General features: G+C 42.6%; 2 protein-coding genes across 5 annotated transcripts in view; one reads left to right on the top strand and one right to left on the bottom strand.

The window, feature by feature from the left end:
• The first annotated feature begins 35,424 nt into the window (after window positions 1-35,424).
• On the top strand, window positions 35,425-94,757 carry LOC146026164 (activating transcription factor 7-interacting protein 1-like). 4 transcript variants are annotated; one of them, XM_083156585.1, is made up of 17 exons: window positions 54,472-54,595; window positions 54,685-54,799; window positions 61,337-63,168; window positions 69,491-69,580; window positions 69,695-69,840; window positions 70,694-70,828; window positions 70,929-71,000; window positions 74,220-74,302; window positions 75,841-75,926; window positions 76,330-76,464; window positions 76,639-77,244; window positions 79,062-79,120; window positions 81,363-81,432; window positions 84,724-84,897; window positions 89,857-90,048; window positions 91,170-91,273; window positions 93,248-94,757. In XM_083156585.1, the coding sequence occupies exons 3-17, from the start codon at window positions 61,344-61,346 to the stop codon at window positions 93,662-93,664; spliced, it is 4,194 nt and encodes a 1,397-aa protein (XP_083012711.1). In that variant the 5' UTR covers window positions 54,472-54,595; window positions 54,685-54,799; window positions 61,337-61,343; the 3' UTR covers window positions 93,665-94,757. The 4 variants fall into 4 exon arrangements, with proteins under 4 accessions (XP_083012708.1, XP_083012711.1, XP_083012710.1 ...); XM_083156584.1 differs by having other exon boundaries at window positions 54,685-54,773; XM_083156582.1 differs by lacking the exons at window positions 54,472-54,595; window positions 54,685-54,799 and adding an exon at window positions 35,425-35,743.
• Window positions 94,758-97,045: 2,288 nt separating this feature from the next.
• Window positions 97,046-120,300, bottom strand: part of GUCY2C (guanylate cyclase 2C) — a 140,049-nt gene continuing 116,794 nt past the window's right edge. The window contains exons 24-29 of the mRNA XM_083158185.1: window positions 119,171-119,363; window positions 111,862-112,036; window positions 106,509-106,607; window positions 103,547-103,641; window positions 99,688-99,764; window positions 97,046-97,602 (exon numbers count right to left, since the gene is read on the bottom strand). Of these exons, the coding sequence (XP_083014311.1) occupies window positions 97,428-97,602; window positions 99,688-99,764; window positions 103,547-103,641; window positions 106,509-106,607; window positions 111,862-112,036; window positions 119,171-119,363 (814 nt within the window). The 3' untranslated portion in view covers window positions 97,046-97,427. The remainder of the gene's footprint in view (window positions 97,603-99,687; window positions 99,765-103,546; window positions 103,642-106,508; window positions 106,608-111,861; window positions 112,037-119,170; window positions 119,364-120,300) is intronic.

Genomic DNA, 120,300 nt, shown 5'->3' on the forward strand with positions numbered 1-120,300 from the left:
GTGGTTGGGTGGAGCACACACACAGCTGCACTGCATAGCAAAGCAGCAGATAAGCTGAGGTGGAATAGATGTATGGAAGTCGAGTTACACACACGCCATTTTAGGATAGTATGGCCGCCATTTTGGTTCGCAGAGTTGCGCAAATAAAGTTTCCATACCCGAGTATGTGTGACAAAGTGGACCAGAAGAGTAGCCATACTATCACACATAAATTCATAATGACACACTTACACTAAATGAAATATAGTTAAAGGTTTAGAACGCCACACATAGCTTAGTTAGCCCTGCACACATCTGTCTGTATCATGTTTAGTACCGTTCCGTTCCGTTTCTTATGCGTAGTATTCCGGTCATTGCGATAGTTATGGACATAATCCATATTCCAGGGACAGTTTCTGTTGAAAGTATGTAACAAAGGAATCTAGATGAAACCGGTTCTTATCACTGCTGACGACGAAACCACCAAACAAAGGACTCTTAAAGTTCACTCCCCTGGACCTAGCCAAACCAGGTGTATCATCTTACCCCCCAATCACAGCTGGCCTGACATACGACCTCTGACCAATGAGAACGGCCTTTGACCTCCCCTTTCTGACCCTATAAGATAGGCGACCCAGAGCAGCCAAAGTCTCTTCGGCACATCTACCTTTCCCTGACTTTCCACCGGACTATAGTTCATCCCTGAACGATAGTGAGCTCTGACCGGACTGCGCTTCGCATATTTGATGAGAACGGTAACGGTTGCATTTAACGGTATTTATCCTTAGTGTATTGTTGGCTGGTTGTGTCTTGTATCTGTATTCTTTCCCCTTAGCAGAGCCTGTTTAGTATTCATTGTTAGCATATTGTATCACTTGTTAAACCTGTATTTTCTATTCCTGTAACCCCCCTTTTGTCCATTAGGGACTTAAATACAACCTCTTTATGGAGTTCTTATCTCCTTACTTCTATACTGTGGTTTGTGTCTGTTATTCGCATTTAGCGATAAAGGTATATTACGGACACTGTCCATAAAGGTATATTCGCAGATTAGAGACAAAGTACTTCGAAGGAATCTCTGATTAAGGTATTGGTTCTTGGTGTACATAATACAATAAAAGGTACGCTACGCTGCGCTACGCTTTGTTCGCACGTAGTTAGGTATAAAGGGTACGTTGGTTGCGGACTTATTACGTAACCAACGCTTTTCACTTATTGTCTCTCTGGTCATATTATATCGCCATTAACAATTGAGGGCTCGTCCGTCCGCTCCACATTCCAGAACTCAGTACCAGGCGTGCGACCCGACCTATACCAGCAAAAGGGTGGAAGTATTTATTTGTTTCCATTGCTGGATAGGCCGAGTCTGCGGCGGTGCGGGGTTCGGGAAGTGCTAGCGCTGAACCCGGAGTACAATAAGTGAAAGCCACGTGTTTTAAAACATATATTAAGTGTTTAGTAAACTGTACTTCTGCCTGCCACAAGTAGTTTAACGGGGTATAGTGTTTTGAGTTGCTTGTTCATTACAGTATATGTACCACGTGCGATAAGGTTCGCACACGTGGAGTCTGTGTTTATTATAGTACATAGAGGATCCCCTCTGTGCAAAACTATAACTTTTATTGTTAGTTACTGCAAAACCAGGGACTCCGCCACGTGGCGACAAGCCCTGGGCCTTTTGCAGTAACGTAAAGCGTCTATTGTGTATTACGCAAGGTGCGCGCGCACGTGCCCATATCGGGAAAGTTTCGCATCTTTGTACGTGATTTACGGATTAAGTGCGGGATTTATTTCGCATCTTGATACGTAACTTTCAGACGGAGTTAAGGGATTTATTCCACATTTAGGCGCAATTACTGCGTATAGCGAAACCCGAGTGCAACCTTGCAAATACACTATAGAACACGTGGGTGGCCGATTCATCGGCGGCCTGTGAACAACGCATATACACACGTGGCTGTTCATTGGTACTGCACATGCAGCACACATAGGAACTCAAAGGTGAACAGTATTGAACCACTAGCTTTATTTAAACAGTATAGTAATATACTGTGGATAAGGCGGTGATTAATAAAAGAAAATAAGTTTTTTTTCTTTTGTTCATTTCTCATAAGCAAGCAACTCAAGCATTATTTTAATAGATTCCTATAGCGTATTATAAGGGATTTATACCTGCATAAGTATCGAGTGAAAAGCTACCAGCCTGGGAAGATTTTCTGTACAGAAATATTTCAAATATATGCATAAGACCAAGGTGTAACCAGCGCCCAGTGTGAAAAATAACTGAGGCGAACGGGTGTGTGACGACACGACTCAAGCGCAGTGTAGCCAGTGTAGGACAGTCCAGTTAGGACCGGGTTCACGTGACGACGTGCCCATAGGAACTGCCCCTTCCGTGGAACTACCTATTTTGATCCACTGGAAGGGTACAAGAGATACATCGGAACCCAGTGATCCGATTAGCTACTTTAGAAATACCAGTTTTTGGGGGTACAGGAAAAACAAGTTTTGCTGTGCCCTGGAAAAACTGCCGCACCTTGCAAGTTGGCTAGCAGTTCGCTACTAGTTGAAAGACTTGGTGATTGAGTACATTACCTCGCATAGTGGGCTTCACGCTTGATTGCGGAATAGTGCCATTTTGTGGAGAAGGAGTGATTTGGGAGTGACTCACTGATAAACGGCCCTCCGGTTTCTGCTAGCTGTGAACGTTTATTCCTGTAATTATGGGTAATAACAGGTCACACAGGGATACCGAGTCAGTTAGGGAGGAATCTAGTCGACCCAAAGGGTCGGCGGCTTTCATTATGTGCAGGAAGCACGGTGAACTCGCAGTTGTTTATCAAAATAAATGGAGAAGAATGACACAAGGCAGCAAGTTAGAATTTCCCAGCGTTGGTAGCTTTGATCCAGAAATCTTATCGGCAGTAAAAGATGAAATATGCCTACTCTCCAGTCGTAAGGAGAGAGTGAAGCATATAGATATTCTTAAATTGTGGCAGAAGGAAGGACAGGAACAATGGGGAATCAGAGGTCTGACAATACCAGATGCAATCAGCCACAATAAAAATGCAACCGCTGCCACAATAGAATCAGCTCCCCTACCCCCATATGTGCCGAAGGGGTTAATGACTCATAAGAAAGACATGAGTAATAATGTATCCATTGCTAACTTGTACGCTGTTTTTACCCCCTATTAGCAAGATACAGATCCAGAAGGGAGATTCCTGACATCAGCCATCCCTTGCGAAGCTAGCAGAAAGGAGAGAGAGGCTGAGACAGCCCAAGCTGCTGCTGCCATTCTGGTCGAGGAGATGGCTGATGCCAGGAACACGATTGGAGACACAGGTAAGTACACACAACACAGCACAGAGATAGTTGCTCCTGGGATGTTGTCCAATGGTGCAGGGGGGATACAGATCCACCCTCTGCACACAGTGGAACCTCCTTGTGGACGGGGAGACGGGGATGAGGTAATGCCTGTAAAGGATAGTGACATGCACAATACATGGACACGATTGGAACGTCATTCAATCATCAAAAATTTCCCTGATCCCAGCAAAGATCTGGCAAAGTGTCAGAAATTTGTAAGGGAGCGAGGAAATTCAGATGAGCCCACCAATAAGGATTGGCGATACATGTTGAGAGCTTGCCTCCCTTCACACATAGATGTCCAGAAGTTCATTCGAGACAGTGGTGTGGAGGGCGATAAGATTTTAACTGAACAGGGCAACCAGGAAAATATACGCCTAATAAATATACAATTGGGTGTATATTTCCCAGCGACAGTTGAAAATACCCTAGGGTTCACCATCACACAGAAAGATGGTGAGTCCACCAGCGGATATTTCAACCGTGCTTTACAGGCGTTGCCAAAACACTCTGGTATCCCCAGCCCCAGGGACAACATACATCTTAAGGGAGGGATTGTCTCTGTGCTGATACAAGGTCTTAGGGAAAATCTGAGAACCAACATAGAACCCAACTGCAGACAAATGTCAATACACACTTTAAAGAAATCTGCTGTTGATCTGGACAAACGATTTAGGACAGAAAGACAAAACCAAACGGTATGTTTCAAATGTGGAAACAAAGGACACATAGCCAGACATTGCAGGGTAAGTAACCATAGGAAACATAACACATATGTAAGTAACTGGGAGACACAATGGGAGAAGACAGGTAGGTCTCAACACATAGCCATAGCCCCACCTAGTAGCCAACGCCGCCCTAAGCATGACACATATATGCAAACAGGGAGTAGGACACACATACACCCCACATCCAGGTAACATAAGACAATATCTGAGGGAGGAGCCCCAGATATGGGTAAGTGGAATAGTTTAAATATAAAGTTTTTTTTGTATCAAACCCGTTAACAACATTCCCTCCTGGTCTAGGTTGTGCCAAGCAATTAGTAGCAGCAATTGGGGTAACAGGAAAAATACAGCATTACCCACTGACGAAACCAGCAGATGTTACAAGCGGGCCTCTGCATACCAAACACTCTTTTCTGTTGGCTGCAGCGGCCCCGACTAACCTCCTGGGTAGAGATTTACTATGTAAAATGGGATGTGTCATCTATTGCACCCCTGATGGGGTATTTCTGGACACTCCTAGAAATCTTACACAAGAAGTGCAAGATATGCTGGACAGTCCTCAGAGGCTAATGTTGTATTCCACTGTTATAGAGTCAAATCCATCTAAGGTAGCTAAAAACTATAGCACAAATACCGAGTTCCCTTTGAACTAAAGATGGGAAGGACACAGGATCAATGGCAACCATAGCTTCAATAGAAACCATGTTAAAAACAGAAAGTATAGTGCCCCAAAGTACAGCTTCACCATTTGAAATCTGAGGTTGAGCTGGAAAAATACCCAGTGAAATAACAAGGTTCCCAAAAGAGAACTTTTAACAAAATACCCCTAGACACAGCCCATAGTCACAACCACACTGGGAAACAGAAAGAAAGGGAGGGCTTACAAATCAGAACAGGAGTTGAAAAGGGTAAGAACCAAATAGTTGAGAGCCAATTCCCCCATAGTGCTAAATCCTGGTGTCAAAAAAAAAATAATAAAAGAAAAATTTCCAGTTGAAAATAAATGTACACATTACTGTCATAAATATTTTCTACTTTTTTTTTTTTAGTTTTTCTCTCTCTCTTTTTCCAATTTTTTCTCCTTCCCCTACTCTTCTGTTCCAGAAACCTCAGAGAGCCACCAAGCCCTCCCCCGGGTCTTGCAAGATCGCACACTGTCCTTACGGCCCACAAATGGGTAAATACCAATACAATGGGTTAATGATCTATTGTTATGTCCTTTCCTCATTCACAGCAACAGCAGTTGGCGATAGACAACTTCTGGTGTATCCTCCTGAGGCAGGACATAAGGTATCTCAGGACGGATTGCGGTTGCGCCTGAACAAGAAAGAGGGGGAGGGGGGGGGAAATCTGGGACCCATTAGTAACCATAAACCCACAAATCATAGAAAAATAGTTTGAAAGATCTGTCGCACTCCCAGCAGAGAAATACCCATTGTGTATATGCGGTACCCCATAAAGCGAGTAGTCAAAATATATATTTTTCCAGTAAATCTTGAAAAAAGTCCCAGTAACTTTGAGCATTGCTCCTAATGTTACCCAGGGCAACCACAGCCACCATCTTGTGAAAAGCAGTCCAAGTAATGCACAAGCATTCCCCTTCTACAAAGAATGAAAAGGGTTGTAAAACGCATTTACATATAAATAGGTGCAATCACAATACCCATGTCTTCACAGACAGATGTGGATAATAAAGAAGGAGAAACAGGCCTGATTACAGCCTTTGACATGGGTATGACTGACACAAGAGATCATGTGATTTAGAATATTAGACCTGCTGAGGGGGCGACAGATATAGTGACGTAAGAAACCTGGTGATGCCAGCCTGACCAATGTCGTACTGCAGTGTGCAATTAAACCCTATTACTTGAGCACTTCATACTTGTCTACACAGTGTAGTTGCCATAGCACTACTGGTAAACAAAACTGAGAATGTGGTGTTGGGGTGTGTTTTAACTGTTTATGCTCCTCATATAGGCCCTTATTCAGATCGGCACGGTACGGCCCGCGTGCGGCCGTACCGCCGATGTTTGTGGTCTGCACATGCGCAGAGGTCATTCTGCGCATGTGCAGCCCCCTTCGCCGCAGACGGATTTCGTCCGCCGCAAAGGGGGCGTATAGGGGCGTGAGGGGCTTCAGCCCCTCATTTCCCTATGTGTACGCCCCGCGTTTCATGGGCGTTCCCATGAAAACGCGGGGCGTATGCATGGTAATGAGGGCATGACGCCCTCATTACCATGACATGGGGGCGGAAAGCTGACGTCGCCGGATGTCAGCTTTCAGCCCCCTTACAAGCTCCCACACGGACGATTGTCCGTGTGGTCTGAGCTTGCGGGAGCTGCCGCGGCGTGCGGGCCTGCCTTCGATGGTCGTCGACCATCGAAGGCAGGGGGCAGCTCCCACCATGGTGGAGGCGTAGCCTCCACCATTTTTGTGCGGATCGCCAGCCGTCCGTGTACGGACGGCCGTGGCGATCCGTCCGGTGGGCGGCCCTTGGTTTGTGCGGTCGGAGCCCCGTGTGCGGCTCTGACCGCACCAACCAGAATAAGGGCCATAGTCTGGACACTCCTAAAATTCTGCCTAAACATGTGAAAAATATTCATCAGCCAAGTTCACTAAATGGGAACTTGCATTGATGTTACCAGTAAAATGGGTAATATTGTAAACCCAGCAACACTCTTACCAGGTGTGCCCGCCAAGGCACAAAGGGTGGATTGGTGCTGAGGTTGCTGGAATGGTAGAGTTTAGTGGGAGCCGAGACGAATATGATTGCATGACATGTTTGAATCAGACCTTTGCAGCATGCCCCCAAAGGGTGGTAACAACCCATTGGAAGAGGTAAGTCATTTTTTTCTCTCCCTCGTTTTTTCCACAACACCGAGAGGGGAAAATTGTACACTGGCTATACCGTAATAGATGGAAAAGGCATAGTAGAGGCTGAACCCATTGGACGTCTCACTCAGCAACAGCAGTCTCATTAGTAGTACTGCGGGCTGAGAGAAAAAAAAAAACAGCCAATATTCATGCCGACTCCAAGTACGTTTGTTGGGGTAATGCAGAAGATCTTAGGCCCAATGGCGCCTCAGATGTTTTGTTTCAGTAGCTGGCACTCCAGTGGCGCAAGCGTTGTAAGTTTAAAAGATTCCTGACAGTCACACAGCTGCCGGACAGAGTGGCTGTTATCAAGTGTAAAGCCCACATCTTCAATGAGGATTCAGTGTCACTTGATGATGAACATGCTGGCAAGGCAGCTGGGTGAGCCATGCGCTCTGCGGATAATGTTTGTGTTCCCCCTGTAAATGTCAGTATATTCACATAGAAATACAAGATTTGTGTCCCCTGCAGGAGAAGCAGTCTGGAAGGAGAAGGGATGTGGACAGGAATAGAAAGATGGACAAGGAAAACCAGTGACTCTGAGAACATGCCAAACTGTCAGGACAGAGATAGCCCATGGCCTGACTTGTCTTGACAGGGAAGGTATGTGGAAAAATTAGTCCGAAATTACTAGTGTGCCCACAGACAGGTAAGACGATAGGATCATGCCTTACTTGTCTGGGGGAAAGAAACTGCAACGGCTGTTCCCACAGAGCCATCTCCACATCCCTCCTCCAGCAGGATCCTCTGCAGGTAATACAAAATTGGCTTTGTACAGTCCACTCTAGAAGCATTTAAGTTATTTTTTTTTTTTTTTATATATATTATATATATATATATATGTTGACGTTTGTGTGTATAGATATGGCAGCTCAGAAGCACCCTTGAGTATGCAAATATATATATGAAAGGTTTAAGTCATGTGTGAACCTTCAGGGACTGATGGTACACCCCATAATCTCTTTTTTGTAGTAGTAGAATCACTCTCAGAACTCCACCTCATTTGTCCCCATCGAAACATTGCTTGGCGGGCAGCCACAGGTTATGGTAATCCCACAAGGAGATCCTAGACCACAAATGCAAGTGATGTATCCATACCTGGAAAACTACAGCAAAAGGACTTTGTTGACACCTGTTGTGAACTGTCATAACCATGAACCAGGAGATGTTGTTGTTTCCCCTACTTTGCCATATACAGGTTGCTTGATAGACCTTTGGAAAGAACCACCCCAAATCTTGTTGACCAGCACTACCTCAATAACAAAGTCGCAGAGAGAGAGATTCGGGTACGTTCGTCCTACTGCCAAAGGAACAGAAAGCCAGAAGGTCCTTACACTCGAGGGCGAAAGAAAGAAATCGCTAAGAGGCACCATTTCGGGAGGACTGGAGAGCAGCTAAGGTCAAGCAACCTGTACAAGCTACAAAAGGGACTGTGACACACCCCACTGGTAACAGGTTGGAAGGATCACTAACAAAAATCTTTTCCTTTCTCAGTTTTCTCTATTGTTGTGGGTCCCATTCTTGTCTCCCCCCCACTATCCGTTCTTATCTTCAAAATCAAGGATACCGCCGCCGCACTGCTGCCAGGCATTGGACGGACGATACAGAGTTCTGAGAGTGTGTTACCCGTCCCAGTTTAGGTCAAGGTAGAATCTATAAACTTGACACATTACCCAGGACCGGATGTTTGATAGTGATAATACCATCATACTTAAAAGCATACCAAAAAGAGAGACAACAAAGAGTTCAAGGGTCTGTTGTCACAAACAATACCTACCAAAGGATGCCATATCTGAAAAACGTGTATATGTCGTAACCTCCCTTGTTTTTATTTTTATCCCAAAATTGTACATTATCCTTCGTGACCCTGAGTAGATTGTTCGATAAATGCGGCCCATCGTTTATCCGTGATCCTGGATCGGCCAAGAGCAGATGGTTTACTCCCCTTATATGTTTATTTCATGGATCCCAATTTCTTTGTTAGGATTATGAATTTCTGTATTGTCGTGTAAAATGTTTTTTTTAATGTAACAGTTTTATATTTACTGTTAAAGGGTGGACTATGGAAGTCGAGTTACACACACGCCATTTTAGGATAGTATGGCCGCCATTTTGGTTCGCAGAGTTGCGCAAATAAAGTTTCCATACCCGAGTATGTGTGACAAAGTGGACCAGAAGAGTAGCCATACTATCACACATAAATTCATAATGACACACTTACACTAAATGAAATATAGTTAAAGGTTTAGAACGCCACACATAGCTTAGTTAGCCCTGCACACATCTGTCTGTATCATGTTTAGTACCGTTCCGTTCCGTTTCTTATGCGTAGTATTCCGGTCATTGCGAATATTTCGCAATATACACGGCTCGATAGTTATGGACATAATCCATATTCCAGGGACAGTTTCTGTTGAAAGTATGTAACAAAGGAATCTAGATGAAACCGGTTCTTATCACTGCTGACGACGAAACCACCAAACAAAGGACTCTTAAAGTTCACTCCCCTGGACCTAGCCAAACCAGGTGTATCATCTTACCCCCCAATCACAGCTGGCCTGACATACGACCTCTGACCAATGAGAACGGTAACGGTTGCATTTAACGGTATTTATCCTTAGTGTATTGTTGGCTGGTTGTGTCTTGTATCTGTATTCTTTCCCCTTAGCAGAGCCTGTTTAGTATTCATTGTTAGCATATTGTATCACTTGTTAAACCTGTATTTTCTATTCCTGTAACCCCCCTTTTGTCCATTAGGGACTTAAATACAACCTCTTTATGGAGTTCTTATCTCCTTACTTCTATACTGTGGTTTGTGTCTGTTATTCGCATTTAGCGATAAAGGTATATTACGGACACTGTCCATAAAGGTATATTCGCAGATTAGAGACAAAGTACTTCGAAGGAATCTCTGATTAAGGTATTGGTTCTTGGTGTACATAATACAATAAAAGGTACGCTACGCTGCGCTACGCTTTGTTCGCACGTAGTTAGGTATAAAGGGTACGTTGGTTGCGGACTTATTACGTAACCAACGCTTTTCACTTATTGTCTCTCTGGTCATATTATATCGCCATTAACAGATGCCATACGTAAGTCATCTATTCACAAAGACAGGAGTACCTGAGAGCAGTCCAGCATCTTAGAGAGTGCTGGGAATGCCCCATCAGTAATCGGAATGGGAGTTGCAGTCCCTGAAGGTTTGCTACCTTTATGGTCATGCTCTGAGAAACAACACTGATAATGATGACTGCTATGAATCAATGTGTATGGACTGGTGAAATATCGTACATCGCTACTTATGGATACATTGATGCATGTAGGTTAGTGGTTGCCAAACATTTTTCAATAAGAGCACCCATAGTCCAAAAGTTTCTTATTGAGAAAAATATAAAGTAAATTGTGTTTATATGTCATCTTTAGTGTTAATTATGTGGTGAGAGACAAGATAGGCTTCTGTTTGTCCACTGGTTTTGCCTATTACACTAACCAATTTAAATTACTTCTGGACCACCACCTGAGGCACTCTTGCAAGTGTCCCAAGGCACCCTGGGATGCCACGGCACACAGTTTGGAAACCACTGATTTACAGTAGGGCCTGATTCAGAGTTGCAGTTTTATGAAATTCTCAAAACAACAACTTCTGTTATTAGCATGTTGTGGGCCATCTAGCACAGGGCAGGGACACCCTGCATGCTGAGTTCATCCCTGTGATGCGATTGCAAAATGTTGCAATTGCATCGCTAATATGCAAACACTTCAGTGAATAGCAAAAGCATAGATCAGGTAGTCCGCCTAGCTGTGAAGGCAGGTGCAGAGCCACCATGTTTTTGATTGCAGCAGCTGCGTGATTCATCCTGAAAAAATTCAGACACTCCGTCCTCCGTTGTCCATACCTCATCCTGTCAATACCGCATTGTCACCCTGTTCCCGACCCCCGCTGGCACTTAGACTGCAGTCGTATTTTCCAGAATGCAGCCGCAGTTTAAGGGCTCATGCTGCTATGTGCTTGTGCAGAATTGCTAAACTCCGAATTGGAAGCTCCCATGTGGCTCAGGGGCATCGCATTTGACTACTCCCCTTGGAGAAGTCGCATAGTGTATGGGTGCCTTTATTCCCATGCATGCAATGCAGGAGCAATTACAAATGACTTGTGTCCAACTTGGTGGGTTCATAAAAGGGTGATGTAGTCCACAGCAACAGGGCCGAATTAAGGTCTGTGGGGGCCCTGGACAACAAACTTGTGGGGGCCCCTATCAATAAAAATTATATAATGGCGGTTTTAAAAATAAAGTAATAATAAAGCATGTCTCTGGTATCCCCACCTGCCTGAGTCCAGCCACATGTCACTCAAGATACATGCCTCCTATATCCCCTCGAACCCTGTGCCAGTCCAACAACATGTCCGCTGTGTCACTTCCAAGCCCCTTGTGTCCCCCTCCAGCCCCGTCACCCCATCCTTCTGCTCACTGTCTCCCTGCAGCTTCCTATTTTACCTCATAATCCTGCTTGAAATGACAGCAGCAAAGTGCTTCAGTTCTCTCTTCATAGATTCTACTGCCTGCCAGTGCACCAGCTATAATAAGCTGGCAGCCCAGCAGCAAATGTACACCGCTGTCTGGCTTTGCCTCCGAGCCACTAAGCTTTTTCCATCCACAAGATCCCCCGCTTCTGCCCTCCATCATAGACCCAGCAGCAGCAGTAGCTCCCTCCTGACAGCTGCCGCCCTAGTGTGAAGCTGCTTCTGCGCAAGTGCGCAGCCACTCGTGTACAAGCCTCCCCACTCCTAGCTGCTGAACACTTGAACCCGTGATACTGTGGGGGGTGACAGGGGTGGGCCTGGCGTGTGGCGACAGCTGCTGCTGCCTGGGGATTTATACCACTCGTCCCCGGGATGGGAGTCTTGCTGCTGCACTTGCTGTATGCGGACGCAGTGTGAAAAGGAGGAGGAGTAATTACTTTCCCATAGACATGTGACACTACAGCAGGTACAGTATCTGGGGTCCCCTCTACAGCAGTCCCCTATTGCCCCTGCCTTAATTGGCCCTGCACAGCAACCAAATTCTAGCTATTATCTTCTAGAACGTACTAGATCAATGATAAGCAGAAACTGACTGGTTACTATGGGCAACATCTCCACTTCTTTAAACCTGCATTTTTGTAAATGTACTACCTAGTCTCAGTAAACCATGAGGCACAACACAACTGGTGGTGCAGCATAGCAAATCTTTAGTTAAATTTGCATATTATTTGCACTGCTGTCCCAGCAAAACACCACAAAATCTTTACCACAAATGCCAAGCTGCAATTTGAACTGCACAGCAACTAGTTTTAAAAATATACAAAGTCCCAGAGAAGAATAACAAAATTTGGCATGACAAAAAACCTGCGGTTCCCATGGGTACACGGGCGGGCCGCATTTCATGGACTTTCCCATGAAAATGCTGGGCGTTCCCATGGTCAAGTGCCATCACCGCCCCCATCCCTCTCTCCCCTCTGCAAACAGCTCAGCCATTGGGGTTTGCACATGCGCAAAAATGCACATGCGCAAACGCCGACCACCAGAATCAGCCCCCTATTCTCACACAGGTGTACAGGTATTGTTACAACTCAGTGAGGACCCCTGAGAAAAGGGCAGGCCACAGTACCAGCCCTGACTCTGTTAATCCCCCCCATAGGTTATTGGCACCTGCAGGGCTAAGGCTTCACCTATAATAGCCACCAGGACTTGCAAGGAAACAAGTTCCCAATGCCTCCAGAGCTGACAAGAGGAAAGCTAACTAAAACCCATAAAATGAGTAACAAAACAAAATGTGGCAAAACCGTCTGCCATGGGAGGGAATTATCCAGCAGTCCAACGTACACTAGTCAAATTAGGAAGGTAGGGAGCAGCGATGCAGTGTCCTACCAAACTACTGCAAATGCAACAATGCATGAAGGTGTTAAATAGATACCCAATACTTTTAGAGCTAGACCCATGAATGCAACAATGCAGGAAGATGTTAGAAATAATAATCTGAACAGGCTACTTATGCAGTGCTAAATATAGCCTGAGGGTGTACAAGAGAGACCATATACTCCACACAGATAAGCACTGCAAACATAATAACTCAGAGGAAAAATGCCCAGATGGTCAAGGGGCACTTATCTCTGTTCTGACTGGGTCTGGGAAGCTGGGATCAGGAAGCAGGATGAAAACTGGACCCTCTGTGCCAGGGCCAGCGGCAGACAGCAGGGGAACAAAGCTCAGGCTGTACAGGCTGCAAGCAGACAAATCACTGGTGCCATAGCAAAGGGGAAGCCGGATTATATTCAAATCACCCTTCCTTCCTTGCGTGGGTGACATCACCCACAGCTGCTGCTTGTGCTCCCTGCTGCCACAAAGAGGACGGAAGTGTGGGGCATTGCTTAGCAACATCCCCAATGCCTCCATTCGTCCTGCCTGGCTGAAGCCGGAAGAAGATGGCTGCCGCCAGACCCTCTCCCTGAGCCTCCAGCACGATCGCCAACACTGGAGCTCAGGGACCCAGTGGGTAAGCGGCAGCAAGTTCCACCAGAACTAGGGACATTCTAAATTCCTTGCAAGGAGCATCCCTTCAGCAATTGGTGAGGGAACCCACTCGTAAGGACACAATATTAGACTTAATACTTACAAATGGTAACAAAATATCGGACGTAAATGTGAGTGAAAACCTGGGATCCAGTGACCATCAAGCAGTATGGTTCAGAATAAAGACAGAGACCGACTCATTGCACACAAAAACAAAGGTGTTAGGTTTTATGAAGGCTGATTTTGTAGAGATGGGAAACTCCGTAAAGGATTCTTTGGCAGAGTGGAGGAACTTGGAAGGAGTGCAGGAGAAGTTGGAAAAGCTAAAAAGTGCAATACTAAAATCTACAGAACTTTGTGTCAAAAGAGGTAGGAAAAACACAAGGAAATGGAAGCCAGTGTGGTTTGTGAAAGAAGTAAGCAAGTATTGTGAAAGCAAAAAAGTTGGCCTTTAGGAAATATAAGCAGACGCTGAATAATGAGGACAAAGAGGTGTATCTTGTTAGACAGAAGGAGTCTAAGAAGGTAATCAGATGTTCAAAAGCACAGGCTGAGGAGAATATGGCACAGTCAGTGGGTAAAGGGGGGGAAAACTTTTTTTAGGTACATAAGTGAAAGGAGAAAAACAAAAATTGGAGTAATAGGACTAAAGACAGAGAGTGGAAGTCTTCTTAAGGGAGACAATGTAATAGTAGATCATATTAATAACTATTTCTGTTCAGTATTCACTGCTGAAGGAGAGGGGAAGGGGCTACAGTTAAGTTGCAAGTATAGTCAGAAAAATCAGGGAGAAACAAGTTAATTTACAGCGGAGAAAGTCCTAACAGAACTCTATAAACTGAAAGTGGATAAATCAATTGGGCCAGATGGGATACATCCAAGAATACTAAAAGAGCTTAAAGGGGAGCTGGTAAAACCATTAACAGAATTATTCAACCAGTCACTAGCTACTGGAGTAATTCCAGAGGACTGGAAAACAGCAAATGTAGTCCCACTGCACAAAAGTGGAATCAAGGAAGAGGTAAGCAACTATCGACCAGTGAGCCTTACATCAGTAGTAGAAAAATTGATGGAAACACTCTTAAAACAAAGAGTTGTAGAATATCTCAAAATCAGCAACTTACAGGATCCGAAACAGCATGGGTTTACTGGAGGAAGATCATGTCAAACAAATCTTATTGACTTGTTTGACTGGGTGACTAAAGTAATAGATCAAGGTGGGGCTGTAGATGTAGCTTATCTAGGCTTTAGTAAGGCTTTTGACACTGTCCCACATCGCAGACTGTTAAATAAACTTGAAAGCTTGGGATTGGATTCTAAGATAGTTGAATGGATAATTTTCAGGACAGCAAACAGAGAGTTGTAGTAAACAGAGTACAGTCAAAGGAGGAAAACGTTACAAGTGGAGTACCCCAGGGATCTGTACTTTGACCAGTGCTTTTTCATATCTTTACCAACAACAGATCAGTGAGTGAGTAGCTTTGCGCACCCAGCAGCCGCGAGTCAACTAATTCTTAAGGTTCCTCAAACCTTCACCATACACCACAAACGAAAAATAGAATAGTGACTTATCAGGCGCTTGGATATTCCATAAATTCCAGGGTCCCTCTCATGTGCATCCCGTATGCAATAAAAGAGAAATGGCATAAAATAGTGAAGTACGTTTAAAACATCACAATTTAATCACAATGGCCATATAAAATACAGTTTAAAATACACAAATATAAAAAGCACTACAAATAAAGTGCATCAAAAGAAATCCTCAGCAGCGAATCCTTAAATAAGGAGGAGATAAGAAAATTACCAGATGGTCTGGAACTAGCTATTACGCAGTTCCAAACAAGCAGGGATTCCCAATCCTAATCATAAATACGGCTGGGCAGTCCACTGGTGATTTCTCTGGTTCCTCCTTCCTTAGGTAGCTGTAGAATGCAGTTCACCAACGCGTTTCTTCCTCACAAGGAGGACTTTTTCATATCTTTATTGGTGATATTGCAAATGAATTTGAGGGTAAAATGTGCCTCAATTTCCACCAGGAGGGGTAAAACAAATGATTGATGATCTAGGTAGATTATAGGAATAGTCAAGAGCATGGTAACTACAGCTTAATGCCAAAAAATGCAAAATCATGCGCTTGGGTCTCAAAAATCCAAAGACTAAATATAGTATAAATAGCACTATAATGGAAACTACTAAAGAAGAGAGGGATCTAGGTGTCACTATTTCAGGGGACTTAAAGTCAGGTAGGCAATGTAACAAAGCAACGAAGAAGGCAAGTCAGATGCTTGGTTGCATAGGGAGAGGTATCAGCAGTAGAAAGAAAGAAGTAATAATACCACTGTATAGGTCATTGGTACGACTTCATCTAGAGTACTGTGTTCAGTTCTGGAGGCCATATCTCCAGAAGGATATAAATACATTAGAGACTGTACAAAGAAGGGCAACTAAAATGGTGCATGGCCTACATAGAAACATAGAAACATAGAATGTGACGGCAGATAAGAACCATTTGGCCCATCTAGTCTGCCCCTTTTTTTACCCTTCAGGTAAACTCAACCCTTTTTAATCCTTATTTCTTTGTAAGGATATTCATATGCCTATCCCAAGCATGTTTAAATTGTTCTACTGTCTTAGCCTCTACCACCTCTGATGGGAGGCTATTCCACTTATCCACTACCCTTTCTGTGAAGTAATTCTTTCTAACATTTCCCCTGAACCTACCTCCCTCCAGTTTCAGTGCATGTCCTCGTGTTTTATTACTTCTTTTCCTTTGAAGAAAATTTCCCTCCTGTACTATGTTAAAACCCTTGATATATTTGAAGATTTCGATCATGTCCCCCCTTTCCCTTCTCTGCTCCAAACTATACATGTTTAGATCTTTTAGTCTATCCAGGTAAGTTTTGTGATGTAGGCCATGCACCATTTTAGTTGCCCTTCTTTGTACACTCTCCAATGTATTTATATCCTTCTGAAGATATGGTCTCCAGAACTGGACACAGTATTCCAGATGAGGTCGTACCAATGACCTATAAAGTGGCATTATTACATCTTTTTTTCTGCTACTGATTCCTCTCCCTATGCATCCAAGCATCTGACTAGCCTTCCTCATTGCTTTGTTACATTGCCTCCCTGCCTACATCACAAAACGTACCAGGAAAGGCTAAAAGATCTTAATATGTATAGTTTAGAGCAGAGAAAGGAAAGGGGGGGGCATGATAGAAACTTTCAAATATAAAATAAATATATCAAAGGTTTTAACAAGGGACAGGTGGGAGACATTCTTCACAGGAAGAGGAGCAATAGAACACATAAGTAACACAGCACTGCACCACTGGACTGATACAGCAGAGCCACCCCCAGACTGATAAAGCAGGTTGCCACGCCATGCCACTTTAATACACACAGAGCACAGACATGTCCTCTCACTACCCTCTCGAGGACTGGAGAGAATATGGGTCCAACTCCTCAAAGGACTTATGTAGGATATGGATCTTGTGAGAATCCAACAGCGGGATGATGCCGTTTTACCTTGTTCCGGGTTCTGAGTTTGGGTGGGAAGAGACTAACCTACTCAGATCTGTGCTCGGATCAAAGAGTCTGGCAGAGTTCAGATTTCAAAAAATCTGAACGCGCTCATCCCTAATTATTAATCATCAATGCATAGTTCTGAGCACTAAGGGGTAAGTTTTTTTTTTTTTTAAATTCAGTATTTTTTATTGCGTTTTTCAAACATACAGTACAAATAAATTCCAGACAGAGACATAATAAGCGCATATCACGTAAGAGTAAGAGTAAACAGTTTCCAAGGGTATTCAAAGGAAAGTACATGTGCATAGAAAAGTTAAACAGTATTGACTCCCTTTATAATTTATAAACTAATCGTATTTACCCGAAGGCGCCATCCGGGCAAACATAACAGGAGATATAGGAGTACAACTACAGGGTGATTATGTATGAGTGATATTATAACCCCAGAAGGGAGAAACAAAGCAAAGTATAGCCATCTGCCGAGAACTCTATCCTAAACCCACTAACTGTAAAAAAGAAAACCACCCACAGAAAAACCCAAAGTAAACCACCTTTGGGTGGTTTACTTTGGGTTTTTCTGTGGGTGGTTTTCAACCCACCCCCAACTGTACAACCCACCCCCAACTGAGGCGTACCTGAATCCCTCTAACTACCCCTATCCCTTTCCTGGACTATACTTATCTATCCAAACTCCCTCCCTCCTGTCTATTTCAGATAGAGGATAATAGAAAAAACATGGACTGATTAGGGCGGCACAATAGCATTTATATCTAGGATACTCCCGACCTTCCCAATAACGTGCGGGTTGAAAGAACAGATAACACTCCAGCTAAATAGTAACAACATAGATTAATATACCAAAATAAGGTAATTAAATTTTGTAGATAGCCCAGTTACAGGAGAGTAAAGTAGCTTAAAATATGATGCATAGGACCATAAAGTTAACAGGATATACATTTGGAAATAACATGAGAGCAATAGCATAATGGCCCTAATCCAGGATGAATTACATCTGACTCCACCATTTAGATATACAGATATACTGCCCATAGTGCGAGCGACTCATATTATGAGACTACATTGCAAAAACCAACTGAATCAAGAGATATATAGAAAATAATCAAAAGGAAGAGATACTAGTCCGGCCAGTCCTCAAGTCCAGTAAATAAGGGGGGTAGGACAATAGGCGACCAGAGTTCCAGGAGATGCTCATCTATCCAGGGGTGTAGAAGCCGGCATAGGTAGTGGATGAAAAAAAGATATTCTTAACTTCATGCCAATAGGAATAAGCGAAGTCTTGGATCCCAACACATCTAGCATCAGTGAAAGTGAGGATTTAGGAGAAACAGTGACACCATCGATATTTTCTGTAGTGCAGCAGGTATCCTCAGACTTGCACAGGTCCACAGGTGTATATACGATGATAGTAGCAGACAGATCCCCCTTAGTATCCTCATCATGTTGCACAGGAGCAGCGCTAGAAGACAGGATACCATCCTGCATGCCAGCGATCTGGTGGAGCAGTCTATTAGTGGAAGCATAAATGGCATGCAGTATTAATTCAACAGAGAATGCCATGTTCCCTCAGTGAGAGAATGGATACCAAAACAGGATACTATAGTTCAGCAGCTTAAGGAGGATTCAGCAAAATTGTATTCAAAAGAGCCAGGGAAGATAATCAATAGTCCATGTAAAGGGCTTAGTGTCAGTACCCTGTATGTAATGGCAGCACCCCCCCACACTAGGCTTGGGCACAGATTGAGTCCAGATTACAGCCTCAGCAGGAATCAGTTCACCAAAGATCAGGTATTTTCACTGAGCCCAGTATATAGTGAGGCAGGGCGACCCAGGCGCCGCAGCCCAGGAGGCAGGCAAGCGAGATGGGGTCAGCCCCTCCGTGCGGCCAAAGCAGCGTGTCCCCAGGAGGACAACTCCCGCTCACTCACCGCTAGGTCCGGAGAGTCACCCGGCGCTCCCACCCGCCGACCCACCCGGCCAGAGGCACCAGCGTGGTCGGCGCAGATCAGAAGCAGCAGGAGACCCGTTGTATGCGCGCCGCTCCACGGGGGAGACCACCCAAGATGGCGCCCACACGAGAGCCGCCGGAGCAGAAGGCGCCACAGCAGGTAGCCAGCCCCGGTCACTACCAGCCCGTTCGAGTGTGCTGGTCAGCTCAGGAGGTGCAGGGGGCTCACAAGGGAGGCACAGAGTGGTACAAGGAGTGCCCGGGTGAGTGCATGCAGGATTTGAAGCAGGATTTTAGCGGAGCTCGTGCACCTCCCGAAATTCTCACAGGGCCGGCCAAGCCACGCCCCCCCCCCCCCCCCACTAAGGGGTAAGTTTACTAAGATGGGAGATCTATTAAAGATAGATTCAACTTTTTATTTATTTAGCACCTACAAGATAGGTGCTAAATAAATCTCATTGGTTGCTATGGGCAACACTCCCATCTTAGTAAATGTACCCCTCAGTACTATGAATTGATAATTAATAATATGCTAAAATAACACTGAATCTGGACTATGTTTCTATATTATTAACAATCATTGCATTAGCTGCTTCTCTTAGTAAATAGACCCAAGTGAGCAGTGCATGATATGGGCTCTGCCCCCTGCAGTCTAGTGCTGAATGAATCTGATCCATTTGAGTTTGCACAGTCTCAAATTATTGACTCACTGTCACTGACTTACAGGCAGTCAGGAGCTGCCCTGACCCAGAGCAGCATCACACTGCTCCCTCCCAGGGGGTGTATCTGCCCAATCAGAGTGTGGCTGTAAACAATGAGTTCATAGCTAAAACATATACAGTACACAGTAGACGCCCGTGAATCAGTGACCCACCCAAGTCCCAGCTTCCGCAGCTGCTGCAGCACTGATACTGAAGATCATGTAATGAGTCATGACTCACACGGAGTGACTTGACTCACTGACACTAACTGTAACCTCTACTTCCTTCTCACTGTGACAGACTAGGAGAGAGGCTATCTCAACACACCAAACTCTGAGTGACTTGAATCATTCGAACTTCCTAAATGCCCCCATACATTTTAGTCAGACCTGACTTCCCTGACAGCTCCCCGGGAGGGCTCACATACAATTAGGCACCTGATGGGCCATGTGATAAATCGTGCTGCAGGAGAATAAAAAATAAAAAAAAACATACAAAAAAAATGGGCAGCCACTAATTGGCTGAGAGAGCCTATTCAATTCTATAATTTTTTTAAATGTGCCTGCTGCCTGGCTTTTGCCCCCCAGCTCTCAGAGTCCCCCCTCCATGATAAAAAGCACCCAAGATGTGCCGCTGATGACTGCACATAAGATTTATCTTAAGTGCAGCACGTATGATCTCCAGATCCATTGCGCATGGGACCGTGCATCGGATTGGTTGTCATACACATGCGATTTGGGACGATTTCACGGCCTAATCCACCGGAATCGGGTGAAATCAGGCCCAAATCACATAGTGTATTGGAGTCTTTATGATTCAAGACATTGTTTTGATACATTTACTCAGTAGCGATCTCTATTGCCTACCCTCCTGGAATGGCCAAGAGACTCCTAAAAATTGCGTCTGCCCAAGCCCCATGGAAAGGTGGTCAATTCCCCCGCCATGGCCCCAGCCTCCTGCAAATTATCCCCCACCCCAACACCACTGGCAGGGGGGCCCACAAATTACATTGTTGTGGCCCAGCCCCCCGATGTGCAATAACTGTAATACCCTCCTCCAGCCCTGCCCCTTTCACATCATGCCCACTGGCCCAGCCCCCTACATCCTTGAGCTGGCTGCCCTCTCTGGGCAACTCTGCAGTGAAGGAGGACACATCTTTGCAGTTTATGACTTTTGTTCACTGCACTTAAACATTGACTATTCTTCCCTAATTGCACACAGTATATGAAAGCATTCTTGGTATGCAGCATGTCCTTTTTTGTATTAATTATCCAGCCTCTGCTGGGAATGCACATTTTAGGTGTGTACACGGGAATCGTTTCCAACTATTTGAGTTGCGTGCACAATGTGATTAATACACCCAAGTGTAACATACCACAAGTCATACAAATAAGCTGTGTGAGAGTTGCTTTGCATACAGCTGTGCTTTAGCTGCATATTGTACGTACACCCTTTTACAGTGTATTCAATTGAACGTGTACATTTTCTGTTGGTATGACAGATTCCCAGATTCAAATTTAAGTTTTACTCTGAGAGATAAGCCAAACCCATTACTAAAGCATTGAATACAAACCACAAAATGGACGCATTGACTATACTACGGATAATAATAAATGAGTTCTACCTTGTAGCTCTAGTGCAATAAAAGGTGTGAAAAGCTAAGTCTATAGCAAGGTTTAAATTGTCAATTAATGAAGTGCCTCACATCTATAAGGTATGCCTAGACATTTAAGTTTCTGAGCAATAAGTTATTAAACCCTATGATTTTTTTAAAATGTGTCAGCATCATGCATGGCTAGCTTATCTACATACTGTATAAAGAAAATAGGTATTGTTATATTCTATGGAGTGATAAGCTATATGGTAACCAAATGTATGTTCTGACTGTGGTGCCAGATATTTATTTTATTACTTTATACATTATTGCAATGTGCAGGGGATAAGTGATCACCCTAAAGGTCCATACACACTGGGCGATTATGCCCAGTGTGTATGGACAGCAATGACCGCTGTCATCACTGGGGGAAAGCCGCTCAGTGCAGGGCCGGATTAACAATGGGCCTGATGGAGCTACAGCTCAAGGCCCACTCTCCAAACAGGCCCATTTTGTGGATAAGGACTGGGGCTTTCCAATGAGCCCAGCCTCGCGTCGTTAGCCCCCCGGGAACCGGAGATACCGCCGCTAGCCCCCCGGAGAACCGGAGGTACCTGATAATTCAGCCACCCCCACCCAGTTCCGAAGGCTGCCAGTTCCCCCCCTGGCATTACAGAAGCTCAAAGTTGATCTCATTCGAACCCAAATTGCTGGTCCTTCAATCTGATACCTCTCATATAAATGGGGCAGTTGGTTCCAAAGATATAGCTGGTTAAACGATATAGCTGGATAAGGGGGGGGGGGGGGGTTCTCTCCCCTTCACACCAGAAAATGCACGGACTAGGCTGGTGTAAAAGGGGCCAGCTCGGGAATGTCCCTGTATGATCCTGGGACCATATTCCTGGGTAATTCCCTGTATTTTCTGGTGTGAAAGGGGTATTATTTCAAATAGCCGGGACCTGCAGTGCTCCGAATACAGCCGGGCAGCCCCTGCATTCTCTGTCCGGCTGTCAATGGCTGTCACTTCTGCCTGGTGTCGGCTGTCCCTCAGTTACCACGAGCATGTATTCCCCCTTGGCATTGAGCATGTAATCCTATATGGCAACGAGCATGGAACCATTGGCAATGAGCACGTAGGTAAGCAGCACTTATGTAGCATCATTTTTAATTGTGGCTTAAAATGTAATGGGCATTATGGTGTAAATTTTGAATGCACGCCTTTGGCATGCAATGCCCTTGTTTGAGAAGGATATTGTGAATTTTGTCTCAATCCGCTTGGTATAGTGTGTATTTTGGCTCAATCCATGTGGCATTATGTGTAAGAGGCAAATACAGTATAGGGGGTTACTATTGTTGCCTGATTTGTATAAGGGGTATATGGTTTGGTCAAGGCCAGTGTAAGGCTTCTCAGCATCCTAGGCAAAACTTCAACCTACTGCGCCCCAAACCCCCCACTTCCTCCCCCTGACCACCAATTCCCACTTTCCAACCCCTTAAGGCATACTTTCCTAACATTTCATCAATGGCAAGGAGGCTCCCAAAATCAGGTGGACCTCCCAGCCCCCGGCAAGGTGGGCAAGTCTCCTGCTTTCCCTGGAGGCCTTCCTTTGCTACCCACAACAGAGTACAAAGAGGAGGGGAAAGCAAAGTAGGGAGGTACGCCTCAAGGGAAAGTATGGAGGTGAGGTCTTAGAAGTTCCACAGCTGCATTAAGTAAAATAAGGATCCCCCCCCCAGATCCCGGCGCCCTAGGCAGCTGCCTAAAGCTGCCTAATGGTAGAGCTGGCCCTGGGTGTAGTAAACTTAGGTGACCACATAAAAGGTGCTAAAATGTTGGCTACCAAGTTTTGGCTTTCAGTATTTTTTTTTATGACTGGAATGCACTATATCTCCCTGCATCCTCTGAGTGTTTGAATTTGTAATACATATATATATATATATATATATATATATATACACAATTAGATTCAATTATTTACACAAATCGAGACACACCCATGAGCAGACCGCCCAACCAGAACACTGGTCACGCCCCCCACATTATTAGGTTCTGGGCTGGCCACAACCCCTATTATTGCGCATAATAGGCCCTTGATCATTTTCAGCTCCAGGCCCATTTAGACCTTAATCTGGCACTGGCTCTGTGCATACCGGCAGATGAGCGGCTTTGAGAACGGCTTTGCATAGTGCAGCACTATGCAAAGCTGTCTGCCCCCCGCTGACAGCGCTGGGCAGGGGGAAAGCATCTCAGTGGGTATGCACTGAGCCAGTGCCAGATTAAGGTCTAAATGGGCCTGGAGCTGAAAATGATGTTTTGAGCTCAAAGTCGCCCAGTGTGTATGGGCCTTAACTCATATCCTCAAATCTGCCTTGTTGCATGGTGCCACACTTTCCAACTGTTCCAGTTTAGCTGGTACAGTACTGTTTTTGTTTTATCATCTGTACCAGCAACAGGATCTGTACCATTTTGTCCTGGGTGCTGCATCTTCCAGATTTCTATAGCAGCACCGCAGGGACATGAGGGGACATTCAGACCTGATCGCACAGCCGCAAATTTGCAGTATCCAGCATTTAGTTATGATGCAGCCCTATTAGAGTGGAATCCCACTTAGGGCGGTATTCAATGAGCCTGATTCGCCATGTTTTTATGGCGAATTTGTGCTGTTTGGCGAATTTCTGACTAAAACGGTGAATCACCCTATTCAATGACCACATGGCGAATACATTTCAAGGTATTTTTCACCATGATTCACCGAGTAGCAATCGCTATCTTTTTATGCTGAAGTGGAATGTGAACTTTTAAAATAAAGTGTTTTGTTTTTTACATTTGGTGTGAAAAAATCAGGAATTTTATTCTGAGGAGGGGCATGCTATTTTTATTCATGTGCTGTAAGCACATGAATATATATTTAATTTAAAAAAATATATATATATTTTTTTTACACAGCAGCCAGCAGGGGGCGCCGGAGCCGAGCCGCTCATTACATATTCATATATTCACTGCACCCGATCGTTACGATCGGGTATAGTGAATATACGGTCCCCTGCTGGCACCCCTGGGGGGCAGCCTGTGCTGCCTGGCACCCGGGGAGCCCACCTACCCCCCACAAAGTTCTGGGGCAGGCAGAGAGACTTCCATCTCTCTGCCTGGCACCGTCCTCAGGCTCCCTGCGGCAATTGCCGCAGGAGCTCATATTCGCCAGTCAGGGGCAGCGAGCCCCTGACACGTTGAATACCGGAGCCCGCCGGCTCCGGAACGTGGGGAATGTGCAGCGAATCCTAAAATGGATTCGCTGCACCTCGCAGGTATTCTCATTGAATACCGCCCATAGTGAATTAATGTGATCATTGTGTGAATACATGTGTATGGCTACAAATCTATTTGCAGCCATGCAAATATGTCTAAATCCCATCGTAAGCCACTGATGATTAAATGATTTTTACACTCATCACAGGGCCAGAGACTTACTTGGCGCTGCGATGAAAACAGGCATATCTGGCCAGTTACTGACATCACATACCCTCCCCTAAAATGCTTAGGCCCGCCTAGCGTTTTGTGGGCACACTTTTGTTTTTCCTAGCAGTCCCACTAAACATTACCAGGTGCCTACTTCCTGTTAATCACCCTGCAAATGGCCAGCCAATAAAAAAGTAGCCGAAGTTCATCGCTGCTGGGCATCATGCACAGTCTAATAATCGGGTACCGTGTAATCAGGTCTGAATTACCCCCATGGATTCTCACAATGCTACTCAGAGACAGGTGCCTTCCTGTCCATCCCACGGTTCTCTGTGGTTGACACTAATCTTCCAGTGCCCCTGCACTCATGCAGTCAGACAGCCAGTCTTATGATGACAACCTCTTTACTTGTGGTCACACCCCCTTTACCTGTGGCCAAACGCTCTTACCTCATTATTACCACATTTGGATTGCTTATGGACAAAACCATGTGTATTATGATCATTAGCAAACCAAATGTGCTTTGCAAACCAAGCTGAATAACCCCTAAATCCCTTCCCTAAGCAGCTGCTCTTAGAAAAGCACCTCTTAAATGCCTAAAACCTTATCTTTGCTAATTCCTTCCTGCTTTATTTTTACACTTTAATTAGATTTCAGTTTGAACACACCTCTTCTAAATCTCATGTAGGGTACACACCAGTATGACCACGATCATTAGATGATCGAGAAACAATTTCCCTTGAACTTCCCCGGAACTCCCGGGCAGTCCCCAGCTAACGATATGTACAAACAGTGTTTTTTGTGCAAAACGATCTAAATCCGATCTGGATGTGACTGCGATGGTCATTAGATGGTCAGATCGGTGCTTCATGTGTTTTGCAAAGTACGCCATGAGACTGTTGTCAGATTGGCCATTGACTTGGTGTATATCTGCTGAACTTTGCACATAGCTATTTTGCATTGCTTTGTTTTGGCTGCCATTACAAAGTGTGTTTTAACGCTACATTACAGTGTCCATTATGGAATCTTCACTGATGGGTCGTTACCAGCAAGATCACCTGCTTTACTATGCTGTGTTGAAGCTGAGGTGTAGGAAAGCAAGATCTTGCTGGACCAATCATTTGCTACTAAGCCGTCAGACTCGTTCTCGCATGCCACTGCTAAGGCACATTAGGGAGAACAATCCAGATGACTACAGAAATTTCCTGCAAATTCATGATGCCACCTTCCAGGAATCGCTGTGTCTGGTGACCCCCTACATTGAGAAGCAGGATACCAAGTATCGGATGGCTATCCCTACTGAGGACCGGCTAGTGGTGACCCTGAGGTTCCTGGCAACAGGACGGTCTCTGGCTGACCTGAAGTTTGGATCCCTCATCTTCCCACAAGCTTTGGGCTTTATCATCCCTGAGACCTGCAAAGCCATTGTGAAGGTGCTCCAGTACCAGTATTGCAAGGTAAGGAGGAAAAATACACTGTACACTTTAATGTGAATACAAAAACTGTTTTATTAATAATTAGGCCTAGGACAGATGCTTAAAAGATATTTTAGGCCTTTAAAATATAAAAAAGGTGTAAAAGTATAGCAACATATATTAACATTTTGTATGATCAACTTTAACCATTTAGAATATATTTTTACTTTCCAAAAGATAGAAATGGTTCAAATATAAAACAAAATATATATAAACATTTTGTATCACCCAGTTTTAACTTTCCCAATAGGTATGGTACGGGTGAGAGAGAGAGTGGTTTGGATGCAGATATTCTAAGGCTCAGGCACACGTGGTGCAAGGTGCAGATGCAATGGGCCAGGCCCCATTGATGTGCACCATGCACCATGTGTGCATGACCTTTTACATATCTGCGCCAGAGACACTATCTGTCATACAGCTCCATACCTACTGGGAAAGTAAAAAATGTGCAATACTTGCTTAACGGTCTTCAGAAAGAGGAGACTCCTGGTCTCCCTCCGGATAATGCCATACACAGATAGCAGCATATAAAAAAGGTAAATAAATAGAACAAAAAAGTCTATCAACAATTTGTATCACCCACTTTGTAAAATTTCCCAATAGGTATGGTACAGTATGACTGAGGGTGCTTTAGAAGCAGATATGTAAAGGCACTGGCACACGTGGTGCAAGGTGCAAATGCAATGGGCCTGCCCCATTGATGTGTGCACCATGCACCACGTGTGAATTGGCCTTCACATATCTGCGCCAGAGACACCATCTGTCATGTGCAATAGTTGGTTATAGGTCTATCAAAAAGATGAGAATCCTGGTCTTCCTCCAGTAATGATTCCTACAGGTGGCTGTAGCTGGATGATTGAGGCAGTTGTGAGAAGAGTGCTGGGATGAGTGGTGGAGAAAATGGGCATGATGAAGTGGCTGGTAAGGGGGCAGGGAGAGCAGGCTCTAGACTTTCAGTTAATGGAGCAAATCAAACTATTGGCTGTCAATTTTCAGGTGCCCTAAATGCCCTTGAAGCAACAGCTCGCTGCTTAATCTTTCGAATGCCAGTTTCTGGAGACAGCTGGTGTAAACCGAACCGTATGCCAAGTATGTTGCAAAGGCATCATATTGGTCCGGGTGCCTTCGTAGGACCTGCTCTGCCCACATAAGAAAGTCATCTTCTGCTGCTTCTCTTTTTTCCCCTTGCGGCTCATGTTCTTAGCATGGTGTTGTGTCAGGGTGAGTGTGAGTGGGTGTTGTGGCAGCATCACTTGAAGAACCTGGAGTGTCTGATAGCATAGAGAGGTATGGAGTCTGAGGCGGATTGGTGTCACCTCTGTGTTGCTGAAAAAAAAAGTTACTAATCAATTGTATTTACTTTTTGATTTCAGTTCCCTACCAGCGTCAACGACTGAAAAGCCATTGCAGAGGAGTTTGACCAGAGATAGAACTTCCCGAATTGTGGAGGAGTCATTGACAGGAAACATGTCTGCATAGCCCAGCCTGTCAACAGTGGTTCCTACTACAAAAACTATAAGGGCTATTTTAGTGTTGTACTGAAGGCAGTGGTGAATGCGAACTACGAGTTCATCTTCCTGGTTGTTAGCAGGAATGGGCGTGCTTCGTATCGTGGCACTTTCAAGGAAACAAAACATGGGCTGAATTTCGTGTTCATGGCGGATGAAGCATTCGGCCTGCACAATCATGTAATGAAGTCATATGCGCTAAGGGGACTGAACCATAACAAAAGGATCTACAACTACAGGCTATCCAGGGCACACTGTGTTGTGGAAAATGCTTTTGGAATCTTGTCTAGCCGGTTTCACATATTTCACACTGCCATCCATTTGAGGGTGGACAAAATAGACTGGGTCATCACGGCATGCTGTGTCCTGCACAATTTGCTCTGTTGCTAACCAACACAGCAAAGCGCTACCAGCACAACACTCCAAGAAGACTCAGATCTGCCAGAGGAGGTAGTGCAGATATCCTCCTTGGAAACCCAAGCACAACTGTTTACGGGGAATGCATGGGTCAAACAGGTCAGGGAACAGTACATGGCCTATTTTAACAGAGTGGGGGATGTCGATTGTCAAGAGGAATCCATTCAATAGGCAAGCAACTTGAACAGTGTCTGTACTTACCAACACAAACTACGAACTCTCATCCAGATTTGCCGTCATGTTATCTGCCTATAGGGCCGCCGACAGGGGGGTGCCCTGGGAACAGCTGTCCTCCCCCTCCCGGCTCTGGCGGCCCCCCAGCCACGCACGCACAGTGTAGCCTGCAGAGCACCGAGCCTAGGACACAGAGGGGCTCGGCACTCTGCAGGCTGCACTGTGCAGTGTGTGCACTGCACTCCGGACCTGACCGACGGTGGAGGCTGAAGGAGCGATGCTACGTGATGGTAAGTAATGGGGTAGGGGGACGCGGGGTGCTGGCAGGCACGGGCGGGTGGGGGGGGTTGCGGATGGTAATGTAGGTCGCTGTGCCGCTGGGGGCCTGGACTGTAGGTCAGTCCTGGGCCCCAACAATTCTAGTGGCTAATTTTTTGCGTACATTGCACATTGGGGAACTCACAGAAATGTTTGTCACATAACAATGGTGGACAATGCACGGACTGTGTAATGGTTAGCACTTAGAGCGCTGCTGCGGTCATGGGTTCAATTCACACCATGTTCCTACACTATGTGGATTTTAAACAACTGTACTTAAATGGCAGACTATATCAGTATAGCATACATCGGTGTGCATCAAGGGCACAGGAAAGCATGCATAGGAGTATTGTGGGTACTTATGTAGTAGCCAGGCACCCACTAAGCAAATTGCTTAGTGGGCGATTCTGCATAAGAAAATCGCATTGCATCGCATGTTTGCATGTGATGCAATCACATTCATTGCAATTTTCCTATGTAATTTATTCACTGCTCTCTGGTCTTGGGCGGTGCGATGAGATCGCATCGCACCTTCCGCAAAATCGCATGCGATCGCATGCAATTTTATAGGGTGCGATGCCATTTAATGTAGTATACACTTGAATGACATCCAATGGGACTTAGGCACCCCCCCACTATCCACGCCACCCCGAAGCGTGGCAAGCACAGCGGAACACGTCCTCCCAACCTTTTCATACCCCCACCATCCACATCGGCGCTTAGTTGACTCTATATAGTGTGGCGAGCGCAGCGAGCCACCGAGCCCGAAGCATGGCAAGTTGACTCGAATTACGTTACATGTATTCCGCGTCCCCTCGCCACGCTTTGGGCTCGCCACACTATATAAAATCAACTATATCAGTATAGCATACATCGGTGTGCATCAAGGGCACAGGAAAGCATGCATAGGAGTATTGTGGGTACTTATGTAGTAGCCAGGCACCCACTAAGCAAATTGCTTAGTGGGCGATTCTGCATAAGAAAATCGCATTGCATCGCATGTTTGCATGTGATGCAATCACATTCATTGCAATTTTCCTATGTAATTTATTCACTGCTCTCTGGTCTTGGGCGGTGCGATGAGATCGCATCGCACCTTCCGCAAAATCGCATGCGATCGCATGCAATTTTATAGGGTGCGATGCCATTTAATGTAGTATACACTTGAATGACATCCAATGGGACTTAGGCACCCCCCCACTATCCACGCCACCCCGAAGCGTGGCAAGCACAGCGGAACACGTCCTCCCAACCTTTTCATACCCCCACCATCCACATCGGCGCTTAGTTGACTCTATATAGTGTGGCGAGCGCAGCGAGCCACCGAGCCCGAAGCATGGCAAGTTGACTCGAATTACGTTACATGTATTCCGCGTCCCCTCGCCACGCTTTGGGCTCGCCACACTATATAAAATCAACGCCACGCCAACGTGGATAGTGGGGGTAACAAAAGTTTGGGAGGACTCGTTCCACCGCCGCTCGCCGTGCTTCGGGGTGGCGTGGATAGTGGGGGGTGCCTAAATCCTATTGGATGTCATACAAGTGTATAGTACATTAAATGGCATCGCACCCTATAGAGAGCAGTGAATAAATTACATAGGAAAATCGCATCGGAACACATCGCATGCAAAAAAATCTCATGCGATGCGATTTCACTACAGTGCCGTAAGTATGCAAATTGGGTACCCGGCTACTACATAAATACCGTATTGTGGAGAAATAAAATATACCAGGTTGGAATTGGATTGGGATGGGATCAGGAGAGCAGAAGACAGTCCCACTGCTGCGCCAGCGCTGTTCAAGATACTGAAAAACATGGCCCCTGGGGGAGTTTTCAAGAAATGTCTCTCAAATAGGCTGGGTCGCACACTTAAAACACAATGTGCATGTGATGGACACCCGGTCAGAGTTGGATTGATGAACGAAATCAGATCTAAAACATACCCATTGGTCAGAATTGCATCAAAACTGATGGGATTGAGGCCAAATAGCTCTGGTGTGTACCCAGCATAACTCTCTCTGCACACGTTACATCAGCCCCACCTGCAGTGCTACATGGTTTTGTCTATTTTGTTAACAAAATGTGAGCTGTAATGAGGTCTGAATTAGGCCCCTTGTACTGTATGTGCTATAAAATGTAACATACCTCCTAACATGGCCCTTTCTAGGAGAGACACAATTCTCTGTTTCTTGACTTCCCTCTTAATTTATGATTGCCATAACCTGTGTGGAAATAACTCTTCTGACTAGCCCAGGGCTGGGCAATTGCGGCCCTCCAGATGTTAAGGAACTACACATCCCAGCATGCCTTGCATCAGTTTCAGCATGGCCACATAGCAAAACTAATGCAAAGCATCCTGGGATGTGTAGTTCCTCAACATCTGTAGGCCCGCAATTGCCCAGCCCTGGACTAGTCTATCTCTCCTCCTCCTAACCTCTTTCGCTCCTCCTATCCTGCCTCCCCTACCCCTCCATCCATTCCCATCCGTTCCTACTTATCCTATTGTTTTTTGTTCGTCCACCCACCTCCTTTTAGTCTGTTAACTCTTATGAGTAGGGCACTCCTTCCTCAAGTACTCACCCTACCTCTTTACCTCACCTGTGCTCCTGTCCTGTTCTTCCCTTCCTCTACTTCATCTTTTTTCAACAATTTCGACACCTACTTCAGAACTGATGCTGATCTTAGTTCTACCAGCTATACCCCTATTTATGCTGTATTTTATCAACACACCCTATACGTTACCTTGTAATTTTTTTTTGGTTTGCTATGTACGGCGCTGCGGACACTTTGTGGCGCCTTATAAATAAACAAACTACTACTACCCATTAAAACAGGTGATGGCAATCACACATTAAGTGGTAATTCCAGAAACAGAGCATGGTGTCCTTCCTGGAGTGGGTCATGTTAAGAGACATGTGCCTTTATTCTCATTCACTTGCAAAGGCAAATCCTTCTCAAATGGTGAAAATCACCATTAGAGAAGAATTAGATGTAACGTGCAGGGAGAGTTATACCCCTTTTACACTGCCGCAAAACCCCGGGTCTTTGGCGGGTTAGCGGCGGTGTAAATGGGACACACCGTGTCCCTTTACACGGGACTTCTACACAGGACCTGACCTGGGTAGAACACGGCTAGGACCTAGGTAGAGGGCAGTGTAAATGGGTACCCCCAGGTCAGCCGACCCGGCTCCCATTTATATCAATGGGGACGTACAACCTGGGCAGGGGGGCGCACACAGCCTGCGCTGCTGTCTGCTATACTCTGCAGACAGCGGTAGCGGAGGAGGTGAATGGTAGGGGGTGCACGGGGGCTGGGGGCAGCCCAGCAGATTACCTTAGTGCTGGGCTTGCCTCCAGCGCAGCGTCACGGGTCCTGGCGGTGGCGATCAGCGCTTAGAGATGACGTCATCTCCCAGCGGCAGCGGGGGGCTGCGGGCAGTGTAAAAGAGAACAAACTCTGGGTCGCACCCGGCTTGAAGCAGGGATCAAAAACCTGGGTGCGACCTGGCGTTTTTGGTGTAAAATGGGTATTAGATTTAAGTGGGTTATTTTGTTTCTGTGCAGGGAAAATACTGACTGCTTTTTTTTTTAAACTGCAATATAAATCTCACTTTGAAGTAAAACCCCACCCAAATCTAATTCTCTCTGCCAGGGCCGGCGCCACCACTAGGCAGCTCTAGGCATTTGCCTAGGGCGCCGGCACCTGGAGGGTGGCAGTTCGCCCCTCACCCCCAGCGAACTGTGTAAAAAAATTGCTGCCCCGGCGTCCCTGCAGTGCTGGGGCGGTCAGGGGTGTCCGTGCCGTAGGGGTACCTACGGCGCCGTCATGTGTACAAAGCTGGCTGCGGCCGGCGGGGTCCCTGTAGTGAATAGCAAATAACTAGCGCTATGCGCGCGGCGGCGCCGGAAGCGCTAGTTATTTGCTATTCACTACAGGGACCCCGCCGGCCGCAGCCAGCTTTATACACATGACGGCGCTGCAGGTACCCCTATGGCACGGACACCCCTGACCGCCCCAGCACTGCAGGGACGCCGGGCAGCAATTTTTTATACAGGTACCAACCCCCCGCCCCCTCCCTCCCCCCAGCACCGGGGCGCCCCCACCCCGACTCGCCTGGGGCGCTCCGGTGCCTTGCACCGCCCCTGCTCTCTGCACATGTTACATCTGCCCCCTCCCCCTCCTGCAGTGCACATGGTTTTGTCCATTTGGGAAGGAATTTTGCAAGTGAATCAGAATAACCCCATGATGTAACATAGTAAAATAATAATTGCTTTTGCCGACTGAATTTCTCGCTTATAAATGTGTGTTTTAGACATGTTCAGACTATAGCTGTGTACACACGGAGCAATATGATCTCTGGCAATATATTGCTCAGCAATCATATTGCTCAGTGTCCCGTTTTCATCTGAGATGAAAATGTCACACTGCCGGGAAAAGAGGCAGTGGAAGTCGCTGGTCGGAGGAGCATGCTCCTCGACCAGCGACCATTCAGGGGCTGAAAACAGGAGCGCGCACCCGGCGATTTATCGCTGGTGCACACTCCAATCACTGGCAATATGATCGCTCAGCAACCATATTTCCAGCTATATTTGCTATAATCGCCCCCGTGTGTACACAGCTTAAAATCCACCTAAGCAATATATTTGTATACCATTATTTTCCTGCATGATTAAGCTGTGTACTCTATTCTGTGAACTGCCCAACCCCCTTATTTATGTAAAACTATGTTTAAATATTTGATATTACTATGTGACATCAAACTAAGATTTATTATATACTTAAGATTTTTTCAAACAGGAATTGGCTATCACTTATAATGGCCTGTCCTTGTTGTGACCTTGAAATAAACCTTGCTAGTTTCATGCTGCAGATATGCATCCTCGTGCATGCAGTTAGAGCTGATGCAGGAACAGCACTGCAAGGGTGTTTTTACATCCTGTCCTCTGCACGCACAGAAAAAAAGCTTGTGCTAATAAAAAACATTGGGGGAAGGGTGGATGGAATGCAGGAGGGTGGAGCTGTATTTTTCCGTTGAGTCACCTCATACACACAAAAGAGCTGCTGTTAGCAAGCACCAGAGCTTCTTCAGTCATAATGAGTAGAGTCCTGCTGCAATAGATTGGCTCAGAATATTTTTTTCTTCCCTGTGGTGCAAATTGCTATGGCTTTTAAGTGCATGCATGTTATTTTGTGCAAAGGTTTGCTTGTGACAAGGTGTTTTTTTTTTTCATACTGCATGCATTTTCTCCAGAATTATCGTTAATTTTAGTGTGTACTGTAACAAGTACATACCTGCAGTCAATCTATAAATCATGAAGGAACAATTACAACATGCAGATGATTACCTACTGACATAGATATAGATAATACATAACCGAATGGACTGCCCAAGAGCGTTAATATCGCTTTTTATCTTTAATACTACATGCTAGCTATTATTAGTTTAATTTCATGGGAAACAACCATCTGTTTACTACAGATCGAGCTGCGCTTGTCCATCTGGAAAGTGGCGAATCTCAGTGCGGCGTTTACCGAGGCTGGCTGAGAATGGAGTATGTGTGAGATGCTTGCGCACCCTATATGAGGCAATGGGACATGCAAACATGTGAGACGCTTGCGTGTCCCCATCTTGCCCACCAGCATGCCGAGATGGATCACTCAGGTGTGCCGGTGGGCTGAACAAGTGGCTGATCCATCTGTACTTGCATTAGTACATCTAGGTTCTGATTAATTCGGTTTTATGTATAGCTCCTCCCAGTATGAAGGTGTCATTGATGATTCTGTTAAAAACATCTATTTTGATGTCTTAATTGATTACAAAGGAACAGGGCATTTTGATTAAGTGGCCCTGGTCCATGATTATCTGCAGTGGGTTTGTTTCGTCTCTTTTACAAACTTAGAATATGACTAGTTAAACCCACTGTTTATCCATGTTACTACACCTTCTACTACAGCAGACATGTCATAGTGAACGGAGTAATGTTTACTGCAAACAGAGGATACATTCCAGTAAGAAAGGCATGTCCCAACTGTGGCCCTCCAGCTGTTGTGAAACTACACATCCCAGCATGCCTTGCCATAGTTTTAGCATTCCCTAATAGCAAAACTGTGGCAAAGCATGATGGGGCTTGTAGTTTCACAACAGCTGGAGGGCCATAGTTTGGACATGCCTGCAGTAAAAGATCACCAATTAAAAGCAAGTAACCAAATGGGGTTTTCTGTGCCGTTGTGCTGCTCATTATATGAAACTAAAATGATTCCTGTTTTTACTTATATGATCCACTGCCATTTTATTGGTAATTATTCCCTATTTTCTTAGAGTGTTTTTTTTTGTTTTGTGACCAGATTTGTTACTATACAAGGACTAAACAATTACCTTCCTCGTAATATTATCTGATTAAAGTTAATGATTTTCTTCAAGGGTAGAGCTCATATTTAATAGTTGTTAAAGGAAGCAAAAGAAAAGGCTTTTAGCCAGCAATGTTATGCGACTGTTTACTTCCAGAAGTCCTGCCTGCTTTCATGTATTGTTTATCGGTGCTAGACTAGACTTCTTTAACTGCAGCTTTTACTTGCTAGCATGTAACACAGGTCTTGTGCCTGGAACACTGAATGTTCCCTTTTATTAATTGATATTAGCAGCTGAAAGGTTATGTTTCTCATCCTTTTTAGTCTGCATTTGGGCCCATAAAGGAGCAATGCTGCCTACTGTTAATATCGTGGCCTGTTTTTTTATCTGTGAAGGATTAGTTTTGTCTGTTGGTGCTGCTGTGTGGTGGGGGAGGTGCCTCACTGAACACACATTTGCTGCAGTACTCTTAATGGCAAGCACAGAAAGCAGTACAAAGAAATCAGACCATACTAACTACAGGGTTGAACTTTGCAGCTTTTCTTCTTTTCTTTCTGTTATTTATTATTATACTTATGTAGCAAAAATGTGTGCTAACGTGATTTAAATTCTTCTTACTAGTATTCTCTAATAGCACATTTAGATTTTCTCTCTTTAGAAGCAAAGATCATATAGTAATTTATATATAACACGATTTTGATGCTGACGGTGTGTCCAAAAGGGGAAGATTGCCACGTGGGCACTATTTTCTGAGGTAAGAGAGAGTTTTTTTGCCTTTTATGCAGTAATCTATCAGTAAGTACTTTAAGCTGTTATTGCTAAAACTTCTGACGCCGTTTCTTAAAGCTGTTTGGTTGGTATTGGAACACAGAGGTGGTGCAGATAGGTAATATAGTTGGGGGCGTGGCAAACTATCACAGACTGCCAAATGTACCACCCACTGGGGACTTTTTGTAACTGCATTATTCTTATTGGTGGAAAATTGTACATTTGACCACTAGTATACATCTCTAGCATATACATGCTTTTGAAGACCTTTGAAAGACCGAAATCTCCAAATAATACCACTGCATACTGGGGAGCTTATTATGGTAGTGATTCAGAGGCGTATACAGTGGAATAGTTCCAGCAACTTCTGTCACAGGCGCTAAAGTGCTTGTATGCTAATATTGCTATCGAGATGCCTACTGGCTGTGGCGCAAATCTGGAGACTACATAAAGAAAATATATTGACTGCATTGCTTCTCTGTCTGAGTCATATAAAGGTCTTCAATAGTATTTAGATGCTAAAGAGCTGAATACTAGTGGTCAAATGAACTAATGAGGGGGGTTTAGTTTAACATAGTTATTGTTGGTGTGTGTATATGGGGCGATATGTGTTTATTTTTTTCTTTACAATTTTTAAAAATGAACCATCAACATAGATCATTTCAGTACGATTTACTTGCACTGTAATGTTTTTCAAGGACTATTGAGACATTTATGACTTTTTATAAGTAAGTTTCTGTTTGATACTGAATTGTGTAAAGCTATTTTAATTCTATGTACAGTGCTAGAAATACATGTAGCGTATTTGCAGCACTGTACATTTTGTTGTTTATAATGTTTCATTACCTTTGTCAGCAGTTGTAACAAACTACGGTTTAGATTGTGCAATAAGTAATCAATTCAAAGATTATATATACATAAAAGGCTAAATCCTCCTCACCTTTTTGAGTCGAAGTACTGCCAGTGACCACTAGAGGCCACTCGACGGACCAAATTACTCTTTAACAGAAAGTGAAACAAAAATGATATGTTTCAACCTTCCTGGATATGGAGAGAGGGAGTTATGAAGATAGAGATTGGAGCAGATAAGGTACTAAGTGACATTTTGATGGGCTTTTACCTAGTATACATATATTACTGACGAAGAAGTTCTCATACCATAACTCCCAACATCTGGGGCTTGGCAAGCGGAGCCGCATGCATGCCCGAAAAGAGTGTGGGGTTTGTGGAAAGGGGCGCGTCCTAGTGGGATGGTGCTTCCTAATGCCACGCCCCTATTTTTTACCCCTCTGCATCACTGAATAGATGCTGTGCACATGTGCGCAGCGTCTATTCTCTTCAGGCTGGGGGGACTCCCAGCTGCCCCCCCCCCTCCCCACCACGGGACAATGGCGTCCCCGGGCAGGACGTGGGACTGTCCCCAAAAACCAGGACGTTCCCACAGAAAGAGGGACAGTTAGGAGGTATGCTCTTACAGTGTGCATTGTGATCTATATTGTATGCTTTGAGGAAATATTTTTGATAGAGTCCATAAAATAACAACTCTATCTTTGCGAACTGGCGCTATATAAGGATGGTGTAATGGTTAGCATTAAATGGTTAAATTCCCATCCAGTGCCCTGTTTGAGCTTGCATGGGTTTCCTCCAGGTACTCCGGTTTCCTCCCACAGTCTAAAAATATACTGGTGGTTTAAATGACTCCCAACGGAAATTAACCCTTGTGTGTAAAGTACACACTGAGCTATATGCTGTCTGGTTGGGCAGATTGGCCTGGCATATCACCAATATCGCAGTGTGTATACATTATATGTGCACCCCCCCAGAGACAATTGAAGCAATGCAAGGTTTGATGTGCTGCACATGAAACCTGAAGACAGCGCTAGCGACACCATGCATGTTAATGAAGGATGGAACAAATGGTTTGTATCTTATATACACACAAATACCCTTTCCTTTTAAACACTGGTGTACATATGAAGGATTATAAAAAAAGCTTATATACAGATGTAGAGGTGCTTATCTATTCTGCGGCCATTTGCATGCATGAATAGTCACAGCTGGGCACAGCTAATTGTTCTTGCAATGCATGTGTATGCATCGCAGCAATGATGAATGTGCTACATCTGTACATTTCTCTCCTCAAATTAACATTGGTGCACTATGTTTGTGCATAGATTGAGGCTGGTAGACCTGCAAAGTGTTCTGGTCACTTTGATAGTGATTTATGTTTTTTTGTTATATGTCCTTGAGACGCACAGGCAAGCTTATTGTGGCCCAGATGGGAATTAAGGGGCCAGAAAGGTCCAGATTGCTGTAGATCCATAGGGAGAAATTTTATAGGATGAGAGATTCAGAAATTGAGAGATTTGGTCAGAAATCTCCAGGTTTTTTAAAGCGGCAATCATTTATACTGCAAAACCAGTTTGATGTTAAAATGTAAGTGATTGCCGCTTTAAAAAAAAAACAAACCTGGATATTTCTTACCAAATCTCTCATCCTGTTAAATTTCACCCACAATGTACAAAGCAGAGTTCTGGGATTATTAAAGTGACCCCTGTGAGCCAGCCATAAATGAGCTGAGCTTCTTTACAGACTGACGACTCCTTTTCTGCCTCCCATCCTCCTTCCTGTTCTATCATACAACTCTCCTCCCAGTTCCCATCTTGTCTACGCCACCCCACCTTTCTGTGCATATAACTCCATTATATCCAGAGCACATGTAATAGGCTGGTGGGTGGGGGGATAAAGAGTTATGTAAAGCAATTAAACACTGTTTATGTACATTTTTAAGCAGTTAAAGCAAGTGGTTCTCAAACTCCACTGTTACAGTCAAGATTTTACGGACACATACATACCTCCCAACTGTCACGATTTTAGAGGGACAGTCCCGATTTTCGGGTCCTGTCCCGCTGTCCCACCCGCGGCAGGCATTGTCCCGCTGCGGGGGGTGGCAGTTGGGAGACCCCCTAATCTAGTACTATTCTCGTATGAAAATGAGGTCGCGGCTAATTAGCATAAGCCGCGCCCTCATTTGCATACGCCACGCCCCCTTCCGCGCGAGTGTCCCTATTTCTTCAGATGAAAAGTTGGGAGGCATGCACATATGCTTTAGTAGTGTTCACTGTGGCACCCCGCACCTTTCAAAATCCATGCAATTCCTCTTTTCTGCCTGGGGAGTTGCTGCCTGCTTTGGTGCTTTTATTGCAGTCTGGTGTGATAGAGATACAGACCAGACACCTAGAAACACCACAGCAGACAGGGACACCCCAGGCAGTAAAGAGGAACTGCATAGATTTTGAAAGATGCAGGGTGCTGGAATAAACACTACTTTAGCACAGGTGGCGCTACAATATAAATAATGAAGCCATTTAATCCTTCAATGTTTCAGGGTCAATCACCTCGTCATCGGCAAGACATGGGTAATTGACTTTAAAACATTGAGGAATTAAATAGCTTCTTTATTTAAGCTGCAGCACTGTGCTGCATTTTGAAGAAGTCAAAGTCTGAAGAAACGCGTTAGTACAGAGATTCCATCCCAGTTCCAAATGTTGGACAGATACAGTAAGCGCTATTTTTTCTTTTATCTTTGATACTTACCATTGTCTGTTAAAATCGTCTGCCTGTGTTTATTTTTTTACGAATATGCATTTTTAGGTCTTTAAAGCAATAATATGGGTATATATTTATTTGTAGAATAAAATCCTTACTAGTACCCAAGTCTAAAGCCCTGTACACACTAGCCGATATGCTTCATGAGCGATATTTGGGTACTTGTGTAGTACCACGGCGCCCACTAAGCAATTTGCTTAGTGGGCTATTCTGTGTAAGAGAATCGCATTGCATCGCATCTCATGTCCCGTTTTAATGCCGTGCCATGTGATTTTCCTAAGTCATTTATTCACTGCTGTCTTGCCCCGGGCTTATCTCATCGCATGCGATCGCACTTCACGGAAAATCGCATGCGATTGTATAGGGTGCGATGCCATTAAAACACTTTCACGCTGACATGGATAGTGGGGTTATGAAAAGGTTGGGAGGATGCCTCGCGGGGCTCGCTGCACTCACCACCCTTCGGGGTGGCGTGGATAGTGGGGGTGTTTTAGGAACACATTCATACCTGCCATATCATACATCTGACTAATAACTACATGTGTTAATGATTATCTTGAAATTTACTTAAGAATTAATAATAAAGATATCACATTCATTAATTAATTAAATTTATAAACAGAAATCAAGTGAAACAACAAGAATAATGACAATCAATTAAAAAAAAAATTATTAAACTATTAGCGCCCAGAGTCTTCCGCCACATAAATTCCTCAAGGTACGACTACATTTTTCCGTGATGTGCTCAATGTTCTGGGTGTGAACCCCTGAGTCCGGGTCCACAAAGTGAAATCTATGGTTCACTCGTGCATGTTCATATCCGGTCTGCTGAAGCTGCTCCATATTGTAGGCCCGCCAACAATCGGAATAAATCTTTGTTCCTGGTGCAACAAATTTATTGATGGCGGCCATCAATGTAGTGGCATCATGCTTCTCGACTGTAGTCACAAAGCAGTCACCAGTCTCCCTGCAAATCCCTCCAAAGATCCACTGCTGAGGCAGCATTACAGGCACATTGCTTTTCTGTTTGACAAATAGGCTTTCGTCGACTTCTACTACCTTGCCGGGACCGCCAATTTGCCTATGGGGTTGTGAGAATAAGTCCATAGTACAGGCCTCCCGCATTAAACTGTTATACTGCAATGTGGTTTTATTAGACATCTGCAGTTCACGGTCACAATAAGCTACAGTTGTCATCTCCTCTTCCCACGAATATATAAAGCGGACAAGGGTCAGGAAGGGTAAACGGCACCCCAGGAACCAATGCACCGCTCTGAGGCTCACCTTCTTGCAACAAGCCTTAATGTGTCAGCGCCACATGCATTCTTTTATCGATAGGCGCATCGGGTGACCGTTCACACAATTTTGCATGACCAGAAGCAAATTGTGGTGCTGGAAAAATAGAACAGCCTCCTCCTCTGTGTTTGGCAAGGTGAACATGGTCACAAGTTCACCAGCCATCACTGTCCATTCTGTCACATTTTCTACTTTCCCTGATGCAGCCATTACTGTCAGTTATTCAGCTCTGACTGAATCTGACAGGGATCGGGAACACTTACGCAAGTTCTGACTGACTACGCTATTTGCGCAACCTACGCTTATTCTGAAAGCACAGCTACGCTAACTGCTAAACGTCCATACCATATTAACTACTGAGATCGCATTGCACGGCACTAAAACGGGCCATGCGATGCGATTTCCCTATGCTAGCGTACGTATGTTAATTGGGTGCCCTGCAAATACACAAGTACCGATATTTGTAGGTTGTACTTTGAACAACCGGGCAAATTATATTGTGCATACACACTGAATGATATTGGTAAAGAATATCGTTCTGTGATGTCACCCAGGGTCGAATGTAAGAGGATGAAAAAAGTGAGTGATTTGGAGTTTTCCAAGATATCGCTCAGAAGAACTGCCAAAATTAACGATATCTTTAAAAATAAAGTATGGGCATTATACCACCTGGATGTAAGGCAAAAATGTCATAATGATACACACAATGATTTAATTGTAATGATAAGTATAAAGATCTGACAAAGGGGGTTATTCTAGTTCACTCTTTCTGACAAATTCCTTCTTAGATGGACAAAACCATGTGCACTGCAGGTGGGGCAGATGTAACTTGTGCAGAGAGAATTAGATTTTGGTGGGGTTTTACTTCAAAGTGAGCTCTATATTGCAGTGTAAAAATAAAGCAGTCAGTATTTTCCCTGCACAGAAACAAAATAACTCACCCAAATCTAATTCTCTCTGCACAAGTTACATGTGCCCCCCTGCAGTGCACATGGTTTTGTCCATCTAAGAAGGATTTTGTCATAAAGAGTGAACTAGAATAAGGCCCAAAATCTAAATCTGGGTACATATAAGATGATTTTGGCAAACAATATGCACAATACCAATATCGTTAACAATATGTTTGTGCATATCTTTGAGTGTGTACGCACTTTATCGTTAATGATGCACACTCCTGCTGGTCATTAATGACCCCTGAGGCTCTAGCGTCTGTTCATGCTACGTATTACTGACTACTGTATATCTTCAATTACAGCATACTCCTGGATGTTGCCACTAACGTTATCTTTAAAGATAGTGTGGCAGGGATAGCAAGATATCCCTGTTTTAAATACATAACAGCGGTTGAACATGAATCCAGTCCAGGTTTTGATTGAGGTCAGGAATGAACTGCAGCCAAGTTTATTAGTAGCACCTGTTAGCTGCTATTAAAAATCTTGTCTGTAGAAAGGGAAAGGACTGATTCTGTATATATATATATATATATATATATATATATATATATATATATATATATATATATATATATATATATATATTTTCATGGAGCATATTGTCTCATGTGTACCCTACTAGTTAAACACCAGATTATATACTTTACGATCAATATCAATATTATCAACAGTGGAGGCTCCTACCTCTGTGTCAGAGGTGGGCTGTCACTGGCCCAATGCCGCCCACCTCCCTCTGCTGCTAGTCCCCGCCATCCCCACTGTTGTTGCTTCTGCCCCCACAGTTACCGCTGTGGTATGTGCAGTAGCTTCCCCGTTATAGCACATGTAGCTGCCCCCAGCTTCTATGGGCTGCTTTTTTCAATCCTGGACAGAAATTTTCTTTTAAAATTGAATCGTTAAAAGAACCAGGCCCATCTTGCCTGGTGAGGATTGAGGCAGTGTGCAGATTTCGGTTATAATAGGTTCTTGTGGTCGGTGATGATATTAATGACGTGTGGCTCCTTCCAGCTGATAACACCATTCCCCTAGAGCCATTTTGATAGCCAAAAGTTCTTGATCTCCGATAGCATAGTTCTGGCTTTTACTTTAGAAGGATCCATCTTCAGACCTGAAACAATATAGCTAAGCAAGGGTATTGTCCTAACCTTAAACACACACTTTTCGAGCTTGCAGTAGAGATGGGTGGTGTTATCGTACCTCTTCACAATGGTACGATGTTCCTGTAGAGTGTTGGCAAATATCAGGATATCAAATAAATATACCAGATATCGGAACAGCTCATTGATGAAGTGCTGGAACACAGCAGGAGCATTTCTTAAGCCAAATGGCATGACAAGGTACTCGTAATGGCCATCTTGAGTGTTGAAGGTCATTTTACACTCGTCTCCTTCTCTGATTCTTATTAGTTTATACACCTAATTTTATTTGGAGAAGATGGTCACTCTGCTGATCTGATCGAGTCATTCAGTGATGAGAGGTAGAGGATATTGATTTTTTTTTTTTTTTTTTACTGTGATATCATTGAGTCCTCTGTAGTCAATGCAGGGCCTTAAGCCACCATCTTTTTTCTTGACAAAGAAGAACCCATCTCTTGCAGGTGAGGACGATGGAACGGATAAAACCCTTAGTCAGGTTTTCCTTAATATACTCTGACATGGCTTGTGTCTCAGGTAATTTTTTTACCAGGGATAAGGTCGATTGGACAGTCTCAAGGATTATGGGGTGGCAAAATATCGGCTGCTGCTTTACTAAAGACATCAGCAAACTCGGCAAAGGGTACTGGCAGACCTTCAGGTAACTTGACAATGAGTTGGTGTGTAGGTAACACTGTTTGCAGACAGGATTCAGAGCAAGAGAGGCTCCATGACAGGATTTGGGCGTGATTCAGTCCTTTTTGGGGTAGTGCAGCTGAAGCCATGGTAGCCCCAGAACTATGGGGTGAGATGCCTTTAGAATAACAAAGAACTGAATATCTTCAGGGAGAGGGGTTGAGATCGGGAAGTAACAGATCCACCCTGTATTTGGCTACTGTCCACAGCAGTAAGATATACAGGGTGTTTTAGAGTCTCTGTGGGGATAGACCAGCGTCTGACTATATCCATGGTAATTCAATTTTCAGCTGCTCCAGAGTCAAGAAGTGCTGGAAATTCTCTGAAGTGTTGCTTCACTTGTAAGGACACTTGAAGAATGCAATTGTTAGTAGTTGGAGAGGATTTAATAACTACTAACCTGCCCTTTCCGTGGCAATTTATGATCTGGTGTTTCCCACTTTCTTCGGGCAAAATTTTACTCCATGTGCAGGGTCTGCACAGTAGAGGCACAATTGTTCTGAACAACAAAGTCTACATTGCTCTGGAGTTAATTTGAACCAGTTGATCTGCACTGGTTCATCGCCTGGTGGAAAGGGAGATGATTTAGGTAATGTTTTCAATCTGTTGGATATAGACTGCCCTCTCTCTGAAGCACAAGTCAACCTTGTTGCATAATGTAATGAAAAGTCTCTAGTGGCTAGTTCATCCTTGATTCGGTCAGATAGACCATTCCAAAAGGCCACGTAGAGTGCTTTATCGTTCCAGGCTAACTCTAATGCCAGGATTTTGAATTGTATGAGATACTGTCCGACCATTCTGGTTCCCTGCCGTACACGAAGGATATCTGTGGTGGCCGACATGATTTGCCCTGGTTCATCGAAGATGAGATGGAAGGCTAACATGAATCGCTGATATTCGGCCAACATCGGGTCAGACTTCTCCCAGATGAGTGATACCCAGTTCAGGTCAGATGCTGATAGCAGGGATATAACATAGGCCTCTTTGGTGCGATCGGATGGGAAGTGGCTGGACTGTAACTCAAAATGAATTTCACATTGGTTAATAAAACCGCAACAGTTCTTTGGAATCCCTTCAAATTTTGCAGGTGTGGGCAGTTGGAGATGGGAAGTGGAGTTAGCTGTTGTTGGTATTTTTATTCTCTTCATGAGCTGATGAAGCTCCAGTACCATGAACTCTGAGGAACTTTCAAAATCGTGTTGTATTTTTTAAAAAACAACGTTTCAGGGCTGGTGTGGACAACGGAAGATGAGACACGGTCACTTGACACCCTATTTAAAGGTAAGCATTTTTATGTTTGATTCACCTTACACACCTTGACAAATGTTCATTGCAGCCCCGAAACATTGGTCAATGATTTTTTGAATACAACACAATTTTGAAAGTTCCATCCATCCAAGAGGGGCATTGGGGCCAGTGACCATTAGCGGAAAATGCCGGGCCACTTGCATATATTTAAAAGAGAGATGGTAAAACAGAAATTGTCTCAGCGCTGATGGTCAGCAGATGGGGATACTAGCAAGTGGTGACCCCTCACCACAAAAAAAACACAATGCAAAGAGAAAATGTGTATGAAACACATATGATTTGTAGTATTCCCTCCTGCGAGCCAGTAATAATATAAAGCGGAAAGGGACGTTCCTTCCTTATTAGGGACGATCCTCTTCTCCGTTATACAGGGTAGTGTAAATCACATCCAAATAGATACGTCTGACACCTTCCCCTCACCAGAATTCTTCATATAAGAAAAAAGGTACCATACGCCCCTTATAGGGAGTGGCGTCTCCTCTTCTCCGAATATGTAGATTTCTCAAACAATATCAGAGGCACCAATATGCTCCTTTCCACATATGGTGTAACACAGTTTTATTCATAGAACAGCATAAGGGTATAAATGGATGGGGAGATATAAAACATACATGAAATATAAACGATGATCTGCCGCATAGGGATAAAAATCAGAACAATTACCAGAGCCGATGGAGAACTTGATGGATTAAGTTCTCAAAAGCGCTTATGGGAATAAAGTCCCGGAAACCATTCCCCAAAAGGCTCCAAACAAAGGTCCCCGGCAAGTGCTCCAATTCCTGCGGGTATCTGCAAAGGTCCAACGCGTTTCAACCGTCACTTACGGCCCTTGAAAAAGACCGTAAGTGACGGTCGAAACGCGTTGCACCTTTGCAGATACCCGCAGGAATTGGAGCACTTGCCAGGGACCTTTGTTTGGAGCCTTTTGGGGAATGGTTTCCGGGACTTTATTCCCATAAGCGCTTTTGAGAACTTAATCCATCAAGTTCTCCATCGGCTCTGGTAATTGTTCTGATTTTTATCCCTATGCGGCAGATCATCGTTTATATTTCATGTATGTTTTATATCTCCCATCCATTTATACCCTTATGCTGTTCTATGAATAAAACTGTGTTACACCATATGTGGTTCTATTGTGTCTCCATATATACCTCTGAGATCCATCGAAGTTGTTTGGAGGAAAGGAGCATATTGGTGCCTCTGATATTGTTTGAGAAATCTACATATTCGGAGAAGAGGAGACGCCACTCCCTATAAGGGGCGTATGGTACCTTTTTTCTTATATGAAGAATTCTGGTGAGGGGAAGGTGTCAGGCGTATCTATTTGGATGTGATTTACACTACCCTGTATAACGGAGAAGAGGATCGTCCCTAATAAGGAAGGAACGTCCCTTTCCGCTTTATATTATTACTGGCTCGCAGGAGGGAATACTACAAATCATATGTGTTTCATACACATTTTCTCTTTGCACTTGCATATATTATTAACATTATTAGTTAAAAGACCGTCAAAATAACAACTTCTGTTATGTACTTTCCCTTTGAACTGTGACAGTTTTTAGCCCACAAACTCTCCACCCCACCTCTAATCCCTATCTGCTGCTACCTCCAATCTCTGGGCGGTATTCAATGAGCTGAATCGTTGGTCACAGCGATTCAGTTTTTTCATTCGCCAGCCAATCGCCGGTTTTTTGCTGCCAATCGCCATGCATGGGGATTCGTGGGGAGTCGCCGAGTCACCCTATTCAACGTGGCTGAGAATCGCTGGCCCTAACGGCGATTCTCAGCCAACCCTGCGTTTCCCTAAACAGCTTCATTAATGTCGTCAGTGTTTAAAAAATTGCAGTGAAATGCAAGAAAAATGCAAATTACCCTGAATAAACGCTTCCAATACAGCAGACGGCAAAATCTGGGTAATCTGCACAAAGGCCAAACGAAGGAGTGAGGTGGGGAGGAGAATCATGGGTAAGTGAGGTGCACCATGGGTAAGAACAGTGCTTTGTGGGAGAAAAAAAAAATACCTCAAAAAATTAAATATATATTTGTATAGCACTTCTACGACCATCACATCACACAAGGGCAGCAAATAATAATACATTACACTTGCACAGTTAAATAGAACACTTAAAACCAATTATTTGACATGTTCCTATAAAAGTTCACCAGAAAAAGATGACGAGGGACACTCGGTGAGGAACGGCGATATGTAACAAGAAAAAGGAATCGCCAACTTCTCATTGAATACACTTTTGGCGATTCCCCTCGACTACCGTCGATTCCCCATGCAAAATCCTATAGACTAAAAACGGCGATTTGTAGAGAATAACATTTGGCGATTGGTGCTTCATTCACCGGTCCTTATCGGCGATTATAGGTCATTGAATAGGGTGATTCGCATTAGGAGCTCTAAAAATCACCGTCAGACACGAAAAAAACACAGAATCGCCATAAAACTTGGCGATTCAGCTCATTGAATACCGCCCTCTGTCTTCACAGCTCCCTTTTCATATCCAGTTGTCCCTGCATAATTGCTTTAAATTTCTGTTATAACATCTTTTAGGACATAAAGGTGTGCACTCAATACAGCCGGCGAAAGGGTTTTTTATGGTGGGGATGGCTTGTTTTTGGCGAGGATCGCTGTTTAACCCCCTCGCCCTATTCTATGTACTGGGGAAATCCTCGCCTTCAGAGGATGACAAGGATTCCCCCAAACAGTGAGGTTTGTGGTTAATGTAGCGATCCTCACTTTTTAGAAATAGCGTGGTGGAAACTGCGCATACAGGGGGTCAGTTGAATACTGAGTGTGGGCTATGACAGCCAGCAATAGGCACTGCTCGCTGTCATATCTCACCTGATTGACATTGAATATACCCCATAGGAGTAATTTGTTCCATTGAGTGGCCTCTAGTGGACAGTGGCGTGTGTGTGTGTGTGTTTATATCTAAGTATAGACCATTTCATGCAAGCAGCACCCTAGGGTAACTATTAAATTACTAATGCATGTGCATACAAAAAAGGCTTTTAGAAGGGGGGAGATATGTACAAAGCCAACCAGTTATGGCAGCATTCCATGTTCTCTCTGGAACCTCAATTACAAATCCTATGTTTGCACCAGTGAAATTCTGCACAGAAATGTACCCACCACTCAATGCTATGGGCGGTATGCAATAGAGACCGAGTTCAGCGGTTGTGCGGGATGCTGGCTAACCTAGGGTGATTGTTCTGTTTAAAACATTTTTTACTGGGTTTTGAATAAGGAGCGGGATGGATAGTGAGTTGGAGGGATTTAATGAAGAGTGGGAGTGTTCTTCTAAAAAGTGAAAACTGGTGCCTGTTGCTACAACCCTTAGATGTCCATCTTGGACATTAAAACAGGTTGACAGCATGTTTGTTCAGTAAAAATGACACAAACATAAAAAAGGCCATTGGAAGAGCAATGTACATCCCGGAGCTGTTTACTATTTTCTATCTCTAGTCACCTGATTAGAGAGTTAACTGCTTGATTTTGGCTGATGTGGAAGATTCAAGGAAATTAAACAGTAACCTCACATTTAGTGTATATGTCTTTACATGTTCAAGCCGACTGTGGCAGCTTTTTTCCACACCCACAGTTTCATTGGTTCCCTAGAGCAAGCATTCACTTAATAGCTGTGTACATTGAATACATGCTGGTAATTGTCTACACCGATTATAGATAGATAGATAGATAGATAGATAGATAGATAGACTGATATATATATATATATATATATATATATATATATATATTATGCACGCTAGTCTATATTGCATATTCAGTAGGACAATTGCATAGCTAATGACTGCAATCCTTTTAAATAAAACACTCCGACCGGGTCCTCTTCCTTAGCACCAGATCTTAGTCAGTGAGAGACCGCTGCTTCCAATTGATTGGGGAATCCCATGATCCCAATGGGATTATAGTACATCTAGAGGAGGAAACAAAAGGAGAGCTTCATGGTGCAATATCGTTTTTAATAAAAAGAGATAATCTCAATAAAAGTATCCACAATGATTGAATTGGTCTTGTACCCCACTTTCTCAGTGTGGGCTAGAATAGCACATGATTTAAAATACAATAGGTCACCAGCAATCAGGTAGTGTGTATCCACAGGGTCCTGCTGCGTCGTCTGTGTTCAACCGAACACAAGCAAGCAGCTCTCCACTCCTACACGTCTGGCTAGTCAATGCGTCTGGTGTGCGACATTGACACGATAAATCAATATTTAAGGGAAAGAATATATCTAGCACATAACCATTAGCTAACTATCATTGAGGGGTGTTGATCATATACATGTGTTTCATAGCATTGCATATTCACAGCACTCTTGCAAACATGACCCTTGATTGAGTGGTCTACATAGTGATTCAGAAGTTGCAGTACACCTTTTTGTCTCAAAAACTGTACAGGAAATTGGAAAACTGAATAATTCAGTAAGGTATAGGTGAGGTGGGATAGCTCTTTTTATCTTGGGCGCCGGACAGTTTCCCGACAGTCGGGATCCTGACAATCATTACCCTGACGTCAAAACCCAGACACTCGGGGTCCCGACGGCCACCGGCTATTCTCCCTCGTGGGGGTCCATGACCCCCAGAGAGGGAGAATAGAATAGGTGGTGAGCGTAGCGAGCTTGCAAGGGGCTTTGTTGCGCTTGCCCCACAGTCTGAGTCCGGCCAGTCGGGATCCCGACTTCGGGTTAATGACTGTCGGGATCCCGACTGTCGGGACCATATACCACACCCTTTTATCTTTTAAGGTATGTACCAAGCATACCTTACTGGAGTATTCAGTTTTCCCATTTCCTGCCTAGTTTTTGGGTATACTGCAACTTTTGAATCACCCTGTATAACTTTTTTCCAAATCCCAAATCTCAAACTATCTCACTGTATCAAGGCCTCCAACCATTAATTTTAAAAAGTTGGGTCCCACCCACTGTTTCTGGGCCCCATCACATATACTTTTTGAGCTCCCCATACAGCAACAGACCACCTGCACATCCCCCATAGATAGGATGGAAAGGTGAGATATGTGTAAATAGCAGTTGGGTCAGTGCAGGGGGCCAAGTGGGGGTTGTGGGGGAAGGAAAGGGAGGAGGTTAGATAGTAGTTGGGTCAGTGCTGAGGAGGGGGGCAAGGAGATGGTTAGGGGCAGGCAGTGATGGGGGTAGGGAGGGTAGATCAGGGCTCAATATATTTCTTTCAAATCTAGGAGCCAAGATAAAAGTGTTAAGGTGCCCATACACTAGTAAGATTTATCTTCAGATCTGGCTGGTTGGAACAAAAACATGGCTATGGATGAGTGATCAGTTTTCCAGCATTTCCAAGCAAATGGTCAACTGTCATTTACTCTCATCCATAACCATGTTTTTGGTCCAACCAGACAGATCTGCAGATAAATCTGTGTGTGTATGGCCACCTTAAGAGTCGCACAAACTAAAAAGAGGGACAGTGCATGATAAAGGCACACTCCAATAACTTACACCATCTGGACTCCGGACAACGAGCTTAAATACCGGACTGTCTAGTAATCCCGGACGGGTGGTAAACCTCCTCCTCCCCCCCGCACACACACACACATATAAATCTATGCTGCTTGATTTAAAAATGGTTTCATTCATTTAAGATGGTCCACTACTCTCTCTTTTAATAGTGTTTGCATTACTTTTACCTACTACTGATGTGTAAAGCTTATTATTCTGTAGTTACTTGCTTCTCCCTTACTTCCTTTTCTACAATGGAACTACATGCAATCTTTTCCAGTCCTATGGAATTGCACCCATAGGCGTTTGCAGCCAATATCTTCACATTCTACATTTGAACACTTATACCATTAAATGGGTCCTAAGATTCTAAGCACAGGATTTAGATCTAAATTGAAGTGCATGTCTTGTTCCATTTGAAATCACAAGGCCTTCTCCCACGGGATATGGTTGCTAGGTCGACACTATAAAGGTCTACTTACATTAAGTTGACCACTAAAGGTCGAAACGGCTTAGGTCGACACGTGAAATATTTTGACATATCTAAGGTTGATATGTATACGACCTGGTACAAATACGAATGGGTACAAATGCATACGACATTGGATAATATTAAAGCGAAGAATACGACAGCTTTGGAAATGTGACACATTTCTCAATCGTATTTTCGGGTTGTATACAGCTAGGGTTACCACTTAGTCCCTTTAATTCCGGACACATGTTAATTACACAGGTTCTGTGGCAGTTTAAAATCAGGTGAAGTGGAGTCTTGAAGTCAGCCAGCCACAGAACCTGTGTAATTAATATGTGTCCGGAATTAAAGGGACTAGGTGGTAACCCTATATACAGCCAATCATGTTCGTACGGGAATCAGCCAAATATGGCTGATCATAGTATATTTACCACTTTATTTGTTTATACTGGGCACCTATACCAGTGAGGTGGGATTTTATAATGAATTGCTAATACCTGATGGGAAGAAGAATTAGCTAAAGTATTACAGACTATATAGGTCCACTGGGCTTGTCAGACTTTTCCTTTCTTCATACCAAGCTATCATGTTTGAGGGTAATTTTATAGGCAGAGCTTTCCAGACATAATTTGTATAAGTGAGAAATCAGATGTCTGAGTTTTTCCATCAAACAGAAGGCTTCAAATTTAGTAGGGTTCCACCGGAAGGGTTCTGCTTTAAGAGAAAGCCTATAGAAGGGAAACTAACTAAGATGAGCGTTCTATTTCACATGAGATGTTGCTATGGGCAACCAATCAGATTCTATCTGTTATCTTCCAGAGGAGATAAGGAGTTAAATAAATAAGACAATTCTGATTGGTTAGAAACAGAATGAGCGGAATGGAAGGTGAAGTTCATGCTCTAAAGATCAGTAAATGTTCATAAACCACATTTGGAAACTAAGGGCCTTATTCTGGTTGGTGCGGTCCGTTTCGAATTCTTTCGGAGGGCGCTTTTAAGCCGTCTGCGCATGCATAGGCAACGCTATGCGCATGTGCCACACATGGTCTACGTACTCGTTTTCACTAATACCGTACAGAAATGTCCACCGAATTGACTCAGGAAATATGGGCGTCATTCGGACCAACACAAGGGCGTGGCTTCAAAGTGGGCAAAACTGGGCGTAAATATGGGCGTACACGAGGGAGTGCACGAACTGTGGTAGGCATGCATTCGGACAGCACACCGACTGCAAACGAACCAACACGCATGAAATATGCGGTCTTCATAAGCAAGTTTCAGTTTGAGGAGAGCACTTGTTCATGCGCTAGGCATTCGGTTCGCCCAATTAGTACGCCCGCACCTGAATCACTCTCAGCTGAACACAATACAATCCACTCCTCTACTCATTAGTGATTAATTACACTCTTTTCATAGCTTCAATTGGAAGCATTGCTGCCTAAATGGACCATTACTAAATACACAAATATATGCTGAAAGCACAACTGCATTCTTGCAATTTGCACACATTTACACTGCAAGCAATGGGCAGAAATGGGCATAAGTGTGTCATGTGGCAGATGTATGAGTTCAGATAACAGTCGTGAGTTTTGCGGAAATACCCCGCATTGGTGCGTACGGGCAGCTTCCCGTCCGTTCTGACACTGTTAGACCGTGCAGAATCTTTGTGTTGCCACCGCACACGCACAGTTTGGTTGTTGTCCGAAAACACAGCCTCTTCTTAGAGAGTGAGTCTGTCCGAAGGACCTGTGGGCGTTTGTTCTTACAATGTCCGCACAGCGTGGCGTTCGGTCAGCTCCGAAAGAATTCGGAACGGACCGCACCAACCAGAATAAGGCCCTAAGTGATGTATGCATGAAATCCCTATAGGCAGGGCTTAAAGTGGTCATGCAGAGGTGGGGGAACTCCTTTCTCTATGCCACCTAATTACACCCCCCTCCCCCCATTAGGCAGAGACGGGGCCAGTTGTAGGGTTTTTGGCATCCCTCTGCAAACTAGAATGCTTTTCTGTGAGAATTACTGTGCAAGGCCAATGTGGAGGTTAAAATGTTGTATATTGCAGGGTAAAGTTCGCAAAATATACTGCTGTTTATATTAATATATTCTGTAGTACTTTCCCTCATAAGATAAATGATCTAGAGCAGGGGATCTCAAACAATTTCACACTGGGACCTCGTCAGACAATAAAAATTATTACAGGACCACAGGAAGTTACCGAAAGATTGCCGAAACGTATTGTTAGCAGACCTGTACAGTAGAATTGCACAGGCACAAAATAAGTGAAGTAATGTGACCCGGAGGCAGTGGGGGAGGGAAGAGGAGGCAGTGGGGGCATACATTATGGGTTTTACCCTTGCTCCCCCTCTGCAGACACATACCATAATGTTTTTTGTGCCCAGTGCTTCCCTCTCTTGTGTCTCTCCAGGTACCTGCAGATGACAATTCCCCCCCCCCCCCCCCACACACACAGCCCCCATGCTGCACTTACTGTACATACAAGAGGTTCATATTCAGAGTCGTGCTGATTGAGAGCTGGTTTCTCTGAGTGTCTAACATCCACAGCCCTGTATCGCCAGCCACCGCATTCTTAATGACCACATATTCTCTAACAAATACGGTCATTAATTTAAGGGACAGCTCTTGCGTTAAGAGCTGTCCCATGCGATGCAGCACCGGTGTTGGACTTCCGGGTCTGTGACCCGGGAGTCCATCTGCGCATGTGCAGAGCACGGCGCCGGCCGCAGGGCATGCTGGGAGGGATCCGTGACAGATCCCTCACACAGCGCTGCGGTAAGAAGCCCATAGGCTTCTGCAGGGAATCGCCAGCTTTTGCTGGCAATTGCCTCCGCAGTGCTGCCACTGCGGAGGAGCAATAGAGCATACAGAAATGCGGTAAAAACCCAGATAACAGGGTTTTTACCACATTTTTGTGTTAGAGAATCGCCCCTGAATCTGTTCATTTTGTACACCTAGGGTTACCACCTGTCCGGGATGACTCCGCACAGTCCGGTAATTAAGCCAGGTGTCCAGAGTCTGGACGGGGGGTATTCTTGGACTATACAATGCCCCCACAGCTGCAGCCCGCAGCCTATTTCCCACTGATGACACACCACTCTGCCGCGGGACATGCTCGGAGGAGGATGGACAGTTTTTGTTATGTACCCTCCTACTCCAGCTCAGCAGCGTGTGACTGACATTGGCGCCAAGTAGTTTGACACCCCTGTAGTCCTGCTGCCGGCCCCAGGCCCCAGCCAGGCCATGGAGAGCTAGCAAGGCAGCCAGGCCAGCAGCATCTCAGCTGACTGAAGTGAGCTGAAAAGTGCTGTGAAATATGCTGGTCCTATATAAATAAATAAATGTTTGTAATATTGTGAATATTATAAAGTAACTAATAATGGCACTTTACCAAATCATAGGTGATATTGTTTTATAGGCTAGGAAGTTTTCTTTCACACTTACTTATGTACTTATGGTTTGCCGCCAATATAAATGTTAATGCTTCTAATAGTATTAAAAAAGATTTAAACACCTCTTCCAATGTCTTGCAATTTTTATGGTTTTCACACCATTGTAATATCGAATTTAGCAAGCGTCAAGTTGTGCCTGCAGCCTGCTTCCATTTTCACACCCATGTCAGATCTCCTGACATCACGTCTTTTTTCTCCCCATTCTCATTGTTGTTGCTAGGCAGTTTTCTCCATCCCCCTCCTTCTCTGTGAAGTCAGCTGTCTGCTGTGCTTTCTGATTGGTTTGCATAATGTGAGGCTCAAAAACCAATAGCAGGTTCTATGCAAATTGTACAATCATTCAGCTGATATCAGACAGGGCTGCTATAGTAATTTGCTGGGAGAGCTGATGGCATCATGGCTGCAGGTATGTTGTTTCTTTATTTGTATGGGGTTGTTTTTGTTTTTATTACATTTTTTTTTCTTGACATTTTTAATCTTTACTATTTTTTGCAGGGGACTGAATGACATCCAACTACTGCTTTTATTCTTAGAAAATGCTAAGGCCTATTCTGATGTGCACTTAAAGGAACAGTAACACGCAAGTGTGTAATTTCTACAAACTATAATAGTAAGGATGAAAACTGATCTAATTAGACTGGCTAAAAATTACTAAATTAGTTGCATACTGACGCTAATACTTATTATTCTTTTTTTTTTTAAAGATACAGTTTTATCTATATTTGTATTACGTTTGACATAGCTAGGGATGAAAATGGCATCCGTATAGCGAATGAGCATTAAAATGGTCTCTGATGTAGAACCAAAATGTACCTCTCAGACACACCTTCACACTCAAGTGTTATTGATGCAAGAGAACACCATGGGATTGCTCAGCACTTACAACATCAATATGATTGAGAAAATGACTGGCAACAGGAATTACATGACACACAAGCTATTAAGCAAAAATCTTGGTTCCTGCCAGCAGTTTCCGGCTACAGATTCTTCCCCCTCTTTAACTTTTTAGATATGAATCCTAATTATGGGACTCATTGACAATAATTTCCCTAAATGTAGTCATTATCATCCATGTGTCCAAACTTTCACAATAAACTTCTTGGGTATGAATGCCGTAGTCTAAAACACTCACTTTTTGTGCCAGATATATTCTGATTTGTCTAGAGTAAGGTTGGGTACAAACTATTTGCGTGTAAAGGTCCTCACACCACCACAGTGGTTCTCTAAACTTTTCATCATTTTGAGACTATACAGGTGTCAAAGTCACAAATGAATGTATGGTTCGATTCTCCAGAAATGCAAATCCACCCTAATTTTGTGGATCCGAACTGAACCAAAACCTGGTCCAAGAAGATCCAATATGAACAGAGTCCCAGTTAAATCCTCCTACAGTATTATACTTCAGAATTTCAGGTTTTGGATTGCAAATATTACATAATTTTAGTTTTTAATTATCAAATAATAATAATTCTCAATTTACATTTTTTTTTCTTGGTTTTAAACCAAACTGAAATCTGAATCTGAACCAAAACATTTGAGAGTTTTGCTGAAACCAGATCACAATAATGGATTATAACCAAAACCTGGGCTCTGCGCAGATCTCCACAAATGGCTGAATTGACGACTAATCTGACTTCACATTCAAAGCTCCGATCCTGAATATTTTTTTTTCATGCACTAAATGCATGATTAATTGATGCAAGTGAAATGAATGCAAATGTAACGGACTTAGGGACGGATTCTCCGAGCTTCAAAAAGTTATAAAGTGGAGAGTGGTAAGCTACCAGCCAATCTGCTCCTAACTGCCATGTTACAGGCTATGTTTGAAAAATGATAGGAGCTGGTTATTTATCACTCTCCGCTTTATCACTTTTTGAAGCTTGGTTCTTTTGGCACTTAATGAGATATTAGGACAAGACTGAAATATTGGTGTCATTGGATTACAATAACCTTTTTGGCTAAAACAAAAGGAGGGGCCAAAGTGTATCAATAGGGCACACACTTCTGGTATGTCGTCCTTCACTTATTCAACACTAGTAAGCCTGCTGTTCTGCTACCTTGTGATTGCCTCTGTGTTTGTGCATGTATGAGCGAGAAGGTGATGTAGTTTCACTCTCTGCCAACAGATGGCAGTGTTTCGGAGACACTCAAATGGACACTAGACATATATAAAGATGATTATTCTTAATACATTGGTACATACAAATACATTGTTCTAAGCATTTTTGTATTTTCTCATGACTGTCTTACAAACTTCCTTTGAAAATATGTTTCAAGCCCTTTTGTCCATCTCCTTTTTGAACATGTGCCAAAACATTACACAAAACAAAATGCTGTTAATGGTCAGGCCAACCATCCACTTTGCTGAACCCTGGTACTGTGAGGGGTAGGGGCCAACTTTGGGATTTGTGGTCAGGCTCTGTGCAAAATAGTCTATGCAGGTGCCGGTTGTCGACCAGTCAGGGGCAGATAGTAGAAGTAGTGCAACCGCTCCTCCCTTTGCTGCTGCATATCACACAGGGAGAGAGAGAACAGACGGCTGCTCCACAGCCCAGAACACAACAGCAGTCACTTCATTTTTTCTCCCTGCTTGAAGCATCAAGTCTCTGCCTGTATTAAGAGTACGTTCTCCCCTCCTCGATGTCACTGTATACAGGAATATATTTTAATAAAAATCTGATAATATAGAAATTAATGAATCAGATATACTAAGGGGCATAAAAATGTGTTGTTATATATGCCCCATGCTCAATAGTGTATGCTCAGTTGAATATTTGTATGCTGTTTATTTTCTGGCGATAGTATAGGCTAATTTTATCTTGAGTCGAAACAGTCTATTAAGCTGGTTGAGTCCACCAACAGTCTAGTTTTGTCAGTTAAGAGGCAGATTTTGTCAAGTTAGCATAATTCTGTGTTCTTGATTTCTGTCACAGTACACCAGAGTTTCTCGCTTACCCTGTATGTTGGCACTGGTTATTTGTACAGACAGCTATGGCTATTTCCCCAGCCGCTGACCATTTCCTCTCTTCCCTCTCCGTCACTGCTGTAGTCCTTCTGTCACTGGCATTCACAGGTGACTGTGACTCCCATAGAGATGTGCATGCCCCATGTGTTAATATTTGAAGGCATGCTGACACCATGTTTGATCCACTCCCTATAAAAGTATTCAACTCTTTTTAAAGAAAATAAAGCAATTGCCATTATTAGTCTGTAGAATTTTTTTTTGTAGACCCTTCACTTACCCGTCATTTTTCCTGGAAACGATTTCACAGCTGATATAATGGTTGGCATATTACTATGAAAACCCTATGGTTTGCGTACAAATACAATGTTTTGACAAAAGAAACATGATTAACATTCAGGAGTTCTTGCGTCCTCAGATGTTGGGCGCGGATTCCCGGCAGCATTCTTCAAAACACAGGAGTTTTAGGTCCAGGGTCTGCATGATTGGACCCAAACTTCCTGGACCTGGGTGTACGGAACTGGTCGGGTGCAGGGTACTAGTTAACCAGACCCAGACCTTATGGAGAGGCACCAACAGCTGCAGCAGCTCTTCTCAACCCAGCACTTACTGCCATGTGCTGGGCTGCAGAGTGGCCAGTGGGGTGCTTAAAGTACTGTATTCTCTTCAAGGGGTGCATGGCCACGCCTACTGGGATTAGGACACACCACATGGAAAGTACCGGTGCCGGCCAGGCTTTTGAATGCTCTGGATCGGATAGCCAGTTTGGCTGGTTTCTAAATCCATTGCAGTGGTGATCCGAAGCTGCGTCTTCAGATGCAGGACTTGAATCTCACAACTGCAATCAGGATGCATCTATCTCCTACTGCATTTGCATTTTAATGACATGGAAATTGCAAAGCTGTTTCCTTTTACCAACAGGGACATGCGTGAAGTATACAGTTCAGGAAGCACTGGCTAGTGCCAGAGACAGATTTATATACAATACTGTATATGAGCCCAAGACTTCATGTGGGTATTACTATTATACACAGGTACAACAGTATTTCCTGCAGGAAATCTGAGTTTTGACCAGATATGTGCGGAAAAGGTGGGCGCTGTCATATAGTTTTTACGCCACAATTTTCACCATAAAAATGATTAAAATAATGCAAAGAAGATATTTATAATACATTTCTTGTATTTTTCATATATATATATATATATATATATATATATATATATATATATATAATGTCAAACCTCTTATATTGAAGCATGACCGGAAAGGATCACCTGCGGCTGCCTGACCTGGTCCCCAGGGACCTGCACATGCCCACTAGACTCTGGGACAATGCTAGGGGTAAATTTACTGAAGTGTGACTGGATTGCCAATTGCAGCGGTAGTAGAGCGAGGCACCTGCCCGAAGCAGGCCATGCAAGGGGACCTGGTATGCTAATTTGGGTTCATGTGATGAAATCTACAATTTGACACCAAAAAAAAACCATGAAAAACTCATGGTGACCTTTTCATTTGGATTTAACCTATTTGCTGTCGACCAATTATATCACTGTTAAAATGAATGGTAACACTATTGCAGCAAACTATTATTATGTAAGGACATATCATGGAATATAGTAGATGTCTGTCAATGTATCCCTATTTTCTTTAGAACAAAGATGAAAAGATACTGTATTATGTTGGCTTGCACAGTTGTGAACACTCCCTCTTTACAAGGCAGTCTGCTTCCTGCCTTCAGTCGTGTCTCTAATGCATCCATATTCAGTTGTTGCTACAGGGAGCTCTCTTGTGGATATGGCTGGAAATATTTCCTGTTTTGTTCAGTCATGGGCCATTTCTGAGCAATGTGACAAGCTTTTAGGTTTGTGGTGTGTTTTTTTCCAATTTTTATTGTGCTATTTCCGGTTACAATATTTGGGTCTTATACGGCCTACACACATGCCAATATTAAGGCATTTTCTAAGAGATTTTGCTTAGTTTGGCAAAATCGCTTAGAAAATGCCCTCACATCGGTGTGTGTGTGGGGGCTATATCGACAGCAATGCGCGTCCCCCGCGCGTCTTTGTCGCCGACCGAGATTGATGAACAGTGTCCATCAATATCAATATCGGCATCGACAGGGTTCTCCCACCGGAGAACACTGGCGCTGTCTGCTCGCTCAGCACACAGAGCTGACAGCTCGCTCTGTGTGTGGGCTGTCAGCTCTGTGTGCTGAGCAGAACAAATCGGCATGTGTGTAGGGCCCATTACTGTGAAATATGCTTTTTTATGCATTGACTTATTCTATAAAATAAATTAAGTATGCTTTGTACACATAGGGCCTTATTTTGGTTCACTCTTTCTGACAAAATCCTTCTTAGATGGAGCATATGCAGGGGAGCATATGCAAAATGTGCAGAGAGAGTTAGATTTGGGTGGGGTTTTACTTCAAAGTGAGATCTATATTGAAGTGTAAAAATAAAGCAGCCAGTATTTTCCCTGCACAGAAACAAAATTACTCACCCAAATCTAATTATCTCTGCACATGTTACATCTGCCCACCTGCAGTGCACATGGTTTTGTCCATCTAAGAAGGATTTTGTCAGAAAGAGTGAACCAAAATAAGGCCCTTAGTTTTTTTAATGCAAATTTTATTTATGGATTTCACTAACTAAAAAAGAACAAACAGAAAGATAAATGTAATACAGTGCCTTGCAAAAGTATTCACCCCCTTGGCATTTTTCATGTTTTGTTGCCTCACAACCTGGAATTAAAATGGATTGTTTGAAGTTTTGCATCATTTCATTCACAGAACATGCCTACAACTTTGAAGATGTTTTTTTTTTTTTATTGTGAAGTAAGCAACAAATAGGACAAAATAACAGAAAACTTCAGTGTGCATAACTATTCACCCCCTAAAGTCCGTACTTTGTAGAGCCACCAATTACAGCTGTAGGTCGCTTTGGATAAGGCTCTGGGATAAGGATGCCCTCACACCCTGTCCATCTCCCCAGAGGCGTAGGGAGGGCATAGCCAGCGGAGCATGAGCTTCGGGCCCCAAGACATCAATTTTTCACGAAGAAGGACAGAAGAGTAGATGGCAATAAGGTAAAGGAGGATGTATTCTAGATGGAAAGAGGGAAGTGATTGTCAATCAGTCCCGATATATAATATATGATGCAAGTGGCATAGTCCTAATCAATACAGTCATAAGACTAGCAGTCACACTGCTCATGCCATTGCCAGGAAATCGGGCTACTAATGGGGTGCTAGGGATGAGGTAAAACGTAGGGAGCCAACTGAAGAGATGGAGTATCATAACTGTAAGATACATATTCCTTAAAATTGAGTCTTCTAAACAAAGTGTCCCAAAAAGTTTCATCATCATCAGACAGTGATTAAAATATGTTGTCCATATCTTAGTAAAAGTAAATCTTGGAAATGGTTGGAGGAGAGTAGGAATGCCAACTTACCAGAATAATTGCTATGGCCTTTTTCACATTTACAGTGATGGTTATATCTATTTTATTTATTTATATATATATATATATATATATATATATATATATATATATATATATATATATATATATATATATATATATATATATATAATCATCTATATCCTGCTGTTCAGCCTTGTATTATATTGTGTGGTTATGATGTTAATATAAATGGAAATATTTTTCTAGATGTATTGTATAGTATATCGTTATTGTGGGGATACTTAAATATGATCAGAAATGTCCCATCTACTGTAAATCACTATGATGTAAAATATAGCGGATATTGAAGCAGCGTATGCTCTTATATAGTCATGGAACACCATTATTACTTACGCTATCCTTGTAATTTAAAGTTTTAAGGTAGATTAGTAATTACATTCATGCACTTTTTCCCATTTTATATTCTCTTCTCATGCTTCGCTTCATAACATGAAAGGTTTAGGATTTACTCCCTTTTTTGTACTTTTGTTAGATTTACTCCCTTTTTTGTACTTTTGTTAGATATTTCATTTGAAGTTTCTAACAACTGGTTAATCCGCTATGCTATAAATGATTTTTTTTTTTTAATAGTATATATTTTTAATCCATGTTTGGGATGTTTACAACACAGGATTTGAGTTCATCTATTTTTTTTTTGTGTTTGTTTTTCTGGCCGCTTTTTGCTTGCTTTATTAATGTGTGATATCATTTCTTTAAAAGGTTTAAGATGGACACTGCAGAAGAACCTAAAAAAAAAATCTTTAAAGCTCGAAAAACAATGAAAGCAAGTGACCGACAACAGTTGGAAGCTGTACACAAAGCAAAAGAGGATCTGTTGAAACCTACAGAATTAAAGTTGGTTAATGGAAACCATGAGAATGGGGATTCAGATATGAATTTTGTCCACAATGATACTGACTCTACTGTGGAGAAAAAGGCTTTAAATGGCGTAGATATCAACTGTGACTCTCATGAATCTGTTGTGAAACTGTCTGATATTGAAGGTTTAATAAATGATGATCAATCCAATGATTTGGATTTGCCATTTGATTTGAAAACTTCTGACCGTATTACATGTCAAGAAGATGTAAGCAAGTTGCCACTTGATTTGAAACCTTCTGACCGCATTACATGTCAAGAAGATGTAAGCAAGTTGTCACTCGATTTGGAACCTACTGACAGTATTACATGTCAAGAAGATGTAAGCAAGTTGCCACTTGATTTGGAACCTTCTGACAGTATTACATGTCAAGAAGATGTAACCAAGTTGCCACTTGATTTGGAACCTCCTGACAGTAATACATGTCAAGAAGATGTAAGCAATTTTCCACTTGATTTGGAATCTCCTGACAGTATTACATGTCAAGAAGATGTAAGCAATTTGCCACTTGATTTGGAACATCCTGACAGTATTACATGTCAAGAAGATGTAAGCAAGTTGCCTCTTGATTTGGAACCTCCTGACAGTATTACATGTCAAGAAGATGTAAGCAAGTTGCCTCTTGATTTGGAACCTACTGACAGTATTACATGTCAAGAAGATGAAAGCAAAATGATGTCTAATGGGATTGCTGTCCAGGCCAGTTCAGTGGATGAGGAACAACATATTGATGCCTTAGCCCAAAGAGAGCAAGAAGCATTGCCATCTCCAGAAAATCTCTCTAGTGATACTGAAATTACAGAGCAGCAGACTCTATCCAACATTGAAGAAGGTGAAAGTCCTGATGTTCTAGAGCCTATACAAGACATGGAAGATGAGAATCCTGTGGAAGCTACTATTGAGGGAGAGTTGGAACATGAAGATATGGACACGTTTTCCGAGAGTCCTATTGCTAAAGCAGAAAATGAAACCGAAGAGTATATCTTTAAAGAGCCTATAGATACGGAACCTAAAGATTCTGATAATATCGTAGAAAAGGATGAGATTCTGAATGAAGAACATCAGGAAAATGAAACAGATTTTGAAAGTTTACTGGACAATGGAATAAAAAATGTTGAGTTCACTGAAGAAAATAGTTTACCACAGGATAACATAGAGGTGAATGGACCAGAAGACCCAAGTATTTTACCTGATATGGCTGTCACAGAAGCAGAGTACCCTTCTGAGGAAAAAAGGGAAACCTCAGAGACTCTGTCACCACTGCAGGATGTTGGGGAAGAAGCCATATCAAGTAGTATGGAGGTTGACCAAAATGTGAAACCTGAAGAGCACATATCTTCTCCAGAAGAAATGCCTATTGACACTTCTGTTTCAGATCTGCAAACAGTTACTGGGTTAGAAAGTGAGGATACAATGGAAACTGATGAAATTATACCTATTCTTGAAAAGCTGGCGCCAGTAGAGGATGAGTTTCCGTACTTTGCAAAACCAGATTTGCCCTCTGAAAGTGTTGTGGATACAGCGGAAGAGAAAACTGAACACAATACAACTTCTCCAAGCAAAAATGATAACAATGAGACTCTACCAAGCGAAGCATTTTTAGTTCTATCTGAGGAGGAAGAACTGTCTGGTGAAAGTACTCCACTGAAAGAAAGCATCTCAAATGATCAAGGTACATTTCTATTAGGGAAGGGCCATAGATTTAACTATCATTCTACAGTTGGTGTATTATTTTTTTTTCTATGGTAATGATAAAGGTACATATAATGGAAGTTGTTTGCAATTTCTAAGGCCAGTGCTCCAAAGGGAGAGGTTCTCAAAATCGATAAATAACAAAAATTGCATTGCCATAAACCATTAAATTATCATTATATATGTAAATAAAAGGCAAATGTATGATGTGATCACCAAAATGATGCAATTTAAAATGTTTGCTTTTGTTGAAAATGGACATGTAGTTGTATATTTTAGTGTTCATTCAAGCACCCGCCAACTTTGAAAACCCATGCATTTCCTCTTCCCTGCCTGGGGTGTCGCTGTCTGCTGTAGTGCTTCTAGCACAGTGTGGTCTGTATATTATCACTGATATGCAAACCGGAGCTGTGCTAGAAACACCACAGCAGACACCCCAGGCAGTGAAGAGGAAATGCATGGGTTTTCAAAGTTGGCGGGTTCTAGAATGAACACTATATTTATAAAATATTTACTAAGATGGGAGTTCTATTGAATAAGGGCTGTTGCCCACAGCAACCAATCTGATTATACTTATTATTGATTAAGCACCTTCTACAAGACCCAGGTAGAGCCATTTTCCTCTAACCCTTTAATAGGATTAAGTGAGCAAGGGCTGTCAGACTTAATCCCCCGCTGTATTGTTCTATGTAATGTATTGCAGCTGAGAACAAAAGATGATAATAAGCCTTTGGTTAACCAGAGAATGCTAGTTGAAGAAGTCTCCATCTGTAATAGAATCTGATTGGTTGCTATGGGCAACATCCCATCTTCAATAGAACTCCCATCTTAGTAAATTCTCCCTGAAGAACCAACACTACAGTACTTTATATTGTATATCATTTTAACTAGCAGAGGGAGCATGTGCAGCCTCCACTGGGGCCATTGAGCAGTTCTCTGGAAAAATGTCCCAGCCACCATTTTCCCTACTGGGCATGCAAAAAGTGCTGTGAAAAATATCCACCATATCATTTTTCCAAAGACCCACGCATCACCTAGTGCTCAGATTTACGGTCACTGCCACTGTCCTTACTCCTGAGAGTAAGTATTGAAAAATGGTGCAGAGTGTCTGTTGTCATTATGATTTAAAAATAGTAAACACAGTTGTTTGACAATAAATGGCTTCAACCAACCACTAACCATGAGTGAAAGAAAAGTTTGTGAGTTATCATTCATATCACAAATTCGGCTAGGGTATGTAAACTTATGAGCACAACTGTATCTAGTGTGGTATGGTCATAATTGACACCATGGGCCAAATGTAATAGGGTGAGAGTTTCAGAAAGTGAGGGATTTTGGGAGAGTTTTCCCATGTTTTTTAAAGCAGCAATCAATTACACTGCAAAACCAGGTTGATTTTGCCATGTCATTGATTGCTGCTTTAAAAAACATGGGAAAACTCTCCCAAAATCTCTCACTTTCCGAAACTCTCACCCTATTACATTTGGCCCCATGTTTTCTTTTGAACATAGGTAAACCTATATCCGGTACATCATTCGTTGCATCAATCTTGTTAGCACAATATTTTGATTTAAATAACATAAAAAAGTCTGTAAGCAGGTTATCATTGTGTAAATGATTGTAAGAGAGAAAGTAGTTAGCAGCACAATATATAATTGGGTCCATTAGTTACAATCTAATTGCTGTGTCCTGTCCCGTCGCGGCTGTCATTACCGCCGGGACGTGTGCTGCGTCGGTTTCTCACCTAGACCGGCGCTGGCAGGCTTCCTCACTCCCCGGGCGTTCCTGGTGCCCTTCGGTCGGCTCCCCAGCAGCAGGCTCCGTTTGTCTGGTGTGGATGGTAGTTATATCCCAAACGGTTTAGTTACCTCCAGCACTGTTCCTCTCTCTCTCTCTCTGGGTATAGGAGTTCTTCATCAATAAGAAATTGAATTCCTCGTTGGGATTTCCCTGGCTCGTAATCCTCGGGCTGACTGGTCATCTATGCAAATATCAGCTTGGTGTCCTACTTGCTTTCAGAATTATCTGTCCAAAGTAGTTCCCCTTAGGTCCTCCAACTCCTGTTTGAGGATCAAGATTCCCTCAGCCTATTTTTATTTTTTAGATGTCTTTAATAAACAGGCGGCCAATATTCTTCCTCCTCATTGGGAATGGGATTGCCCAATAGAGCTAATTCCCAGCAAGATACCACCACGTGGACAAATGTATCCCTTGTCGCTGCCTGATACTCAAGCTATGAGCGAATACATCTCGGAAATCTAAAGAAAGGGTTTATCCGGCCTTCCTCGTCCCCAGCTGGAGCAGGGTTCTTTTTTGTTAAGAAGAAAGATGGTTCCTTAAGACCTGGCATTGATTATTGGGGAATAAATGAAATCTCTGTCAAGAATAAGTATCCTCTGCCTCTGACTCCATAACTCTTTGATCTTATCAAAGGAGCTACTATATTATCTAAACTCGAATTACGCAGTGATTACAATCTCATACGTATACGAAGAGGAGACGAATGGAAGACAGCGTTTAATACTAGAGATGGCCACTACGAATATCTGGTAATGCCATTTGGGCTTAAAAATGCTCCAGCTGTTTTTCAAAATTTTGTTAAATACATTTTTAGGGACCTGCTATACCTGTGGTTGTATACCTCGATGACCTATGATTTTTTTCCAAAGATTTAACCTCTCATCGGTCCCAAGTGAAAGAGGTACTCCTTATACTTCACAACCATTTATATTACAAGCTAGAGAAATGCATCTTTAAAAAGTCATCAGTTCCTTTCCTTGGGTACATAATATCTGATAAAGTTCTCCAGATGGATCCAGAGAAAGTTGAAGCTATTCTAAACTGGTCGCCGCCTGTAATACAGCGATTTTTGATTTCCGATAGTTAACGAAAATGAATTCAGGCATTCTCTACTATCGTAGCTCTCATCACAGCTTTGACCAATAAAGGAGCCAATCCAGCTAAGTGGTCACCTGAGGCACTGACTGCATTCCACTCCTTAAAACAAGCATTTTTTTCCGATCCAGTTCTTCATCAACCCGATGTATCTCGGCCATTCATTTTAGAAGTGGATGCCTCGTCCATAGCAGTCGTCTAAAAAATACGAGGATGAAACTATACACCTTTGTGGGTTCTTCTCTTGGAAATTCCTACCTGCAGAGAGGAATTATGCTATAGGGGAGCAAGAACTCAGCCATTAAATTAGCTTTAAGGTAATGGCGATACCTTCTGGAGGGGGCTCAGTTTCCAATTGTGATCTATACCGATCACAAGAATTTGATTTATTTGAGAAATGCCCAATGTCTAAATCCTCGACTTGCCAGGTGGGCTATGTTTTTTTTTTTACCTATTTTCATTTTAAACTCTCATTTTGTCCTAAGTCTCAAAATATAAAGGCAAACGCCTTGTCGCATTCCTTTTCTTCTGCTGACCATTCTTGATCAGACTGTGTTCGCCGCTGCGAAGATTAATGCTTTCCCTAAGGGGAAACCCTATTTATCGCCTAATCATTGCAAGAAGTTGCTTCATTGGGCACATTATTCCAAGTTTTCCAGACACCAAGGGGTTAAGAAAACCTTGGAGTTCCTTAGGAGAAGTTATTGGTGGTCAACGATGAAGAAAGATATTCAAAGTTTCGTATCTGCTTGTCCAGAATGTGCACAACACAAACTTTCTCGTAAATCTACAGTAGGAAAACTCCTTCCTCTTCCTTTATTGGCACATCCTTGGCACATCTCTCCATGGATTTTATTACAGACCTTCCCTCTAACTTATTCAACACTATTTGAGTGGTTATCGACCGGTTTTCGAAAATGTCTCACTTTGTTCTGCTGAAAGGATTACCCTGTGCCTCCACTGGCTCAACTCTTCATCTTTCATATCTTCCGCTTACATGGTCTACCTTCCGAGATAATATCTGGTCGCAGTGTTCAATTTGTAGCACATTTTTGCAGAGCATTGTGTATAGCGTTTCGGGTGAATCTTAGGTTCTCTTCAGCCTATCACCCTTGAACCAATGGTCAAACCAAGAGGGTAAACCAGCATTTGGAGGGCTTTCTACGTCTCTATCTCTCCTCATCTCAAGACACTTGGTCTGAACTCTTACCTTGGGCAGAGTTTGCCCATAACAATTCTTATCCATACGTCCAGTCAGACCACAACTTTCTTTACTGTCTACAGAAGACATCCTCGAGTTCCAGAATTCAATAAATTACCTTCTACTGATTTACAGGCAGTCAATTCTTCACTTCAATTCTTTTCAAGCAACTGGAGCAGCAGTTTAATTTTTTCCTGCCTACTGGGACTTTATTATTTACCATTGATCTGCATACTTAAATCTCTATTGGACACCTGAACATCTAGAGCGCCACCAAATCCATTGATAAAGTGGTCTAACAGACTTTTGGGATATCTAGCCCGATCCCTAAGGATCCACAGCAGAAGGTAAAGTGGATGCCATCAGGACATTGCCATACAGAGAGACTCTGAGCGGATAAATCATCCTTACACAGCAATTGAAGGAAACTCCATTGCCTTTTCTCAAAGCTCCCTAAAAATATATGGAGACTATATCAATGGTAATATACAACTACTTTTCCCAGTATTTTACTAATGAGTGACTCATTTCAACTATATCTCTAAAAACTTTTATTCTATATACCACTTTTGCTATCGCTTAGGCGACTAATTGATAGTTTTTTTTAAATTTTTATATTTTGTGTTTGCATTGTCTTAGTTATATTCTATTGTTTTTTTATATTCTATATCATCAGAGGTAATAAATTTATTTTTTACAAGAGAACCGTCTAAAACTTATTGTCTACAGCCTGCGCTGGCATTTCTTTTCTTGAATATTGTTTGAAGAGTATTGTTTTACATAATAGACTCTGTATTGGTAGATATTATTATGAGGCAGATTTAAAAAAAAAAAAACAGGTTACATGATAAAAAGAAAACTGTGTCCGTAGGAGCTCCCTTTTCTACTTTTCATCCATGTTGCCTATCTCCTATAGCAGGGCTGGGCAACACCGGCCCTCCAGATGTTGATGAACTATACATCCCAGCATGCCTTGCATCAGTTTCAGCATGGCCACATAGCAAAACTAATGCAAAGCATCCTGGGATGTGTAGTTCATTAACATCTGGAGGGCCGGTGTTGCCCAGCCCTGTCCTATAGGATAGAGCAGGCATTCCCAACCACAATCCTCAAGGCACACCAACAGTGTATGTTTTAGTGATATCCAGTCTTGAACACAGGCAACTTAATTAGTACCTGAGTGATTCTGATTAAACCATCTGTGCTGAAGCCTGGATATCACTAAAACCTGCACTGTTGGTGTGCCTTGAGGACCGTGGTTGGGAATGCCTGGGATAGAGAATGAGAGAGAGAGAGGGGGGGTACAGGCACAAGGTCTAGAAAGAACAGAATAAAAAGGGTATCAAGCCATTAGATTATTGTGCACAGGGCCTGCCTGATACTATAGATTGCAGTGCATCAATAGAAAGTCTTGCGATATGATTCAGAAGATGAATGTGAAAATATACACAATACCTCATACAGAGACTTGAATGGTACCATATTCTTAAAATAGATAGACATTATAGACACTTCTAATGTTACAATCAGGTTGAATAGTACCCATACAATAGTTCCATCAATTGGGTAGAGGAGTGTGGGTATATCATTTTCCATTTATGTGTGTGTTTATTATATGGTACAAAACCCATTCAAATGTTGGCAGTTCAGAGTTCAACTAGGATAAGGACTTATGCAATTCACCAAAGGCGTACTGCCTGGCTTAATGGCAACAGGACCTGTCCTCGAGCTTAAAGCTTAATTTTATGTATACCTCTACATGTTGGCATAATCAGTCTGATTTACATGTGGCCATCAAGCGCTACCAACCGGTCATGTTTTCCATGACACCTGTGGATGTGTAGAATGTGTCTGTTAGGAATTAATGCACCACATGTTTGAAGATGTGACAGTTAGTAATGACGACACTTGTGTACCAGTTAAGTTGACTGGACAGTGTTTGTAGCTCTCGAGGACTGGTCAACCCCTGTCCTAATACATTACATTATTGGAGCTTCAACTTCTAAAGAGCACAACAACTATCTGGCTAAAATGTTTCCAAATCCTGCGAGGCAGTACATGCCAGAGAAGTCCTGCCAGGCACCATGGCCTAGCGATGTCCTGCCAGGCACCACGGCCTAGCAATGTCCTGCCAGGCACCACGGCCTAGAGATGTAACTCTGATGAGAAGTGGAGTATAATTCTATTTCCTTTTTCCATGTTGTAGATACGATTGAAGCTATTAAAGAGCAACCAGTAGAAAATGATAAAAATCAGGAAAAACAGGAAAATGCAGAAGAGCGTCAAGCAGAGAAAAGTAAGTTTACTTATGTTTTCATAAAACCACTATGGTAAATTTTCAAGTTTCTTTCTTATATTAAAGAGCTTACTGTAAATTGTGTTCAGGTTCACTGCATGTTTGTCTTTGCAGGGGAGATTTCCCGACGGAAGCGTTCTAAATCTGAGGACTTAGACAGCCAGAGCTCCAAACGGAGACGGTTTGAGGGTGAAGAGTATGAAGCCGAGTTACAGGTTAAGATCACAGCAGGAGATGACTTAAACAAGAAACTGCAGAAAGTAAGTTTTGATAAGTTCTGGAATAATGCATGAATTATGTATCACAAATTTTTTTTTATAAATATCTGGATATAGTGTTATAGTGCCTGGTACAAACCGAAAGTCACCCAAAAGTTATTCAAATGTTTTGAATATTCAAATATTTAGATAAAAGCTATGCAAGAATTCAATAATTTACCAGACTTGGGGCGTCATAAAGTGCTGCAGCTGCACATGTGCAGACGCAGGGTGCGTGCGGCCACAGCAAACTGCTTGCACCCAACATTGCGGGCAGGGGGGTGACGTGCCGGGGTACACGCCCATGAGAACGCCCAGCATTTCATGGTGTTCCCAGGGAAATCACCAGGTGAGGTGGGCGCCGGGTTGGCAGCTAACATCACCGGATTTCAACTGCCCACCCAGTTCCTCCCGAATGTACACGCATATATTAGTGACCTGAGAGTCATTTTATATATGTGTGCACGCACATCTTTCGAAAGATGTGGGAAGTTCCCCCTGGCCTGCCAATGGATGTTTATGTAATACATCCATTCACATGCCTTGCATGTGAACCTGCGGTGTGAGGCGGTGCGAATCAACCAGAATAACCCCCACTATCTGCATTCCAACAGTGCAGGAGCAAATGGCTTTATCAGTAAGAGGTGTGCCCCTATTGAGAGAGACAGGTTACAGGTTCTAATCCTGGGTATGTGTGTGGGGGGGACCAATATTTATCTTGCCTCCGGGTAACTGGGATGAACTTGCGCCAATGCATCAAGGGAACAAACAATGTAGAACAACCCAGTCGCTTATTTATATATAATATGTGTATATGTAATTATTGTAATACAGAAACGATAATTCTTCTCCTCAGGTGATCCAGAAGCTGTTTGATGAAAAACTTAGTGCCTTGCAGTGTATAGACTTTGACAAAGCAATTGCTGAACTGAAAAGCAGAGTGGAGAAAATAGAGTGTAAAAAACATGAGACTGTTCTCCATTCTATGCAGGTAACGTACCGTAGTGTCTGCTATATGTACAACATTCTCTATGTGCATCATGTCCACATTTTTTTGTATGCAAATTACAGCCATTATTTCCCATAATCAGGCTAAAATAACCCGGCTGACAAGACGCTTTGGGGCAGCAAAGGAAGACCTGAAGAAGAGACCAGCGGTAATGGTTAGTAGCATGTTACATTGTTGGGTATTTGTCTATTATTTTTACGTTGGAAAATCTGTATTGCACAATACGGCTATTATGGGGGTTGGAGGATAACTTACTATGCGTACTTGTGTATGTGTCATTTAATGTTCCTTTACTTCATGTAAATAAAGTGTATAATGGTTAAGATGAAAAGTAAAGGTGGCTGCATTATTTTTACACTGCAATTAAGATTTCAGTTTCAACACACCCCACCCAAATTTAACTCTCTCTGCACATGTTACATCTGCCCCACCTGCAGTGCACATGGTTTTGCCCATTTTCCAAACAAATTTTGTACTGCGATCAGATCTGAATAAGGGCCCATGTTCAAAGCCAGAATTCCCACATTTGCTAAAAGCAACATATCACCAAGTGCTTGTGGTGTTTGGTGTGAATGAAAATAATTTTACACTTTATCTTTTCATACTTGAGTGACCACAGTTTGAGCTTTATAAATGAACAGTTATTGACACTGCTCTGCCTCCTGAACTCGTATCCCCTAGTCCCCAGTACCCCAGTACCATTGGTAGGTGGGATTCTGTAGTTTTTATTTCCATGAAAAACTAAGATATCTAGATCCGGGAACTGGAGATATCTGCAGTCAAGCAAGCTATCCTCCCACCAGAAAATTATGAATAATAAGCCCACTCCACTATACACCCCTCCTCTGCATATTAAACATCCTCTACCACCCTGGAAGTAATGTATCAGGACCCCTTCATTCAGCCCAATGCCCCCTTCTCCCACCTTATCTCCCACCATCTGTGCAGTAAAGGGGTAATTAGTGGAAATTACTGATCCAGGCCCTACATGCTGAGCGCTTGATATAACCCCTACCACCCGCGGGACATCAAAGCTTCCGCTCATAGCACCCCTCACCCCTACCGCTTGAGGATAGGTAGGGGCCCCAATACATTGGCTATGCCCAGGGGTCTACACTGCTGTTATGTATGTGTGTATGTATGTATGTATATATAGTAGTCCAAATAAAAGCACTCACCAGACTTCCAACTCTTCTGCAGTAAAATAGTTTAATACATCACCACTCGTTTACATGTCTTGTCCACGTTTCGAGCCACGCCGGGCTCTTTGTCAAGACCACAATCACAGATGGTTCACAGCATCAGACCCCCGCCGCCCCGCATCGCCCCCTCCCCCCTCACCTGTGCTCGGGCAGCACAGAGCTGTGCTGCCCGGACCTGTGACCTCCTCCCTGCACTGATCCTCTCCAGGAAGGAGGAGAGCCCGGCGCAGCAGCAGCAGCGCCGGGTGTGGGAGGGAGGTGGGTGCTGCCGGGACCTGCTGGGACCCGGCGACTCTCACCGCAAAGGACAGCTCTTAACGCAAGAGCTGTCCTTTGCTATAATTATCGCATATGTTAGAACATATGCCATAATTATAATTGCAATGGGCGGCGAAGGGGGGCAGAGATTTTTAGAGAATCTCCCCCTTATTCTGATTTACTCTGATTTCAAAGCAGGATCTTATTGGCTATCAACTGTCAACAACTGTCATGTGATTTTGGATAGCCAATAAAATCGTGCTTTGAAATCAGAGTAAATCAGAACCTGCACATCTCTAATCCATTCACCTCCTCCACTGCCGCCGTTCAACCTGCGGACGCTGCGGTCCGCAGGTTGCACGTCCCCCATTGATGTAAATGGGAGCCAGGTCGGGTACTAGCCGTGTTCTACCCAGGTACTAGCCCTCTACCCAGGTACTAGCCGTGTTCTACCCAGGTCAGGGCCTGGGTAGAAGTCCCGTGTATAAGGATACGGCGTTTCCCATTTACACCGCTGAAGACCCGGGGGTTTGCGGCGGTGTAAAAGGGGTATTAATCAGGGTGTAATTGTCACTTCTCAGAAGCGGTCTGGATCTCCTGGTGAGAGGTTCAGCTTATTTTGGTTGCTATAGTCAGGTCTCTAAAGGCTTAGGGCCTAAGCTTCAAAAGTGATAAAATGGAGAGTGATAACCAACCAACTAATCAGCTCCTGCCTGACATTTTTCAAACACAGCCTGTAACATGATAGGTAGGAGCTGATTGGCTGGCTGTTTATCACTCTCCATTGTATAACTTTTGAAGCGTCATGCATCTGGCTCTTAATACAATATGCTGGTTCAATATTAGATTAATCAATAGCTATGTCATTGGAAAATGTAGCTGGACATCCTTGATGGTGTCTCTTATATCAAGTTGATCATCCAAAGGTTTATATAGAAGGGAGGTAGAGATAGAATAAGAAAGCTCTACCAGCCAAAGTTTAATGGGGCATAAATCTCTCAGATGTTATCACCTATACTTAGGTAGCCTTTTACAAGGGATTGGCTTTTTACAACATCAGTATATACTAATACAACATTAGAACAAAGCTTCTTGGAGAATAGTAATTTAATCTGCTTCCTTCACTTAAGGTGCATACACACGGAGCAATTTAAACCCCATTTCTAAGCGATCTCACTAGATCATTTAGAATTGGTTCGGATTCTGAGGTAACACATACTATATGGTACTATGGGTGTGGTATGTGACTCCGACAGTCAGGATCCAGACAGTCATTATCCCGACGTCGGGATCCCGACTGCCTGGAGTCAGACTGCATGGCGAGCGCAAAAAAGCCCCTTGTGAGCTCGCTGCGAGCACGGTGGCTCGCTATGTGAGCCACCTATTCCATTCTCCCTCTATGGGGGTCATGGACCCCCACGAGGGAAAACAGCGAGTGGCCGTCGGGCACCCGGCTCTTGGCGTTTTGACAGTCAGGATCCCGATGTCGGGTAAATGACTGTCAGGATCCCGACTGTCGGGAACCCGTCCGGCACCCAGTACTATTGGCCCAATGGGTCGACATCGTATGAAATAGGGCCATATCGTGTAAGTGTGTGGCCACCTTTAAGAGGATAAAGTTGGATGAAACACTTGTGCACCGCTTTGCTTTCCTAGGGGTGCTTTACAATGTTCTCCAGATAGCACTCATTATCCCCAGACTAAAAAAGGAGAAAATACATTTTGTATTTACATTACGCCAACTTCTCTAGGGTAGAATGCATTCCCTTACTGTACACTCTTATATTCATTGCTATGTAGAAAGTAATGCAAAAGAAGTCATTAGAATAATTTACATTTTTTTTTACTAGAACTGATTTAGCAGCAGTACTATCAAATTGTAACTTTGTATACTGTATTCTGTATTTGAAAAGAATGCCACAGTGACCCAGCCAGTGTTACCAGAGAAGTCTGCAGCAAGTGATTCTGCTACAGGTGTGGACTCCATGGCCTACAGGTGAGCTGGAATGCAACTCTGCAGCTTGTAATTATTTCCTACTCTGTGAAAGCAAATATGGTTTAATGTAAAATCAGGGTTGCCTACCTGACCCTCTCCTTCCGGGAGAAAATGCTCTGTTCCTGGGCTTCCCTGGTAATGTATGATTGCCATCACCTGTGGGGAGCTAGGTAATTGATACTTATGCAACCACTTTTCACACTTGGCCATCAAAAAGTTATTGTTCAGTATATGGACACCAGCCAATACATAGGTAGCCATGGTGCCTGGGGTGTTTGCAGTTGCACAAGGGTACCCACATTTGTGAGAGTTGAGACAGAGCCAGAAGCTGTTATGGGCACCTAAGTGTGTAGTGGATCCAACAGTGTCACAAACGAGTGGACTCTGGAGTGAGAGGAGGGATCCTGGTAAATCATATTATTGAGGAATGTGGGGTTTTTATTCAGGGGGCCCTCCCAATGGGTGGCAAGAGCTCCCTATACACCTTAATCTGGCTCGGGTATGAACCATAATCTTTCACAACCTGAAAACAGCTAAAAATTACTCTGGATCATTTAAATATCAAATGAAGACAGCATTATACAGATGTGCTCATATACACCAATCCTCAAATTGTAACAAATGACCCTGTTTGGCACGCCACAGAATTTGCAAATAAAGCCACACCTGCATCACCATATAGAGATTTGTTCAGAATTTGCATCACTAATTTCATGAAAGTACAATGCACGGGTCACTTGTACACTAGCCCTGGCATTGTGAGGATAACTATGTACAGCTTGGAGGCTAACCTAGGAAACAAGGCAAAGACTGAGGACCTATATGAGACCATTAAGTGCTGTGCTGTGCATTTTAAAATACTAAGCCTAAGTACCTGGATGCTCTACTTATCAACGCTGGTCACTGACCTTGCTTCAAGTCCATATTTGATACTAGATCTTCAATTGTTATGGGTCATGGATCATAAACGTAAAAAATTCCAATTTAATAGCTACTCATAGGATTGTTTATCTTCTCTATATATACAAGATTGTTTCATTTGATGGACTAATAATGATGCCCGGAAGAAAATGGAATCCTTCCATCTCATGTCACCAGTCAAATTTAGAAGATTGTCTCAAAGAGCATGTAAACCTCACAGTTGACAACAGATAATCTCAATATATGGGACTGAAAATTGTAATCTCAATCTTTAGGCTGTGAGAAGTTAGTCTTTAGTTCACCTCCAGGCCCTTTGGACTCTCAATAAATTTACGTCTAGTAAGAGGACCTCCTTTAAAAATATCCCTTACTTGCGTGGGTTTCCTCCGGGTACTCCGGCTTCCTCCCACAATCCAAAAATATAAAAAAAAATTATCCTAGTTTAATTGGCTCCCTTAAAAAATTCTCTTAGAATGAATTTGTGTGCACATGTAGTACAGAATATAGGACCGTTTGTACGGGTGCGTGCAAACGCATGCAAACGTAGTTTGCACATTGGGCATTTTCATTTTATATACTAATACTTGCTAATGTAATAGCCATACACTCTTCCACAGGGCTGCTGGTACCGTGAAACAGATGTTAGAATCAAAAAGAAATGTAGGAGAAACTACTACCCCAAACGTGCAGCCCTCACCTGCTGGTAAGACATTGCATGTTACTACATGGCTTTATGAGGACACATGTTTCTTAAGATCAGTATTTGGAATAGTTTGAATATTGTTGGATTTTTCTTCATTTACATTGAGTAATACCATATATACTCGCGTATAAGCCTACTTTTTCAGACCATTTTTTATGCTGAAAAAGACCCCCCTCGGCTTATACTCGAGTGATGGTTCCACTTGAGTCAATAAGTTTTCCCAGTTTTTTGTTGTAAAATTAGGTGCCTCGGCTTATAATCGGATCGACTTATACTCAAGTATATACGGTATATACTGTATGTGGGGATTAAAAGGCTGCTTCACTCTTATTTGCACTTTTGCTGCATTGTGACCCTCGTGCCCATTTCGTTAACAACTGCTCTTCATATTTTTATATTTTAGCTCCACCTTCTATCCCAAGCTCTTCTAATATAACAATCCGCACATCAAACGCAACACAGATGTCTGTTAACCAATCACCTGTTAATACTCTTCAAACCAGGGCCTTGCCTGACTGGAAACTAATTCAGCAGAAAAGTAAGTTGGGCTTACTGATAAGTAATGTTTTTTGGTTTTTTTTAGCAGCTACAACATTAAAATATAATTTACATTCTAATATTAGAGTTTACAAGCTGCACCATACTTATTGAGTTCAGTCTGATATTAATTTGTATTTTAAAAAATATATGTATTTTATTTTGTTTTATACAGTTAATGCTTCAAGTATTGGAACATCTCCGAATACTTTAACCAGTCAATCCAAACCTATTACACCGGTTACTTCTGCTTCAATTATGACTCCAGTTCTACCTACACCTAGTACTGCAACAGTTGTTGGAAACAACCAGGTGCCTACAAGCAGCGGCCAGCCAACTCTGTCATCCATGCCTTTTATTCTACATGTTCCAGTTGCAATGCCCTCCCAGTCACAACTCCTACAAGGCCCAACCGGGACACTGGTGACGAATAAGCAATTTGGCAATGTTGAGTTCATTCAAGTGCAAAATCAGTCCATGGTTGGCAGTCTCTCAAAGACTCCAGTGTCAATACCTGTAACCAAAGCAATCAATAGTCCTTCCATGCCCAGCTCAGGCATCGAGCGGAATTCCCCTGCCAGTTCCATGGCTTCCACATTTACTGTACAGGCTGTTCCTACAACATATTCAGTTACTTTATCATCCAGAGCCTCACTGCCAACTGTTGGAACCTCTGGTACATACAGTCAAGCAAGTAATCGGAACACAGCTCAGCTAAAATCACCAGTATCTGTATTTAACAATTCAACCTCAACTGAATCTCCTTCTGGAGGTAGACCAGGTAGGTAGTTTTATTTTTTAGTGTTAAAGTGTATGCACATGGTGTGATTTTGGCTTACAAATTTGACTATACAGTTAAAATCATAGAGTAAGTTAGCCAAAATCTCTGCTTAGGAAACCGCTGCAAGGGCCTGCGAAATCAGTAATGCATGGATAAATAGATAAATAGTGCAGGCAAGGCAATAGTGAATCTCAAGATTCAAATGGAGATAGTGAAGAACCTCAAAATCTCAAGTGGATATAGTGAATAATGTACAGTTCTGAGCCATATTGCGTTCAACGGAAATCGCATAGTCAAAAATCGTCCATAGCCAAAATCCCAATGTGTGTAACCAGCTTTAATGTAATTTTTAAACAATAAAAAGTGTTAAGGTGCCCAAACACTATCAAGAAAGAACTTAAGATTGTACTTAAACTACCCATCAGTCCTGGAGAAAGATTTTTGACAAGATTTACCTTAAGATTGCAAAAATTTGAAACCCCTTCGGTGCTATGGCCAGAAATTTTCCGGCCTGAGCTGGGCTGCTGGCGCTGGCTCCCCTGGAAAACATCTGTGCATGCCACTGACATGTAGATGTGCACCGCCGTCGCTCTCCCCTCGACAGCATGCCACTCTCTCCTGCTACTGATCACCTGGATGCCCAAGCACCCTAACACGCACCAAATACACATCCAAGTGACCAAATACCTGAGCACCCAAACAGTTGAGCACGCCTGAACAGCCAGGCATCCGAACGTACCAGAATTGTAGAATATATCCGAGCATCCGCATGTGCCCGAAAACACCCAAATCCATGAGTGCCAGATCTCCAAAAAACCTGAATGCACCCAAGTGCCAGAAAATCCGAGTATAATAACGTGCCCGAATGAAGCCAGACACGCTAGAAGTGATGGAGTGCCCCAACTCCCAAATACCAGAATGCACGAATACTCGAGTCCCACAGCTCTTTTTGCTGCATCTTCTCATCTTCCCTGCAGCAGGAAAGATCAAAAGATCCAGCTAAGGATCCACAGGAGTGCGCATCAGATCACGATTGTGAATGATTTGCGTTAAAATTGTCCGTTTGTGTGGGAACCTTTTTAGATATTTTATCTGTTGCATAGCAGCCTTGTGTAAATATGTAAATATTCATTGTACGGTAGAAGTTATTGGAGTTTCTATCTATGACCGTCTCCTAAGTCAATATTTTACTTACTGGATATTCTAATTTAGATATGAACTAGTCCTTGGAACAAAAATATGAAACCCTGTACAGGTCGGGTCTCCCTTATCCGTGTTTTCCCAAAAATCAAAATATTCAGAAAACCGTGTTTTTTTCCGAATATTTTGATTTTTTGTTTTATTCCCCCGCCCCCTTTTTTCATACTCACCTCGTCCACAGCGGCCTCCGGGATCCTCTTCAGCGGCATCTCCAGTCCCAGGGGTGCACTGAGCGAGTGCACGACATGCCGTTGATGTCACCAGCACGCTTGCTCAGTGCACCTGTGGGACCGGAGATGCTGCTGAAGTGGATCCTGAAGGATGGCAGGGGACACTGTGGAATCGGGGAACCATCAGTGGACCAGGAAAGTATGGAAAAATTATATTCCAAAATCTGAAAAAAATCCCTTATCCAAAATGCTGAAGGTCCCGAGCATTTCGGATAAGGGATACTCAACCTGTATTGACTTTGTATTACAGATTAGTAATGGTACTCTCAAATACAGTAGACAAAAGGTGTCTCTTAATACCCAAAATCATGTTTTTAATTTAAATACACATGCATTTTTTTTTATCTGGTTTATTTTGACTGTATAAATATTATACTTATTTTGCAGAACTACAAGCCAATCGGACACAGACAGCAGGGACTGCTGCAAGCAAGAACAGTACAGCGGTATGATGATTTCAAAATATTCTAAATGTCTGTTTCTCTTGCATCCATTGAAGGGAAAAACCTGTGAGGAGTATGACCATATTTCGTGGCTGTCAGAAACCACAGTACTTTCCATTCTAGATGCTGTCTTGCCAAATGATGATGTTCAGATACAAAATGCCAAGATATCTTAAAGTGTATCTTTTTATGGTAAATCTTTTCAATGCATAAAAAGATTTATTACCGGTAATCACAAACTACACATAACTACACATAACCTAAAAATAACACCGGCCGGTATATTAAGATTACAATAAAATATCACTTTGGTGACACACAGTGGTTATCAGCTATCAATCAAAAATAAGCATATGAACAAATAACATATAGCTTGGTGTTAGACTCGGATAATTATATGTTAGACGTCCATTCAAACAAGTTTTGTTAGTAAGCAGATCCTTTGAAGCTTTTTAGGCAGCCAATTGCCTTTCCATGCACGTAAATAAGAACAGTTCCTAGTTTGGGATTTCAGCGCTGTATATACAACTGTTAGGCATGCGTGTTAGGACACTCAGAAAGCTGATAACACGAGTAATTTCCCATGCAGGGGGGGCGGGGGGGGGGGGCAGTTAGTCAGAGCAGTAATTATTATGAAAATAAATAAATTATACTTGCTCAATGTGCCATTTGTAATCCGTTACTGCGGGTCCCAGGCTGCTGGTGCTTCCCTAGTTGTGCAGCCTTCTCTGGGACTTCCCTGCTCCGGTCTCTGTGTTCTCCGGATGAAAGTGTTTGTGTATGGTTTGGACGGACCTTGTGGATGACGCGTTTCCCCGCCTATCGGAACAGTCAGTGGCTTCCTCAGGAATCTGAATGGACGTCTAACGTGATTATTCTCTAACCAGAGTCTAACACCAAGCTATATGTTATTTGTTCATATACTTATTTTTGATTGATAGCTGCTAACCACTGTGTGTCACCAAAGTGATATTTTATTGTAATCTTAATATACCGGCCAGTGTTATTTGTATGTTATGTGCAGTTTGTGATTAATAAATGTTTTTATGCATTGAAAAGATATAGGGTGACATTCTATGTGTAGTGGTAAAAACCGCATGATTTTTACCGCACCTAATCGCACTTTTGAAAATCGCAAGATTGGGCCGTTTTTCACATATTTAATGAGATGCGAAAAACGGCCCAAATAGTGCGACTAGGTGCGATTTGATGCGATTTCTTTAGTCCTGAAAATGTGAGATTTTCAGGTCTGAAAATAGCACCGGTGTTGCATCCACTTTGGTCCAGATCACTATAATATTCAATAAGGCCACAAAATTATGCCGTTCTTACCTGTTAACACTTTCAAATCAAAAGGTACTAGGCTTTGATCTTTTTGGCCCTCAGGAATATCAATATGGTTTCTCAACATAAGCCAAGTCTGTCATGCACTATAATAAATCTGTTTCCCAATGGATGTAATGCCCTTACTGTAGACAACAAAATAATATAATTTTAACAAGGAAAAGACTCAAGCACTTCTGTTCAACAGTCATTCGCCTGTAACATGAACTTAGTGCAACTGCTTTTAAGATATTATCACATGTCATTATAATGTCAACTGCCAAGACCTTGTGACCACTTCAGTGTTGTCATCAATATAAGCATATGGGTGGACAACTAGAGCTACTGCTAATGAAAATGTTAAATACAATGATCATAGTCCTGACCAGAAAGTATTTTATGGACCAGTAAAGCTAAAATATTTTTTGATTAAATGTCCCCTTATGTCAGAGAATTTTCTCCACTCAGTCACATTTCTCTCTGTCTAGAGGAGCTAAGCACTTAACACCACAATAAAGCAATCATTGATATACATTAATGCTGGTATTTCATTTTCAATTATGAGCTTTGCATAGAATATTTTGTGTGATGATTAAGAAAACTTTAATTGGTAAATGAACTAAGCATTAGCACATACAGTATATGAAATATATACCGTAGTAGTGGTATGAAGTGTGGGAATGTAGATGATAACAGTTGACATTTACTAAATACTGTAGATTAATATAATAGCTAATATGTAATCCATAACTCTTTTATTTCTGTCTTTTATGCAGATTGTGTTTGTAGAGAGGCATCTAAGGATACATGTGATCCTCCTTTGGATACCAGTTTTTACTGAAATATTTTAATTGATATTTTTGACCTATTGCGTTACACCTACACCCCTTATTTACCTGTTTCCTTTACCTGCTTTATTCAGGGTGGAAAAGCTCCAGCTGGAGTTATTGATCTTACAATGGATGATGAAGTTGTGGTGCTGTCTTCACAAGGTGAGCAATCATTTTATGGACTTGTTTACTATTTTATAGATTTAACTTTAGATTATAGTGGTTTGGAGCTATATGATATCTAATCGTTAAATAATATATAATGATATTTCTAGATCATACCAACCTCTCTTTCTTTTTCAAATATGTTTAAATTGAGGTCAGTCAGAGCAAAGACCTACAATAAAAAAGTCGTAGACATGTAATAAGTGAACAGGTCAGTAATAACAGTATAGAGAATACAAGACACAACTTTAATTTAATTTAAAATATGATAATCCATAAGGCTATGTGTCCTTGTGTTCCATTAACCCCATCATATAGTAGGCTTGTTTATCCAACGTGTGGCATTAACACAAATATTTGTTTACACATTTTCCACCAGTATGTCAAGTCAAATAAAACCAACTTTAATTATAATAGCAGAAGAAACAGAAGGATGAGAGAGAAAGACAAAGTGTGTGTGTGTGTGTGTGTGTGTGTTGGGGGGGGGGGGGGGGGGGTAGAGAATAGAGGGTAAAAAAGGGCCTAGAGCCATGCACGCCCAGATCCAACACCACCAACCACCTAAAATAATACAATTGGAGGGTCTTGTGAAAGCACTCCGAAATGATTAGTAATTATTTTTTATAACCATTACAAACTCGAGTAGTCCCCTAAAGATATCCTAATACTGCACATTCAGGTGTCAATGGAGGATGGTTAACAAGATCATTTAGCTCATAACGCTTAACCTCACTTCAGAATATCTTGATGACATTAAAATCCCACAGGCAATGATCTGGACACAATTTGGACACATTGAAGAATTTGCTAAACCCATAAGGTGACAGCTTTTAAGGAAAAGATGGCCTCTCATTTCTCTATAAATGGAGGCAGTAAGTATACACGAGAATATAGGAGTGTGTGCAAAATAGAAGATTCCAGAAAGTATGTCTTCCATTTAGTAATGCCCATCAGCAATGAGTTGGTAAAATAGGGAAATCTTAGAATCTAATAACAAAGCATGGGACCTAGAAAAGACATATCCTTACTGGTATAGTATTCAGCCTGTACAGTCACAGGATTGAAGGAAGTCTTATAGTGTGCATGTCTGTTCTAATGTTAATGAGAATTTAAGCGCGAGATTAGTGAAATGTATTATCATATGGAAAAGTACTGACCGCAAACCCATTTTGAAAGATATTTCCCAGCAGAGGGAGATGTAGTAAGTAGAAAGAGTGGATATTAAATTTGTTGTGCATAGAAGGGCTGATTCTGGTTCATTCGCAATGAACCAAAATCGGCCCCAAGCTTGTGCAAGTGGAGACTATTGAAGCACATAATCTTGCTCCGGTTTATATGGCATTTGGAGCTTCCTACCCTAGATATTCAGGGTTCTTCTGGATGTGTTTTACCAAAACTGTAAATTCCAGCCTAGGTTTCTGTAAGTGAGAGCATTCTGTCTTGCACTGCTCACATTTCTACAGCCTTGTATGACCCCAGCTGATGCTTAAACAAGTCTCTTCAAGGCCACAGACACATGGAGTTTCCATTTATCCTTTTTGTATTTTAATAGATGAAGTGTCTGTAATCTACATGTGACCTCAATGTTACAGGATGGGTCTTGTCTCACCAAGTAATGTTGCAAATTGCAGAAAATCAATGAGCTTTTTATTCCTTTTCATTTTCTTGCTCCTTATTAAGATGTGAGGAATATTCCGCTCTAATTGTGAAAGGGACACCCCTTGTAAACCAGTGCAGGACACTCATTTTACCTCTAAACAGAGTTAAGCATTGCACCCAAACCAATTTCTCCTGGGGTCTCGCTAAGGGACCTGCTAAATGCGGTGAGATGCAGTTGATCACTTTTCACTTACAACCAGGGGACACAAGAAGTTGTGCATTCTCCATAATCAATAAAAACTGGTTTTGTCATTGAAGTTTCAACTTGAAAGTTGTCCATAGTGCAAGCTGTGTACAAAGCATGTATCCAAACTTAGCATGTTATTTTATAAAAGTGTAAAATGTCACAGATGAAGACTCGCCAGTGCTTAAGTGGAATTGTTCCCTTTTATTTGTTATTATTGATAAACAGAGGAAAAGGACATCCTAAATAACATTGTACTCAGAAACTAGTCCAGTTGCCCGGAAACTCCCCTCCTCTTGGAAAGTGGCTCAATTATAACAACCATGGCAATGGTATATAATATGATTACTAGGGCCCTTGGCAACGAAAGGTCTGCCGGGCCCCGGCAACTGGATGGGGTGTTGCTACCAGGCAGGGGCAGGGCCTTAGAGGGGGTAGGGCCATGTACCTGTAGGAAAAAAATAAAGAGGAATAGAGATGGCGGGCTACTGCCTCTGTCTATATCCCCATCTCAGCACACTGCACTGAGCAGGGGAGAGAGTCTTTGCTATGGCTGCAGCCTGTCATCCCTCTCCCCACTGCCCAGCTCACTGAAAAGGGAGAGGAGAGAGTGGGCCCCGGGTCCCTCCAGCAGGCCTGGGTATAAAGTAGCCTTCCCACCCCCTCAATGTCCCTGACTAGTGGTGCCATGATATCATGCAGTTTAGGATCCGAGTCCTCAATCAGTGCACTAGACCAGAGACTCCTTACAGGAAGAAGAGACAGGAGCCTTACCATGAGGTGGGAGAATGAGCTTAGAGAGTGCAGTACCGGTTTTATTATGTTTGTGTATTTATTTTTTATGGTATGTTTAACGTTTTCCTGTATACTTATTTATGTTATTTAAAAGTTTGATACAGCCTATACTAGTGCACATCTATAGTGTTAGCTATTACTAATGTATTCCATACAGTATCCATTTTATAAAAATTCCAGTGTTTACATTAATTTTCATGGTTGGCACTAGGTTCTTCTGCCACTGTTCCACTGTTCTGCACAATTGGAGATTGTGGACTGCACTTGAAAATCCTCCCTCTATCCATCCCTTTAGAAATCCTTTTGTTATCACCGATATTAAGGCTCAAATGTCAGCAGCCTTATAGAAAGCACTCACAAACAAATGTTTTCTCCCACTACAGATTGGCTACATGAAGCTACCTGTTGCATAGCCATGTGACTGTACAAGGCTACATGTAACAAATACAGTATTAAAGTTTGTATCTTTCAATAAGCAAAATTAGATGTTGAAACATTGCTGGCTATTTTCCATCTGTCAACCCAGAGGGTTTTTACTGAAGCTAGATAATTTACATACAAGTGCAATTTCTACATTGCAAGCTAGAAAACAACAATTCTGTTGTTCTATTATTATTGTTCATATTATTTTTACTATGTTTTCAATGTAGATTCCAGAAGGACTAACCCTGCAGCTGTATCGGGAATGGTTCAGTCATCACAACCAGTCGCTCGTCCAGCACAGTCTTCTCAGCCTGCACAGTCTTCACAGGCAACTACTCTGCAGACATCTTCTGCACCTGCAGGACTTACCTCTCAGGCCACAATACATGTCTTGCCCACAGGTACAGTAACACAATATTGGCTACATCCAGGCAATATGGAACTTTTTCCAGGAATAAAACAAATGCAGGGATTGATTAAAGAGTCCAGGTTGCCCTAGGATAATACACATGTAGCTCCCCTTGTAATGCTGCTAAACACACATGTATGGCCAGTCAGGGACACGCCAGTCATACTTCCCGTGTACATGTAACAAAAGGTATACAACTGGCGTCTAGGATCTAATGCTTGTGGCATGTGAAGGGGACTTTGGTTTTAGGCTGCCCAGCTGTCCGTAGTGGTTCGATCAGTAAGTTACATTGGCACAGCCATCTTTCAGTCTCCTTTAGAACAATAGATCAGGAGGGTGATAGCTAACAAGCATGGAATAAATCATCTTTTAATGCCCACCCAACACCCTAGGCTGCAGCCTAATCAGCCTATTGTTTAATCAGGCACTGAGCAACTATGATTTAGAATTACAAATTTAAAATTTGCTCCCCCAAGCCAAAAAGTCAAAAAGTTTTCTGGTGCTGCCCCCCCCCCCCCCCCCCCCCCCTGTTGAAAATGTGCCCCGCCAATAGATATAAAAAAGAGAATGTTCATTTTTACACAGTATGCTACTCACCATAATGCCCATTACACAATATGCAACACACCGTAATACTCCTTATACATTATGCCACACACCTTAATACCCATTACATATTGTGCCGAACAATGTAATGCCCCATGTCTGTTTATATATGGGATGTGGTCAGCATCTGGGTAGTCAGGATGCTGGAGTTCAGTATACCGACACCAGCATCCTGACAGCTGGTTAAGGGGGACAGGGGTTAGGCACCAGTGGAGGGGGCAAACAAAGGGTTAGGCCAGGGGTTCCCAATCTTTTTGAATCACGGCACCCCGAAGCACCAGAAATTTTTTCATGGCACCCTAGGATAAAGGTTTTTCATTAAAAAAGTAAGAAACACATATTAAGTTAAAGAAATTGTGTTTATAACTCATCCTTAGGATCAGTTATGTGGTAATGAACAGGATTCACTACTGTCTGTCCCCAATTTGACTATAATATTGCTCATAAATAACGTGAATCGGTCCTGGTCCACCAACCGAAGGCACCCGTGCAAGTTCCCAAAGGCACACCAGGGTGCCACGGCACACAGTTTGGGAACCACTGAGTTAGGCTATGGAGAGGAGGGGGGGGGGTGTTAGGGTACACACACACACACACACACACACATATATATATATACATATATATATATATATATATATATATATATATATATATATATATATATATACACACATGTAGGGTGACGGGCAGCACTCTCGGACCTTCAGAAGTGTGAGATGTCTGGAAAAAAGATCTCACAGTCTGAAGACGATTAAATATCGAAACGTTGTATCTACAACGTTTATATATAAACTATATATATATATATATAGATTAGGATTAGGGGTTTGACTCTGAATTGCGCTATATCTTATGTGCAGCACCAACAAAATTCCTCCTATTAGTGAGGAACAAAAGACAAATACAACAGAAAGAGTGATTGGGGTGCGCAACCTCATGCAAAAAATGTACCTCCCAGTTAGTACTTAAATTAAAATCAGAAATACATTCTGGAGATCATTTCCATGTGTCCAATGTTGGATGTATTCGCAGTGATTATGCACAGTCCGTTTTAAGATGAATAGACTTTTATTGCAAGAAACACACAACGCGTTTCGTCACTTTGACTTCATCAGGGATAAAACCGATGTATACAGTGATCCTAACAAGAATCCTTGCTGATCAGTATGATTTTTAGTTCCACAATTTAAACCATCAATATGGTATAGTGGATTGGATCAACCAGTTTGGGATAATTCTGGTTGTTAATCTTCTGAGGTCAATTACTAATTTTGGTCAGGACACTCTCAAAGTAGCAACCTCCTCATCCAACATTTAGGATAGCCAGGGTATCTTCTTCAATAAACAGCCTTTGCATATGAATAAAATACGTGTATTTCATTCCGAACATGTCTGGACATAAGATACATGAAAATTGAATTTGCATTTTATAGATGAATTGTATACTACATTCTGCTGTTGAGTGGTGTAATACATTTAGCGCACTCCGGGATAGGCATATTGATATCCTAAGGATCAAATATGGTTTGAGGTAACATGTTTAAAAAAGGGACAGACTAGATGGGCCAAGTGGTTCTTATCTGCCGTCAAATTCTATGTTTATATATATATATATATAATGTGTGTGTGTATATATCTATCTATATACATATATATATATATATATATATATATATATATACATGTATGTGAGATACAGTATATCTATACAGAGATAGATATATATATAAGCTTTTTGAACACATGCAGGCTGTGCTGGTGAACACACCTTTTTTAAGCAGGAATCCATTTGCCAACAGAATTCCCCATCCTCTCCTGTGTATGCAGTACTCCACAGGTTGGAGAGCATATGGAGGATGGAGGATGGCAGAGGGAGTACGGATCTGGTGTACGGTGACGGCAGGAGGAGGGAGGGGGGGGTGGGCAGCGGAGGGAGAAGGGAGACTTTCGCTGCACCAGTGGTAGTACGGCAACGGAAGTTAGGATGGTGGAGGGAGGAGGAGAGAGACTCGTGCTGTTCCAGTGCTGTGACGTCAGAGGGAGGTTGGAGTTTGGACGGCAGAGAGCGGAGGGAGTCTTGCGCGGCACCAGTGATGTGTCTACTCAAACAGACTGCTCCCGGCGGAGCAGTGCTCCCCGCAGACCCTGCCGAAGCTTGCTCCAAGCTGTGGCAGGGTCTGCAGGACCATAGTTACGCCACTGAGTGGTATATGTTATTGGTTTGAAATGTAATTTATGTACCTATTGTATCTTCATGAGGTGACCTTTTTGCTGTGGATGGCCATTCAGTGTGTAAAATGTGAATTGCAACATCAAGCTTTTCTTAGATAGGTCTAACAATGTTGCCCATACACGATAATTGCATGCGTTTTGGTCCCGATTAAATCACATTGCACGCAAATCGCATGCGATGCAATGCGATCGGGACATAGTTCAAAAAGTATACAGCACATACTTTTTGAACTGTGTGATGGGATGTGCGCGGGAGAGCGCACCACATCACACCTGCAAATCGCAGAGTGTATGGGCACCTTTAAAGCTACATTACACAGAAACTAATTACAGTGTGTTCCTGCGTACTAGAGATGTAGATGAGTGTTTATTTTTTTATATTCGGCATATGTGAATGTACACTATAATATATGTGTTTGTGTGTTACTGAATAATCGGTAATTGACTTTCCATGTTCAATAACACCAAGTACAAACAAATTGTAAGAAACTGTTGTTGTCCTATGAATCCTCCTTCACATTGTCCACAACAAAAGGATGAGTGCATTAATAGCAACACCTTGAAGAAGAGTATTAAGATTCTTTTATTCATTGCAGTATATGACTGTTAAGGCCCATACACACTTGACGATTTTCAGTTGAAAATCGGTCAAAACAGCCGTTTTGAGCGATTTTCGGCCGAAAATCGCCCAGTGTGTATGCCCCGGAGATTGCCGACTAGCGATGATGCGCGCTCCCGCATCATCGCTAGGAAAGTGGTTCATCTGCTGGTTTTACCAGCAGATGTGGCGATGATGGATGGTTTTTCATCCATCATCGCCGTGTGTACGCCTGCCTGGCTGAAAGATTAACCACTTTCAGCCCGGCGGACCGCCCCCCCCCCCCGCCCCCTCGCCCCCTCGCCCGTCATACTCACCCCTGTGCTCCGTCTGGCTGGCCGGCTGGATGCTGCTGCTGCTGCAGAGACCTGCTGCTGGCTGGTGCCCAGCAGGCTAGCCCCGCCCCCAGCCTAAACACACGGAGCAGACAGCACTGCTCCCTGCTAACACCCTGCTGGGCACCAATGGTTATATTATTCTGCCCACTGCCACCAATGTATTCATTAAATGCACCAATATATATATATAATAGGCGCTTTGGCGCTTACCCGCATTGCTCCACAGGGTAACTATGCGGCCACATCTCACCGAGGGAGGGAAGGGGCTGGAGGGGGATGTGGTGACGGCCGCCGAGTCGCTCCAGGGGCACATGGGGGGGGGGGGGGTTGCATTTAAATAAATATACATTTGTGGCAGTGGGCATATAAATATATTAACATTGATGGGCAGTGTTGGCAGTAACGTATACATTGCTGGTCTGTGCCAGCAATGCATAAATCATAAATTAGCATCAACACTGCCCACCAATGTTTATATATTTATATGCCCACTGCCACCAATGTACTGTGTATATGGAACCCTTGGAATTCAAACCCAGCCCATTTATAATGAAAGATTTTCAGCAAAGTCTTTCGCCTCCTGAAAATCTCTTGCTCTTTGGGGAAAATAGCTCAGTGTGTACGCACTACTTTGGTGAAAGATATAGCTATCAAAGATTTTGGCAAAGTCTTTTGAAATGAAAATCTTCAAGTGTGTATGGGCCATTAGCAAGACTGCAATTTTTGCAGATAGACAAAACCATACTGCAATGTAACATGTGCAGAGAGAGCTAGATGTGGGGTAGTTATTTGGTTTCTGTGCAGGGTAAATACTGGCTGCTTTATTCTTACACTGCAATTTAGATTTAAGTTTGAACCCACCTGCGTGTAGCATGTTATTTTTTTCTTTTAGAAATGTATTTTATACATAATAATAGGTACTTATATGTTAGTTGGGCGCCCACTATAGTTAGTACGCTCATACCCCCACTATCCATGTCGGCATGGAGTTGATTTTATATAGTGTGGCGAGCGGTCGTGGAAAACTAAGCAAATAGCTTAGTGGGCGCCCAACTAACATATAAGTACCTAATAATAATAATAATAATAATAATATAATATTATTAAGTAAAAAAAAAAAAAGATATGAGGCACAACCATTAATGTCCAAAATTTCACTTAATATTCATTCCAGCTCAGACTACTGTTAATATAATGCAGCGACCAGGAATTCAAGCTACACCAAGGGTTTTGGCTCCTCGAGCACCAAACAACCCGCACATGGTTTACACATCAACAGCCCTCCCCACTGTACCTGTGCAGACACCTGTACGCAACACTGTCATGCAAAGTCAGAACCTACGGCAGATCAGTCCACAAACTGGAGGTAAGGCTGTACAAACAACCTCACATGGGCCCTTATTCTGATTCGGTCGGTACGGCCCGCGTGCGGCCGTACCGCCGATGTTTGGACTCTGCACATGCGCAGAGGTCAATCTGCGCATGTGCAGCCCCCTTCGCCGCAGACGTATTTCGTCCGCCGCAAAGGGGGCGTATAGGGGCGTGAGAGGCTTCATGCCCTCATTTCCCTATGTGTACGCCCCGCGTTTCATGGGCGTTCCCATGCAAACGCGGGGCGTATGCATGGTAATGAGGGCATGACGCCCTCATTACCATGACATGGGGGCGGAAAGCTGACGTCGCCGGATGTCAGCTTTCAGCCCCCATACAAGCTACCACACGGACGATTGTCCGTGTGGTCTTAGCTTGCGGGAGCTGCCGCGGCGTGCGGGCCTGCCTTCGATGGTCGACGACCATCGAATGCAGGGGGCAGCTCCCACCATGGTGGAGGCGTAGCCTCCACCATTTTAATGCGGATCGCCAGCCGTCCGTGTACGGACGGCCGTGGCGATCCGTCTGGTGGGCGGCCCTTGGTTTGTGCGGTCGGAGCCCCGTGTGCGGCTCTGACCGCACCAACCAGAATAAGGGCCATGGAGTGGGGAATTCAAAGTACTTTCTAATAATATATAATACAGTATGTGCAAAAAATGTGTGGTTTAAAGTGTTGTTCTAAATCATATGTAGTGATTTGCAATACATATTTAATTTTTAAAGTTTGTTAGTGTTCTTTATGGTTTCCTGGTTGTCCCATTCCCACCGTGTCGATCCAAAAATAAGAAATATTTCTTTAAAGACACAGTAAGCATGAAACTGATACAGAGTAAACGCGGACCATGACTCGGTACGTCTCCACAAGCCCCACAAGCACCATATTGGTGTGGGGAAAGGACGGCAAACTGTCATTCTCTTGACATCTGTGTTCAACGACATATGACCCAACCTATCTGTGCGCGGTACATTGGTACTTTGTCAGGCCTTTAGTGCACTAAAAATATTAAGTAGCTGCTGAATTTAGTAGGATAAGATTGTTCCAGTATTGATGTTTGTTAAACATTTCACAATACATGATATATTGGTTTCATATTCTGCTGTCTATGAAATTTTTAGGAGTACCTGTAAGAATGCCACAAGCCACAGCTTATGTTGTAAATAATGGGATACCTACAAGTACTACGGGACCACAACTCACAGTTCATCACCGACCACCTCAAGTAAGTGCACAAACGAATCTCCAGTTCTTGCTTTTGCAGACATGTTTGCTAGTTCCCTATTCTACTTTATGTTGTTGTCATTCTGTTGTGGACACTATACCTTTTGGGGTTATCCAGGAAGTCTGACAGCTGCTCCTCCCGATGGAATTTCTATTCCAGCTAAGTGTCTGAAAGGATTAGGGCCTCTGCTAGCTCAAGTTAAATAAATTTTAACTGATTTATTTCTATACTTTTTTGCCTCTGCTGGATGGACTTTGTATGGTTAAATGAGCCACTAGCACAGAAAATAGTGACCATGGACTCCTGTGCTGCTGGCGTATAAGTCACATTTAGCAGACTCCTGACAACTCTGTAAATGTGTTATCCGCTCCCCTAGGTACAGATGTAGTGCCTGTCGTCTAGCCGGGGGCTGGCGGTCGGATCGGCAACCGGAAGGGGACGCGTGCGCACGAGATGCTTGCACGTCCCCTTCCGACGGAGCCCTCTGTCACCTCCACTGCAAAAGTGAATTAATACTCTCCCCTTCGGCCACATGCGAACAAGTAAATTAATACTCTCCCCTTCTCGTACACATCCCCTCACATGCTAGCAAGGGGATGCCCGCAGAATTGGCAACAGAAGGGAGCGGGCGTTTGGAAGGGCAGAGCTGACCTGTTTGCTAGGCTGTGAGTATACACAGCCTAGCGAACAGGTGTGAATCAGGCCCTACAAATGGAGCCGCCTTCAACTAGCCTTCTCCGGTCAGCCATGGCTCACCAAGGTTTATTATCATCTATTGTTCTCAGCTGCAATACAATACATAGAACAATAGTGTAGGGAATTAGCAGAGGATAAAATCCTGGCTCACTTAATCCTATTAAAGGGCTAGATGAGAATGGCCCTATCTGTATATATCCTAGCATGTCCTTCTACAGTTTTGCTGTTGGGGCATGGTAAAACTGTAGCAGGCCATACCAAAAGTTTGTCTGTTTCATACAATACAGCTGTCCCTCATGGTGGTTGCTTTTTATGCTTGTGTCTAGTGCTGAGCATACCTGGTGGAAGATCTGCTGATATTGCTGTACCAGCCTAGGCTACATTGGTGGTGCTGTCTTTTGCAGATCTTTAAATAGTTTGTAGCACATTTAGATGATTAAGCTCTTTTCTTCATAGTGTGCTTTGCAAAGGTCTTGAGCAGGTGACACAGGGGTATATTTATTAAATTCGTTGAAATGATGGGGTCTAGTTTTTATCACCGGCCAATCAGCTCCTACCTGTCATTTTTCAAACCAAGCCTGTAACTTCACAGTTAAGAGCTGATTGGCCGTGATAAAACCAGACACTTTTATTATTTCACCGAGCTTAATAAATCTGCCCCTCAGTACTATAGACAAATTATCCTTGTTTGATTGATTACTTTTGGGCAGTGAAGCCTGTTCTATTCTACTAAATAACTGAGAACCTCCTGGATGTGTATCTTTGACCTCAGCAGAGCAACTGTACCATCCATTGGGACCTTGTTACAGAAGCATACATTATTGCAATGTCATTGAACCAAATGGTCTCCAAATTGGATTAAATAGAAAATATTTATACTTGCATTATATTCTTTTCTCTGATTCAACTGGAAAACACAGAACTCCAAATCCACTAGTTAGTTATGTTTTGGTAGATTTGTTGCTAAATTTAAAGTACCTAATTTTATCTTAATTTATTTTTGGATAAGGAGAGGGGGTTAATAAAGCATACTAATAGGCAGGTAACATGTCACAGAATCATACTTACATACACTTAAACTCTGCGGCATAAAGTGATGCCTGGTGTCAAGATATTCTGAAACTAGGATTGTATGGGTGCGGATGCTCTCACAAATGGGTTGCATGTGGGCACAGGAGGTCACAATTGCAATGCAGCTGTTAGTATGACCCATTCCCAGCCCAGATGAGGAAGAACAAATCTGTATAGATTAATTATAAAATGTTTCTTTTCTCGTAGGAACCAGCAAGACCAATCCATCCAGCACCACTTCCTGAGGCTCCTCACCCTCAGCGCCTTCCACCTGAAGCTGCTTCAACTTCTGCTCCTCAGAAACCTCACCTGAAACTGGCCAGAGTGCAAAGCCAAAATGGAATTGTTCTCTCTTGGAGTGTATTAGAAGTAGATCGCAGCTGTGCCGTTGTAGACAGCTATCACCTGTATGCTTATCACGAAGATCCGACTGCAACATCTCCTTCACAGTGGAAAAAGATTGGGGAAGTGAAAGCACTACCTCTTCCCATGGCATGTACTCTAACACAATTTGTCTCGGGCAGTAAATACTACTTTGCTGTTCGAGCGAAAGACATTTATGGACGCTTTGGACCTTTCTGTGATCCACAATCAACAGATGTTATTTCTACTCAGAGCAGTTAGGAAATCTAAGAAGAGAATTTATACTACTTTATGTTGTGGTTCTCTAGGACCTTATGCGTGAAATGTAATTTAGAGGAGCTACTGTTTGTTTGTTTTTTTATGGAGACCATGTACAGCACTTCAGGTGGCACATTTCTGAGTTGTTGTTTTTTTTTGTAAATCACTATTTTTTTTAAACTGTGTATTAAACAGTTTTTCTTTAACACTGCTTTGAACGTATTCAAATCAGTAGAGAAAAAGACATTTCCCTAAAAAAGGAAGGTAATGTAAATATAATGTAATTATCTACTAAAAGAATACAGTTGGATAAACTCATTTGAAACCGAGAACTTCTCACTTTGAAATTTATTATTGTAGCTTTTAGAAAGGACAAGCATTACAGAGGAATCATGGTTTGTTCATTCATGAACACAAAACGTGTAATTGATCCTCACTGGCTGGGGACTTTGACACTTGTTCTCAAAGTTTAATGCTGGGTTTACATTGAACTTCCTGACAAACAATATCTATAAATATTTCACAAAAGGTATCTTCAAATATATCTTCAGCGGCCACGTCCAGGAGTATATAGCTAATGACCCACAAGGATTTTGTATCATTACCGATTTTAGGGGTAGATTTATTAAGCTTGGTGAAGTGAAGTGTCAGATTTTTATCACCGTCAAATCAGCTCCCAACTGTGAAGTTACAGGCTTGGTTTGAAAAATGACAGGTAAGAGCTGATTGGCCGGTAATAAAACAGACACTTTATCACTACACCGAGCTTAATAAATATACCCCATAGTGCGCACACACTAGACATATGCACAAAATGCCTCTAAAAATGTTCGTTATCCTGCATATCGTTATAGTGTCTAATGTGTAAGCACCTTTACAGTTGTTTGTGGTGGTTTGTGGTAATTAACAAGCTTTCTTGTGGTTTATTCTGCTCCCTACCACCACCTTTTATACTTCTTACTATTTTATACTGTTTTTTTTTCTTTTGTGCCTTAATATGAATAGGAATGGTTTTCAGTATTTTGTCTGTAAGTTCCCCTTTTTGATGTAATAAATCTGCTCACACCCAGGCACCAAAGAGCAATTTTAAACTTTAGTGTTTTGAAGTTTCTATTCCTGCTGCTTTGTTTGTGTTGTTTTTGTTTTCTTTTGCCTCACCACCACATTATTGATATTATCTTCTACAAATAGTCATCTACTGTACTTACAGTTTACATTGTTACAGTGTTTCAAAATAAATGCAATATTTAGTTGGACTGGTTGCATAGCTATACATTTCAAAACTTGACTGCCTCTATAAAAGGTTTTTTTTTTTTTTAATTTGGATATAAATAAGTTAATTACTTCAGAAGAATTTCTTCACTTTTTTATTGGAAAAGTATTTTTGTATTATATATTATCTCCATCTGCTAAATGTTGACAATCTTTCAATATAGAAAGAATAGTTTTGTTATTTACAATAACTTATTATATAATTATATAATTTGTGTAGTGAAAACCCCATTGTGCTGATTTTTTTTATTTTTTTTAATTAATATCATTATTTTTCTAAGCAAGTACATTTGTTATTACAACTGCAGTAAATGCTCTGTCAGTTAGGATGGGGTTTGCTTACAGCTATCTAGAAACAGGACGTTAAGATTTCAGCAGCGGTTTGTCACAATGGAGCTAAAACCAATCCTGTCTCACTACCACATCTGATGCGCAGCTCCTCTCCTGCCTCCCAGCTTTAACATGGCGTTTCGGCTAGATTCCTATTCTGAATGCAGAGCAAGGAGGTTACTACTGAAAGAGTGTCCTGAAATTCTCCCGTGCATGGATCCACATAACTTTCAAAGAAGTCCACTTTCAATATAATCCAGGATTACCCATAACTGGATCATTGAAAAGTAAATTTTGATGTATTTTATTATTGAATAAAAACTACTATGATCAGCAGAAATTCCCACTAGGACCAGCTGCACAAATTTAATACTCCGATTGGTTTTTACCCCTGATGAAGTCGTAGTGACAAAACGCGTTGGGTTTTTTCCATCAATAATAAAAGGACTATTTATCCTGAAATGGACTGTGCTTAATCATTGTGAACATCATCAAATACAAGGAAACGAATTTTCAGAAATGTTTTTGTGATTTTATTATATTATGATATATTGGGAGGTACATTGTTTGTATTAGGTAGCGCACCCCAATCCCCCCCTTCTTTCTCGATGGCATTTTGGCTGCCTGCTCCCACATGTATTCCCTCCCATGTCCTTGATTTAACATGATTGCCTGGCTACCGCAGGCATCCCACCTGCCGGAGGATAAGTGTATAATTTCCAGGGCCGCACAGTCCCGGTGACACTTTTCCGCACCTGCCAAACAGCCTGCTGTAGCATGCAACAGCATGCGCTGCCCTGAACCACTTTGACAATTTAAAAAAAGTCAGCGGTGCAGGGGGATGCTTGCCACTCCTCTGCTCCATTATATTTGCACCTCTCATGTCTTTTAGGGGCATTCCAATGCCCCTGAAAAAGACATGCTCCCGCATTCTATAATGCTGCTTGTCACTGCCCCCAAAAGCCAGTAGCATGACAATCACTCTGTAGAGTTTGGGCACTGCAAGTGACATTTTAGCACTGGCTCTCCCCATGTGACCTTTGGTGATATGTGTAAACTTTGAGTCTATGTACTTCTCTGATTTAGGCGCAGGGTGCATGATGCTATCATTCTGTTTGAAGCTTCTGAATATTGCACCATATTTGTGGCTACCTACATAAGTCAACTTGCAGATGCAGGAGTAAAAACCACAATAATTAAACATACAGCTAAAATGAATTACAAGTTTAATAATTCTTCATTTACATAAAATGTATTTTCTTTATACTTATTGCTATTACTTTACATGTCCTGATGATGGAAATTAGACATTTTGGGGCAGATTTAACAACAAGCGATATTCTTTGTTATCACTTGTTACTAATCCTAAATGGTGCTCCAACCAATCACACAACAGTAAGGAGCTGACTGATTGGAGCACCAATTAAGATTAGTAACAATTAATTAGCAATAAGTAGAATATTGCTCTTTAAATCTGCTCCTTTATTCACAGAGCTTGCTGAATCACCCATTGTATTTCCTGAGCTATATAACATGTTTGTATCATTATTGTTCATTTTTCAAATATAAGAAGCATTTTTTTATTATATGGCATTAAGGTTTAATTAGGATAGATAAAATATTCGGTACTTATGTATTATCTGGACTCCCATGTTAAATGCACCCCATTTTTTCATACTCCTACTACGCATGGAGTTCATTTTATATAGTGTGGCGAGCCACCGTGCCCGAAGGGTGGCGAGCGGACGCGTTCTCATAAGAAAAACGGGAGCCCAGATATTACATAAGTACCAAATATTTATATACACCACAAGGGGGAACGGATCAAGTATTGGAGAGAAATATACAATGTGCTAAAATAATGACAAAACAATAAGTTATGAACTGATTGGTACTTCATCTCTCTCTTAACTCAAAAGCTTGATACATCTCCCCCACAATTCTTACTTAAAGGAGGATCTGTTGCCTTATAGTGATAGCATCCCTCCCACTTGAGATCAGACAGTTGCATGTTTACAGTGTTTCGTCCCCGTTTACCTAAGATCTTTATATCCATTTACCTTTCCGCGAAAGTCATACAGAAGCAAAGCAATGCTAATGATAAAGGAGTGCATCATCTCCACTCAGTAAATATTGTCCTTGTACAGTTATTGCAAATCCTTTGTTAGAAGTATGTACTGGGTGGGCTGCTTGTGGCTATTTGCAGGTATTCCAATGTGCCACTCCGATAGCTTGCTACACGGGTCAGTGGCCTGTCGTTGAATCCCTCATCTTCTCTCTTTTTCAAAGACTCTTTAATCATGTCTGCAAAATCAGACTGCAGACGTTGTTGATTTTCCCTGTTTAACATATCAACATAAATTAAAAAAATTACTTTGTGGTAGTAATATACAGGGACTTAATCAACATACTTTATTTCTTACTGTGTGTGGTGTAATATATTGAAGCACCAGGTCTAAAGCTGTAGACTGGATTAGGATGATGCAGTTATGGTTGATTGTGTCATGAAGCTGCTTGAGTGGACTCATCCCAGGAGACTTGAATCCACTTCCTGGGCTCCAGAAGAGTCACCCAAGATTTAAGAGGCTAAGGGCCCAATTCAGACCTGGGCGCTAGACTGTGTTTATTCGGAGTTACCCTGATGAACGCACCCTAACCCCGTATCCCCTTGATACCCCAATATCCCCTGTCACAGTACTGTAAGTGTACTCCTGATGTATCCAACACACACTGGGTCCAACCTGCTCTATATCCCTCCTGCACTGTATTCAGCTAACACTTTATCAATTTATAATTTTTTTTCATTGCCTTTTAGAAATCTATCAAATATATTCGATAGATGGTTAGTAAACATGCACCCAGGGGCGCCTGGTCAAGGTAAAATGTAAAGGGCATGGCCTCTGGAGTGGTGTGACTATGCCCTCTTTAAAAAAACAAAACATAATTTGTGCAGGATCCTCCTCACACACAGAGGGAGAGAGATGACAGGCTGCCGCTGTGGCTGTCTCTCTCCCCAGCTCAGCACAAAGCACTGAGCAGCGTGTGCTGAGCTGGTGAGAGATGCTATGCTGAGGTGGCACCCTGTTATCTCTCTCCCCACTGCCCAGCTTCCTTCAAAGGCCCCCATACACTAGTACAATTTGGGTTGATTTCACCCAATACCGACGGATCGGGCAGAAAAATCGGCCAAAATTAGATGTGTTTGACATCCCCTCCATCCCAATGCGCGGTCACGGGCGCATAGGGTCTTACCTTGGAGATTGAACGTCCTGCACATAAAATCTATAGGATCGGACACATCGGGGGTGCTTTTTAGCACTCGCAATGTGTTGGGTCCGATTAAGTAGGTGAGTACCAGCAGTGAAGCACCACTGGTACACACCTATGTGCAGGTATGTCCGGCGAGGATGACAGGGATGCTCAGCTGGGAGAGCAGTGGTGGGTCCTGGGTTGCGCTTAGCACCCATGGGGTGGGGGGTGACCATGTAGCGGTGGGTCCCAGGCAGCAGGCAGTGATGGGAAGCGCTGAGCGGCAGGGGCTGGGTGGACAGTGGCAGCAGAATAAAAAAAATTCAAAAGAAAGAGCACTCTCAGTAATCAGAAACTGTCCAGTTGATTAGCTAAGGGAGCATTCTCAGCCAATCAATGACCAGCCTGTCTATTGACATTTTTTACAATTATGTTGCCATTGGCTGTCCAGCACCTGCAGCTCAGTGCTTCCCGCCACTGCCTGCCCCGCCACTGCACGGTTAATTGCAGTCTTGCACCCACTGCTGCCTAGGACATGCCACTGCTGCCCCTCCGCTCACTTTTTTTTTTTATCCTGCCCCCACAGCTACCTGGGAGTCTTTACATGTAAAATGGCACAACAAGTACCAAACCTTAACTGAGCTCTCCCAGGGAGCTGATGGGGAGCTCAGGGAAAATTAGGTCTGACTTGTCCTTAAGACAAGTGGGACTAGTGTATGGTGACCTCAAGTGGGGAGCAGGACCTGCCCCCAAACCCCCCCCCCCCCCCAGCAGACCCGGGCTCAGGTAAAAAGTCCCGTCCCCCTGACGCAACTGCATACACCTAAGACATACAGTATGCATATTTATTATGGGTCCCTACTCCTCTGCAGCACCATCTTCCCAGTGACACCTTTGAGTAAATGGAGCTGCACAATGAAAGCAAAGACTGGCACAGTGCGATAACCTGTCCCCTATTTTCAGATATCACTGAGAAGGTGGGGCAGCAGAAGAGTCTGTACCCACTTGCCGACACACAAGGTAAATGTGTGGCAGAGGGGAGAACCTACTGCTCAGGAGAGGGTCTGCCGCACAAGAGCCCCTTTTGGCCGTCATTACCCACTGCCCTAGGATGCAACAAACACAATTGACAGTTTGGTTCTTACTGATCAGATTGGCTACAGTACATGACTTACACTGATGGAGGTATAGGGAGGTTGTACTTGTTGTTCTTTTCCCCAGTTAGCCAGTATGTAGTTTCTGTGCCTTTACCCTAAAATGTGTAAATGAAGAAATATCAGACACAAAACTACTTAAACACTTGCCTACAAAGTAATGTATATTATGACAACAGTCCCGATTTCTGTATCTAGACATTTGCAGGACCCATAGCAAAAGTTTGTAATGGTCCTTTTGTACCACATAATTATGAAAGATGTATAAAACACATGCTACTTTGAGAGGGTAAGTGGGCCCCTCACAGTTCTGGTCCCCATAGCAGCTGCGCCCCCTTCACCTATGGTAGTTACGGCCATTGCAACCGCTACTGTTAGGCAGCTGCTGCAAGACACTCATTTCCTGGAGTTCTGGTCCTTTGCCCCGTACACTGCATTTGCAATATTCCTTCATAGATATGTCTCCAGAATGACTTGACTTGTCTGCTATATTAACTTTCTCTTGTGGTAATTTTTGTATTCCGTACCTACTGAAATTACTACATCAACTAAAATGTTATTCTGCTGTCTAAACCTCCCCTATCAATCTATTTCTAATCATCACCTAGTTTAGTCCAATTTGCCTGACCTAACCCATTCCTTTTATTGGGATGTAGTCAAATGGTTGGCAATAACAAAGTTGACATTCATAATGTTGTCAACCTCAGGCTAGACCGATATTATTTTGACATTGATAAAATGTCATCAGACAATGGGGGAAATTTACAAAAAAATCTGAAAAGGGCCAATGCCGGATACAAATGCATATGACCGTCAGCGGCCGTATTTTCGGGAAAATACAATTCATAAATAGCGCACATTGACTAATCTGCCGTATTTACGGGATTTGTATTTCACAATGGTGTAGGTGACTGTATGCATTCGTATTTGTATTTGGCGGCTGTATATGCAGCCGATTCTGATCCAGTGAATGAATAATTTTAAAAAACGGCGTGGGCAGACACACCAAATGCTGTTTCTTGTTTCATACAATTCTTATGTTTATCTACAGTGATTATTTTGTATGGTTAGTGAACTTAAGTGAGACTGCAGATTCTTAAATGCTGCTCAGCGGTCAGACATGTTCCCAAAAAATACTAGAACGGGACAATGAATCTTCTAGAAATGTACACCAAACAGCCCCCTGCTACAAGTGTAAAAGACCATCCCACCACTCTGACATCACCAGTTACATCCCTCCAATCAATGATACAAGAGAGCTGGAAGGGGAGGGTAAAAAGGAAGTGAATGATTCTGTGTGTTTGCTTGGAGATAAGAGGCTGTTCTCTCCCAGCGCTGAGAATTCTGGGGGAGTGGATAAAGCTGCTGGGCTGGACTCATTGAACATCAGTAGCATTTATCAGAGACCCTTAAGCAGCTGTACAGAGTGCCACATACTTGCCTACCCATCCTCGGATTGGCTGGAAGGCTCCCGCAAATCGGGTCCCACGGGAAGGTGGGTAAGTCTCCCACATCGCCACCTCAGTCCCCACACCCCCCTAACCCACAGCATAAAATCAGAATTTCGGGCTAAAATGAGGTGGATTTTGTGTAATTTTAGCCCCTCCCTCAAACCGTGGACTCGCAAATTGCAGTTTTTGACTGTCTTGGGGGCAGGGTTTGGTGACGTTAGCCTTGTCCCACGCCACTGACTCGCAGTGGCTTCTCCCGGAGAGGAGGGAAAAAATGTAGGCAAGTATGGATTGCCATCATGACATTACCCTGGGTGAGACTGAACACATTTGCAGTCACTGCCACTGATGTTGTGGAATTCTCCAGGGGCTGCTAAGGGGACTGTAGTTATCTGGCATGTTATTTAATCAGTTACACTTTGTGGTATTATTCTTGCTCTTTATATTTCTCTCCTCCTTATGAGCTGTTTTGCACGCTTCGGCTGATGCTGAGCGGCGAAACCCTGTACGGCCAAGAAGCTGTGGCACACACAGAAGTTTACAATGGTGGGGATGGCCACAGCCCGGCAGCCATCCCCTCCTGGTGACATCCGGCTGCAACCGTGCGGCCAGGGCGTGGCTGTCCCGTGGGAATGGACATGATCCTGTCCATTATTAGCTACTGTGTCTGGCACGGCTTTTGGCCGTGCAGGATTTTGCCGCCCGGCGTCATTTGGAGTGTGTGAAAAAGCCCTATCTCTGTGATTGCTGAACCTAATAATTATAGCAGACTACAGTTTCAGTACCTGATATCCTCACACCGTGCACCTGGCGCCCCCTCCGTTACATCGGCCTGGTCCTCAGCTACACCTGCTGGTCCCTGCTGCTGCTGCTGCTGCCTTCAGAGTCACGACTATGCCAGCCTGTCACCTTGCATCAGGCTGCTGATGTCAGGTTCCACTGTAAGCAGCAGCCGCTCGTGGAGGGTTATTGTGTCCGAATAATGTGCCGGGCAGCGGCGGCAGCAGCAGTACACGCCAGGCGGCTACTGTCTGTCTCTTCTCCCGACTCGCCTACCTGACCCTCTCCATGTGGGAGAAAATGCTCTGTTTCTGGACTTCCCTGGTAATGTATGATTGCCATCACCTGTTGGGAGCTAGGTAAAGGTGTTTCACCACAGGTGATGGCAATCATGCATTACCAGGGAAGTCCAGGAACAGAGCATTTTCTCCCACATGTATAGGGTCAGGTAGGAAAGTATGGTTTGAAGTACAGCCCCCACCCAAATCTAACTCTCTCTGCACATGTTACATCAGCCCCACCTGCAGTGCACATGGTTTTGTCCATTAGAGAGTGATTGTGCCTTTCCGAGTGAACTAGAATAACCCCCTTAGTCCATACTTGCCTACCTGACCCTCTCCATGCAGGAGAAAATGCTCTTTTCCTGGGCCTCGCTGGTAATGTATGATTGCCATCACCTGTGGCGAAACACCTTTCTTATCGATTACCTAGCTCACCACAGGTGATGGCAATCATACATTACCAGGGAAGTCCAGGAATAGAGCATTATCTCCCTGAAGGAGAGGGTCAGGTAGGCAACCCTGTGTAAAATGTATATGAAATAGGTTTACTAGAAACCTTACTTATGCAACCACTTGGCCATCAAAAATGTATTGTTCAATATATGGACACCAGCCAAAACATAGGTAGCCATGGTGCCTGGGGTGTTTGCAGTTGCACAAGGGTACCCACATTTGTGAGTTGAGACAGAGCCAGAAGCTGTTATGGGCACCTAAGTGTGTAGTGGATCCAACAGTGTCACAAACGAGTGGACTCTGGAGTGAGAGGAGGGATCCTGGTAAATCGTATTATTGGGGAATGTGGGGTTTTTATTTAGGGGGCCCTCCCAATGGGTGGCAAGAGCTCCCAATACACCCTTATCTGGCTCTGGTATGAACCATAATCTTTCACAACCTGAAAACAGCTAAAAATTACTCTGGATCGTTTAAATATCAAATGAAGATAGCATTATACAGATGTGCTCATATACATATGGTGAGACACCTTTACCTAGCTCCCCACCGGTGATGGCAATCATACATTACCAGGGAAGTCCAGGAGCAGAGCTTTTTTCTCCCGCATGGAGAGGGTCAGGTAGGCAAGTATGCCTTAGTCACACGGGGAACAGACAATAATAATTTCCTAACTCCTCTGATTTATAGGCATTGTGCTTTAATTAAACCCTTAATTGTCAAATCTTTATTTCAGAATTTACTTTAATAATGCCTTGTAATGTATAATTTCTTATATGAGCAACATAAAATCGTATTTCATTTTCTAGGCTTAAGTCGTTTCATTTTTGTGTACAACTCATTTTGGGGTGTTTTTTTTTTTTTTTGTATAGGATTGAAAAGTTTCAAGTATGCAATTGCTTCCCATGTGTTTCATACCTTGAGATAAGTCTCTCCTCTTACTTCATATTGAAATTCACAGTCTGTCCTTTTCAGAATGGATATGGTCGATTTGCTTACATGTATTCGTAAAGCTGTTGTTTAAAGAGAACATTTTATTTATAGATATATATTAAATACAAATTGTGATAAAAGGGGGGGGGGGGGGGCATGTTGCTGCGCCCTATATGATACAAAGTAGCAGCTCTTCCCAACCTACTCCTTTTAGTGGGATGGAAACAAATGATTGGTGCACTGTAATACTGGGCCTTATTCTGGTTCACTCCTTATGGCAAATTCAAAACCATATGCACTGCAGGGGGGCAGATATTAAATGTGCAGAGAGAGTTAGATTTGGGTGAGTTATTTTGTTTCTGTGCAGGGTAAATACTGACTGATTTATTTTTACACTGCAATATAGATCTCACTTAGAAGTAAAACCACACCCAAATCTAACTCTCTCTGCACAAGTAACATCTACCCCACCTGCACTGCACATGGATTTGTCCATCTAAGAAGGAATTGCCAGAAGGAGTGAACCAGAATAAGGCCCACTGTGTACACACTGTACAATTTGATATTCAATTTTGACTATACAGTCAAAATCGAATTGGGATTGCATAGACATCGCATGGAGATAGAACATGTTTTACACTTTCTATGTCGATCCGATGCCGATGCGTACTCCCATTCAGCTGAAATCGAAAAGCTTAATAGACAGTGCAGCAGTGACTATATAGTGCAAATCAAAAGTAGATAGCATGAATTGTATGTAAATAGTACAGAGTTAGCAAAGATTGCATAGCACTCAAATCTTAAGTCGAATAGCAAAGGAATCTCACCATGTGTACACACCATAAGATTTGGAAAGACGCTACTTTGTAAGTAAATGTGTGTTTACTTTCATTCACACACTAATATCTACTGTACACTCGTACAGCCTCAGGTTTACAATTAGTACAAGGGGTGCAAGCACCTCATGGGATTTTATATTGGCTATAATGGATATTAGAGGCATTGGAAGGTCATGTGAGGATGTTTGAGGGCATGTGGAAGGATCTGTTGGGCATATAATGGGCATGTTGTGTATTCTGATGTGGGGAGATTTGAGGGGAATTTATGGAACATGTGGGAAGCTTTGAAGGGATTAAGGGCCCCATTCAGGTTGGCTCAGTAAGATGCGAACATTGCAGCTTACCAAGCGCCTGAGATGCCGCCCGCCACCTGTCCAAACACCCGCCCCCGCTGATTCCCCTTGGTAACATGCGAGGTGATGTACAACGAATACACATCCACTCACATGCCTCTGCTGCAGGACAAATCATTTGATGGTCGCCTAACATCGAATGATTTCTCCTGCCTTTGCAAATAGAAGTCAAGTGAAAACTGACTTTTATTTGTGTGCACCTGGATGAAGACTGAGTGGGCGGCTGATTTCCTGTGACGTCAGACATCTGGCCCATGCCAGGTATCGGCCTGCCAGCATCCCCATGGGAATGGCCAGCGTTTTCATGAGGACACCCATAAAACACTGGCCTTTCCCATAGGCTAGCGCCATTCCCTCCACCATCTGCTCCCAGTACTCCAAGCCCCCCCCCCCCCTCACAACAACAGCCCGGCAAGTGTGTAACTTGCCAAAGTCATTCGTTGATGGGGTCTGCACATATGCAAATACGCGCTTGCGCATGCACGGACCCCCAAATATCAGAATGGGGACGAATTTGCCCCGTTCCAAATACAGTTTGACTTCTATTACCGATGGAGAAAAAAATCATTTGATGGTCGGCAACCATCGAATGATTTCTGTCCCCTTCGGCCACATGCGAGGGGATGTGTTCTCAGACATGCTAGCGAGGGGATGTGGGTAGCAATGGCGGATCAGGCCCTTTGCTTCAGAGGCCCCTTCTAAATTGTGCTTTGGAACCTCAAAATTTCTAGTAATGCCCCATGTTGAGAATTTTTTTTTACGTTTTCTAAAATGAATGACTCAGATAAAATTCAAAATGAAAACTGTTTTATTTAGAGCTGTTAACTGAAAATCTTTTTGAACTGTGCTAAACCTTACAAGTCTTAATGATACTTTGCTTTATGCCTCAGAAAATATGAAACAATATAATATTGCTTTCTTTTTAAAAGAATCCTTTCTGTAACTTTATCAATGGTGATGATCCCACACTTGAGATCTGTAAAGGTGAAGATATTTTTGGGTGCTTCCCACTATTATGCTCCTCGTGGGAGGGGTAATGAAAAGAAAGATTCTTCTTTTACAATGATTTCTCTGTCTCACCCATCTCATTTGTTGCAGTTTTTAAATCCCTATTACCTATAAATCATAAACATATTGACCCTTTGAGTGTTAAGTGAATTTGTCAAAATAGATTTGAAAATTAACAAACCTATTTATTCATCATAATGACATAATTTACAATGATGGGAGTTCTATTGAAGATACAATGTTGCCTCTAGCAAATAAACAGATTGTACTTTTTATTTATATACCACCTTTTAGAACAGGGGTGGGCAGTAAGCGGCCCTCCAGCAGTTGATGAACTACACGTTATCTTCAATAGAACTCATCATCATCTTAGTAAATTTACCCCATTGTGTCCCCACCTTTGGCTTGGCTGGCAGCTTCATTCAGGATATAGGAAATATAATCTTTTTTTACACAATATTTTTATTGATATTTATATAACAAATGTGAGTGACGCTGGCATCTTTAGCAGATATTTTGCACATCTCTCAGAGATGTTGGCTCTAAAAGAGGACCTGCTCCTTTTTTAATTATTTTTTTTATATGTGTTATTAAAATATTTAATCAATAGTAACTTATCATAGGAAGTAGCATTATTGGCTTCCAAAACACAAATCCCTAAAACAAGTACCATAATCCATAATGAAGATTGTACCTGAAATAAAGTTTAGCTGCAAAATGAAAGATCTAATTATTAATTATTCTTACGCAATCCTGTAGATTCCATCCGTGAAGCTGTGTTCACAGTGTCTCCAAACAGGCAGTATCTTGGCATTTTAATCCCAACGACTCCGGCAGCGCATGGTCCTGAGTGGTACAAACAGATAAAGTTAATATTGAATCTAGTAAGTTAATGTTGGGTCATTATCAAAGTGCAGAGTGTGACAAGGCCTCAGACCCTGATGGGTTTACAGAAGAGTATTATTAAAAATTGATGATAATTTGCTCCCTCAACTACAATCTTTAACTCAATCCTAGAGAGCTTGGGTATGAAATAATGGCTATCGGGAGCTAGACAGTAAGGAGAATAACAGTAGGATTTGATAGGATCTCCTGACACTTTGGGGTAAATTTACAATGATGGGAGTTCTATTCAACTCTATTCCCCATAGCAACTAAATCAGATTCTACTTTATTTATATACCACCTTCTAGAAAATGGTTGGGGAGTAAACGGCCATCCAGCTGTTGATGAACTACACATCCCAGTGTCTCTATTGCTAATAGAAAGTACCAGGCCACCATTTGTCCCACCTTATACTGTATTTTCCCTTGTGATAGCATCCCTCACTGCAACTATTAGAGCCTGTAATACTGTACATTTTGTGGAGTTGGGAGGGCTCCAGAGTAAGCTATTATGTGCACATGACATCTTATTGGCCCTCCTTCAACCTGGGGTTTCCTTCCCCTCTCTCTTTAAAATGATGTATATGATGTACTGTATATATAGTATAGCAATCTACTGGGGAAAAAATAGCATTCTAATGCAACGCTACAAAATCAACTTTCTTTAGTTCCTTGTGAATTTGTATCAAAGTCTCCTATGAGTCATTGGGGTTTATTCTAGTTCATTCTTTCTGACAAAATCCTTCTTAGATGGACAAAACCATGTGCACTGCAGGGGGGCAGATGTAACATGTGCAGAGTGAATTAGATTTGGGTGAGTTATTTTGTTTCTGTGCAGGGAAAATACTGACTGCTTTATTTTACACTGCAATATAGATCTCACTTTGAAGAAAAACCCCACCCAAATCTAATTCTCTCTGCACAAGTTACATCTGCCCCACCCTCAGTGCACATGGTTTTGTCCATCAAAGAAGGATTTTGTCAGAAAGAATGAACTAGAATAACCCCCATTATATGGTGAGAACTTCCCTAGAATTCTTAACAAGTCTTTTGATTTGTAATTCTCAGTCTTTTGATTATCTCATGGCTGGGCAAGATCAATGTAGTTTAAAACCCTCCCCGTAAAAGTACCATTCACAGTATTTAGTAAATAGATTTATCTGGAATACCATACACAGTATATCTGTATCTGGTTGTTATCACTTAAAAAGCCACTATAGGTAGAGGGAGCAGATTCACTGACATATAACTACATTATTGGGTGGCCAATGTCAGCCATGTTAAGGCTTCCTTAGCTCCATTTCACACTCTCTTGTGGCTCACGTTGAATTCAAAATATCTTTGGCTCTTCTCCAATTCTAATGTGTGGGGTCTCTGGGAGGGGGTCACAGAATTGGCAGATGAGGTCTACCAATTTCCAAGTACTATTTTCTCTCCCAATAGATTCTGTCAACCCTTGCTCCCTTATAAGACAGCCCTGATATTTCCACGGGGTTATTCTACCTTATGCTCCACCCTGTAGATTGTAGCCGGTATTTGCTACAAACCTCTTGATGAACTTAGATGCCATACACCGTAGATTCCCAAAACTCACTTTCTCCAATTCCAACATTTTCTACAGTCCCTCTGTTTAACTGTATCACACGGTCTCATTTAAAATATTTTTGCCTTTCATCCCTATAGTAAAGATGCACGGGTTCGGTTTTACATGGATTTATTCAGATTGCAAAACTGAATCTTATTGGCTATCCAAAACATGTGATAGTCGATAGTCAATCGGAAAAATCCGAACTTGCACTAGTTTTGGTGATAACACCCGAGTAAATCCGAACCACTAATCTCTATAGTAATTTCTAGAATTCACAATGAGCCGACAGACTAGTCATGAGAGTGAGTGGGAGCTCTATGACCACCTCTGGAAGGGGATTACAGGGAGAGGATTCAATTCAGATGGCATCTAGCTCCTTATCGACCATCAATGAAAATGTCTATACTTAAGGAGGTACTATACCCCTGTATTCTCAGGGGGCTGACCACTTCCTTAAAAAGCAGCAGCTATAAAAAGGCATCTCTGACATCAGCGCTCATATTTAACTTTGGTTACATTTCTTCTTAATATACCCCTGATACACTGGCAAAAATATACAACTCTACTAATCCTACTTGTTGGTGGCTAAGCAGCCTATTTATACCCCAAAAACAGACATTTATTTATTAACAGTTATTTACATAGCACACACATATTCCACAGTGCTTTACAGAGAATATTTGAACATTCACATCAGTCCCTGCCCCAGTGGAGTTCACAATCAATGGGGCAGATGGATTAAGCCTAAACAAGAGATAGATGCAAGGGTGATAAAGAGAGATAAACATCCAGCCAAACAGCTCCTTACTGACTTTTTTCAAACACAGCCTGTAACATGGCAGTTAGCAGCTGATTGGCTGGATGTTTATCTCTCTTTATCACCTTTGCATTTATCTCTTGTTAAGACTTAATACATCTGCCCCTATATTCCTTACCACATGTCCACACATATACATTAATTCTAGGGTTAATTGTGTTGGGAGCCAAGTAACCTATCAGTATATTTTTGGGAGGAAATTGGAGTACCTGGAGGAAACCCACGCAATCACAGGGAGAATATACAAACTCTGCAAAGTTAGTTTTGCTTCTGGAAACTATGTATCCCCGGGATTTAAGAAGGTCCCTTTATATCTGATTATGAAGGCTGTAAAACTGCTTAGATGATGTTAGCGCTTAATATTCTATGGGCTCCGCACTTATATCAGAGACAGATTGGAGGGTTGCCAATCTGGTAGCCCCCATTAATACATGCACAGCCAAACAATGCGCATACACAAGTACACTTGCCAAGTCCAAACAGGCAAGCTTCTAAGACAGGGATGGCCAAACCTGTCCTTTAGATCTACCAACAGTTTATGTTTTTCAGGCAGCCTGTGGATCTGTAGTAGGAATTAATGCAGCAGGTTTGAAAATGTGACAGTTAGTAATGACCTGCTAAGTGATTTGGAAAACGTGGATCACTGGTAGATCTTGAGGACTGGTTTGGCCAGCCCTGTTCTAAGCCATCACACGCAAAGAGAGTTTTTATAAGCTGTATCTCTTGGGCACCCAACTATGATAAATGGATGTGGTAGTTTAATTATTACCTCACAATTAAATGGTAGAGGAGTGATAACTATGGGTCAGTTATATCATGACGGAGTTTTAAAATCTTTCACGCAGTTGGTTAGTGATTTTGGAATTCCATCTACATATTTCTTTAGCTACCTACAGCTTCGACAAGCCTTGTCCTTACAATTCCCTCAGGGTCCACCAGTTATTCGACACTCTCCACTCAAAACATTCCTTTTAAATTAGGCTCTAAACATTCTCTCTCAAGCATGTACTCCTTCCTTCTAACATATCATCACACCACTGACTTACCAAGTCTACAGCAGAAATGGGAAATGGAAGTGGGTAGGTTGTCTGGGGACGAATGGAGTGAGGCACTTGCTTGTCCTCGGGAATCTACTGCTTCGGTTAGATTTCAGCAAATTCAATTGTTCATTTTACATAGAACTTATCTGACTCCATCTAGAATGGTAAAATTTGGTGGGAGGACATCAGATGTATGCCCTAAATGTCAGGGTAGCTCAGGAACCTTTTGGCATTTATTGTGGGAGTGCCCGATGGTGAAACCATTCTGGGATCAGGTGACACAAGCTATGACTGTTACAGGAATACCCCAGAGTAGTCTAACACCTAAGTTTTGTTGCCTTGGGGTGTCTGGAGATGATGTCCTGGATAAACATACTAGGCAGTATGCAATTAATCTATGTACGTTGGCTAAAGTCTGCTTAGCCAGACTCTGGATGGCTCCCTCGGGACCTGACTTTAAGGCCTGGACTTCCTTAGTTAATGCATGAGAGATATTTATATATAACTCATAAGACTGAATCCAAATTTAATCGTATTTGGTGTAGATGGCTTTCTTCAAAATATGCATCCCCACAACAATTCATTAATTAATTAAGGCTGTGTTTTTGATTGTGTTTTTTTTTTTTCTTTCAATAATTTCTTTGGGGGGGTTATACAGATCATTCTTTATATCTATATATTCAATATAACTAACTGTGGCCTTTTATGGTTTCTCAAGATAATTGATGTTTGCGGTGTTCTAAAAGTTAATATATACGTATGATTCTTTTAGCTTAAAGTAATTACAAGAGAAAATGTATATTATTCCCATAAATAAGATATTGTTAATGTAAGATATAATTGATTATCTTGTGATAGTCATATAAATGTTTGTAATTTTTATTTTTTATTTTATTTATTATTTAATTTCTATTTTTTTTCCCTCTAGTTTAAGTTGTATTTATGTTTGATTTGTGGAAAAAATAATAAAAATTACTCAATTCAAAAAAAATATATAGTTGTTAAATCTGACAGAAAGTCTTTGTACACTAACAACAGTAACATGCAATAGTGATTATGCAATGCAGAACTGACTATACACGGACAGTGTAACGGTTAGCATTACTGCCTCACAGCACTAAGGTCCTGGGTTTGATTCCCACCATGGCTCTAACTGTGCAGAGTTTGAATATTCTCCCCATGCTTGTATGGGTTTCCTCTGGGTACTTGGGTTTCCTCCCACAATCCAAAAATATGCATGTAGGTAAATTGGCTCCTAACAAATAAATCCTAGAATGAATGTGTGTGCATGTACATGTGGTAGGGAAGATAGATTGTAAGTTTCACTGGGGCAGGAACTGATGTGAATGTTCAAATATTCTCTGTAAGCACTGCGGAATATGTATGCGCTATATAAGAAACTGTTAATAAATAAATAAATACACAGTAACCTTTCCCTTGTGGCCTCCATCTATAAATAAAAATGGCCTGCTCTTTAATTCCTTTGTATGTTTTATATGGGGAATGTTAATCACATTTGATAAGCTTACTGTATGATCACAGACACTTCCACAAATTATTTATTGGTTATTGGTCATCCTTTAATGTATTTTGAACATTTTGCATCAATATATAATGCATCTTATGGCTATTTTTTTTTTCACATTGAGACTTCTCCATTAATGTATTTAGCACAGAAATTAATAAACAACTCATTTTAATTTGTTGGACAGAAAAACTAATCCTGCAAATGAATTGATCATTTTGCTGCATTTGATAGAAGGAATAATACCTGAGTGAACTCCAATCCGTATCCAGACAGGTAAGCCTGGCAAATGACGAAGTTCAAAAGAGCCCATAAAGCTAAGGATATCCAAAGCCATCCTAGATATATCCACTGCATGCCTATTTCCATTTCGGTTTGGAAGCCCACTGACCACCATATAGGCATCTCCAATTGTTTCAACCTGAGAAGGACAAGAAAATGTACTGTACAGGTAGGATAAAGTGTACGGAAATGCTATTTTAGGATTGATGAGTTTAATAAAGTCAAATGACCAAAAGAGTACAGTTTTACAAAATGCTGGTCGATGATGTGGTGATGCTGGGCTGTGGTGCCGCTGTTGTCATTGCTACAGCCTTAACCCCAGACACATTGGGTGGTATTTAATTGCCTGTGGTCTCACTGGGGGCTATCCAATTAGCCCCGATAAGCTCTAGCGCTCCTGATGTTCTGTCTCTGGAGGGTTAGACCTGTGCTCCTCTAAAGTTATTTTGAGCATTTCTCCCCCATTGCTACCTTTAATCTTCTTCTAGTGCCTAACCCTAACCTCCCATTAGTGCCTAACCTTGATTCTCCACCTTATAGCCTATACTTAATGTCGACAATCTGTTAACAAGTTGACATTTTAATAATGATGACATCATAACTGTTGACATTGTGGTGTCCACATTATGAATGTCGCCCTAATGACTACATCCCAATATATGTTATCTTGTGCCAGTTTAAGAACAGTATAAATCTATATACTACATCTTATATATTATAACATAGGAACATATAAAGGTGAAAGGGGGTGATTCTGGTTGGTTTGCAAAAGCAAACTCCTTCTTTAATAAACAAAACCATGTGCACTGCAGGTGGGGCAGATGTAACATGTGCAGATAGTTACATTTGGGAGAGTTATTTTGTTTCTGTGCAGAGTAACTCTCAAATGTGCGTTTTTTGGGTTTGAGTGTGTGAGCGTGCTGTGTGTGGCGCCACTGTCGCTTTTTTGCTAACAAGCCATATAACACAATATACAGTAATATGTTTTGTCTTCTCCTACATATTCACTTGTGTCTTAATAGTTCTCCTGATTAACTCAGCGAAAATTAATTTTATCTCCATGCTAGAGGTTTAGATGGATATAATTATGAATAAAAGTCTTGTGATTTTTCTATAACTAAATATATATACACTATGGCCCTTATTCAGATCTGATCGCAGTGCAAATTTTTTGGGCAAAGCCATGTGCACTGCAGGTGGGGCAGATGTAACATGTACAGAGAGAGTTAAATTTGGGTGGGGTGTGTTGAAACTGAAATCTAAATTGCAGTGTAAAAATAATGCAGCCAGTATTTACCCTGCACAGAAACAATATAACTCACCCAAATCTAACTCTCTATATACATGTTACATCTGCCCCACCTGCAGTGCGCATGGTTTTTCCCTTTTTGAGAACAAATTTGTACTGCAATCTGATCTGAATAAGGGCCTTTGTCTATATAAGAATTATAGGTACTTATGTAGTATCTGGGCGTCCGATTTTTTGATTGTATGCCTTAAGTTAAGGCATACAATCAGATGCGATGCGATATCGCATCGCATGCGACCATCGGATGCGATGCGATGCGATGACCCGATTTTTCCATAGGAATCAATGTTAAAATGGACTGAGTCCATTTTAACATGGAATTCAATGGGAAAAAGGGGTCCTTTTCATACCCCTACTATCCAAGTGGGCATGGAGTTGGATATAAACCTGTGGCGAGCGTAGCGAGCCACCAAGCCCGAAGCGTGGCGAGCGGACCGTATTCTGTGTCCCCTCGCGGGGCTCGCTACGCTCGCCACGCTTCGGGCTCGGTGGCTCGCTATGCTCGCCACAGGTTTATATCCAACTCCATGCCCACTTGGATAGTAGGGGTATGAAAAGGACCCCTTTTTCCCATTGAATTCCATGTTAAAATGGACTCAGTCCATTTTAACATTGATTCCTATGGAAAAATCGGGTCATCGCATCGCATCCGATGGTCGCATGCGATGCGATGCGCCCGATCCGACCCGATTTCTAAATCGGACGCCCAGATACTACATAAGTACCGAATTATATTGTCAATAAAATAAAATATATAGATCAAAATACTTTTTTTTTTCCTGTGGTTTGACATACTGGTGCTCTACGTATGATGCCACCCAGGGCTGGTGTTATTTCTAGTTAAATTTCATATACTTGCTGTGTCTATATATAATTGTGAACTAAAGAACTATGTATCGCTATAACCATTTGATATAATGTTTCTCAAGTCTCTTACAATGTAATAGCAGATCATATTAATAATTATTTCTGCTCAGTATTCACTGCTGAAAGAGAGGGGAAGGGGCCACAGTCAGGTTGCAAGTATAGTCAGAAAATTGAGGGAGAAACAAGTACATTTACAGAGGAGAAAGTCCTCACAAAACTCTCAAAACTGAAAGTGGATAAATCAATGGGGCCAGATGGGATACATCCAAGGATACTAAAAGAGCTTAAAGGGGAGCTGGTAAAACCAATAACAGAATTATTCAACCAGTCTCTGAGCTACTGGAGTAATTCCAGAGGACTGGAAAACAGCGAATGTAGTCCCACTGCACAAAAGTGGAAGAAAGGAAGAGGTAAGCAACTATCGACAAGTAAGCCTTACATCAGTAGTAGGGAAATTGATGGAAACACTCTTAAAACAAAGAGTTGTAGAATATCTCAAAACCAGCAATTTACAGGATCCAAAACAGCATGGGTTTACTGGGGGAAGATCGGGATGCGGTCATTCGTCAGAATGCATTTAGGTCTACAGTCATTAGGTCGACCCCACTAGGTCGACTGGCAGGAAGGTCGACCTGACTTAAGGTCGACATGGGCCAAGGTCGACATGACTTAAGGTCGAATTTGCATAAAGGTCGACATGAGGAAGGTCGACTGGTCATAAGGTCGACATGGGTTTTTCACTGTTTTTTGAGCCGACATGTGCCGACAGGCGGTATTTCATGCCCTACCATCCACTAGGGCGTGGTGGGAGAATAAAATAGTGTGCCGAGCGCAGCGAGGCACCGTGCCCGAAGCATAGCGAGCGAAGCGAGCGATGCGAGGGTCCGATTCTCATTGCCAACTGTGTCCATGTCGACTGTGTCGACATTCGGATCAAAAAACAGTGAAAAACCCATGTCGACCTTATGACCAGTCGACCTTCCTCATGTCGACCTTTATGCAAATTCGACCTTAAGTCATGTCGACCTTGGCCCATGTCGACCTTAAGTCAGGTCGACCTTCCTGCCAGTCGACCTACTGGGGTCGACCTAATGACTGTAGACCTAGAATCATTCTGACGAATGATCCCAACCCGGGAAGATCATGTCAAACAAATCTTATTGACTTTTTTGACTGGGTGACTAAAGTAATAGATTAAGGTGGGGCTGTAGATTTAGCTTATCTAGACTTTAGCAAGGCTTTTGACACTGTCCCAAATCGCAGACTGTTACATAACCTTGAAAGCTTGGGATTGGATTTTAAGATAGTTGAATAGATAAGAGCGTGGTTGCAGGACAGAAAACAGAGAGTTGTAGTAAGCGGAGTATAGTCAAAGGAGGAAAGGTTACAAGTGAGGTACCCCAGGGATCTGTACTAGTACCAGTGCTTTTTAATATCTTGGTGATATTGCAAATGGAATTTGCAAGGGTGAAATGTGCCTTTTTGCAGATGACACAAGGTATGACAGGGTAGACACACCAGGAGGGGTAAAACAAATGACTGATGATCTAGGTAGATTAGAGGAATGGTCAAGAGCATGGCAACTACAGTTTAATGCCAGAATATAAAACTTGCCATCGTAACATTAATAGATTTAAGACTTATATTAATATGTCTCTTTATTATTGGAATGCCAGCTAAAATGCTGTCTGATTAGTAACAGGTGTTTTTAATTACCATACTATTTTGATTAGTTGGCAGCCCTTTTAAAAACAAATCCCCTGACACCTGAGGTCATCTTCTGAAGAAACTGTCACACTAAATGATGGAGAAACACGTCAAGAGACCTCCTGTTTTCATGTATTGACATTTGATTTGACAGTGGGCACTGACTCCAGCAATTTTCTGTCTCTAGGGCTCCATCCCTATGAATTTACACAGAATCTGCTTTGCTATCCACCCACCTATCCATACTGTGGACCACAAGCTGCACCGGCATGGAGAGGCGGGGGACCTGAAACCAGAGGCCGTAACTGTGTTTCTATTGTGAGTGCCTGCCCCCAGCTGAGAGAGTGCAGACGACTCACAGATGCAGGATTCAAGTGAGCTAGTTTCACACTGCGGTCTGTTTCTCTAAACAGCAGCCGCTACAAACACCGCTACAATACTTCCTATTATACCTCCGTTGCCCGGGACAGTGTCTGTATGCAATACAACGAACAACACAGAGGAACCTAGAGACAGCAACCCAAAAGGTAATACTCCATTACACAACAAAAGACTACTTTGTATGGCTGATATTTGGTAACTGATAGAGCCATTTATCCAAGTTTTTGTTGCTCTGAGACAACATCTTGTTATTAAATTAACAAAAGTAATACGTCAACTTGGGAACCCTTGGCAATACTGTAGTATCTTGATCACTACAAAGTAACATCATAAAGCCAGTTGAGCCAGCACTTTTGTGCTCTACAAATATTTTGACTGTTCGACACAAAGACTAATTGTGACCTAAAATAAAGGTCACATTAAAGTAGTCCTTAACCTACTTCTAGCCATAACAATGAACTAAAAAGGGCTGCTGTCTTTCCCACTGTCTTTTAATGCTTTTTAGGTATTATAAACATTGTTTTTTTTTACCATTATGACAGTTATATATGAATTATATTAATAAACTACAAATTGTGTTTAAAATTTCAGTGTCACATGTGCGCTCTCTAAACATTCTGTTTAAATTGTGTATTTTTGGTTATTATTGAGTGACACAGAGGTCCTCATTGAGAGTTGCAAGTGATAATTTTAAAAATTAGTACCTGTTTTGGATACATTTGTTGTGCGCCTGATTTTGATTTTTTTCTCTCCTTTCTGTGTGCCAAAAGGATGTGTGTTTAAATACATCACTCATACCTTGCATCACGCAGAGACAGAGAGATTCAAAACTGTGTTGTTTATTTCCCCAGCATGCAGGAGGTGTCTGCTTGTACAGATGCCTCCTGCTGCTGTATATTAGTACTGCACCCAAGTATGCAGCAGCAATCACTATCTAACCACTTTTAAATTAGGCCCAATGTGATTACTTTAAATTACCAATGATTGATTGGTCTGAATTAGTTCTCAATGTAGTCAAATCCATCTTGGTCTTCAGATTGGAAGAGCAGAACAGTTCTATTGGTCCCTACTCTGCTACACTTCAGAACCCCAACAGTTAACAGAAATGTTCTGTATAAATGTGTATATGGTACTGAAATTGTAAAGACAAGTAGTTGTCACATCACTGTTGTTTTGCCTTGGCTATTGGCTAGTGTGATATTAATTACTAATTGTTAGTATTTCTTTTTACTTGTTCCATCAATTTGCTATCAGTTGTGCAAGCAGAGCAGTTATTGTGTATACCCTTTGTTATATATTGTAGTATATTGGTCAAAGGCAACAGAAGAAAGATAGAATATGAAATATACAAGGACAAGCAATTGGTAGAAATACAATTAGGGGTACTTGTGTATTATCACGGCGCCCCCGATTTCCATCGCAGGGCATTGTACGATGAAAAATTGCGTCCCATCACATCGCATGCGATATGATCGCATGCGATGCGATTTCACCTGATTTTTAATTGTACAGGCACCCAGATGCCTTATTACCATGTTAAATGCCCCCCCAGACCCGATTTTTAATTGTATACCCACCCTCATGGGTCATGAGTATGTGAAATGCCCCCCATTGTTAACGCCACCCCACTATGAACGCCAACCCGAAGCGTGGCGAGCGCAGCGGTACGCGTCCTCTGACCTATTCATACCCCCACTATCCACGTCGGCGTGGAGTTGATTTTATAAAGTGTTTATAAAGTAATGCACGTCCCCTCGCGGGGCTCGCTGTGCTCGCCACACTTCGGGCTCGCCACACTTTATAGAATCAACTCCACGCCGACGTGGATAGTGGGGGTATGGAAAGGTCGGAGGACACGTACCGCCGCCCCCCCCGCGGGCTCGCTACGCTTCGGGTTGACGTTGATAGTGGGGGGCCGTTACCAATGTGGGGGCATTTTACATATTTATTACCCATCAGGGTGGGTATACAATTAAAAATCGGGTCTGGGGGTGCCATTTAACATGGGACTCAATGGCAAATCGCGTCGCATCGCATGCCATTGTAATGGCATGCGATTTGACCCGATTTTAAAATTGTATACTAAGACCGGAAAAAAGGCTGAAATCGGGTCCATCGCATACCTTAGTATTAGTGGTATGCGATGCGATGGGCGCCGTGATAATACACAAGTACCCAATTAGGAATGACAAATTTAGGAATAAAAATGTACAATGTAGTATTACACAAAACAATAGGACAGTGTCGTGGATAAACAAGAATGATTGCGGAAGACAGGAGAAATGCAGTATCTGGATTATAGGGCAACAGAGTCCAAGTCCACAGTCAATAGGTCAAAATGCATATGGTCAAAATGTTGACATGGTTAAATGGTTGACGTGGCAATCAGCCGGTGCCCACCGCCCAGGGGCACAGGGAAAAGCACCAGTTTTCAGTCCGGGCTGGGGGTGCCCCGGAGACAGGGGACCTCTTTATTGGGGATCCACACTCCATTCAGGGTCCTGTCCCAGGCTGACCAGCCACGGGTTAATGCATTGGAAGCGGGAACTTGTATGAAAAGTCTCCCCTGGTTGTGGCATTAGCCTGCTGGCTGTTTGGCCAGGTGCTATTTTACAGAATACGGTGACCCCTTCTCAGTTTGTCCCCCGTATTTTGGGAACCAGGAACGGCCCATGACTCTGGTGCTGGTTATAGAAATGCAGGAGGACCCTAACTCCCCCCCCCCCCCCCTCCTGTATTTCTGCAACCAGGACCAGGCTAATAAATAAATAATTACTGGCTGCTTTACTTTTACACTGCAATTTAGATATCACCACCCAAGTCCAACTCTCTGCATTTGTTACATGTGCCTCACATGCAGTGCATATGATTTTCCCCATTTTGAGGACAAATTGATCCTGGTATCAAGTCTGAATCAGGCCCTTTGTTTGCAAGTTTCCATTTCTCATTTATTACATGATGACAAATATGCTGCCAAGGTCAATTTATTATATGTGTTTAGTACTGTACCTTGTATACATCATGATGGTCCAGAATGTGGTCAAAGTCCTTGTATACATCATTCAGCATATCTACAACTTCCATTGGTGTGCTATATTTACAGATGGTGGTAAACCCGACAATATCGCTAAAATAAATGGTGACTTCCTCAAAAAATTCTGGTTCCACTAATCCTGTTTCTTTAAGGGACTTCACCACAGGCCTGCAATCAGCACACAAACATGAATAAACTTTTTGTCTTGTTCAGCTTCTCTACACTATGGCCCTTATTCAGATCTGATCGCAGTACAAATTTGTTCTCAAAATGGGCAAAACCATGTTCACTGCGGGTGGGGCAGATATAACATGTGCAGAAAGAGTTAAATGTGGGTGGGGTGTGTTGAAACTGAAATTTAAATTGTAGCGTAAAAATAAGGCAGCCAGTATTCACCCTGCACAGAAACAAAATAACTCACCCAAATCTAACTCTCTCTATAAATGTTACATCTGCCCCACCTGCACTGCACATGGTTTTGTCCATTTTGAGAACAAATTTGCACTGCGATCAGATCTGAATAAGGGCCTATCTGTGTTTAAAGTTACAATTGTCAAATTAACCATGGTTCACTGGTTACATAATAATTAACCCTTTGAGTGCCAACATCTCTGTGAGTGATATGCAAAATATCCATTAACCCCTTCCTGACAGAGCCAGTTTTTGCGTTCCTGACAGAGCCATTTTTTTCAAATCTGACATGTTTCACTTAAGTGGGGATAACTTTTTTTTGCTTTTACTTATCCCAGTGATTTTGAGATTGTTTTCTCGTGACACATTGTACTTCAAATTAGTGGTAAATTTGGGTCGATACAGTCTGTGTTTTTTTGTGAAAAATACCAAAATGTCGTGAAAAAATGGAAAATTTTGCAATTTGCAAAATGTCACATTTTCTGCTTGTGAGACAAATAAACATACCACTCAAAATAGTTAATAACTAACATAGACCATATGTCTACTTTATGTTTCCATCATTATTTCAACTTCCTTTTCATTTTTTTGGACACTAGGAGGCTTCAAATATGAATAGCAAATTCTCAAATTTTCAAGAAAATTTCAAACACTGATTTTTTTAGGGACCAGTTCAGTTCTGATGTGACTTTGA

The sequence above is a fragment of the Crinia signifera genome, chromosome 8 (genome assembly GCF_055691185.1).
Source record: "Crinia signifera chromosome 8, ASM5569118v1, whole genome shotgun sequence".
Taxonomy (NCBI): domain Eukaryota; kingdom Metazoa; phylum Chordata; class Amphibia; order Anura; family Myobatrachidae; genus Crinia; species Crinia signifera.

Bases quoted from the DNA above. Each gene is read 5' to 3' on its own strand.
- LOC146026164 (XM_083156582.1), top strand. From the start codon at position 61,344: ATGGACACTGCAGAAGAACCTAAAAAAAAAATCTTTAAAGCTCGAAAA. The intron at 70,829-70,928 runs GTAACGTACCGT...TCCCATAATCAG, and splicing joins CTGTTCTCCATTCTATGCAG to GCTAAAATAACCCGGCTGAC. The intron at 77,245-79,061 runs GTAGGTAGTTTT...CTTATTTTGCAG, and splicing joins TCCTTCTGGAGGTAGACCAG to AACTACAAGCCAATCGGACA.